A 120,763-nucleotide genomic window follows, 5' to 3' on the forward strand; every position below is an offset into this window, starting at 1 on the left:
GCTAATGTCCAGCATGTGGCTGTATTTAAAGGCCATGATTGTGGTTTGAGGACTTTAATTGCTCAATTTGCTGAGGTATTTTAGTTGATTTTTTTGCAACAAACCACACATTGTAATAGAAGTCTTGCTTCTGTGACTGTATTTTCCAGTATTTACATCTAAAAGCTAACATGAACACCTTTCATGAGCAGACAGATCTCGACACACCATCTTTTCCTATCAGTGTTTAGTCTCTAGTATATTTCTGTATTATCAATCACTCTTTTAGTGTACTGCTCCCTCTCTGGATGCCTGACCATGATCCTGGCAGGAAGCAGCCATGTCGGGAAGGAACGGGGGCCACTCACCGACAGCTGTCACATCTATTGCCTTCCCTAAGTGTCTTTAGGAACTCCAGTATTGCTCGGTAACAAGATGGGTAGAACGGCGGGGCGTCGTTTTGCATATTGTATTGGCAGAGGAGAGCCGGCCCCATGCATCTCTTATCAGTGATTATGACTGCGCCGTGTTTAACAGCGGTTGTACAGCAATTTCACAGCCGAGGGGAAGGAGAATAATTATATTTTCCGAATGACTGAGTGCAAACACTGTGCACCGCTGTGCTTTTGGGCTCCTCTCTTTTTAGCAGGGACTGAGAGGAGAAGGTATGCTGTTATTGAGAGTTAGAACGGGGATGGATAAAGGGTGTTAAAAACAGCAGCTTAAAGCTTCGGCGTACGCAGGCAGTCCAGAAGCTGAAGCAGTTAAAAGCATAGAAAAGGTCAACATAATTAAAACCGTAGGTTTCTGATTGCTGCGAGCCTGTTCCATAGCAATTTAATGATTTGGGTCTGAAATTGTTCTGCTATGAACAATGCCCTCGGTGAGAGTGAGGTAAGCTGAGCAGGAAGGCAACAAAAAAAAAAGTGTGAAAAAGCTCAGGAAGGTCAAGTCGGCGTGTTAAAGCCGACCAGCTGACATCTTCAACCATGAACATGCTCGTACAGTCGCGGTGTTTAGAGCTGAAACTCATTAAGAATTCCCCCTCGTCCCTCAGCATCATCAACCCGCCTCGCAGCCATACAGTTATACAAGTTCACACAAACATACAGCTGTCATCACTCAAACGCATGGGCTCAAAACAAAGCCGTTAATTGCCACCGTAGTCCGACTGTCGGGCTGCAGCCGTGGTCAGCGCAGCGCCTCTGCTCGGCTGCCGGATAAGTTATCTCCACCAAATTGGCCACTCTCACTCCCCTATGCGTTATTGGACACTGCAAGAACACATTCATTTCCCATGATGGTTTTATTGGGCCATAGCAAAATATTTCTAAGGCACACTCTCCAGCAAATGGGTCCTAATGGCACCCCAGAGGTAAACTGACCATCAGTTGGTGATCATCTTGAAGACATCGGGGGTCGCAACAGAAACAAAATATCAAGTATGTTCTTTCATTTCCCACCTTTTGTGTCGTTTCTCTGTGTGCTGTGTTATGAAAAGTTGTAGGGAAAGTATGTAGTCATCTTTAAATGGAAGGCCGTGCCGTGGACTGAACAAAGCATATGAACGTCTGGCATGATAGCTTTTATGAAAGAGGTTAATAGGAGTCAGTTAATACATTCAGTGTTGGCATTCAGATGTGGGTGACGGTGAGATCCCTGTCTCTGTAAGAAGGAAAGTTGCTTGGTTGAGAACCGGGTTTGAAGCAGAGACTCAGTGAGGTGAAACGTGCCTCTATCAAAAGATTTTATGGGATCAGGCAGGCTGAGCAAAAATGATGAAGCTCAGTGCCATATGTATGTGAAGGGCCAAAGATGTCTCTTACATGCTAGGTAATGTCTGTGTTCAATGACCCACAAATAATTTTAATTATAAAAAGGGAGAGCAGCTAAAAAAGAATGTCCTAAATTGACAGGAGGCCCTCAAGAAATATTAGGACACTGAGAAATTGCTGGCTGCTATCTCAGAAGGGTTTTCTTCAGAACAGGTTTCACAAGGCTATGAAACTGTAGACAGATTAGGCAGAAATTCCATTTTTTGATGGAGGGTGCAATATTATGTTTGGCAAAAAACAAAACGCTGATCTGAAGCTAGATGGAGAGGCACATGGTTTTCTGCCTTGGGTCTTGATCATTACAGACACAAATTAAATGATTAAAAGGAACTTGTCACATCAGATTTCTTACCATGATAAAAAAAATGTAATCATCCGTCAATCCTACCCACACCAACATACTATATATATTATAAATCACACATCTTTATTTTGCTCCGTAACATACAATCATAATATGAATTGACCTGAATGATAAGGTGTAAAATTAAAAAGAAAATGCCACCAACATATTGTATAAAACCCCATTTACTTACATGAAAGAAGACAATGTCAGATATATAGAAAATCACGGAGAAGCTGTATGTGTCTATTAAAAGTCCCAAGACCACGGGTTAGAAATGTTATAAAATGTAATTGAAATTGAAATCCAATTAGTAAAGGTAATAAGAAGGCTTTCTCTGAGTTGTGTGCTGGAAATAAATGGGACACACCCCATGTCAATGAAGATTATACAAGCAGCTACATCCTGTTCCACAATGTCCCGTATTAAAGTGCAGCTTGTCACTGGGAAACGTTATGTCTATGTTCAGTATACAGTATGTCCTACACTGAGGCTGCATTTCAGCACCATGGACAGCAACACAGCTGAAGCAGCAGCATCAGAGTCCCTGACTTGAGTCTTGTAGGCAAACACCGACTGCAAGTCCAGACCTAGGGATGAGGTTTGTTACAGTAACCACGCCACCTTAATAGCTCTGTGGAGCAAACACTCAACTTTGAATGGACATCTATGATTTCAGGTCACTTCCTCATAGCTCCCAAATGAAACCAGACCTTCCATTTTTAAGCGCACAGTAGTCTTCCTACGTTGTTCTTTAGAAACCAGTATCACCAAAAACTGAAAACTGAATCCAATGCCCCAGTGGCATTAACTTGCAATTTTTGTGCTGGCCATCAGGGGGCGACTCCTCTGGTTGCAAAAAGAAGTCTGATTTCATGGAGGTCTATAAAAAATGACCCTATTCACATAAACATTGTAAACGTGAGTTTATGGTCTCAATCAGTTTCAAGTCTTCTTCAAAACAGCATGAGGTTAATTTAGTAAATGATGGTCCCAGACTGATAAGGAAGGCCAGCTCAGTCCTGGGATGCCCCGTTGACTCAGTGGAGGTGGTGGGAGAGAGGAGAATGATGGCCAGGCTGTCATCTCTGATGGAGAATGGTGCCCACCCCCTGCAGGACTCCAGCAGACCCCTGGGAAGCTCCTTCAGTGACAGACTCATCCACCCGAGGTGTCTGAAGGAGCGGTATCGACTGTATAACCAACTCTGCTCTCAGACCACATACACACAAACTGACAATAGACTGCACACTATTGAGCTCCTTCCATCTGTACATCCTGTATGATGGATACTGTTTATGTTGTTTGTTCATAGTGTTTATATTGTTGATACTGCCTGCATGTCTAGTTATTTATTATTTTCCATTTCCCTTTTTTAAACATGACATACAGACCATAAAGCAGGGTAAGATTTTGGGCGTGGCTACCTTGTGATTGACAGGTTGCCACCATGGCTACCACACTACCACTACTTGTTAACAGCTTCACACCTGAAGACGGTCGAGCCAGATGCAGTAACTTCAGAATTAAAAACAAAACATGTCAAGTAAATGTAAAGTCATGTGTACATTTGGTTGTTGCTCTACTGATTTCAAATATGGGTAAAATATGAAAGTATTTATTTTATTCAAATAAAAATAACTGGTGGTAAAATCATGATGTGATACAAAAGTATAGACAAAGACATTTAATAAAGGAGACAGCCCTATGAGAGTCAGTTTCTTGCATCTGTGTCTTGGTTAAAAACATAGCCTACTACAAATAATAATAATAATAATAATAATAATAATAATAATAATAATAATAATAATAATAATAATAATAATAATAATTATAATTATAATCTATTAAAAATAAAACAATATTTTAGAACGTCCTGAAGTTTATGGTTGCTGAAGGTTGTGATGTGTGTGATGTTCCCATATTCCCCTCCGCAAGCCGCGCCACCTCCCATTTGGGAGAAGTCCCTCCGCCGCCGTATGTAGAGCCGAGTGAACGGAGGCAGAGCTTCAGTCAGGCTGCTGGCACACAGAGAGGCTGCAGCGACTTCTTCCTCTCTCCATCCTTCACAGGTGTCTCCCTCCCTTCCACGCCAGAACAAGTCACCCGGATTAAAAACAAACAAACAAACAAACAACCCCCCCCAAAAAACAAACACAGAAAAATCTTTTTTTTCCGACGTGCATGAGAGGGGAAAGGAGCGCAGACACACCAGAAGAGACATGGGAGCGTTCAGAGTGCTGCTGGGGAGTTTACACTACATGGGACTCTACATGCAACTTAGTGTCTCCACGAGGCAAGCTGGACACGGCGAGGTGGAGAACCACATCTCCGGGAACGGTAGGTGATCCGCTTCAGGGTCCTCATCCATTCCTTTCCTTTATTATGAGACTTCAGAAGGACGGCGGAGGTGATCTCCTCATGTGCTCCCGTGCACAGGAGGAATTAAACAAAGGCTGAGAGACTCGTACTGATCATGTGCCAACTAATGCAAATTAGTGTTTTCGTTGATTGTGTGCGTGCGTGTGCGCGCGCGCGCGTGCCCAATGAGCCAGGTATTGAATGAGAGAGTTTATCTGTCCAATGAGTGTATCGGTGCATGTCTCTATATTATACAGACAGGGTTTGCAGTGTTATTTAAATGAGCGTGTTCAGACCATTAGCAGTTCCGGGTCGTTAACGTGGTCTTTTGATGTAAATGGCGAGCCGGCTCGTGACTGACAGGATTTTGTTTTCTGTGAGAGCTGCAGCTCTTCACCAGTGTCTCTCCCCCCCCCCCCCAAAATCAGCGGGGTGATTCATCCAGATGGAGCAGAGGTGATGTCAGCTGACAGAGGAAAGTTAATATTCTCTTTTAGTTTACCGTTGAAACCTACGCTGAGCAACCGTCCCTCAGATCTGCTTCTTTCTCTCTCACCAGGATCATCCCTAAATGGCCTCCAGTGTTTACACTTTGTTACGTCATACAGGCTCACACAAACAAACACACACACACACACACACACACACACCCACACACACACACACACACAGTGTCAAGGCTTGTTTCGGTAACTTTGGCTCTGTCTGGCGATCTCCACAGGTGTCACGCTGCCGGCTTGGCAGACGTGTGTGATGTCTGCGTGGGTTGAAAAGTAAAGTAAGGAGGTGGCGGATGTGATGGCCAGCAGGCGTGGGTTCCTCAACGCCCTTCAGTCTTAGATCCGTTGGCAACTTTGCTTACTCTCTGTATTATCAGATGCTTCCCTGCAGCTTTACCTGGGACCCAAGCCATCTCAAACACCATGTCATCCCACACACGAAGCTGCACGATGCAAAGGTTGCCTCTAAAAATCCTCCTGAATGACATGCGATCTCAAAGCGGTGTTGTAACAGAAACTGAGACATGGGTTTGCACAAATACAATTACCTTGTCTCCATCTGGAAGAGTGACCAGTTGAAACTTGAGAAGTGTGAGTTGATTTTGTAAGCGTCATTGAGAGGAGAGTATCTGACACACTGCAATTATAGATAGATAGATAGATAGATAGATAGATAGATAGATAGATAGATAGATAGATAGATAGATAGATGGATAGATCGCCTGTTGCAACACCATCACTGTGATGAACAAAACACTTCAGTAAAGAAAGCAGCATCAGCTTTATTTTAGCCGATGCCGATCTATTAAAATATACCCGGGTCAGCCCCGATACTCGAGGGGCTGACCCGGGTATACTCGATACTATGTTATTGTATGAGTAAGGGACCTCCCTGTCTCCCAGTCTAAACATCTTCTGGCGCTAGCTTAATTTTTAATGGATAAATATGATTGGCATTGACCTTCTCGTCCAACTTTTGGGAAAAAAGCAGAGAAAAAGTGTATTTCCCAAAGGGTCAAATTAATCCTTGAACTCAAGCTTCACTCACTCATTTTTCATCCCTGAGCTTCCAACCACACGTCATGGGGTACTTCTTATTATGCTCACTTATGCTTCCTCGGGTCCTCTCTCCTCCCATGACCCAGAAATTGTTCCATGACGGATACTTCTCACATTCTGATTTCTGACGTGTTCATCCAATAGACTGTGTGTAAACCGTGGATGTAGTTAATAAATGAACATCATGCTGTATTGAAGAAGACTTGAAACGAGTGACTGAGACTCATGTTTATAATGTTTAATGGGCTGACAAATCAAGAGAGAAGTAGAATAATTTTCTTGTAGTCTATATATTCTGCTCTTCTAATCTGATCTAATCATCCGCCCCCTGCTGGCCAGTAGAGAGAATGCAAGTTTAAGCCACTTCAGAATGGCTTCATTTTCCAGCAGCAGACACTATAGTATAACAAAAAGCTGTCTTTAACACTGGATAGTGTCTTCAGTTGTCATGGCAATGACACAGTTGTCATCAGGTGACCTGCTCATATGTGAGATGGGGCGGTCGTCCCTGTTTAAAGATGGTTTCTATCCACTGCCTCCCGGTAGATCTTCTAGTCCTTCCCTTGAGTCTCTGACCGCTCTCAGTCTGCTGATGTCTGTTCCCGGTGTTCAATCAGTCTCTCGTCACCTTTGCCGTTTCCTGCATGTCGCCTCTCTCGCAGCTGTCGCATGTGATCTCCTGTCTGGAGGTCGTACCAGCAGAGATCTTAAAGTGTTGAGCGGTTTGTCATGAGTGGCAGCTCCTTGTGACTTGAAAACTCCGCTTAGATGTTCTGACAGCCGTGGCCACGCACAGGAGTCCCACTGGGATGCTTCTTTCTGTTGCTTTAACAGTGTCCATCCTGATCTTATTCTCATCATTATATCACCATCCACCCATTTGACGTTTTTGTCTCATGGCGAACCCGTCATGCAGCAGCCAGGTTTATCCACACGAGCATGACTGATGTGACGTTAAAGGATTTCTCTCAGAATATTTAGTGTTTCTCCTTTTCTTGACATTCAGAGCAATATCAGTAATATGTCACGGCAGGTTGACGCATCCGTAACACCCAAGAGTCATCTCAAGCCGAATAAATAGGCTTGTGGTAAGATGTGGGGTGTGTTGGATTGTTATGGAAATGAGTGTGTGCAGATGCACTTGTTTTTGTTTTGTCCCGAGGGTGGAATGAAAGAAAGGAGGAGGGCAGATCCATGTACTGTAATACCTAATTGAAATATGAAGTGGCCCTGCAAAGTAGCAATTAGCAAAACATTCAGAACACTGTGCGCGATACTGAAGTATAAGTCTTAATAGGATTGTCGGATACATTGCAGGTGTGGAGGGGGGGATGATATATTCAGGAGGATAAAACCACCTGAATCACTTTATTTTGCGAAAAGAATATGAAACATGCTTTACTTACTATATTTAAGTTATACTATCACTTAACTGGTGAAAACACCTTAATTTGCTTTTCTGGGAATATGAAAATTTGGCTTATATTTGGCTAAAGGTGGTTTCTGAGCCCCGTTGTCATAATTCATCCTCCTTTTCCTCCGCTGGCCCTCCAGCAGCCGGAAAACGTGTGGAAAAATGAAAGGACGAGACACAAATGGAAGAAAAACACTTTGGAAATCTTGAGCTTTGCTCGATTTTCATAATGTTCCAGTCTACATTTGCTGAGACTGTGCTTTAGTCATTGGTGCTTTTCAATTAACTCCTAATTGGGGCATGGTTATCCAGCGAGGCGATTGTTCCAGCCAATCAATTGCCTTAATTAATCAGTGATGGGTAAATGAGCCGTTGGGCCAATGAGATGCTCAAACTTAACAAAGGAAAAAGGATTGTAATGAGACAAAAGCAGCAACGCTAACAGACAGTTATTGAGTTGGCGGTTCCAGTCCGATGATACCAGATCTTATTTAGTTGATTTCCAATTGCTTCCATGTGTTCCTGCAGGATGGTGGCCTGTTTGCCACCAGTTTGCCTTTTATCTGGCAGAAGCAGTTGATAGTTTATTTTTCTCCCAAATTTCCCCTTTTTAAAAAATGTATTTTTTTCTCAACTGGCTGGAGAAAAAAAAAAAAAAAAAAAAGAAAGGAGGAGGATGAGGTATCCATGCCTGTGAGGCTTCACTTTCAGCCGGTCTTACATCTTCACCCCGTTTTGACCTCCATCACCAGAGGAACAAGCCCCAATCTGACAACCATTATTAGATTGGATTTGAACCATTCTCTCCAATTCCACAGGTGAATCATTTACCTTTCAGCGAAGGCAGAATCCTTTACGGCTGCTGCACCACCTTGAAAGGTTTCAGGCATGACTGCAACTAGAAATATACTCAATGGATGTATGAGGATAAAACCAGGTCTGACCGGCACAGATGCAATCACCGCCCGCCATGGTTAAGCCTCCTTTACAATCCCGTCTTTAAATGCCCTTTTCCCCCCACAATGTGTGTGTTAATAATAAATGTAGCGAGGGGAAAATAGGTCCACTTCCCCTCAAAGCAAAGTGGAGCAGTGAGGCAATGACATCACTCTTAGACTATTAAAGATTTAACAGTGGCCAATGCAGTATCACTGGTAAACATTCAGCAGCAGCTTGTGGGGTTTACTCAAGTCTCCTGCAGAATTAGACACCAAATGTCCCCGTCTGCTTCTCCCACTCACTCGCACTTCACTTCTGACGGCGGTGTGTAGACATGATAGTGGTGTTCCAGACACCTTCACAGAACTGAGGAGAAGAAGAAGAAGTGTTATGACAAACCGCAGTTTTCTTGAGTCCACTTTTATCTGCGTTAGGCTTAGTATCTGCTTTTTCATACCTTCCTGACCTTTCACCAGAGTGTATGGTATATGACGCTATATGTTGGGGTGGTCACCTAACACTGTACTGCTACAATCACAGCTGTAACGTTCATTTTATATTCCCTCCCTCCCTCTCTGCCTCTCCACCACACACACAGCGGGTACCAACCGTACTGAAGCGTCAGCCCAACGACACCCGGCGACTCAGCTGGACACACAAACACAAATGCTCCATCGCACTGGGCGCGTTACTGCGAGCTCCGGGCCGGTGTGTGTGAAACAGCAGGACACTCATGTCCATGTACCAACTGCGTCGCACTCGGACTCGCCGTCATGGAGCTCGCCGTGGTGTCGCTCTCAGAGTGAATTAAAGAGCAGGCTAGGAATCAGACGAGTGTTTAACTTAATTTCAATTCAGAATCAGTGAGTCATCTGATCGGTTATTCTGATCAGAATTAGAGAAGTCACAGATCAAACTATTTAGAACAAACATCAGCTGATTGGGAGCCAATATCTATGCTTTACTGTGTTTAATAAAATTGTAATTTAAATATCTTTAGGATAGATTTAAACACCTCAAAGTAGAGTGCGTGTGTTATGTTTTATCAGGGCCAAGTTTTTCAGATAACCACGGAGACCGATGAGCAATATTTGGAAGCAATATACGCAGGAAATGTTGGTGTCCAAAATTGAGAATGACACAAAGGCCAAACAGGAAGGATGGGTGAGGGAGTCGAGGAGACGGGGACAGGCTGACAGTTTTAAAGCTTGTTGGCACTCGGCGGTAGGTATAGCCAGTGCATTTAAGGTCCTGACCTCGGTATATACTCCTCACAGAGAAGACAAGTGCTGCAGGGCATCCTTGGATTAACTACAGACGGGAGAGGAATTATTACTGTAGCTGCCCAATATCTCCGCACAATGCACCTTACCCTCGCACAGCTGTCTCAGGACATAAAAATAAATCTTGTACATGTCTCCGGGCTTTGTCTGCGTATCCTTTCCATGAGCAAAGTGTACTCAGTGTAATAATCCATGACATTTTCATATTAATGGCTGTTGATTTTGCTGCTCTCCACCATTCACTGATGTAATTCAATAGGGGTGAATCAGGTTATATCTACTTCATGATAGTGGTTGTATTTCAAGGATCGCCACACGACAGTGAGAATCATATAGAACGTTTTTGAATATTGGGGGGAAAACTGACTTGGATTCAAATGGTTGTTTTATTCAAGTGTTGTTGATGCAGAATTGTGTACACCAGAAATCTGAAAAAACAATGACCACTGCACAGAAGTCTTGGCCTGGATATCCGTTATCTGGATGTCCGCTGGCTATGCCAAAAACTCCTGAGATGTTGGCCGTTGAGGCTGAATTGTCATCAGACCGATCGCCCACGGGTTCTGAGATCCTTCATACATTTCTTATTTATGAATTCAAGGATTCAGTGGCACCTCAGAATTTATTTTTTTAATAAGGTAGAAAATGGTTTACAGCTCAGATGAGACATCCGATTCGACAGTATAACAGCTCTGCAGAGCGATAGGGAACAGAGAATGGTAGAACAATGTAAAAGAATTAATGGAATATGCCTGGAGCATGAACTTCACTCCGGCTTACAGTCGTACCATAGCCGTGGTAAGTGGAAGGAAGGGCACAACACTGACTGGCTGTATCTGTTCCAACCTGCCGATTTATCAGTCTAACGGTCAGAAAAAACAACAGCACTTCAGGTACTCATTGCACTCAGACCTTCTGTGTCCTCTATTATTCCTCCTTCCTTCCGTCGCCTGCCACCGCTCACTGCATTGTGTGTAAAAGGAACTCTGAATCATCTCCTCTCTCTTCCCATTCCATCAGAACGCTCTTCAAAATCACCACAAACAAGCTGCGGGGTCAGCCGGCAGTCAAGGACTCTCCCTGTCTTTCTTTATAAGTAGCTGCTGCTGCGCTCGTCCTTCACTCTCATGTGAAGTACTTCACTGTTGTGTTTGTGCGAGTGTGTGTGTGTGTGTGTGTGTGTGTGTGGTTGGTGGAGGAGGGGGGGGGGGGCAGGCGTACTTTACAGGAGAAATGATTGCGGGCAGCTTTGAGCATGGCGATCCAAAGCTACACTTTCTCTGAGGTGTCCCTCCGTGACTAAAACTCATCTCCGGAACTCATCATCAAACCCACCGGGTGTCTCTCTCTCTCTCTCTCTCTCTCTCTCTCTCTCTCTGCGTGTGTGTGTGTGTGTGTGTGTGTGTGTGTGTGTGTGTGTGTGTGTGTGTGTGTGAGTGAGACTGCAAACTTTGTGTGAGAGATGATAAAGGCTGCTTTGAGACAGATGATCCAAACCTTCTCTCTCGTATTCCCTGTGTGTGTTTATTTCTCTCTCTCTCTCTCTCTCTCTCTCTCTCTCTCTCTCTCTCTCTCTCTCTCTCTGTGTGTGTGTGTGTGTGTGTGTGTGTGTGTGTGTGTGTGAAGAGATGTAAGGGGAGAGAGTATTCCCTCTATTGCACTCAGCATGATGATGTTGGGGGAAGTGCTTGGCTGTGAAGACTTGTCTGAGAGAGTGTTGCTTATCTTCCATTAGACACATTACTGCCAACGTTGCCATCAAAGACACACATGCACACAGACCCTCCGATTTAGACACACACACACACACACACACACACACACACACACCCCTCTCCTGGGGAGGCACTTGGCAGTATTCATCTGTTGGCAGTCTCACTGAAGGAGGGAGGAGGAGGCAGGCAGAAGAGGGGAACGTGATGTGTCCGTGGTCCAGGATCAGTCATTTACAGCCTGAAAGAAGTCCTCAGCCTCCAGCAGGCCGCCACATAATTCAGTGAAGTAGCATTGTTCCCCGGAGAGCCTCTCTGATTTGTGTTGTGACTCTTCTTCAGACTATGTATGCAACTGCATCTGCAGTATCGTTGCTTTGACATTGATTATTCTTCTTTCTACTCAGCATCCCATTACAGTTCTGAGGTTATCTGCATTTATTTGACTAATAGAACTGTTTTCAGTCTGCAGGATGGTGCTATATACAGAGCAGTTTCAGCACAAGTCCTGGTGTGGCATCAAACAATGCCTCAGTGCTGCAGAGGGAGTCTGAGAAATTGATCACAAATTTCGCCTACAAATTAAACCTATTTGTTTCCTTTTTTTAAATCAAGCAAATGCTGCAAAAAGCTGCCTTAGTGCTTTTTTAAAAATCACATTTGATGCAGCAATGCATTTAAGGATGACTCGTCAGTCACATTGTTGTGCATTTATCATTAATGTACTGATACAGCCGTCATTTCATAATACAACATTTACCCTTGTCTGTAAACAAGGAACCATTGCTTTGAAAAATTGCTATGAATTTAGATTGTGAGATCTACTGTGGTCATTGTAAGTTGCTTGTGTTGTGTGAAGCTATAAAGACAGGTGAAACTGACTGTAACTGATTCAGTTAATAATATAACTTAAGAAATGTGTCTTTATATCTAGGGCTTTTATTGTGAAAAGTCAGAACAAAAGGAGTATACACTCCTGTTGTCAATGTGGCGGCAATAAGTATTTTCCCAAATAAATAAATACATTCAAAGTGCTTTTGAGACCGTCTGTGTTATGATGTTCTGCTCACACTAAATCTATTGTTTTGATTGATTTGCCTCAATCAGTCTTCTCTCTCTTCTTTACGTCTTGTCATTTTTCCTTCAGAGCAATGCATGATGGTATATAATGTTCGGTTCGTGACCATCGGTTGTACACTATTTTACAAGATGAATTGTGGGATACTTTGAATCCACTTTATAGGCTATAATAGATCCCAGTATGCATTCAGACAGCACTATAACATGTCACTATATATTCAACAATATAGTGACTAGTGGGTGATTTCAGACAGCCATTGAATGACACACTGTTAAACCTGGTATGTGCTGACATTTTTCTCTCCAATTTGTATCCCTTATTATTTTTAACACATTGCTTTTAAAGTCTATTAGTATGGCTGTATTTTCCTGTGTATATGTGTTACATTAAATATGCTGAATTAAAAATTCAGATCTTCTTTTTAGCTGCATTTGCTATGTAAAGATATTGTGGCGTAATGGTTTTCTGAGCAGAAAATGAAGTGTCTCTCTGTACTGAACTCAGCAAACTGGTTCGGAAAAGTGAAGCCATTGCTGAAGTGCCTTAAACCTGCAATCTCTCTGCTGGCCATCGGGGGGCGACTCATCTGGTTGTGAAAAGAAGTTAATTTGCATTGCAAGTCAATGATAAAATTAACCTTCTTCTCACTTCTCCAAACATTGTAAACATGAGTTTATGGTCTCAAGTCTTCTGCAGCATGATGTTTATTTTGTAAATTATGGTCCTTTTGGAATAAAATAGACCATAAAGCAGGGTATGCTTCAGGACGTCGCGACCTTGTGATTGATAGGTCACTACCATAAGGTGTTGCTACTGTGGCCTTCTGACAGCTGCTGCCACGCTATAAATGCAATTAGCAACCGAGAATTCTTAACACTCAGCTGTCAAGTTGTCCTTATATTAAGAAGCTAACTTTGTTAACAGCTTCACACCAGAAGCCAGACGAGTAATGTTGCTGCTCGGGTTGCTGCTCTGCTGTTTGTGTTCGTTAGCTCCACCTGTCGCTCCTCCACAGTCCAAATAAGGTCACTTCCATTCACTGGTTGCAAACATTACAAGATGGCAACGACCAAAATGGCAAACTCAAGGCTTCAAAATCTTAGTCCACAAACTAATGGGTGAAGATGACGATGACTTCGTCCACTTCTTTTATACAGTCTATGGTTGCACCTAGCTGGTCCGGCCGCACATGCGTTTTAGTGCAACTGGCTAACTAACCGCTGCACTTTGCTCATACTGCGGTTACTAACAACGACGCCCCAACACAAGGCATTGTCTGGAAAGCGTAGTGCTGACCCTCCAGTTCCACTGCAGTTTAAATTATTGGTCATCGTCTAGCCCTTTCAGCGGTTTGAGCTCCCTCCCTCTCTCCTGACCTACCAACTGCCTCTCGAGGACTTCTGCTCAGAAGAGAGTATATCCTGCTATTCTATTTGCAGTAATGTTACGGCCCTTTGAAATCAACCCATCACATCATCAGCATGACTTCAAGCGTAAGGGGAAAACTGACTTTGAAGATTGCTTTAATGTGTTTGCTTCTCACCCTGCCTTTCATCTGGCTGATATGAATGCAAGTCAGGCCCACCAATGAGCCCGGGCCTCCCTCCCTCCATCTGACTAAGTTTTTTTTAATAAAAAGAAAACATATGCACCTTTGTGATTGTACATGTAAAAAAAAAATATATATATATTTGTTTAGTTTTGTATTTTGCTGCCTAATTTAGGAGAAAGACAGGAAACCATTCAGATCGCACATAACTAAGAGATTAAGGATGCCCTGCTAGGCCAACATGCCTCACAGCATTTTGGGAGCTAGCATTAATTTGGTTGGTAATCAATTACAGAACCCGATACCAATGATTGGTCCTACCTCTGCAAACATTGGCTTGTGTGACACATTCAGAACTATTTCTTGAACAGATTCCGTGTCTAAAAGGCTTTTAGACTCTGAGCTCAACACATTTTGGAATTTTTCACAACCCTAGCTGTAACAAACAAATTTTGTATACAAGGTTCACATGAGCAACAGAAAGCCTACATGTATAAGATGTTTTTATGTGTTGTTATACTCTTACGTTGATGCTCTAAATGTGTGGCTTTACTGCCTCTTGTGTTGCCGTTTCCTTAAACATGGCTCTGAAAAGCTGCCGGACCTGCTTGTATTATATAAGCATAGAGGTTTTTTTTTTTCATATAAATCATGAGAGAAGGAGAAATATGTTAAAGTTTACTCCTTTAATGTAAAATGCCTGACAGGGACACCTCCACACACACAATGCAGCAAGTAGAGACAAAATAAAGCAAAGCAGCAAGTTTACAATTTTTTATTTATTTTTTTATTGAGAGAGAGAGAGAGAGCAAGATCGGGACAATGTTGCACAAAGGGTCGCTGATCATATTCGAACCCGGGGCCGCTGCGGTGAGGACTCGTCCGTGGGGCACCAACTCCACCACTGAGCCATCCTGGCAATCCAAGTTTGCAATTTTTAATAGTCACCCCTTGTGAAACACAAACACACACACGAAAACACACACACGCACGTACATTGATACAGCATGCTCAATTATGCGTGCTGCCCCCGGCCCTTTCCAGACAGGGTTATCCATTACAACGTCTCTGCAGTGACCAGGCCTAATTACGCCGCTGTGGAGAGCCTCTTTGCTACACAGTGGGTGTGAGTGTATATGCACACAGCAGTTGTGTGTGTGTGTGTGTGTGTGTGTGTGTGTGTGTGTGTGTGTGTGTGTGTGTGTGATTGCTGCCTGTGAGTGACTCTACAGCTCAGGGTTCGTTCCACAATTACCCAAACTCGCAGCCAAACTGGCATACAGATGTGTAGTCATTCAAAAGTATTGTTTGGAGTTCACACAGACAGACACTCCACTCAAATGCAGTCGTGCTCTTTCTCTCCTTAAGCCGGCTGCCAGTGATTCACATATTCTGTCTTTCATGTCCAACTAATAGGCTCTTGGCCATCTCTGAGGCCCTCCATGGTATTTACAAAGGCCTGCTGAGTTGGACAGCTTGGTACCTGTGGGCAGTGGAGGAACCATGAAACATGCAAACACCCACATACACACACACTCATACTCTTACACTTAATCGCTGCGGTCCAACAGCATCAAAGTATATGGTATTTTGTCTGTGTGGCTTGTAATGGCTGGCTGCACTGCAGATGAAACGCTATGGCTGGTTCGACTTGGTTGTATTTAATGAGTTTCATTTCATTATCAAGGTTGCAACTTTACTTTTCTACAATCAAAAATTGATACATATTTTATTCAGGGTCGAAGGTGATTTTCTCAAATTGTGTATTTTGCCCAAAGCCAATAATATTACATATTCAATTATATGAAACAGAGAAAGGTACATTTTTATATTTGAGAAGCTTTCAAAAATGATAATAAATTAAAGTTGAATTATTCCAGCTCTTATCACTGAACTTTTCTTTTTTAAATAAAAGAATATACACCAACGTTAGCTTCATAACCGAAATGTGAATACGTCTACCCAGACTTTATAGAAAGCCTGACAAGCTGTTTCCCCTTCTTCCAGCCTTAATGCTAAGCTAAGCTAACTGCCTCCTGTTAGAGCGGCATCAGTCGTCTCATCTATGGCCCTGCAGCAAGACAGCAAATGCGTGTGCTTCCCTAAATGTTCCCAAAGCGGTTCTTTGAAAGAATCTTTAATGCGTGTTAAAATGAAAACATAAATTCATGCCGAGCCTCTGCAGGACAGCGACACTTGTCTCCACAGAGAGCCGCTCGGAGCTCTGCTTAACTGTCCCCCGGGTGGGTTTCCGTCTGCAGCTGGCTGTGCTGCTTACAGAGGAACAGTTTGGTCAGATAGCGAGAGCTCCATAGGCCTAAACATGACATGGTATCAGTGATGAGAGCACGCTGCGTATCCAGCCGAATTACTAGAGGGATGCTCTAAACACGAAACTGCTCAGCGCTGAAGCTGTAAGTCCAGACAAGGGATTAGTGATGAGTATATGTTGCATATCAAATCACCTTTTGACTGGAAGGATGGTTTACCCGGCGGTACATTTACACTCGGCGTTTCCTTGTTGCTTCTCCCTGGATCCTTGGCCTCGCTTGTTTTCACTGCAGCTCTATTGCAGTGGCCATTTTGCCTTCTTTCCAGTTTCAGTTCTCCAGGATCTCAAAATGGTGTAGGTGCAGCCAAACATGGGAGAAGTGTTTGTCCTCCTGTTGCTGCATGGGCAACATCCTCCAACAGCTTCTGTAGCGCCATTACACATCACTTTTTACAGTGTGGTGACTCTTACCAGCCTGTGGTTTCATTACACAGGTCTCACTGTCAAGTATTTACGTCATCATTGGCCCATCCATTGCAGTTTACAGCCTGGCCTTATAGTTGAACGTTGACCCGTTTACAGCAGATGTATATACTGTATGTATGAGAGTTCATCCCGGGGGTCGCGTGGTTTCCGCTACGGAGCACTCACTAGTTTCGAGGGACTGGAGGAAGCCGTTCCACTTAGTCAGGCTATGTAAGTATGGGTCTGTTGTTTCGCTATGATGGACGTTTCACTGAGTGATCCACAGCAGCGAGTCCTCCGCTGTTCCCGAGGTATAGCGTAAGTTTCACTGACACTGAGTGATTACTGGTACTGTGGACCAGACCTGCAGTACGCAGCGACACTTTGCAAACATTGAAAAACACTGAAAACTGCGGCTGTGTTAAACGTTTCTTTACTTTTACACTCAAAAAAGAAAAAAACAACGGTTATGGATACGTTTGTTTTTCAGTAAAGCAAAACGGCAAGTACGTTGAAAACTAAAAGTCTCTATTATATCAGGCATTTAGATAAAATCTTCATAAGACAGGACTTTAGTGCTTATGGAAATAACATAATGGTGTGATTAGGCAGAGAACCGTGTTGGGAACACAGCAGCAGGGAGACCAGGGACAGTCAGACACTATGGAGTCTCAGGTAAGTTTGTTGAGCTTTTTGTTTATCAGTGTTTGTTCAGTAGAGGTTCGGTATTCATACTGGGACCTCCTCGGCCGTCAGTCAGGTCTCAGACATCAGATGAAAAAGCATCAAGTCTGAATGGCATCACTGTTACTCTTTGGCTCCACTGTGAGCTAACTACCTAGCGACTAAAAAGGACTGTGGTTTATTCTGCTTTTAGCACTGTACTTATTTGAGCTTGATGTTCTTGTAGAGCTGCTGCAGCAGACTCGGATTAGTCCGGTGACACAAACCTAGTGACTTTTTAATGTGTTTTTATAATCAATTATAAAGAATAAACAGTAACAATGCCTTCCTCTATAAAAATTGTATACAAGTAGTCTACAAAATGACTTTTGCCGGCATTTCCTGTGCCCCCCTCTGGCATTGCTCGTGATTTTTTATTTGTTTGTCTCCGCCAACAATGAAATGAAATCCACGCTCCCTGGGTGCATGTCTCGTCAGATATTAACAGTTGATCTGTCATGTCACTCCCTCTAGATTGAATGTTATTGTGAGCCACTGATAACCTCCGATGTCTCGCTGTTGTCCTGAGCCGCACGTCGTGTCGAGCTCATTAGCTCAACCAAACAGCGGTTTGAGAAAGACGAAGCCGGCCGTGCTGCGAATGAAATCTTCTGCAAGCGAAGCTTAGCGTCGCCATTGCAAATAGATTACAAGCGAGGAGCTGTATTCCCAGCGTCACTTCTGATTAGCGCCGCGAAGACGCCACTTTTTTTGTGGAGAGAGTTGTTCCTGTGTGACAGCGCGGCGTCTCCGAGGAGGCTTGATGCCTCGTGTCCCTATTAGATGTGACACTTTTCCCGCCTGTTATTCTTCTTTAATCTGCTGTGTCAAAGTCACGCTCTCTCTTTGTTTCTCCTCTTTTCCTTCAGTCTTTTTTTGGCTTTTTTTTGTGTCTCACTCTGCTCTTTGCTCCCTCCCTTCTTCTCTTTCTGTCTCCCTTTCTGCGCATGTTAATGTGGCCGAGGTGACTCCGGTGTGGCAGCCGCCGAGAAGATGAAAAGATCCCGTTCTGATTCAGGCACACTCAACTGTCACAGGCAAACTGGGTTTTTTTCCCCCCACCTCTGATTAATTGAATGTGATTAACTTTAAAATTCTGTGTAAGTTTTGGAAAGTAGGCCAGGTGCCTCTTTCCCCCCGTCAGCTCCTTGTGCTGCTGCCTGAGGACCTGAGGTGGTTTTAGTTTGATGTTTTTCTCTTAATGTAATGAACTGAACTACTGCATTTATTTGAAAACGATGCTCCCGTCTTCTTCCTCCTTTTAACTAGTTTATCAGTCGACTGTGGCTGAAAGGAAACGATTGTTTTGTTTAGCTGAATGTATTATTTTGCTTATTATATTGAATAGGTTCAGCTTTGCTTTGTAGCTTTTACTCATTGAGCTACAGTTAGTTACAGCCCCGCCAGACTGCTAACAAGCTCCGGTGTTGCATTCACAGTCACAGTATGACTTTGGTTTTTAACTGAGAAGATGATGTGTTCAGTTGTGAGTGTACATCTGTCTGTCTGTCCACGGATAATCTTGCATACTTCTGGACCAATCAGCGGCAAATTCTGTGTGCTCATTTATGACTGCATGCTTAAAGGTTGTATCAGCGATTCTGGGCTGAAACATAAATGATCACATTCATCTGTTTTTACCTCACGATCCGCTAGCTGCCCGCCCCATAAGCAGGCCGTCAAAAAACGCGTCTCTCTAGGCAGCCTAGGCTCCGAGATCACACACAAAAACAAATGGTACTTGCAACACCTCAAAAGCAAAATAAACAGTGTTCCAATCAATCACAGACAAGGGGTGGGTGGCACGTTCATTAAAATGCGCGTCCATGATCATTTTCAAAACACGGGAGGGAGGGGCTAGCTGGCTGTTTGTTTTGGATCTCAACGGAAGTGAGGGCAACCAGAATCGCTGATACAACTGCGCACCTTTTGAAAAATACATTTTATTGACAGTTTTATAAACCGTAATTGACTGTGGACTCGTCACAGCTGGTAAGTCAACAACTGCTTCAGTTTGGAAACAGATTAATATTTGTTCCTTTCTTGATTTGCCCCCCAAGGCAAGACAATTGTAGTCTTGTGGTGTGTTTGTCCAGACAACCCAATCCCAAATGATGTGTAGGTGTGAATGTTATGTCTTAATGCTTTTTTTTTTCTAAAATTTTACCAGACTGTTTGGTTGGATGTCCTGATGCAGATTACATTACAAAAAATCTAACACAGCTGAGCTTTTTCTGCAATTCAATGATATCTAGTGAGGTACTCCTGGATCATTTCATCTGCACATTGAAACTTACACAACTCAAATTCCTGATAGATTGCTTTGTAATGTGAGCGGTGTGTTTTTTTTTAACTGTTTATCTGGCGGTCTGAGGAAGAATAAAACCTGTGTGTCACCTGTGAGATGATGAAATGTGATCCAGGAAGGTTTGAGTAAGAGATCCGTTTACAAGCTTATCAGTCAGCTGCACATTGGTTCAAAAATACCATGAGTTTTTTTTTTTTTAACTCTGGTGAATATAAACAGGCCGGCTGAGATGGTCTGGGTCTGATCGAGCCCAGATTCAAGATATTTCTTATAAAAGGGTTATCGCTCAGAGTCCCGCGGAGTAAAATGAGGGCGATGTGAGTCACTTCACGTCGATGGCCAACTGTATTCATTCAAACCTGATTGAACATACGAGGTACATTGAATGGAAGAAGACATTTTTTCGATACAGGATGTAATGTTTCTGAATTCGGCTTTTATCTGCTGCTTATTTTTTAATACAGATATTTATTTTTGGTATTTTTATTGAGCTTGTAATATCACGTAATAATAATGACCTCATCATGAGGAAAACTTCCCTGCTGGTGGGTTTATGACCATGTGAATTATAAAAAACGTTCCTTTTGGAAAAGTGAGTCATGACTGAATTGGAACTCGGTCGCCTTATTGCTGCTTGCAGCTATAATTTGTTTTGCTTTTTCAAATGTCATTTCTTAAGAGTCGCTGCCTCGCTGCAAAGTGGGTATGACATTTGTTGTTTATTGGATGCCTTTACGTGGAGAAGGAGAGCGAAGCCGGGACAGAATGGGCGATGACATTCCATAAACGGCTGATTTGAAGACGCCGTCTAAATGAGGACTGGATGAGTCCACGTTAGTTTTAGTTGTAATGAGGAACTTTTTTCTTCACAGCTCCAGCATCATTATGCAGGAGGATGTATGTTATCACATAAATATAGTTTAGTGGCTATATCTATATGAGAAAAGGAATCAGCAAATGGGAGGAAACAAGCTGTTTCGTGTGTAAAATGACTCATTTCAAGGATTTTCTTTTGAAGGAAAAATAACTTGACATTAAAATATGTGTAGCTGTATTGCAAGTTAATTAATCTCCACTCTGATGTGATTTGTTTTAGCTAAATGATGATAGAGGTAGAGCTGCAGCATCTTCATCCTTTCAGCTTGACAGTGTCAGACCACAGCCCTGTTTTGTATTATTCCACCGTACCGAACTAGAGAAGCTTGTTTACTGTTCATTTCAGGAATCTTTTGATCCACCGCGGGTCAGTGAGCTCAGCGATCCTATTAACATAGCAGATATGTCTTTGCAGCTCCAGCTTCTGTGTTTAAATGAGCTCCGTGTACACAGACAGGTTGATATCTTGACATCTTGGCTTGCTTCGTTATATTGATTTAGCACTTTAAGAAAAATGAACAGCAGACTATTAAAACGCTATATAACAATTTGGCCCATTACAGCGACTTTTTAAGGGAACAAGTACGCTCTGACTTTTGATGTTGGTGACCAGTTAAATTGGTGTATATTTAAAAATTACATTTATATTTCCATTAATGGCTTCATGCATGTTGGTGTGGAGATAGTTTACTCTTCGTGTTCTTTCAGCAGCAGTTTCAAAGATTTACCTAAGTAAATAATGTATATTATCTAGCAGATCTCTTTGTTGGTTCGTCTCTCCTGAATGCTGATTAAAATCATTTAGGAATCAGTTACCCAAATCCCTGATTATTTGGATAATTAACATGCCCATCCACATTTAAAATGTTGGTGATTTTCCTGATGGAGTTGTTTCTATCCTGTAAATAATGAGCGATTGCAGTTTGTAAAGTGTGCAAAGTAGTGATGAATGTGGCAGACTTGCACTTAAGAGCTAACGGGTAAAAACAGCTCTAAGACGGCTCTTCAGCCAGCGTGTGTTGTAAAAAGTGCACCTACCGTATATGTGTAGCAAATGTGTCAATGTGTTCTGCCCTTGTTTTTCAAAATAAAACAAGACATCTCGTAATCCCATCTATTGCTGAGGGTTCACCTGTACAGTATGACCAAAGCCGCTGCCCCCTCAGAGAAAGTCTAATCCTGGGAGAGAGTGTCATTGTGTTATTATGCAGAGAACGGTGAAATAATTATGAAATAATTTATAGTAATGCTTGCATGAATGCAGCTTCTTTTCCCTCCTTTTTAGTCTGCAAATGATAGTTTGATTATTTCAACTGTGGCAGAACCAAATAATCACTGTAGCAAAGCTGCATTTGTTGCTGTGAGGCATGAACCTGCGGAGACCTCCTTTAGTGCAGCGACGCCATGCGTTGTCCTCGTCCACAGAGTGTTTACATTCAGCACAGGTCACGAAAACAGTGTCCTCTTATAAGCTTATTGTCATCAAGTGTTCCCAAAAGTGCATCAATACTGCCTGTTATTTTGCATCTCCTGCCTCCATCTTGTAAAGTTCCCTCCATGCTCTCTGTGACTGTGTTTGATTACATTCATTCTGTGATGAAGCTAAACGCCGGTCTGTCCTGTAATCAATGTCATTCATCAACGTCAGCCTTAATAGCAGCAGAGAAGAGATGGAGGGTAAGGGGGCCCTGCTGCTAATCCTCCTTTGCATCCGCTGGATTGTTTGAGAGCAGATCTAACCTCCTCTTGACTGTATGTTCCCTCTCAAAAAGACCATTTTGTGTAACGTGTGTGTACGATTGCGTACTTCAATTAGTGAGCGTTGGAAAGATGTGGGGGGGAGGAAGAGCGAGAGAAAGTCAGGAGAAGACGAGGAGGGCAAAGAGGTGTGATTTGTGTGGAGGGGAATTTCGCCACTCCCTGCCAGACAAGAAGGCTCGAATCCAGCTGCCAACAAGCCTCCTGCCCCCCCCACCCTGGTGCTGTACTCCTCCAGCATTGGACACAAAGCCTTTCTCAGCTCTGGCTTTTAACAGTGCACCGATAATAGCAGACTCTCTTGGCTCTCGGCAGACGGCTCCATAACTACCAATGCCGTGTTCCCAGTCAAACCAAATGGAGCATCAATCACTCTCCGTGTCAAGTGGAAGATGGAAAGCCCATCCGTGACATGACGTGCAATTCATCACATTGCAACATCCATAAATGTCCCTTTTGCGCCACTGAATGCGGTGATTCGAGCTGTTACTCTGTTTGTATTTGCAGCTCTAAGCATCACTCTGAGCTGTTGCTCTTCCCTGAAGACTAGAGCGCACTCAATGCAACAAGTGGGCCCGGACCTCAAAAGTCCACACTCAACCTTCCCTCAGCCTTTATTACCAAGATCAAAATTTTGAGAGCAAAGAATGTTTGAACAAATAATCATTTGAATGCCGGTGTTCAGAACGCGTGTAAGAACATATTTAGGTTTCTTGTTTAAATGATTTAATCCATTTGAACTGATCGGTGATTTTTCATGAAGCTGTGTGAAAGGTTTTCAACAAGTTGATTGGTTGTTGATTGGATAATTAAAGACTTCAGATGCTTTATTTATGAAACTGTATTCTCAGAATTTGCCTGACATTGATATTACAAAGACAAATGGATTGACAAAGAGCTGTGACACTGTATACCCAAAAAAAGTTGGCTTTCAAGTAAAGGTGCGGACTTCTCATTTCTTGCTAGTATATTGTATAACTATAATTCTCCTGTCACTGTGTCCAAGTGTCCTCAGGAAGGACAGGAGAGGGCAATAAAGGCTGCTACCATGTTGGTTAGTGATTGTGGTTTTCAAGGTGACTCATTTATTTTCTGGACCCCCGGCCTTTGCTACAAGTGTTTGGAATCTGGTTTTGAACAAGTGAAATCCAACAGTGATTCAACATATCACAACAATGTCCCTGAGTAGTAGTGTTATGTGTTTACTTGTAGGGATACTTGTTTGCCTTATTTGACGTGCTAATCATTTTTTTTTAGAAAATGTGCTACTTTTGAAGAAACAATGTATTAAAATTTGTGTTTTTTGTCCTGTAGATTGAAAAGCCTCAGGGAAAGGATGATTGATAAATAAGATGTTAAACAAGCCCAGCTGACTCAGCCCTTTGTTTAAGTCTCTTTAAACCATCCTTCCTCCTCCCCCCATAATGCCCCCCCCCCCACTGTTCCGAGTCAGGCCCGGCAGTGAAAGCTTACCTTTAGCTGTGAAGCTCGGCTGCTGGGTTTAAGCCCGTGCAGCTGTCGGCTGTCTATCTGCCCGTGTCTTCGCTGGAGAGCGTACTCCAGGGTGCATTAGAGAGGGTAAGGAGATTAGATACTGAGTGCTGATATCTCCCGTATCTCCCATCTCTCACGCTATGCCTCCTCTCAGCCTCCGATGCCCGGCCCGGGAGAGCGAGGCTGATGGCTCTTAGAGATGCAAGAGGAAGAAGGATGCTCCCTGTTGTGATTTCTGCAGGCCTGTTTCTTTCATTATGCCTCCTCTCCCGTCTGATTCTCTGAAACTCCTCCCTTGGCTGCACTGCTGTAGAAAATCACAACACTGCAACACCAAAAGAAAAGCGATGCATGAATACAAATCCGACGCATGTTTATGTTTATTGCACCGTTGAACACAATGGCTCTATGTCTACACTTTGCAGCAGAGATTTTCCTGCGTCTACGGCCGGAGCCCCTATAGATTCACCTCGGAGATGGCTTTATTGATCGCTCTGTCTCTGGGGGTGAGCTACACACCTTCACATTCATTGACTGGATGTTTGGTGAGGTGTGCTGCCGTGTGCCGGTACACTGTAGTGATGGGAACGAGGAAACTGAGCCATTTGGGAGAAGCAGACGTGTGAGGAGAAATACTGCAGGACACGTAGCAACAGCCTTAAAACAACTCTCGGGTTCCTTGTGACGACTATCGGATGATTTGCCACGAAATGTGGACACAAATATTCCAGTGTTTTTAAATAAGTGTCTTCCAATCGAGGGAGGAAAACATCTCCTTTCAGCACTCGTTGAAATCTTGTTTTACAAGGAATACATATCCATCCTTGACTTTTTGACCTATCAATGTTATGAATTTTATAGAGATTATATTCTCATAATCAGTTTGAATTGTAGGCTGTTTGTGAGCATTTCCAAAAGCGTCTGCTAAATGCCCTAAATGTAAATTTCCTTCATTTTGTGCTAGTGTCTTAAAATTTAGATCCTTATTCCATTTATCATTTGCTGTGAAAAGAAATAGTTAATTGAGCAGCACATTATATATTCTAATCATTAACTGTTACATTTTTTCCTTCTTTAAAGTCAAGCTGAATTGAAAAATGCAGAATCATATCTACAGTCATACAACAATATATGCCGAAAATATTACAAGAAATCTATTTATTTAACTCTATTTTTCTCTTCCTGCAAAACAAAATATGATGCTAGAACCATTTTAACCACTAATATCATGACGTCCATCCATCAATCAATCTGCAACTTCGGCTCTGCCCAGAGCGAGAGAAGGTTGTGAGTTAATCTTTTCAGCGATCAAATCAATTTCCTCCCAACGTTACGTCCCACCTGTCTGTCCTGCTTCACTCAGATATATATGTCACCATACGGAAGATAGATACTCTTGAAATGCAGTTTAAGCTTGACATGGAATCAAACTTTCTTTAGAGGCACCTGATGATGTAGATGATGATGATGATGATGATGATGATGATTCAAACCTGCAAAACTAATGACACCAGCCTCGACTGTGCTATGTGTTGAGTGCTAATTGGCAAATGATAACATGTTAACACTGTGAACATGGTAAATATTCTACCTGTCACACACCTTCACTGTGAAGTTTAATAGTGTTCTGAACGGGCTCCATGACGATTAATGACGGGTCACATGCAGTTTAACATATAAGAAGTTTGTGACGAAAACATCTACCTCTTAATAACCTTGGTGTTTTCTTTTTTTATGAAGTCAGAGACTCTGTATGCAGGCGGCGTGCCTTTTTACAAACCCTCATGAACACCAAGGCACGGCTCATAAACACGGTGGCATTTACGTATGGCTGTTTAAACCTTCATATCATCCATCACTCTTTTATAGCTAGTTAGCTCAGCTCCTGCTGCACTGCCCATACACACCCCACAGGGCGTTTTCATCCAGCCTTGTAAAAACCATTACGCACCTCGCCGTGAAGCGTGCATGTCCTTTCCTCTCGCGTCCCAGAGCTGATTCTTTTATGATATACTGTTGTTCCTTGGTGACACGTAATACCTTTTGAGGACATATTTTCAGGGTGTGTTTTAAGGTGATTCATGAACAGAATGACAATAGATCACTGTTGCGGTTTCAACACAAAAACAGGTTAATCTTTGAAAAACGAGAGCAGATTTCATGTATTTACATGGAAAGTTCCCTTAATCTTCTCAAATTTGTCGCTCAAACTGCTCAGATTAACTTCACCACTTAGAAAAAGCGTGGTAAATCCATGACAAATAGTAGGATGGGAAGGATTAAGTGTCTTTCCACAAGTGGCAAGAGAGAGAGACTTCTTTTCAGAAAGGTCTTTTTTTCATATTGTATTCAACCAGCATCCCTCCATACCCCCAAACTATGTGACGGTTAATATGCTGTGGAAACACATGATGTCATCCTGTTGTTTGGCCTGCTAATTAAAGTTGAATACTATTGTAGACCTACAGTGTATACTAGTAAGCAATAGCCACAACAAATTCCAGCTGTGCCATTCTACATTGAATTCATGCGTGGTTTCTCATTAGTGTCATCTTAAAAAGAAAAGAAAAGCCAAGCGTGTTTTAAAGAGACGAGGCAATCTTGCGGTTTCGGCGCTCTCAGACTGGATCGTCTTCGGGTTTGCCCGGGCTGAAGGCTTCCGGCAGGTACTCTGTATAACTGATGGCAGCTGTTTACCACAGAACTGTGTAGAGGCTCATTATTAGAGCGTGAAGCTTGTTATGAGGCCTTGTGAGAGACTCGTTAGTGGCTAATTATTTTCTGAAGAGCTGACTGGTGAGTCTTGATGGAAATGAGTACATAGAGGAGCACAGAGACGGTGCAGTACAGGAGGATGGATGGGGTGTAGCAGAGACGGGGGTCAGATGGGTCAGAAATGACTGCTGTGTGTCTAAACCTGCTGGGAGTTCCTTCTTGGAGTTTCTGCAGGTTAAAGTCAGCTTGTGGCTATTTGGGTTTTATGTGATCTGAGAAGTCAAGAGATAATTGAAATGATAAAAAAAATATTGTTTGAAGGGATAAAAGACAAAAGAAACGTTTATCAAAAACCAGGCAGTAACCTCCGGTTCTGAAAAGTGAAGCCAAAGCTGAACTGCCGTAAATGAGCATTTTCCCTACTGGCCATCAGGGGGCGACTCCTCTGGTTTGCATGGAAGTCCGAGAAAGTGAACGCATTTGATTTGTTATCTCAAAAAACCTCAGTCCTCTTGTATGTCAAGCTGAAACAGCTTTTCAAAGTATCTAGCTTCCATACGGTGACGTGTCCGAGTGAAACAGGATCGACAACTCACAACCTTCTGGAGCTCTGTGTAGAGTCGTAGTAGCAGATCGACTGATGGATGGATGTCATATTATTGGTTGATATTGGTTCTAGCTGGTGTAAGCACACATCTTATTTGTTTTTTCAGGAAGAATAAAATGTTGTTATGAAAATGATTATATGAAATAGCCTTTGTCTTTGATGAAATTACATTCCAATAAACCTCAAAGGGATTTAATTTGTTGCAGCAGAAAATAGAGCAAAACGAATGCAGACTGTATCATATTGATGGTCAGACAACATATGAAGAGATAAGCAGGCCATCTTCCTTTGCTGTGGTGGATGTGCATGTCTGCATTGTGGTATCAAAGTGACCCCATCATTACCCTTTTCCCTAAAATGCTAATCCTGTTTCAGTCCAGTATGTGTCCAATAAAGAAAGGGCACATTTTTCCAGCACCTCACAAGCTGCTTGTTTTTTTATGCAGCGCACAGAGAACAGAAATAGCCACGGCCTTAGTCCTTTTATTTTTTATTGTTCTAAGAGGCGGGCGACTCATGTGGTCCTTCAGAGCAAAATAAGGCGTTTGCTGGATGAGAAGCCACATCTCTGTGCCTGTGTTACTCTGATACCACACCAATACAGCTAATACTGCACCGAGGAAAACTGCATCTACATCTCCTGCCATTGATACAATGATTAGCCAATCCTTACTTACTGCTATTTTTAGTCATTCAGCAAATTGTTATTCAATTGTTTTTGAATCTCTTGAATGATCAAGTGAGCCTCTTCATCCTCCTGATGTCTCACTCAGATACGTGTGGTGAAGCAAGAATTATCGAAAGCACATTCACCTGAAAGCAGCGTTGCACTACAAAGGCATCATTGTTATTCTGAACTTGCTGCACCTGTTGTTGTTTTTTTTTTTAATAGAAGTAATCGCTGAGTGTTGATATGGTAATAATTTCTCGCACAGAGGTGGCACCTTTTTGTTGTGTTGAATTACAGGGAAAAAAAGAGAGGGAGAAATGACTCGTCCTTGGTGTTCTGGCTGAACCCCGTGGCTCAGGAAGCCATGTTCTCCTTTTAACCTTTTTCATTTGATTAAGAGAGAAAACAGTGTTTGACCTGCGCTGTGGGGAGTCAGGCCGGCAGCTGGGATTTGGGCCAAAACAGCAGGAAACTGAGCTCAGGGAGCTGGCAAAGCCAAGGGTGCTGAAGGTCCACACACACACACACACACACACACACACACACACACACACACACACACACACACACACACACACACATATATATATATATGCATGTCCTCGTGTGTGTGTGTGTGTGTAATCATGCACAACAAAATTTCTGATACTGTGTCACACAATACAATGCTCATATACGTTATTTCATTATGGGCACACATGTAAAGCATCCGCGTACCAGCATGTTCTGCAAGCATATAGAATTGACTTAAAGTTCCATTTATCATTTTTTCTTGCATATATCTATGACTTGTCTGTAGTGATATATCCACAGAGAATGCTCCCTGAACTCTACAGAACTTTTTAGCCTCTCTCAGCTTACTGGTTTTCTTTTATGGCTGCAAATTTACTAGGTGTTACAAATTCTCCTCAACAGCAGTTTTCAGTGAAAACTGCAATAAACCTATTGTTCCCTAGCAGCCTACAACCGGATGGTAGACAGAGTTAGCGGCTAGCTGGTGAACAAAGTCAACATGTAACACATGAAGAGTGAGAGTTTATGGTTTCAATCTCTAGTTTCAAGTCTTCTTCAATACAGCATGATGTTCATGAAGTAAATTGTGGTCCATTTAGAGTCAAATAGACCATAAAGCAGGGGATGCTTTAGGGCGTGGCCAGCTTATAATTGACAGACTGCTACCACAGCAACACTACTGCATCGGCTTCACACCAGAAGATGCAATAAGTCGTGTCCATCAGATCCACCCGTTGCTCTTCCTCAGCCCAAATATGGTCATTATGCTTCAATACCCAAGTCCACAAACAAATAGGTGAACACCGAGCCAAACAGGCAGGATTGAAAGGGTCTCTGATGCATGGACATGACCACATTATGAAGATGAGTTCCATATGATATGAACGTATTTACTTCGTATTTCAGTTTAGTTATTATCTTATGATGTGTGTCATGTGATTGTGTCTTCTGAGCAGACACACTCCATGCCATGTGTTTCAGCTTCTTTGGGATTTCTTCAGCAATCTAGTGGACAATGATGGGTTAATTAATTTTAGTTACCACTCATTCTCATATAAATGTACTCAAATAATAGCCAGAGAGCACGACTTATGATGTGGGCATAAACAAATAAAGGCTGCTTGCTAGCTGTGACTGTGAATCGACTGCATTTTTACGTCATCTTGTCTCAAACGAAGAGAACTGGGTTTCATTATAAGACTGATCAAGACCACAGCAGCAGGATGCCACTAAACTGTAAATGTTTTATTTAACATCACTCTGGTTGCTCATAGGAAACAAAGGCAAATCCCAAGACATCAAATTCACCTCTGCAATGCCTTTGGATGATTCTATCAAGACATGGTACACATATACATTTTGCATAGCAATAACATTGGTCAGTGGAGAGGAATTTGTTTTATGTGGGTGTCATTAAGGGAATGTGGATCTCGCAGTTTTGCATGTTCCACCGCATTATTACAGAAAGCAGGAGGCCTCATGCACCACAAGGTCTGAACGAGATGTAACCGGTAACATTAACTGAAGGTCTCTCTCTCTTTCTCTCCTTAGTCTCACACACAAACACCACACAGAGAGGTAAATAAATGAAGAAAATATCCTGATAATGAATTATTTACTGGAGACGCTGCTTGAATTGCTGGTGCACCAGCTGCAAACACTGCAAGGCTCTGTTTTGTATCAAAGAGAAAAGTCTCTGTAATGTTCCCAACATATGGCAATCGCAAAGCCGGTATTGCTAAAAACTCCAGCGCACACAGAGTTCCCATCTGCTAATCTTAGATAAAACCACACACTTATGATACAAGGGCCTTCGTATTCAGATCCTACATGGTTTCTGAGCATTTTTTTTTAATCTAAAGGAATAAATGACAAGTAAGTGGAGCGCTGAGAGAAAAGATTCTCACATTTGATTGCATCCAGCGTACTGAAGAGTCCTTGGAAAGGATTAAACTCCAGCTCCATGGCTGCTTGTCTTGCTGAGTCTGACCTCTGACCTCCCATTGGAGAAGAGCACGAGGATTATGACTCCCCTTATATAATCTATATCTTTTTTTTCTATCAGCTTGATCCTGTATGAGCCTTTTCTCCTGCCCTGAGCATTTAAATGGACATCCAGTCCTATCATTATTATGAAGGTCAGACTTCTGGCCCCATTCTATCCTCCTCAAATGTATGGCTCAACAATGTAACTACTATGCATCACGTAATGGCTGATGCCACTGTTTCATTTTCTGTTTTAGCCATTTAGTTAACTTTAACAAGATGTATACACAATAGATTTTACCCTCTACAGTTTGAGTGAAGCCGTAACCACAAATGCATCTATATTTAAATATATAGGGGCTATCCATTAGGGAATATTAGTGAAATTAGCATTGTAATGAAAATCCAATTCTGTTTAGTAGAAGTCTAATTGAAGAAAACAGCCATATATACCCCTCTCATTCTCACCGTGGAGCAGAGGACGCCCATACATCAGCCTAATTGCCTTGATAATAGCGGCTGAGTAACACAGCGACGGTGAAAGGCTCTTGAGAGTACTGTATGCGGCCCGATGCACCACCAGCCATCTCACACTCTGAACAGCATTGACATTCAGAGGCCGACGCGGCTGGCTGCTTGATCATGCAGCAGGCGCTGTCTGTTTTGCAACAAGTAGAATTCAGTGTGTTCATTTTCAGCTGGTCTCACATGATCCGGTTAACACAGTTAAAAGGAGGCTAAATTGCATCAACGATTAGGCCGACAAACAACGTTTGAATGTGTCGTCTTTCATGAGGCTGTCTTCATTTGGATCATATCGGTTTGGTAGTTTTTACTATGCTGGATCTGTGTCATAGCAGCGGAGGTGGTTTTTTTAACATGCCTTAGAAATAAGGCTTTTGCAGAGGTTATTAATTTATCAGCAGTTACATTTTAACGGTACACACGAGGCAGAAAAGGAATGGTGGAGTATAAACTGCTGGGCGCAATTAGCAATTGTTTTATTCCCAGGGGAAATTCACTCTTGATTAATCATGCAAGTAAACATTCAAGTGTCCTGATGAATTAGCTTTAGGTTTGGCTGTCAGCAGTGTTGTTGCAGAGGATTTGGAGTTCTTTAAAAGACTCGATACGGAATTCAAAGCAAATGAGGGATTGCCTCCTTCCGGCTCTCAACATGGTGATGGGTTAGTCAGCAGTTAGCAGCTAACAGTCCAGTGCAAATAATGACTAAAGTGCCTTCAAATGGATCACCATGAGAAATGAGAAAAATGGCAGTCAATGGCAAGGTAAATTGAGAAACATGCTTAATTCATGATACTATACAAACCCAGGGCCGTGACTCAGGCAGGTTGTATTGCAGTTTTCTACACTGGTTACAGGTATTTCTTTGTTGTTTTGAACTTTGAGTGCATTTTCAAATGAATGTGTAGAGGCTAATCTTTTTCCTCGATACAGGAGGTGTAATCAAAAACATTTATCATGGTTCAGTTCCATTTAGAATGTAAATGGGATGCAACCGATATTAAAGCTGAATCAACTGAACTCCAATACAAGCTGGCACACAAAACGCTGACAAAGGGGTCTAAAACTCTCTGTGACTCCTTCCTTATTACATAGAATAATTTGTTTGAGTCTTGCTATGAAAAATATTGATTAGTGGAGCTTTAAATTTATTAGCCAGTGTGCGACGAGTCACAATGATCAGTCTATAGTGCATTGATCCGTTGTCACGACTGTTGCCCACCCACTTGTTCAACTACACTTTTGGAGTAACTCATATGCTCTTTAATGGAAAACAGACTCCTCCCCTTTTTGCTGAAACGTTGTCATTTTGGAGTGCGTGTCATCCAAAGGCAGATCGATCTCTTAGATGGAGTGAGGTGGAGGTTGAGGCAGGCTGGAGTGATACTGCAGCTCAGAGAAACATCTCCTGCTCCCCTTCAACACCGCTGTAATTACCACATTCCGTTTGTCAAAGAAATAAACAATAAGAGGCGTCCCCCACAGCACCCGCCCACAAGCTATCTGCTACCTCACACATTGTCCTCCGCCATCCTCGCCATCTTCTGCCACTCTCTCTCTCTTCCTCTCTCTCTCTCACTGTCACACTCTCGCATCAATTCTTCCCTTCATCCTCACGATATATTCGTCTCTCACAAACACACAGAGGCTCGCTCTCATAAACACTGGCACGCTCATTAATTCAATCTCTGCTGATGATTTATGAACGCATACAGAGGCTCTTTTTCCTCAGTCCCATGAACACTCTTCGGCTCATTTTCATTTCTTCGTCCATCTCCTCCCTCTGCGGGTTGACGCGGACGGCTGCCGTGCCGTAGCCATCGTGCAACGTTGGCCCTCGAGAGCCTTCCCCTGTTTATCTTAGAGATAATGATAATGCTTCAGGGCGACCGGACTCAGACTCATCACAGCCTTTTATTGCCTCAATGAATGAGCGTGGAGCTTACAGATGACTGTTACTAAGAGATACAGCATTAGATTAGCCACCTGCTTGAATCATTGTGACCCCAGAATCAATGGAGGATATGGGATTTGCAGAGCGGGAGATGATAATAATTTCAATTATTAGTGGTAACCTCTGAGATTTTCCAGTTTGTACAGTAAAAGCTGTTGAAATATGTGCTGAAATCATTCAAATTAAGCAGCTAGATTGGCATTTGCTGTGTGAATTTTGTAAATTGTTCAGGAGACTCCCTGACGTTACAATGGACCTGTGATCACCATAACATTTTTCTTGGACTCCGAATGTGTGACGCATTAGGTCTGACATGTGCATGGATTCGGCGTTGTGGGCTTCACGGCTAAGTGGGAAAAGACAGATTATCATTGCTGAGAGCAACTTCAGAGGCTCTATCTCTTACTCAGCAGGTTTTTATGTCCCGGCTTTGAATATTATCAACAGGAGAAGGGCTGTGGGCATTGTTGCCTGCTCCGGCTTTGTAATGTCAAATCGATACCTGGTACGCTTCGGGTTTCACAAATGAAAAATACAAGCAGATTTGATCAATGTACAAGAGGGATGTATGACTTGAGGCTTGTAATGCTCTCGTAATACAAGACAGATCCATAGCACAGCCTCAGTGGTTGGGGGTAATCTATGAACGGCACTTAGTTGGTGCAGGTTTGACTCCTTTCTATTGACTGAATAATCCGGACAAATCTGTGAGTAGGACTTGGACTCTCTTTTGAATAACAGCATTATTTAAAACAAGCACAATCCTCTGAAGTGTCACTCTTCTGTCAGGAAACAGTTCAGAATGGCAGTTACACTTCAGTACCATTAAATAGTGGGTATTACTTCGATTCTGTGGTGCTGACATGTTTGGAATAATACTCCTCATCTGCAAGCACAGGATTTCCCCAGAGGGGAAACACATCTGATCTTCTGCTTTCATGGGGAATTGCTACAGGATGAGTGGAAAATATTGTGACTGTCACATTATGAGACATATAGTTTATATTATGTTCATGGTTGTATTGCAAAACAAATATTAGCTGATTTCCTCCACCTTTCATGAGAGAGGTTCAGTTGTACCATGTGTGTAAATCAGTCTTCTTGTGTGTGGTGGATCACTGTTTCAGTTTACCATATAAGTCAATAGTGGTCTGTGAACAATTACATGACCACACAATGAAAGTGTAATGTTTCAAGGCAAACATTGTATTCTTTTGGATTCTGTAATATCTTGACGTATCCTAACGAGCCCCCAGAAGTCCACGTAGGGAAGCGACATACACTTGCCTCAAGTTCGGCATCTTGGCCATCGCCTGCTGCGTGGGAAGAGGTGAGGGTGGTGGACGGGTCAAATAGTTGGAATCTAATTTGCATAAAAATGACTTAAAATCTTTGTTTTCTTATAATACGACTGCCGAATGATTGTTTGAATATTTTTTTTTCAAAATAAACTTTTTCTTCACAGGAAGTAAGGTTTGGGCGACAACACCACTAAGGTTAAGGAACAAATCGTTGACATTAACCTGACTGACTACAAAGACTCACTTAACATATGAATGACAAACGTGACCATCGACGCTAACGATACACGTTACTAAAGACTGACATGACAAAATGGTGATGCTTACTTTTACTTTTCCAGGGACACAAACAAAAGTCTCCTGGATGAGTCCTGTGTTTGTTTGACCTCCACCTCCTGTCCTCTCTCTGTTTGGACTCTCTCTCTCTTTATACTACGTCTGTTGCTGTGCCCATAATGCAGCGGGGGTGCGTCACATGCACACCCTCTCACAGGCTAAATGGTCATCGTGTCGGACGCCAAGGACCACTGACCAAGCCGCATTATTTGATGCCTTGGCGGTGAGAGCGGGTTGGCCTGTCAAAGGTTTTTATCACAGATGTACCATCTGTCAACCGCTACTTTGAATAAACACCATATGCTGACAAGGAAGACTGTTGAAAAGGTCCAGAAAAATAAATGAAATAGATCCTAGTTGAGGCTAGTTTGAGTTCCATTTAAAAGGTTAAGAAGAAATGCAAATCACTCAGTTCAATGTGACATTATCCTGCAATTCCAACTGTTTTTTCGGGAAAACTTGGTCTTGATTCAAGTGTGAAAAAAAGGATGAAATAACGCCGATCTCCACTCTCATTTTCACGATTACACTTGTGTCTGTGGGCTGAGTTGGTTGATTAGGAAAGGTCTGCAAAAGAAAAAACAATATATATATACAGTATATATATATATATATATATATATATATATATATAAATTGAATTGCAGATCTCACTGATCAGAGATGCCAAATGTAGGGATTCGGTAGAATCGTGTGACCAACTCTGACCTTTGTTTCACTGTCAGTGCAGATAATTGAAGATGAGCCACTGACATCGTACTGCAGCTACAATGTGCTGGTGTCTCTTTTGTATTCTAGCATGAAACAAATGTTTCTTAAAGTCGATCTGAACTTTCAGGACTATCTATCTTCCATCTGATGATGTATTTCTGAATAAAACTGGAGAGGCAGGCGGAACATATTACATTTTATTTGATCATTCAAAAGATTAGCTCGAGACCTTCTCCAGCTCTGTGCCGCTAAAGGTTTCTGATTGATGGATGGATGTCCTGATATTATTGGTATAAATTGGTTGGTTCTAGCTAATGTATGCACGCGTCATATTTTGCTTTCCTGGAAGAAGAAAATGTTGGATTATGATATAAAATACAAAGAAACAGATTTTTAAATAATGTTTTTAGAATACAGTGCATTATATGAACAGAGATGTGATCTAAAAGGATTAAAAAGGTATTTTTCATTTCAGTTCGACTGAGTGATATTTGTGAGTAGGGAAAATGTATGGCTCCCTTTTAAACAAAGTCTTTCATACAAAGATAGATTTCTTCCTAATAATAATAATAATAATAATAATAATAATAAATGTAATTTGTATAGCGCTGATTCAAACACTAAGATGCTTCACAGAAAAAAAATGAACAAAAAAAATAAAAAAATAATTAATGGTATTGTGCAGCTTGAACTAAATGTGGCAGAAAATTACAGATTGTGCAAAGAAGCTATTTGAGAAAGGACAGCATGCAGGGCTAAATGGTTAAAGTATTGTTCATGGGTAAATGAAGATGAAATCATAGTGTTTGCTATTTGGAGTCACTAATGCTAAAATGATTTAATTACATGGTTTCCGGTCCAAGACTCTGCTGAGGTTATGGCTTACATTCTTCTTGAAAAGCTGCCTCTTTGCTTCATCTGCTTTGTACATTTTGGTCTTTCGTGTCTATGAAATTAAGTTGGCCTTTGTCGCTGAGGTTTTGTACCAAACCATTTCCCTGACGCTGGATCATTGCTTTTCTAATTCTTTGGAGGGAAATGTCAGTCAAAAGGACAGCTTTTCAATCAAACCAGATCAATAGAAACATGTGATTTCCATCCACAACATTACTGATTGCCACTGACTAGACATGATTTTGTCTCCTTCTATGTCCGTCCAGCCATGTTCACAGAGGTGCCTCATGATATGACGGCTCAGAGAGGTCAGGACGTGGAGATGGCCTGCTCTTTCAGAGGGGCGGGAACGCCCTCGTATTCACTGGAGATCCAATGGTGGTACATCAGGAACCATCTGGACTGGACAGACAGACAAACCTGGACCACCAATGAAGTAGGTTCATAAGAGAAACTGACTTCATCAACCTGCAGCCTCTATTCAAGGCTTCAGCTTAAAGCATATTTATAGTCTTTTCAACTTTTTTTATACAGTTATGGCTGTAATAATACCATTGTGCTCATTATTTAAATCCTAAGATCTGTAAGTTTTTACAGACGTAATGGTTCAACTACCAACGTTTTTTCTGTGCATTGATGAATTTCCATGTGCTCACATTTGTTATTATTCTTAAAGTTAAGTATTTTAGATTATCTGGCCAATTTACATAAGGATTAATGTTGAAAAAAAATATTGCTTGATGCAGCAAAAGAATACATAAGATAAATAAATACATTATATTTGGCAGAAGATCAATTAATTCAGCACATTGTTAGCAGTGATGTCAGTAACGTGTTACTTAGTAACTTAGTTACTCCAATGTGACCACTTTTTTCAGTCATGAGTAATTTAGCGCGTTGCTATTTTCCAAACGTAATCAGAGTAAAGTTACTTATCCAAATGTTTGTCATGTTCCTCAATAAATATATATTTGCTTTCTTCTTGTGTCTCTGGAAGTGAAGTCACGTTTTCAGCCTGAGGACAGTTCATGTGTCGGCCACACAAACATAAAGTAACTAAGTTACTTTTTAAAAGCTGTAATCAGTAATCAGATTACTTTTCCAAAGTAACTGTGGCAACACTGATTGTTAGTGACATATATTACCTACATGGATTAATGAGGATTTATCTATTGGTTGACACTGTGTATATATTCTCATTCTACGTTTATAACTCCAATATAACTGTAATCTGACTGATGATCTAAATATTTTTCTAGGTGACTCCTGGGGAGGAGATGCCAAAGGATGCGACAAAGATAAGTGTGAGTTTACCTCTAACTGTTGTCTCTGCAAACAACGCCTCATGTTTGCCTTGTGTGTTTGCTATATGATGAAATGAGCCACGGAGCCCTCATGATTACATTACAATGTTTATCTCCAGATGTTGTACTTATGCGGTACCCACAACGATCTGATTTCCACTCTGTTGCAACAAACACGTTCACCTCACCCTCGATGGGTTTGTAGAATCACAGCGTCAACTAAAGAGCAGGCAGCGCTGGAGCTCAGAGAACATCATCCTTGGATTCTCATAAAGGCCCCTGCTACGTTATGAATGAAACAGCAAATAACAAGGGCTCGGAATTCTCCAGAACTTTTTACATCGTCCAGTATCCGTACTTTAACATCTTAGTAGAACAGAAGCTCAGGCGTCTTTAGCTTCTGTACCGCAATATATTCCTCAGCAACACGGAATATTTGAGCGGTGTACAATCACACGAGGGATTTAAACCCACGGGGTCCAGGGCCCACTGTCAGCTAGGATCCACTCACACCTAGTAGGAAAAGCGGTTCCAGATAATGTATGAATGGACATTTGATTTGATCTAAAAAGTGGGAGGGTACACACAAAAGTTGCAGATTGATTGATGGATATTATTGGTTTATATTGGTTGATACTAAATATTTGGTTTTACAGGAAGAAATTATGATTGAATGTTGATATAAAAATATCAACATATCATATATTTAATAGCTGCACAATATCAACGGGGATATGATCTAAATCTATATTTCTATTACATCTCAACTAAAAAAATAAGTTACTCAGCCTGGTGAACAGTTTCCCACAACTAGATACTGAGGCAGACAGCACAAACATACATTGGCTCAAAATGTGGATGTTTTCCTTGTAATTAACTGCAAAAGTGAGCAGGATCTAGCGCTCTTTACCTTGTCATCGCTAGATGCCTCTGCCGACTGTACAATTACAAAAATGAGCAACAACTGCTGCTGGCTAATTATGCATTTGTATGCAAGTAGTGATGTAGAAGTAAATAAAATGGCATATAAAGTTAAAAAGATTCAGATATGCAAAGATGTGTAGCGCAGAAACAACACACACACACACACAAAAACCATGGCGCCTCTCTCCTTCCTCCCAAGAGGCCAACTGCTGCTGATTCGCTATTATGAAAATGCCAGCTGTGGATTTGGTGTGTGATTGTGTGAGTGTAGCTGAACACTGCAGGCTGTACAGCTGGAAAATTATTATGAGCTTATAATGAATGTTGGCCCACATTCATTTTGTAGAGCAAAAACATGCAGTCCACATACTAGAGCGCTCCATAGCATCATTAAGCTTTTACATACAGTCACACGCAACGGCCGCCACACATACTACACACTGCTGCCGTCACAGGCAGGAAGGTGGGTGATAAGTGAAGTGGTATTTATATCTCTGTGAGTCACATGTCACAATGTCCCCACTCTCATTCTCCCAACAGTACTTCTCTGTGAACTTCCGAAGCTTTTACCTCCAAGATGCAGTCTCTTGATACTTTCAAGGCCATAAATAGAATTTTTTTAGCTGCAACTCTCTCTCTCTCTCTCTCTCTCTCTCTCTCTCTCTCTCTCTCTCTCTCTCTCTCTCTCTGTGTGTGTGTGTGTGTGTGTGTGTGTGTGTGTGTGTGTGTGTAGAGTGTATCCAGTGTAGAATGCAGAAACTATTTGAGCATCACGTTGTATGCTGTAGCTCTCATATTGTGTCTGTACATTCATGATTTTAAACACCGCTAAGCCTAATTTATAATCGGCACCCATAAACCTTTATACGTACAAGTTCAACATTTTATGAAATAAAGTTAATCGCTTCTGTGCTGACAGTTGTGTGAGAAGATCAATAAAACTGTCATATAAAGTGGCTGACAGTAAAGATTGTAAACTGCCAGCACTTCTAATTAACACACTTGTTCAGCAAACTATCTGAATACTTTTTAATTTTCTTTGACATACTATACCATGACTTTATTATGAATTTTTTCCGACATACCATACCATGACTTCTTTATGACTTTTTTCAACATACTATACTATGACTTTTACATTTTTTAAGTTTTTCAACATTGTGTTATGGCTTTTTATTTATTTTGACGTTCTATACTATGACTTCATTAGGACTTTCTTTGACATACTTTGAATTTGACGGTTTTTTTTACGATACTATACTATGACTTTTTTTAGTACTCTTTGGCTTACTACTGACTTACTTTTAAAAAAATTTAGACATACTATACTATTACTTCATTTTGACTTTTTTTTTGACATAGTATACTATGATTATTTTGACTTTTTTTCTACATATCATACTATTACTTTTTTATTACTCTTTGACTTACTCTACTGTGACTTTTAATTTTTTTCCACATACTATACTATGACTTTAATATGACTATTTCAAAATACTATACTGTGACTTTAAAGGTTGACAACATTGATAACATCCAGCCCATAGATGTCGAACTCACACTCCCCCTTCCATTGCAATCACGTCACAACACAGCTGTTCCTCGAAGTGCCTGGGCCAAAATCCGATTTTCGATTACGATTATGATTATTTTGTGAAATGACAAAAGGCAAATAAATTATTTCAAATATGCTGTTTTTTATTGAACATTTTGCAAATAATTTCCCCATTGGGATTTGAGTGCAAACCTTGCTCTTATTAAACAAAAAATCCCTCAAGGGATTAATATAAAGAACAATTAATGAACTTTTGCCATCTGGCTTTGCTCCATGTTATCTTCTTGTAGACCTCTTGTAAAAAAAAATACAATCCCTTTGGGATTAAGAGAACAACCTAACTTTCACATGTATCTTCAGGTGTGTCCATTAAACAAAAATGAATGAATAAATTGCAGAACTTTAACTTAACTAAAAAATCGATTTTATGATTTTCACATTTTTAACATCGTCCTAACTACATAATCTCAATTATGATTTAAAATCGATTAATCGAACAGGCCTAATCTACACAGAGGTAAACGAACAATAATTTTGGATCCGTCAACATTTTTTTAAATGATTAATTCACAATCAAAAATGTTTTTTCATGAGAAGTGATACTTTGATTCTGCACCTTTCTAAAAGCTCTGTGAATGTATATTTTTTAATTATTTGTTAATAAAACTGTTATCAATATGACCTTTAATGACTTTTTTCGACATATTATATACTATGACTTACTAATTTTTTTTGACATACTATACTATGACTTTTTATGACTTACAACATACTACACATTGACTTACATTTTTGTTCGACATTCTATACTATTACTTTTGTATTACACTTACTATTACTACTAAATTATTCGTTTAAATAAAAATGTTATCAATATGACCTTTAATTACTTTTTTCAACAAACTATACTATGACGTTATCAACATACTATACATTGACTTACATTTTTGTTCGACATTCTATACTATTACTTTTGTATTACACTTACTATTACGACGAAATTATTCGTTTAAATAAAAATGTTATCAATATGACCTTTAATGACTTTTTTCAACAAACTATACTATTACTTTTTATTACTTTTTCGACTTACTATACTATGACTTTTTGCGTTTTTTCAACGTACTATACCATGCCTTTATTATGACTTTTACACACATACTATACTATGACTTTGAAATTATAGTAGACACACTATATTATGACTTTTTTTATTACATTTTTCGACATACTATACTATGACTTTATTCTAACTTTGTTCGACATACTACAATAAGACTTAAAACATTTACAACAAATATTATGAATTTAAATTTTTTTTCAACGTACTATACTATGCCTTTATTATGACTTTTTTCGACATACTATACTATGACCTTTAAATTATTTTAGACATACTATTTTATGACTTTATTCTAACTTCTTTCAACATATCTATGACTTAAAACATTTTTCGCCATATATTATGACTTCTACATTTTTTTCAACATAATATACTATTACTTTTTTAATACTTTTTTGACTAACCATCCAATGAATTTTTTCAACGTACTATACTATGCCTTTATTATGACTTTTTCAACATTCTATACTATGATTTAGGATTTTTTCGCCATACTATACGATGACTTACTAAACTATTATTTTATTATGACTTTTTTCCGCATACTTTACAATGACTTTAATTTATTTTCGACAAACTATACTATGACTTTTTTTGACATGCTATACTATGAATTTATTATGACTTTTTTCAACATACTATACTATGATTGTAAATTTTTTTCGACTTATTATACCATGACTTTCTTATTACTTTTTTCGACATTTTATCCTATAACTTTTAAATTTTTTTTTGACATACTATTTTTTGTTTCTTTTTCACCTACTATACTATGTCTTTTTTAACATACTAAACTATGCCTTTATTATGATTTTTTTTCCACACACTTTGACTTTGTTATGAATGTTTTCACATACTATACTATGACTTTGACATTTGTATCGACATATTATGCTATGACTTTATGATGAGTCTTTTTGACATAGTTTACTATGACTTTGATTTTTTTACATAGTATACTATGAATTCGTTTCGACTTACTATACTATGACTTTATTGTGAGTCTTTTCGACATACTATATTATGACTTTTTTACGACTTTCTCGACATACTATACTTTGACTTTTACATTTTTTCGACATACTACACTATGACTTTACATTTTTTTACATGTTATATTATTATTATTATCATTATTATTATTATTATTATTATTATATATTTTTAACTATTACTTTATTATAATGTATTTGACATACTATACTATGACTTTATTATGACTTTTTTCAATATACTATTCTATGACATTTTTCAATATAATATACTATGCAACATGAAAGTTGAGACTTCCCTCTTCCCAGCTCCCAAAAACCACCAGCAACAAAATGTTAGCAGCTCTTTTAAGGATTTATTATTTAGAGGTTTAACTTCAGGGTGATTGAACAGCAAAAAAAACAAAAGGAAATTAAATGCAACCACCGAAACTTACCTACTCAAACAAATGGAAACACAAGTCAAATCATTAACCTAACTCCTAATCAAAACACAGGAGAAAAATAGTTCAACATAAATGCGATCCACCCCTATCGAACCTGGACTGTTATTTTAATACTGAGATAGGACATTCAACAGAAGACAAGTTATGCTGGAGGTCTTGTCAGGAGTGAAGAAAGGAGAGCCCGCAGGAACTGGGAGGAGCCAGCCTTTTGAACCACCAGCTTGGAGGCTGGAACCAGTCACCTCTCTGGAGAACCGTCACGCTTACACAGTCAATCATGCAATCAACCAAGCTCACCTGCATCACACAGATACGATCAGCCAGAGAGAAGAAACATCCACAACACAAACACAGGAGGTTAAATCAGTACACCAATACAGAACCGTCCATACGACCTTGGGGTCGTAACACATACTTTACTATTACTTTTTTATTACTCTTTGATTAAGTATACTATGACTTTTTATTTTATGTACAATACTATGGCTTTACTTTTTTAAAATGTATTATACTATGACTTTAATTGTTTTCCGACAAGCTATACTATGACTTTTTTCGACATACTACACTGACTTTTATTTTTTTACTTACTACATACTATACTATGACTGGCATTTTTTGACATACTATACTTTGACTTTTTTCGACATATGTCTTTATTATGACTTTTTCCAACGTATTATATACTATGACTTATTCATTTTTGTTTGACATATATACTATTACTTTTGGATAACTCTTTGACTTACTATACTATTACTTTATTATTACTTTTTTTCGGCATACTATACTAAAACTTTTAAACATTTTTCGACATACTATACTATGACTTTTTTTTTTTACATAAAATACTATGACTTTATTATGACTTTTTTCGACATACTATGCTATGACTTTACATCTGAACCATTTCAGGGAGATATCTTCTTGTAATTAAGGATTTCGCTCCACTGCTTTTTTTGCACCAACTTTGACATTACCTGTCTGCCTTCTACTGGGCCCATTTCTATCTTTTGGATATCATAAACTTTCAAGGTTTTAGCTTAGCGAGACTATATTGACTTTTAAAAGAAGACATAGCCCATTCTTCCTCTTCCAAATATATCTTATGATAAAATACTGTATATGGTGGCTCAATTCAATACACTCAGGGGTGTTGCCGCCACCGATCGACTTGGCTAATATTAGCAAATTTTAGATAGATGTTGCTTTGTTACCGATCAGTTTAATTGCTTAACTTGTGCTACATTTTCATTCAGGATCTATTTTTCAGTCTCATCATAATTTCTCGCTTTTCTCATTTTATTTTGTCCCCTTTTTACAGGTTGTGAAGGTTGTAGGAAGCAACATTTCCCATAAGCTCCGCCTGTCCCGGGTCAAGCCGTCCGATGAGGGTACCTACGAGTGCCGTGTCATCGACTTCAGCGATGACGCAGGCGCCCGCCACCACCGCGTCAGAGCCTACCTGCAGGTGCAGCCGGAGAGCGACATCATCAACAGCGACCACAACGGCAACTTCGAGGCCCTGGACGATACCAAGGGAGGAGGGGCATTTGTCGACGATGCAGAGTCTCACGGTGGCACCAAAGAGCACGCCCATGGCCATCACCAGAATCACGGGGAGCCCCAGAGTCACGGCAAGCGGCCTTCGACGGCGGCTCACCACGGCCACAGCCACAGTGGCAGCGGTCAGCAGCAGCACAAGGCGGGCAGAGAGCTGAGGAAGAGGGACGTGGACAGTAACCACAGCCACAATGACTGCACCAACGAGCCGAGCTGCACGCTGTAGATGTGGGCTTCTTACACCTGAGTGATAGATTACACAAGGATTGCATAACATGATGTGTGTCACAGCATAAAAAGCTATTCTTCCCACACAGCGCAAGTGTGTGCATAAAATCCCCAAATCCCGAGAAATGTACAGGATGGCTTGTTCAGAGCACAGTGCTGTAACCTGTGTAGGGGAATGTAGCTTTTTCTTGCTGTGCACCGGTCTGGGTTTGGCTGCTCACCGTCTGTAAGGCCTGGCTTCACGACTTTCAGAGAGGGGGGGGCTGATGTGTAGATCTAAGCAGCTCCACTGTTTCTGGCCTCAGCACCAACAAAAAAAGACTTCTGTCTTACTATTAACTCATGCTCTGCTCCACTCTTGTACTTTAGATACTGTAAATGACCAACCCTGCTTTCAGGCTCATACTTCTTCCACTGCCTTACTCTCTTATTTGATACACCCTCAGAACAAAAGTATATTATACCTTTTGTTCCATCTACACCCAGTATAAGAAAGTTCCTTTTATTCTGAGAGTGCCCGGAGTGAAACTAAATGGTCAGTAATTCTTCCCTGGAATCTGGTCGAGTCTGATTCCTTAGCTTTTTATATAAAGCACTAGCTTTGTTGCATCTTTTTGTGCGTTCTAATAAAAGACACAAAAATGCTGCAAAATCTGTTAGCATCCGAAATTCAGCAATTTATTGTGTTTACTCCCGGGGGGGGAAACATGCTTTCTTCAGCAGAAACTTGCCAAGGTCCCATCCAGAGCAGCAGTACTCATCAAGGACGGATACGGCCTCAATTCATTTGAGTTGGAGTAAATTGTGGGATCCCCCCCTCCCCCCACACACACACACTTGTGTGCAGATCAAACAAATCACATCACAGGCTATATTTCCCCCACAGCACTTCTAAGCTGATGAATTTGCAGCGCAACAGAAAATATGATTTTTGCTCACTCCTTGTGCTGTTCAGGATGAAAGAAATCAATGATGTTGTTCCCACCTGTTTGGAAAGCCGTGAAAAGCTCAAAATCTGTGCCACTAAATAAAGAATCTGACATGGTGTGCCTCTGAATCCACTCTGACAAGAAATCAATGGAAGAAATGTGATCTTGGTGCAAAACACTTTTTTGGAAAGAGTCGTGCTGTATTTCTATCCCATCTTAGTTCCCTTATTGCAATGCTTCGGCCCAGTGCTCAATCATTTAAAAAGCCTCAATCCTCTCCACTACAAGCCTCTAATCCACTCTGTATATATGACTGTATAATATGAAATAAAGTGAGTGCATGTTCAGTAACTTTCTTAAAAACTTTTTCAACCAACCATACACAAAGACAGTGTGTTAGTTAAGGACATTTTTAGTCATTTATGTGTTTGGTTCATTTAAAAAAAATGTCCATTCTGTTCTGAATCTTTTTAAGTCCTGTCAAATAGATCTCCAGAAGTGCTGTACAGACAGATGAATGACATGTTCTCTTCATAGCTGCTCAGAAAGGGGTTTCCCTTATGTATCTTAGTACTTAAGCAGTGTTTCTTAAACTACTGTACTGTTTGTGCAGGGCTGCAAACATGAGTGTTACCGTGTTTTAATGACCTTGAATGTGGGATTATATTTCGTGCAGTTTGGGACCCGCTCCAAAAATATTTCAGAGACCATTTTGCTTCTGCCAATTTTGTAACTTGATCACCTCTCCGCTTAGATGTGTGGAGTGCAGGACAATACTTTGCTCTGAAGGGATCAAATGGGAAAGAGTGAATGTGGGTAACATTCTGGATGAAGCCTTGGGCAGCGAGGGCGAGAAATAAGAGGGAAATGCTGTTAGTGAAACGCTGAAATTGGCTGTCGCTGCTGCCTCAAAATATAGCCGGTGTCTCAAGGCCATGCGGGGCTTTACTTCTCCACTGTATTATCCATCAGAGGAACCACAGCGCTCCTGTTACTGTTGGCAGGCCCTGTAGACTGGCAGGATGCTTTACTGGACAGCGATCAGTGGGATTGTTTTTTTTTCCAAAGAGTAACTCTTATTTGATGTTTTGTAAAGAAAAGATCACTGTTATAAAAAAAAGGAGGTAAAATGTACATTTCTTCTAGAATGTTTGGTCTCACACTAAGTGTATGGCTTTAACAAATGAAATAAATTGTATATGAAACACCTGGCCATTATCTCATTGATTTAGAGATGTGAAAGTCACAACAAGACGCTCTTGGTCAGCCACTACATTTTTATATCTAAAGGGTCATTGTGGGTGTTTGTTGGTTCTACGTCAGCTGTGGTTGAGCTTTCGGCCCCTGCTCTGTGCGTCTGTCCATGTGCATTAAGGAGAAACGGTGTAAGGCAGTCGCCTGTGTATAATAGGTGCTGCCAAAGCTCCACTCCCCTTGCTGCTGATGACTAATGGTGCTATTGTCAGCGCTGGCAGCAGGATAAATAGCAACAGCACAGTATGAGATAAAGAGGCACTGCGCCACGCTCCTAGCATTAAGCAAGGCCAGCTAAATACAAAACACGTGGCGATCTTGTTTCACACTGGAAGGCTCGTACATTCATTATGGAGCGATGCAGTGGTGAGGCTCGGGGTTCTCCCATCAGTGAGGTGATGTGATAACGGAGGGGGCTTCCTGTTTCTTTCATTTAAACATCCCAAGCACCCTGTAGGGCTCCGAGTGTTAACAGGTACAATGATAGATAGGCCACTATCCCTGCCATGAGGCGTTCAATACCCCCATAGTTACACAACCTGGTGCAGCCTTTTCCTTTCCAGCTGACAGCATATGGGATGTAGGTGGCAGGTTCGTGAGGACATCCCCTCATGGGGCAGAGTTCCTCCGTCCTTTGTACAGATACAGCACCTTAGTATTTTTAAAGGATGAATCTGAAAGATTTTCAGGACTTTTTTCAGACCTGATTTAAGTTTGCTGCTGAGTATACACTCACCGGCCACTTTATTAGGTACACCTTGCTAGCACCGGGTTGGACCCACTTTTGCCTTCAGAACTGCCTTAATCCTTCGTGGCATAGATTCAACAAGGTACTGGAAACATTCCTCCAGATTTGTCGGCTGCACGTCCATGATCGAATCTCCCATTCCACCACATCCCAAAGGTGCTCTATTGGATTGAGATCTGGTGACTGTGGAGGTCATTTGAGTACAGTGAATTCATTGTCATGTTCAAGAAACCAGTCTGAGATGATTGGCGCTTTATGACATGGCGCGTTATCCTGCTGGAAGTAGCCATCAGAAGATGGGTACACTGTGGTCATAAAGGGATGGACATGGTCAGCAACAATACTCAGGTAGGCTGTGGCGTTGACACGATGCTCAATTGGTACTAATGGGCCCAAAGTGTGCCAAGAAAATATCCCCCACACCATTACACCACCAGCAGCCTTAACCGTTGATACAAGGCAGGATGGATCCATGCTTTCATGTTGTTGACGCCAAATTCTGATCCTACCATCCGAATGTCGCAGCAGAAATCGAGACTCATCAGACCAGGCAACGTTTTTCCAATCTTCTATTGTCCAACTTTGGTGAGCCTGTGTGAATTGTAGCCTCAGTTTCCTGTTCTTAGCTGACAGGAGTGGCACCCGGTGGGCTTCTGCTGCTGTAGCCCATCCGCCTCAAGGTTCGACGTGTTGCGCTTTCAGAGATGCTCTTCTGCATACCTCGGTTGTAACGAGTGGTTATTTGAGTTACTGTTGCCTTTCTATCAGCTCAAACCAGTGTGGCCATTCTCCTCTGACCTCTGGCATCAACAAGGCATTTGTGCCCACAGAACTGCCGCTCACTGGATATTTTCTCTTTTTCGGACCATTCTCTGTCAACCCTAGAGATGGTTGTGCGTGAAAATCACAGTAGATCAGCAGTTTCTGAAATACTCAGACCAGCCCGTCTGGCACCAACAACCATGCCTCGTTCAAAGTCACTTAAATCACCTTTCTTCCCCATTCTGATGCTCGGTTTGAACTGCAGCAGATCGTCTTGACCATGTCTACATGCCTAAATGCATTGAGTTGCTGCCATGTGATTGGCTGATTAGAAATTTGCATTAACGAGCAGTTGGACAGGTGTACCTAATAAAGTGGCCGGTGAGTGTATATATGGGCATATTAGGACCATTGTAGGTTAAAAAAAAAAAAACGTAAAGAAGTCGTACATTTCTGAGAAGAAAAACTCAAATTTAAGTGTTCCATTTTCACAAAGAAACTCACAAATATAAGAAAATAAAACTTGAATATTCTCTGAGCTTATAAAGTCATATATTTGCAAGAAAAAAACCTCACTTGCTGTGTATGATGCCTGCAGTGGTTGACCTGATCAAATTATACATATTATACTTTATACTTTACAACAGAAAATACTCACAATTTTAGCTCTGAATCATCATCAGCATCCTGATTAGGCCTAATCCATGAATTAGGCCTAATCAGGAGAAAACACCATACTGATTTGGATGAGGTGATAATAGGTGATTATTTAATCAACAATGGTTCAGGGTCACAAAATAAATGTCTTGATCTGGGTCAGTCAATCTGTATAAAATACTCATACAGCAAATATATATGACAACAGCAAATATAACATGACAGCAAACATAACATCTCCATACAGTTTATGTATTCACATGAAATTAAATACATCAGCACTGTGACTGCATGTCTCCTAATGCAGAAGACCTGTCGGGAATGTTTCTACGCCTGCAGCAGGAGAGTGAACAGCAGAGATGCTTCATTGATATGTTCCCTTTGTCCCTCGCTGCTTATCAGAGCTGTATAGAGCATGAAGGTTATCACATCTGTATCTGATGGCTGTGATTTGGCACAAGAGTCAGATTTTCTTTCAGTACACTGACTTGTAGCAGTTAGTGGTTGAAGGAGCCGTCCATGTGAGGGCTGAGTCGATCACATCAATCACCAGCTCCTAAGTTGACTGGCAGGTTGACGATCTCACCCACCGAGCCAAACTCCTCCCTCAGCAGTTTCAGCACGTTGTCGGAGTACTCATCTCTCGGTCGACCCATGCCGTTCAGATGAACATGATGGAGGTCTGGGTGGGGCGGGGTGTAGGAGGACGGGCAGTGCAGCTCATTTAGAGTAAACCAGAAGGCATCCGGGTCCACCTGGATTAAGTGTTTGAAAACGCTGTGGAGAGGAACCAAAGATACAGGGGAAGAGGATTATCTCTGGACTATATTATATATTATTTTATTTAAATGGGATGGAAAAACACCATCTGGTAATCCAAAGTGACAGACATTCAAATAAGTACACATTTTCAGACAGGTTCCCCTGGAAGACATTCATAATGTTGCACATGGTTGTTTACATGGAAAGTGACATGGTTGATTACATAAAAAAAAAAAAAAAAAAAGATAGCTAAAGAGAGAAGTTTAAATGCTGGCTCCTCTCTCACCTCTGCATAACTGAGCGATCACATTGTAAAGTGGGTGTGAATGCCATCTCATCAGTCCTCCCCACAATCTTATGTCAGAAAGGGCTTACCGAAGCGTTTGACCATCCCGCAAGCAGTTCTGACAGAGAATACTGGCCCCTTAAATATACTTCCTAAAGTTTATTTAAGATCGTTTTGCAGCTGACAGCAGGCTCATGTTTACCAAGCAGGGACCCACCTCCCAAGAGCATCTCAAAAGTATCAGCCATCAGTCGTACGTGCACATCCAACAATTTCTAACAATAAGGGACAAGAATAGACGAAGAAAACTGACAACTTTGAGGAGTATGACAATTCCAAGGAGGCGAAACCCACAAGGAGTAGAAAAGATAGAGCATAACCATAAAGCATGAAATTGAAGGACTTGGATAAGGGCTCACCTTACGCCGGCCTCTTGCAGTCTAATTGTTTGTCTGCAGCTCAGGTAGGGCAGGCAGGCCTCACAAACAGCATCCAGGTCTGCCTCACCTGAGAAAAGCAAACACAGGACTTTTACTGCACTTCATCCTCCATAACGTCTTAGAGCCCTGTTGTAAAATACATGTCCTTATGTGTGTATGCAATGTATGTATGGAAACAATACATTTTTACATAATATCAACATATCATAATGAAATTTAGTCACCAGCAGAAACATATGATCATATCAGAAAACAAGCAGCCAATATCAATATCAGCTTTTTATGCAGTTTGCTAGAATCCCCATGATCAAAACCTCAAGATGTAAGTTCCCACACAGATCCCAGAACACGGTCCAGCTTGGGAAGATGGTAGATTGGAAAGGGAGGAGGAGAGAAGATGAAAGAAAAGAAAAAGAAATAGATCATGCCTGGACTTTACCTAACTCCTAACGAGCTGAGAGAAACTGCTGAGACGGCTGAGGAAAAATTTCACAGCAGGCTGTTTCCACATCTCTGGATTTCACACCTCCACTCTTCCCCCTTTGAGGAGTGGATGTGTGTGGAAATAGCTACCTTTTCCTCTATCCTTCCCTTCATCTTCATCCCTTCACTTGCTGCAGTTTTACCCCCCCTGTTCTCTAGCTGCACCTTTCATGGTCTCTCTCTCTCTCACTCTCTCTCTCACTCTCTCTCTCTCACTCTCTCTCAGACATTTAGTGATTCCCTAAGCTGCAAACTGGGCTGCCTTTCAAGCCTCATTTCAAAACATGTCCCCCCCCCCCCTCTCTCTCTGCTTACGCTGCCAATTCAACCCACACTCGGCTTGAACCAGGCCGGCTCACCGTGTGTCAAGAATAAAAGCAGCAGTGCACATTTCAGAGTTAAATGTGATTATTTAGCAAGTGCTTTTATCCCTTTTGCTTCCGTTGCCGGTGCTGCAATGGCCTGTAGTCTTTTGTGCAAACAAGGTGCTTGGAGGGAAGCAGAGAAGGGAGAATTACTCAAGAGGAAACGGTCAGGTGTTGTTAGAGTTTGTAGTAAACGAATAACGGTGAAGCTAGAACTGCGGCAGAAACGTATTATTTGCTTCAGTCAATCTGTGTTTCTGTCTTTCTCCCCCTGTGACTGAGGCTTGGTAATTGGCTTGCTGCAGGCGTCCCAGAGGTAAGCTGTAGCCAAATCGGTATTCACATGAGTAAGGCTGCAGCCGCTGACTGTTTCTCTCCTGCTTTTCCAGTCTCTCCATCTCCAACTCCAAATCTCTCCCCTTCTGATATGAAGGAGGAGAGCGTCAACAGCCAGCAACTAAAATCATGAACAAGGATCATTAAAGCCTTTTTTACTTAATGTAACAGCAATGTGTGTTTTTTTTACTTGAATACATTCCAGTCGAGTGCTGCTATTGCCTTTTTGTAGTCTGTAGTGTTGAATGGATAAAGGTTGCTTTTCAAGAATTGCATTCTTTTACTGGCCATCAGGGGGCGACTCCTCTGGTTGCAAAAGTAAGTCTGATTGCATGGAAGTCTATGAGAAAGTGACCCTACTTCCCACTTGATTTATTATCTCAGTAAACATGAGTTTATGGTCTCAATCTCTAGTTTCAAGTCTTCTTCAATAAGGCATGATGTTCATTTAGTAAATGATGGTCCATTTAGAGTGAAATAGATGATACAGAAGGTATGCTTTGAGACACAAAATGAATGTTTATGAAAATATCATGTTCAGTTAATTGACTTGTCACAATGTGACTTTACCACAAAGCTAATTAACCCGTTTCACATGCAAAACGTTTTTTTCATTCGGCTTACGTGGCAGTTAAAAGGCAGTTTGAGATTTACTGTTCAAAACCACAATCACATACTTTGCAAACCTTTGACAAACCTTGAGAATATGTCTTATTATATTTCAATTACAATCGTAATAAAGGAAAGTAAAATAATCTCAGCTCTTAGAAACACAGTAAAAATAATATTAAAAAATGAAGCATGATTGTGTTTATTCTAATTTTGTTTGCAATACTGTGTTAATAGCAAAGCGAGAAACCAGCATCAAACCAACGTGTGAGCTGAATGTATCATTACACCCGTAATGGTGTAGCTGTGGCTGCAGAGGCGGGTTTATACGACGACCACTCACAGCTGATGATTTCACCAGCTGACAGACTGAAGGGATTGTTGAGGGAGAAGGGGTCAACCATAATGGGTTACTAACTACCCACCTCGCTGTTGGGCTGTCATGCATTACTCTCCCAGGGACGCTGCAATTCCACAACATATTTGTTTTTGTGCCAGGTAAGATTAGGATGTGAACAGTAAGTCTGTGCATCTTTGCATTGCTTCGAATAGAACTTTCAGGCAAATACGTGTTTTTGACCGCACCCTGAGGCAGAGGAGGAGACTGTAATATTTCCCAACTTCAGTTTTAATTTGAAGAACAAAGCAGAAGGTGGAAGGCACGTGGACTGTGGGGGGCGTCTCCATGTGCACCTTTTATTATTTTAGATAATAAATTTGCAGGATTTACTGAACTTCCTACTGAAATGTTATTTAGAAATAACATGTCAATATAATGAGTAACCTAACTAATTACTTTTGATGTCAAGTAATAAGTTGAGTAATGCTATAACTCTTTAAAAGGAGCAATAACTTGCTGGTTACTAAACAGTTATGTACTATTTGAATGTGTCTACTTGCAGTAAAACAAGCTAAAACCCTAAAATCAGACTTATAAAGTTTAATTGGTAAGTTGACATTGTACTTACATAAGCATTTATTTGTCGTTTATGGCTCTTTAGCTGATAGATGTGGTTCTGCCCACTAATAACAGCTGCCTGCTGCAGCCGGAGAAAAAAAAAAGGTTTTGAGAAATTAATTTGCCAGGCGGGAAAAGAAACGGGCAAAAGGAGGCTAAAAAAGCTCCACATGGAGGATTTTCTGTGGGTTCATCTCTATTTCTTATTATACACAGTCATTTAATGCTATATCACTAGAAAATTGCTTCATGGAGCAGCTTTAAAAAGATTCACACAGTTTTTGTCAAATAGAGAAAAAGCCTTCAATTGAAACTCCCGTCGTAAGCCTGTCATGTTGTCATGTTGCACCATTTTTGAGGAAAGTGTGTGAACTTGGAGCAGAGATTCAACTGAAACTAAGATTCGTTGTTTGTTTTACCTTCGTATCGGCATCAGAAAGGAACGTGCCACTTGATCTGAGTTCATCCTTAGTCAAACAGTGTATGTCATGTTCTCTATCACCGGAGATGGTATTTCATGGCTTCCCACCTTTTCTTTGCACACTTAGAGACTCAAGAGGTGAAAGCGCCGACACTGTCTGAAGAGAACTGTGTGGTAAGAGGCTGAGGCACAAAAGCGTACCGCTGCCAATTCCTTTATTCCTGAGATTGTCGTCTGCCGCCAAAACCAGTGTGTAACGCCAAAAACCCCTCTCCCTCACAGTCTCCTTGAACGAGCCCTGTGTGACCAAGCTATTGTCAACGCGAACAACAGACCCTCGACTATAGGAAACAGCACAAAACAGATTTAACACAATATGCAGTATGTATCTTGTGTATTTACGGTTACGGTTATGCATAGTGTCTGAATACTTGTCTGCCTGTATTTCTATACACATGGGTCTTTTTCCTGCATTATGCTGTATGTAATTTGTGTTTGCTGTTAAAGATTAGGACTCAATGTTCATGTTTCAATGATAAAAACAGCCATTTCTGATTATTCAGATTTCCACTGAGATTCCCACACATCGTTCCTGCTGCAGAAAGAGACTGATTACTGCAGTTTACTGTAAACAGGGTCCTTGTGTGAAGACAACAGAGAATATGTTTCATGATAACAGACAGAGCTGGGCTGCTACTAGCACTGTAAATTGTACTGTTTTTAAACAAATGTCTTTTAAAAATCGATATTTCTCCACATCCGTGCCTAATTTGGAATTCCCCATGCACTGCAGTGCTGTCACTACTAACTCTACTGTTGGCCTGGGGAGAGCTGCAGACAGCCCTGCATTCAGAGAGCGAGCGACCTTTTCATCTGGCACTGATGAGCTTCAGCAGGAGGGTGTGACATGTGTGAGCGTCACACTATCACCGAGTGTCATACCTCGCTATGGTGGAGACACCACGACTCAGAATGAATCCCACGTCTTGCAGAGGTGGACAGGAACGTTAATGTCCGTGCCACCACGCGAAAAATCCTAAAATAATATTCTACACCTCTCTGCATTTTGTTCAATCAGAATTACTGCCATTGTGTACTGTAAAACAAAAAAAACAATGAGCCTTTTGAATCAGCTGTATGTAACCTCTACGTAGTGTGCCGCTGTAACCCCACCAAACACTTTTTGCATCCTCGCTGTCTTTAAGAAGCAGAAGAGAATTTGATTACCTCTTAATTAACGACAAGCCTATTTTCCCTTTAATTTTTTTACAGCTGACTGCAGTTGTTGAGCGTGTTATTTTCATAACATACTTTGAAAAAACACTTATCCACTCAGATATAAGTAAACGCACCAAAATAGAGATGAAAAGAAGTCGCACAGATGCTCCTTGTTCCACTAGAAGTCCTGCGTTTCTTCTTGAATACTCAGCAGTATCAGAAAACTAGAGCAACCACAACCCAGTATGACTGTGACAGGGACATCGCTGCTTAATGAACTTAATGATTGATGAAAATTAGACAAGCAGCTCATAATTATATCATTGGTAACACACTGGCACTGAGCCCTCTCGCTAATTTGAATGAACAGTTTCGGATGCTGAAGGCGACTCAAAGCACAAAACACACAACAGTAAAAGAACATTACACTGTCGAGTTAATTAATTAAATGTCCTCCCTTCCTGTAGCCTTGAGATTTGCTGATTGCTGTGCAGATTTAACAGCATTTCTTGCTTGATTGTGGTGAAATGGAGCTTGAGGGGGAACAGTTGCTTGCGGCAGTTATCGTAAGTGCAACTAAGGATTCGGCAGCATCCCGTTGGCTCAACTGGCTATGGTCCGTGTGTTCAAAGTCATCTTTATTATGTGTGGGATTCAAGCACCGCCACAGCCTGAAGGCCTTTTTAATGATCAAATTCCATTGAGGATTTTATTGGGAATGGAAATGGTGTGAATGACTGTTACACTGATATGAACAGGATGTGCTAGGATGCAGCTATCAACAAAGGAAGGTTAATAAAACAATGCTGATTTAGCAGGTGGAAGAAACATCTGAAAGCGTGTTGACTGTCGGGAAGGCCAATGGAATAAATTGACTGCGTCTTAAGATACCTCCTTCGATTTGTCAAAAATGCAACACTCGATCATGTCTTCAATGCAAAACAGGACAATTGAGATGCCCAAACTCCCGCTTTGGTACGCCTGCCTGTCTTTTTACTGTTACACAAGACTGCCATCTGGTGGTAAAACAAGTCACTGCATTATGTGCGTTTTCGTGCCATGGTAAGGGTTTAGGAAATAAGAGTGTCCTATTTGCGGCATGCAGGAAAGCTTTCACCTATTTTAAAGGAAAAAACTACGATTGATAGAGCTTTGGGTAGATTTATATCCTGTAACAATTAATAGCAAACACAGCGAGGAGCAACCCAAAGACTTTTCCTGACCGTAAGGTTCCCAAATTCGGTACCACAATGATGCTTGTTGAAAAAATAATGTAATTACTCTTCAAATTTAAAATCGTCAATGCATCTCTGTTGATGACAATTCAAAAAATGTGTAAATAAGACTGCTTTAGATGTGTTGGTAATGTTGGCAATGTCACTTTGGACAGAGTGGAGCAAATCCAGTCTTTATGTGAAGCATGAAGAACCATATCCTAACTCCAGCTCCCAACGACATTATCATTGATCCGCTCATCTTACTCTCAGAAAGAAAGCACATAAGTGTTTCCAAAAATTACAATGTATATATTTCCTTTTTTTAAAAATAAGGTTGCCATTATGAAGAAATGTGTATGTCATATTCTTATAAATAAAAAAAAAACGTGTATTACATAAAATGTAATATAATATGTAATATATGGATCATTGTGTCTTGGGAAAGCTGTGTGGAGTGTGATTTCTATTCTCTCACCCAGATCCAGCCTCTGGCACAGCGAGCCCAGTCCCTGCAGCACAGCCAGCTGCAGTTTGTAGGCCAAGGTGTGTGTGTAGACGGGCCCGGCCTTGGCGCTGATCGGAGCCTGCCGTACCAGCGAGGCGCTCAGCTTGGGCAGGACCTCTTTGGATACCCTTCTCCTCAGGAAGTCGCCACATGTTTCACCCAGCGTGCACAGCACCTGGCAGAGAGACTTGGCATGTAAAGCGTGTACGCGGCAAGTTGTTCAAATGTAATAAAATGTCCCTGCGGTGTGTCCTTGACAAATGACACCGTATTGTCCCCTGGATGAAGCATAGTGTTTACTAAACCCCGAAGCTGTCACATTGCTGATGACCACTGTACAGTTTGACAGCAGCAGTGATGAGAGACAATTCACAAAGCACTTATATCAGATATTGTCAATTCATCAGGGAAAATATGACAGAAAGATACAAAACCAGCCTAATAGGGACAGGTTTAGACAAATTCAGAGTGACAACAGAATCAATAGACACCTGTACTTTGAGAAATGATCACAAACAAGTGTGATCTTCACTCATCAGGGAACAAGGTAGAGGCCTTATTCATTCTCTGTGATGCTCTGAAATAGTCTGAAAAGCCAGTTCTGGGAAGACAATCCACAAGCAATTTGATTTTCCTGTCTTGTTAGTTTAAAATGTTTTGAAATAAAATGTTCCACAGAATTATGAACAATGAAATAGCCGACCAAAAGAAAGCATCATAGTTGTATTCATACTAAGCTAAGACTATACTATAATATACATATTATTTGATTTTAGATAAAAAATATATTCACAAGTTTATTCATATAATATATTTTTACATAATATGCTAATGATATAGTAATACAACATTAAACATTTGCGAATAAAATGTTTGTGTTTCCAAAATATCAAGCAGCATATGTCACAAAATGATCGACTAACACTAAATGATCAATTTCATAAAAAGGCCATTTTAACACTTTTACAACTAAGTGGATGTAAAGACTTGTTTACGTACCCTGAAGGCTCGGAGGACTGCTAAAGGGTCATCAGCTGTGAGTCTCTGTAGGAGGGCGGGCCAGCAGCGATGGGCCATAGGCAGCAATTCATTTTCCTTCTCACTCAGTACAGACACACAGAGCTCCAGCACGTCCAACACCTCCACACAAACACATGCACAACACCATTACTGTGTGTCTTTAGGACAGTCACACTTTTATCAGAAAAAAATCAGAGCTGGAATGTACAAATATTTTGTTGCTGTGCTTAAATACTATTAGTATTTCATTTTCTTACAACTTTTTACCTTTGATTCCTTAATATTTTTAAACAAATATCTGTACGTTCTACTCCTTATATTTTTCAAAACAGGCTCGTTACTTCAGTTTGATGCATTTGAGAGGAATTATTCATCTTTTTATTATTATTATTATTAATAATATGACTCAATATTCACTTTGTAGTTTTTCCACTTTTGAGTAAAGAAGTTGAAGTTAGCAAGTCACATATTTTAGCCACCAAAATCAATATCATTTTTAATGTACGCTACTTTTAAACATTATTTTATTACAAAGAAATTAACTTAAGTGACATTTGAAGAGAGCATCTCTAATTCTAATTTTCACTTTCAGTTCAGTTCCCTGTTGGTAAACTCTGTCTGGCAAGTTAAAACAAAGAAAATATTGTTGATATTGCAAATTTTCATAACATGCTGACTGTCATCTACTGTACATTAGGTAACACACCGTCTAAGGATAAGTACCTCTTACAACCCCACATCAAAACACCCAAACTATCTATAATATTTTAGTGGTATAACTCATAATGAGCCTTCCGTGGTGCTCATTTGACAACCACATTAGCAAGCAACAGACTGAGCTTTGTGTTATATACTAAATACTGCATTTTTAATACCATATAAAAGGCAGTTCTCCATTGGATATTCATGATCATATCATGTGTGGCTGGGTGATTTCTCACACTAATACAAAGCCATCAGTGTAGAGACAAAACTAACGTATTTCAACAGTATGAATACAAATTAAAAGGGTTCCATTCAACACAGACAGTACCTTGAGTCGGAGCCTGAGACTGGGGTCGGACAGCAGATGTATGCAGCGCTCCATAACTTCTTTAGTGATGCTGAGGTGGGCGGGAAGCTCTGCTTTCACATCAGGACCACCAATATCTTCAACATCCTCATTCTCTGAGGGCGGAGGGACTTCTGGAGAGACAGCGACGGTCATAGAGGATTTATAATCATATCTTTTTTCGTGTTCATATCTTTTTTCGTTTTTGTTTTGTTTGCTTTTATTTTCTGTGAGGCACTTTGTGCTACTTTTAAGTATGAAAAGTGCCATATAAATAAAGTTTGATTTGATTTGATTTGATAATGGATCGACCTGTTGTAGGTTCTTATATTTCCCATTTTGTTATTCACATTACTGATATGTTCCAACTAATATCACTTCTCCAACATGAAACCTATACTAAAATGAAATATGATTTCCTGTTTTGTCCTCATACAGACACCACACTGAATTACCAAGATCTTCAGTGTCGTCCTCCTCTATTCCAATGCCCTCCGACAGCGCTTTCTGTTTGCAGTGATCTAGCAGGAACTGGCGGATGTTGAGGACTTCCTCGTCGGGGGAGGTGGTCTTGGGTCTGGTAGACTGGCTGGTTCTACCACATTTGGAGGGAAACCACCTTGCTAATAGAAAAAAACAAGAACAGGTTAGATTAGTGATGGATTGAGATGTTTGACGCAAAACTGGTAGTATGCAAGTTTTTTCCCTTTATTTTGTGTTGCACTACTTCTCAGAGACCACCTGCTACATATAAACTGCACCTGCAACTATACCTGAAATAAATGCTAAGGCGAAGCGTGGTGGAATGTGGAAAGTTACAGTATGTTATGGGTATGACACATCACATGTGATCAATGAGTTGAAATCTCACCCAGTGCCTTCATGAGCGCGAGCAGCACAGAGCAGAAGAGAGCAGCTGTGTGGTCGTAGCTGAGATCCAGAGCCATAAGCACATCCTGAACGATGTCCCCGACCAGAGGCAGCAGGCTGCAGTCAGAGTGGGTCAACATCACTGTCAACACCCGTGGAGCCTGGCCAACAAAACAGGGACATGATCAAATTCATGTTCAGGGGCTAACAAACCTATAACCCTCGACCCATTCACAGTTTTCACCTACAGAAGGTGTAGAAGAAAGACTTGGACTAGAATCAAACTGGTTTTTACTTGACAAAATCAGATTCAACTTTAACTTTAACCAATGACTTTGAAGTGAATATCTTTGCGTTTGGACATTTGGTCGAACGAAGCAATCTGCTTTAATTAAAGCTCAGAGAACTTTTAATAGGTGTTTTCCCTCAGAGATTCCGCCGTAATCACTGAAAAATCACGATTCTGTCACCCCTTTCCGTCTCAGAACCTTTTACAACAACAATGCTGCAGAAAAAAAGGAGTGATACTCCCGCAATGAAAAGGCAGTGGGCTTAATGTCAAATTGTCTTTCTATTTCCTGACAATCCATACACCAAAACAAATCAACTGATTAAATGATGATAAATAATTGCCCTACATGATATATCATATGCACAACCGTATCTGGTAATGAACGTCCAAATGTTATTTGATAAAACTAAAAAATCCATCACTTTTCATACAATTTCATGTTGAATTTGTCCTTTAAAAGTGGGATAAAAGTGAATAACTTAATTCCTCTTCCTGTACAAACCATTGTCTTTCTTAAAAGAAAACTACTTTTCCTCCTTTTGCAGTGCTATTGTGTATTCTTACAACGTGCCAATGTGTCACAGTTACCTGTGGATGCTGGCTGAGCCGTTGCAGGTTTAGGGATATGTCATTGAGCAGGTAGTCAGCGTTATCATTGATCAGCTCTTTCAGGGAGGGGTAGCCACAAGCCTTACAGATGTCCCACATGGAGCCCATCGCTGCCTGGCTGACCAGCAGTGTCTCCTCCCCGGCTTTCTCCAGTATGGGGTACAGTGATGTCATCAAAATGGGACGAAAGTTGTGCCCCAGTGCCTGAGCAAAGCAGGCGATGCCCTCGAGTTGGATACACAGCTGCCAGATGTTGCTGTTGAGCTGGTGGATTGTGGAGGTTGCTGATGAGGAAGACGGGGTGCCAAATGAAGAAGGAATCACTTGGAGAGAGTTTGCTTTCGTGTTGCTGACATTACTGTTGGATATGGAGAGGAGTCCGGATGGGCTGAGCATCTACAGCAAGACAAAGATAAATGTCATTATCATGCATCATTCAGGTTTCTTATACAAGTTTATTCATTTGAACACATGAATGTACGAGGGGACAGTCTCCTTTTTTAAGAGGAGAAAAACATCAAAGTTGAAATGGAGAGGGAACTAGAAGTCCTGCACACTTTATTCGTGTGAGTGAGTGATGTACAATCAAATATAGCAAAGAAATACAAACTAAGAATAGATTAAAATAACATAATAACATAAAACTATAAGACCATAAAAGTGACAAATAAAACATCAATAAAACATAAAACTATAACAGTAAGGCCATAAGAGTAGAGAAACTCTTACAGAGAGTTAAACGCCAAAGAATAAAAATGGGTCTTAAGGGATGGGATTTAGAAACAGGCAGTGCAGGGGGCAGCCTAATGTGCAAGCTCAGCGTGTTCTCAGGTTCTACAACTTCAAAAACACGAGCGACCGATCCCCTGACCTGAGTGATCGGATGGACATACTTTTGTAACAGGTCTGATGGATGAGTGTTTCTGCAGGTAGGCCTCCATCAGTAACCCGAAAGTCATTTCATCTTGTCTGATGAAGGTGTGATCGCTGAAATGTTTTTTTTCAAAGAATCTTAAAGGTAGCCTGTGGATGTTTGGACCACTACCAGCACTATGGAGCATTGTGAGAGTTGAACCTCATTTTTAGCATCTCCTGCATGCACATGAGGATGTGACACAATGCAGTCCATTTTGGGAGGTAGTAAAGCGCTTAGAAACGTAGCAAATTCCAACAAGAGGCATCATTTTACTGTTTAATAAATAAAAAAAGAATTCTAGAGAGCACATTTAATTTAGCAAAACGCTCGCTACAGGGTACCATACATTTGGCACAAAAAAACTCCACACACGTTTTTTTGAAAAAGACACTCAGATGGCCGGATCAAAGCAATATGACCAACATTGAAAACAGTCTAAAAATATTCAATTTTTTGCCTTTTTGAGTTGTTCAAGCCCACAACTCATAAAGGTTATTTGTTTGATTTCCCTATATAACCAATGAATGTAGCTCACATCAGCCATCAGAAAGTAGTAGTAGTTGTTGTAGTTTCTACATTGTTCACTTATCTATTCTCTATAGCTGTTCTGACCCTACAGCAGTCTCTACAGTGGCTACACCTTCCCTCTAACTAGTATATAATACTCTGCTTTGGTGCTGAGCCTCTTGGCACACATTTTAGCTGACAAAGAGAAAACGCAAGTTCATCTACAAACTTACACCGTACTGTCAGTGTGTTCAGGCCTCTGTTTGTTGGAGACGCTGAGATATTTTCTCTGCCTGTCAGCTAAATGATCTGGGATTGAAACTTTAGAGCCGTCACTTCAACCCAGGAACCCCTTGTTCCATATTTTAAGCCATAAGAGAACATTGCGGTCAGTCCAAGGCCATATAGTGAGTGAAAAGTGGATATCTCTTCTTGTTTGGAGTGAAGAGATCTGACCATCACATTGAAATGCAGAAAGAGTTGTGCAACATAGGCTGAGCACGATCAGAAATGTCCACAGAATACAAAATGAGATGGCAAATTTGGAAATCATATAGCAAAGTATCATCGAGATCATCTATTACACATGATACGTTTTCTGATGGACTGCTGATGATGATGCAATATTCATATCATAAGAAAAGTTAATGCAGCATCAAGTTTTAAAAGTGTCTTCCCATGTTCACCATTCTTGAATGGAAAGGAAAAAAAGTTTAGTTTCTGTACTGTGATGGATTTTATAGTCTGTTATTTCACAGTGGAACCGAATAGTTGAGACGTGTGGAGGTACAAGAGGGATTTAAAGGAGTCATCACCTGGTTTTATACGTATCCAGTCCCCCTTGGATCGCTTTGGATCAATTCGTAAAACTTATTAGAAAAAAAAAAAAAAAAAATTTAATCAAACATTGAGCTTGTTCTGACCCTTTTTCGTACCGCGATTTTATCACGCGAGATTACGCGCGAGGTTTTGACTGGTCCGGATGTGCATTGTATAATATGTAATGAGGCGCGCGTTGATTCGCCGCAGGAAGGACAGAGCCGGGGGGGCTTGCCTGCATGCAGACTCCAAAACATAATGGTGGCGCTTCGGCGATTTCGGGTAGCGGACGGGGCGGGGTTGGGTGGTGAAAGAGGGGTGGGCTTATGCAAGTAGCCGCCACGGTGACGTCACCGAAGGCGCAGAATCAAAATCTCGTGCTTTAGGAATGCACACCCTTGTGTGCTATTCCTGTTCGGAAAAAGAGCAGAAGCGAAAAAACGGCGCCACTTTCAAACTCCAGCCTTTCAGGCAATTTTCAACTGAGGTCAAACACAGATATGCATGTTTTAACAAGAGAAATTGCTATTTCCGGGTGATGACTCCTTTAAAACACATCCTTTGATTGGAAAGCTAAAAGTGAGCAGACTTAAGGTATGTTTACCTCAAAAATGTTTGACCGCAGGATCAGTTATATTTATTTGCAGGACCCTTTGTGTATATTTGTGTCACCCGGTCAAAATGCGCTGAGAGGAGGAGGGGCTTACTTCCATGTAGACACACACAATGTTTCATCAATCAGTCTGAAATAATCACTATTGCTGCTTTGTAGGTTCTGTAGTCACTGAATACGGTTAGCGTTATAATGATGCCGATGTGACTACATAATGACGACAATTTGAAAAAAAACCTATAAAATACAACTTATATAATGCTTGTTTAATGAATGGAGTTCAGATCAACCAGAGCTCGGCTATGCTAAAACTGTAGCTGCTCCATAAACACACTAATGTCAAATAGATATAGCATAAATGCGGCTGCGACCTGCAAACTATTCCCTCTTTGCTGCGTAAAATGGCACCAAATCAATGTTAAACTGTCAGAAAGAAAGCTCCCGTTTAATCTGCAGGACAGAAACTGTCCTCACCTGCTTGTCCTGCCGGTCTCTCTCCGTCTCCTCACTGACAGTCATCAAGTGCCAGTTGTTCAGACTGGTGTATTCCTCCATGACAGACATCACTGCCCCTTCAAGGTCTTCCTGAGTGGCAGAGTGTTCCCAAACTTGGCTCTCCAAACCCTGAGCCTCTGTTGCCACGGCGATGCCTGCTGCACCCCTGACGATCTCATTGAGCACCATGGCAGCCTGCTTTCTGTATGCTGAAGACTGTTGGTACAGGTCCAGGAAGTGATCCGTCAGCAGGTAAATGTTGCCGTAGTAACCTAAACATAGACAGAGGGAAAGTTACTTGTTATACTTTTGTAATGAGAGCTGTTAAAGCAAATGCAGTCAGCTTTAATCCACTAGTGCATTGCTCTTTGAAAACATGTTTAGAACGGGCTGAATGCTCGGCCTGTTGCTGCTTGCACCTTTCTCAAGAAGCACTCAAACAAACAACGTCACACTCAACAGCGAAAATATGATGCATTGTTATTCATTAAACTATCCAGCATTGAAACCTCCACTTTGTAGATGTTTTAAAAAAAACATTGTACTGATAATATCTATCTCTCTGACATACATTAAAGATGGTTAATGTACTGTACATTCTTTGTGATACAGCCTATCCCATGAGTTCATACGAAACAGTATTCATACCTAATGTTCGACAGATCTCCATGAGCACCGAGAAGATCTTCTCATCTGTGAAGTAGAGGAAATGTTTCCTCTGTGTGTGAGCAGTGGATGAATCATGAGTGCCGGAGCTCGTCTCTATGGTAGCAGCGTAGCTCCTTTCCTCCACAATGCGAACATCCATCACATCCAGCTCCAGCACCTGCAAAGGCAAACAAGAAAGCCGGCACAGTCAGAATCCATGAGGCGTCTCATAGACAGAATATGTTAGTTTCAGAAATTGACCATTTTAATGCACAATATGTCATTTTCTCTTCAAAACACAGTTTGGAAACATTTTGGTTAATATTAACTACGCAACTCAGAAAAAAAAATGAGACATTTATAATTAACATATTAACATTACATGTAATTTTGTCTTACGTATATGAATACTTATGTAGCGTGTTAGGGGTGAATACAGGTATATTCGACAGAAAGTATCAGACTAAATAATGATTCTTTGCACATCAAACATGTAAACATGTTCTAATAGAAACGCCAATGTGTGAACCATGAAAATAAGCATGATATGACCCCTTTAACTTAGTTTGCTAACAACAATCATGAAGCCGTTTTCACTTTCATTTCCCATTCGAAAGGAACATGAAGCATAATCTTGTACAGTGGCAGCTAACATTACCTGCATCAAGGCTTTGGAAATCCTGTTGAGATGTGCAGCTGAGTTTAGTACCACGGAGACCAGCGGCCCCAGGAGTTTTAAATAACCCAGAAACACGTTGAGGACAAACAACTTCTTCTGGTCATCAGAAGTCCTCATGAGTCTGGGCAGGGAGGTGGCCAGGTTGTGCAGATTCTCTGAAAGTACGTCAGTGAAGGTCTGAGCAGCGCTGCTGCTTTTACTGGTAATATCGCTGCTGCAGCTCTGGTTCCTCTGAGATACCTCCCTGAGAACAAGTTCACACCTAGAGGAGAAAAGTTTCATTAAACATCCTGTTATCATCTAATCTGAAATCATTTTTCCTCACAGAAGTATCAATCAAATCAAACCTCTTTCGGACTCTGGGCTCCACATCATTCACTGCTCCCACCAGTGCTTCCAGTAGCGGACCGACACACTCTCCCAGTGACTGGCTACACCTGACCAGCAGGTGGTCATTCAGCTCCACCATCTCTAGTCGAACCCTCCAGTGCTGGTGAGACGAAGTGCAGGAGATGATCTTCTTCAGGAGGGCAGAAAGTTTCCCGGCTACGCTCTTCACCCAGCCTTGTGTCCGATGGACCATCAGCTGTGAGATTCTCCCCAGGTCTGCTGAGGGAGTCTTCCCGGAGTCACTGGCCTGAAGCTGGGTGTCTTCCATGACAAGCCCCACAGTCTTGTACCAAACCTGAATGACAATGATTGTGTGGCATAAAGAAAAGTATATAATCCCTTTTTTTATTTTTTCAATTGTACTTTAATTTCAAAGTCCAACTTGGGTAGACGTGCTCTCTTTGTGCTCTTTTATATGTGGTTAGTTGTCATACCTTGCATCTACTGTACAAGCTGTTTTCCAACAATATTAGTTTTGGTGGCATGGAGGAGTCAATACATATCTATATACAGATCATCACTCTCTCTACATTCAGTTAGGTATAATGGACATTTTCAGCAGAACGGTAGGGATGTATTTATTTGTTCAAACCAATAAATCTAAATGAAGCACTTTAAGTCAACATTGCTATCTCTAAATATTAAAAATGACACTCAATAACATGAATACTACATACCTTAAATGTTATAAATGTATGCGTCTGCATGGAAAAGCTTCTGAAACAGCTGACTATCAGACTGTCTGACTATCAACGGACACTCCCTTTGCATAGTTATTATATAATGTGCAGCATATTTTTCATATACATTGTGATGATGAAGAGCACATTAATTGACAAAAACTTAAACTATACACTGTAAAAATCTATTGAATAATTAAGATTAATTCATCTAATACGTTGCTCATTTTCTCTGGATTATTTTAGCTGTGAATTTATTAGTTTGGGACTCTGGTTTCAGACAAAAAGAGCAATTTAAAGACGTCACCTTGGGTAACAGCTACTTGTGATGGACATGTTATACTACTGTATATCAGTTATTAAAACGAATAATTGACACATTAATATTCAAAATTAAAGTTGAAACTAGTCATAACTATTACGTCCACCAGTAGAATCCTCAGCTTGGTGAGCCTAATTTTATTTTGGCAAGATTATATGGCAGTCTCATAGGTAGTAAAGTAGTTAAAATAGTAAAGCATGACTTAACTGTGCATTTTCACACACCAGGAAATAAAAATGAACAAATAAGATATGTTACCTTGATGGCCTGGACTGTGACTGCATGGCCTTGTCTCAGATCTCCTGTAATGATCCTGGCTACTGCCAGAGTGATCCCAGGTAAGAATGAAGCCATGGTGCTGCCTAAAGCACATCTCTCCTCTGAAGATGGGACTACATGCTCCTGAGTGCAGTCACACTGCTGAGTCAAAGCCTGGAGGCACTTCAATGCCGCTGTCTGTACATCTCGAGATTTCTCCTTCTCTCCCAATGCCAGCAGCAGTGATATGGCAGCTCCCAGTCCGGGCAGCATAACTGGTTCAAAGAGTTTGAAGACTATATCACCGTAGGCAGCATGAAGCAGTGCGTCCAGGCATCTCAGCACAGCCAATTTCAGCTCCTCTGATGTATCTGCAGGTTTCCCAGGATCGGTTGGTGAGCACAGGCAGAGGCAAAGCTCTGAGAGGAGGTCGCGGAGGGTCTCCCAGTTCTGGACACAAGTGTTCTCGAGGACATGGCTCATGGCGTCAGCCACAGCCTGCACCAGTTTGTCCTTCTTGGGCCCAGGGACTTTAAGGACGAAGCGAAGAGGGAAGAGGACGTACTCTTGGAGCTGCTGCAAAGTGGCATCGTTGACTTCTTTTAACTGGGAGCTCAGCGTCTCCACGTTGGCGACTGTGGGTGCTCGGGTGAGGAGGACACAGGCCGGGCGCAGGTAGGCAAATGCGATCTTCGGATCACTGATATGAGTCATGATTGGAGGCATGACAGCAGGGGTCACTTTACTGAAAGGGTGCGGAAAGAGAAATGCAAGAATAAGATAAAGAAAACTCAAGCCTTTTTTTAGTATTGGAAACTGAAATTAATGTATTCTTAGACCTTAAATCATTTACATTTTGACTTTGAGATTAAATATGTAATGGCCACTTGTCATACTGTACAGTAACTTTTACAGGTGCCATTTAAATCACTTATTTATCACCTCTGACAGTTCTTAAATTTTGGAAACCTACAAATGTGACCCAGTATGATGATCCAAAAGTATATTAATAATACTGGCCTTGGAGATATACTTGACCAGTGACGTACCCGCTTTTGGCAGGTTAAGTAAAAACTGACTTGTATGTCCAAAAGTAAATTGGTCGGAGAGAAAATAAACGGTATCTCCTCTCTGGCATTATTAATAATGGTTCAAATTAAGGATGCTTTAGTATTATTGGTTGTGATAATGGTTTTGGTCATGTTGATGTTTTGTATTGCCAGAAACTCTTCCCATTCTTGACATTTAGGATCTCGGTTTATTATAAAAAACAGTATCAGGGTGATGAAATGTTAAGTTAACGATTAGTTAGCTTGCTAACAGCATCCAGCATGTTGCTGAAGCTGCGCTGCTACTAGCGTCAACAAACAGGAAGCCTACCTTCACATTAGTAGCATTAAGTGGACCCACCGCTCGGAGCAATAAGTCCACAGAAGAGGTTTTATTTAAAATAGAAAAATGATCTAATCAAACACTGATGAAGTTACTGCACTCTCGCTGAACTCGAGCCGACGTCATGTTTCTGCGTCGATGGCGCACGTTTGACGTTGGCAAAAAAACTTCCGGGTCTGGCAATTCATCTTCAAAATAAAGGTACAGAAATACCAGTACGAACTGAAAAAAGAAACACTCGTTATTAAAACTATTAAAAATATCAATGCTTTCACTGTAAAAGAAAAAGTGAAAAAAATGAAGAAAAGCGTGTGAATTTTGGCACGTCAATGAAACATTGGATTTTGGGTCAGTGGTTTAATACTCGATTATATTATTTTATTATCGAGAATAGATATTTCTTCTTTCAAAAAGCTACCATATGAATGACAGACCTATGGAAAATGATTATCTTGCATACCTTCAGACACTAGTTTAACATTTCTAACTGTGTACTATCAGTAGTTAACGTTCGCTGTGACAACCATAGTCGGAACTGTCCAATGCCTGAAGACATTAGTTTTATTTTGAAAGAGAGAAAGTGGGTGTACATTCAGTCTCCATTCTAGCTTGATACTGGACCGGTATCTGTTGTTACTGTTCTGTTCCCCGATGTAAATTTAGATATTTGATATATTTCTTAACACAGCACATCTTTTCATGGCTGTCTCTCTGTCCGTGGGTGAAGTGGATATATGACAGCTAGGCTAATTACGAAGGTAATGCTAGTGTTATAATAGTCAAGAAGTTAGCTTAGAGACGGCTAGCATTTAGCTAGAACTAGCTCCGATATAAAGCTGGGTTTGCAGGTCATAGCTATCTTAAATCTTTGGGAAAAGTGTTATCTAAATAGACACGACAGCTTTATGAATCTTACGTAAAAGCATCTAGAACATAACGTTAGTGTACGACGTCACGTTAGTTGTTATTACAGTAAAGCACGTAACGTTATCGTTGCTTCAGTGGTAACGTTAATTCCTAAATCTTTGATCACGGTCATCTTTTCTTTTACTGTGTCCTTCCAGACTCAGTCTGCCAATGTACTGAGTCCTTCTTATAGATAGATAGCCCCTAAAATATGATTTTAAAAACGATACAGGAAAGGACAGATTGTATCCTCGCATGTTTGTGAAAGAAGAACTGCATTTTGCAGGAGTGCAGCTCATTCAGTCCATCTACTCTAGATTCCACTTTAAAACGACCATCTTCTTTTTTTTTCCCTCAGGTGTCTTCGAGGTGTCTTGATGCGCTGCATTCCTGCCCTGCCCTGTGCCAAGTGTCAGCATGGATGAAGGAACCCTTGAGGCAGCCATCAGCGCCTACGGTGCCCAGTTGCAGCAGGTGGAGACAGCCTTGTCAGCTGGCGTGGACCCTTCCCAGCAGGAGGACCTGCTCAAACTGAAAGACGACCTTTGTCAGCTGATAGAGCTCACACAGTCCAGCCTGGTGTCTGTGAAAAAGAGTCAGCTTTTGGCCAGCCTCGAGGACAGTATTTTTCAGGCAAACAACTCAGAGGCAGCAGCGGACACAAACGGTGCAAACGGCACTTTGGACGACGAGTTAACTGCTTTCTACTCTAAAGTCGTAGAGTCGTCAGGTAGTAGCTCTGATACTAGAGAGAGGGAGAACGAGGAGGGTGGTGGGGAAGAGTATGATGAAGATGAGGAGGAGGCAGATGAAGAAGAAGATGCACTCAGTGGTACCAAAGTAAGAGCACCCTACCGGACAACATGGGGGACACTGGAGTATCACAACGCCATGGTGGTGGGATCAGAACCGTCAGATGGACAAGAGGCACAAGTGAGAGTGCTATACGTCTACCCCACCCAGAAGTCTATGAAACCCTGTCCATTCTACCTGGAGGACAAATGTCGCTTCCTGGAGAATTGCAGGTAAAGTACCACTGTTTTTCTTTACCCTTTTCACACTTACACCAGCAATGTTGTGTGTTGACTTGCCAACATTTGCCTTCTTTGTAATAGCAGATATCATCCACCAAGTGTCACCCATTGTCCACATGATGCAGGCTGGCCATAGCTATGGGAAATAGTCTTAAAATATGCGATGTGAAATGTAGTTTCCTTTGCACCTTATATCTAATAATTGAACTGTCATCCTATTGACCTGCTAATCTTTTGGTGATCCATGACGGTGTAAATGCTGGATTTTCCCTCTGGCAAGAATAAAACTGTGTTTGGTAGTACAGAATGAGCTTCAATAGGCCATATTAGTTGAATCTGAATTATTCACTGTATAATTCACTTGGATTTCAGTTCTGTCTCTGTCTTTATGTTTATTGAAGGTTTTCCCACGGGGAAGTGGTGTATGTGTCTGAGCTCAGAGAGTTCCTTGAGTTTGACCTCAGTAACCTTGAAGAAGGCTCATCCTGCCTGGCTCGACAGGAGGACGGCATCTGGTACCCAGCCAAAATCAAAGGTATTTCATCGAGGGGGCCAGTTTTTTGATGAAGTATTTCAAAATTAAACTCTTGACAGTTTTGGCACAAGATTTACTGAACTTTATTTGTGTCACCTTTTCATCAGCAAGTAATCTGAATACAACTGCACAATTGTAAGAAAAACAACCAAGACAATCTTAGATGAAACGGTTTGTGTCTCAGTTTGAGTGTATTGCTAACAAAAAGGTTTTCTCTCAATGTAGAAATTGACAGCGGTTTCTACACTGTGAAGTTTGACTCAGTGCTGCTGAAAGATGTCGTGGTCGAGGCCGACGGCATTATCCCGCCTTTGAGGGAAGACGACCCACTTTCCTCCGACTCTGAACTGGACGACATTGGAGATGGAGATGATGGGGCTTATGCAAAAGGTGTCTATGGATTATGTGTTGCCATACCCCTGTCAATCACAACATGAGCTAGTTTTCGAAATCTCGCTAAAGATAAAAATGTGACTTGACTGTATTTTCAGAGAACTATGGAGGCAAATGATAAGCCTCCTGCAGTTATTGACCTTGAATTTCATTCTCCTTCCAGTAAAAAATAATTACGGTATTCATTTGTTTGACAGTTGTTTGACAAAGTAACTGACTGAGTTGATTTTCATTTGCTTCCCGACAGTTATGGACTCTGCTGTCGATTCCACAGACATGTCACATTTTGGTGGCTGGGAGGCACATACAAGAGGCATCGGATCCAAGCTTATGCTCAAAATGGGCTATGAATATGGGAAAGGTAAGCGCAAGTTCACAACAGTTACCATATTTTAGGTTCTGAAGTCAGATGACGTTCCGTCCTGATCAAATCAACATAAGATAAGTCATTCAATTGTGTAAGAGTAATAATTCCTTGCATTGGTGCTCGGGCCCTAACCCTTATTTATTTATATCCTCCCAAAAGAAGTCGGTCCCGGCTTGATAACCACCAGGGCTGACTGGGGCATATTTTGCATGTTCTGCCCATGTTCAGGTTTCCCCCCGGGGTTTCCTTCCTACCCCAAACACACTTATGCTAGTTTTAAAAAATCCTTCTGCCTCTGCCTTTGACCAAAGCAGTTAGCTTCAGAATTTGGGTAGGTCCCTCTGCTCTATCACTGTGGCTGCCAGGTGTACCTAAATAAAAAAAAAAACATTTTGTTAAGTTCACAATCACAATAATATATGCTGGGAAATCCTCATATCAAGGCAAATAACAAAAATCATTCAAAGGGGTCTTGGGTCTCGCACACAATCAACACAAAAGATCCAATAAAAACAATTAGATGAGTGCCAACAAGAATCATTTGTTTTGCACCTTTTTGTCTTGCACACTTTTTCACTTTTGTTTTCTCAGGCTTAGGAAAGATGCAGGAGGGTCGAGTAGAGCCGGTCATGGCAGTAGTCCTGCCCAAACGGAAGTCTCTGGACGAGTGTGGCGAGCTCACCCAGAGACGCACCCAGAGCAAGACATCTAAAGATGGCAAGCAAACAGGCCGTCCTAAGAGACGCAGAAAGACTCGGGCCACCACCGGAGGGCGCAAAAACGTCTTTGACTTTCTTAACCAAAAGCTACAAGGCAAGAGCAGTGATCCTGCAGAGGGTGCTGCTGCTGCGCCGTCAGCAGCGACGGGCGTGGAGGCTTACAAGGGGGGGAAAAGCACCAAGAGGACTCTGAACGTGAAAGTGTTCCAGGCTGCTGAGAGGGTGTCCCAGACTGAGAAGGAGATCCAGAAACTGACTGAGTCCCTCAGCAGACAGACTGGCAGGTCAGCACCGACTCCTGTCTACTTTTCTAGGTGTCTAATCTGACTTCTGTGAAGGTTGGCGACTGAACCAAGACGTCCTTAATGGTCACTTAATTCCAGTGGAGCCGACCTTCCCCAAAAAGAGCACAGACATATTAGCAACCACATACCTACATAAATGCACATCAATAATTCATGTAAAATATGAGCACACTAGTGGCTATGAAGCTCCCGTCAAGATGGCCTGTGGGTGTTGTGCAAAAAATGTAAATAAAGGTGTAGAGATGCAAAGTCAAGATATTGTTTTCCGTCGCCAGCTTATTCTGGAAAGTGCAGCTAAAACCAACTTGTCTCCCCGTCTCTCCCCACTTCCTAACCTATTTGTTTATTTGTGTGCGCAAAGGGACACGTCCAGAGTGAAGCAGCTGGAAGAGAAGCTGTCAGCGGCACGGCGGCTGCTGGCCCAGCAGAAAGCCCAGGAGCTGTCCATCCAGAGAGAGCACAGGAAGGCTGACACACACAAGAAGATGACAGAGTTTTAAGATCCGCTCTCTCAAAGACTTGGTGGAAAAAGTGAAGCACTGCCTGTCTGAAATGAACTTTTGTCCCTTGCTTGTTGCCAGTTATTTGCTACTTAGTTTTTTTTATTTGAAAGACATTTTTTTTTTTGCATTATTTCTCACCAACAACGTGGATTGGAGCCGGCAATGAAGCCAATTTTATGCAGAATGCAGCATTTGCTGAAGATCATTTCTGCTTCTCATTATTTCTCGAGGAATGAGCAGTTTGTTTTCAGATTGTACAGTTCACAAAAAGGTTACATTCAAAATTTTATTTGTGATGAGCATTTTGTCACAGTGCATTTTTCCTGTGCGGTTTCTTTCTTTTTAACCATTTACCTTTACACAATTAAACTCCAGTGTAAAGAAATGTTTCTCTTCCACTGAATTTTTAATGTGTGAGTTTGTTATACTTTTCGGGGAGAGGTTTCAATAATTCTGGCCAGAGGCTGCTCCGGTGGTTACTGCAGTATACCTTGACTCGGATTTCTGACTGACTTTTAAATTACATCCTCGGGAGTTGGGAGACCTTTACACAGTTCTGAAGGGAAGCCCACGCCTCTTACCGGCTCATACACCGCGTCTTTGAAGCTACGACCATAACCTCTCTGTTAAATAATGAATTTGGAGAGCAGCTTGTCTGCTCGTAGATCGGACACACATTGCCTGTAGGCGGTGGGTGGGTTGGAAGCGACTGTGTGTCTGCTTTTCTGCCTTCCACACTCAAGTAAAGGATGAAGTTGTGATGTTACAGTAGGTAGCTGTGGATGAGGTCTTCATCCTTCTTTTATGAACAACTGATAACGGCAAAATAAAACAAAAGTTTATTTTCACCCAAGTGAAGAGTCAGGCCAGCGGAAATGTGCTGATATTTCATTGTGACAGTACTCCAGCTAGAGAACTTGTGACCATCAGCAAGTCGCAGCAATCATGCTGTCCCTAAGGTGAAAGAGATAGTAAATAACTCATGTTAAAGCAACCGGCAGGGAGATACAGTGCACTCTAAGTCCTCCCTCAAGTCTCTGGATGGGCAGCCGCACGTGCACACCTCATGAACCCTCCACTCTGTATCCTGAGGGAAGCCACGCTCGCACTCCGATCCGATGAGTGGCAGCACTTTTAGGTTGCTGGGGACTGGAGGGATCACGCTGAAATTGCTGATCGTTGGAGGGGGAAAAATGGCAAAAATGCTGCGTGTGTGTTGATTTAATGGGATCCCTTGAGGGTCTGTGCTTCACACTTTACCCCATTTATGAGCCTCGGGCCCCTGAGGGTACCGCCGCCTAGCCAACAGCAGATTTACTGTGTTGTCTACATCCTCAGCCGTCTGTATGCACCTCACACTCCTGCAGACGTCTGTCTCGTGTATGGATTCAGACTGGCCTATTAGGAGAGTTTTCGCCGCTAATCGCCACTTATCAGGCCGCGGATTATGTGATTAAGGATATGTGATGGGAAAATTGATTGGAAGGCCACCTTGACAGATGTTTTACGCAGGAATTTGCATTAAGCTGTCCAGCTGTGGGTTGCCAGGCTACAGGGGATGACCTATGAATGTGTAGAGTAGATTGTGCTTTCTAGTGTTATTCTATCTGGCCTTCTGCGGTATGAATTTAAATTGCGTTTTCTAATCTAGCAAGCTCACAGTCGTATTGTGTGCATTGGTTCCAGAAAGCTGGAAGCCTCTTCACTTTTATCTTGTTTTGCTCTGTTGCAGACTTGCAGCTCCACTTGTTTTTCCATTGCTGCGATTTCATCTGTTTTTAGCGTCACAAGCAGCATGACTAGGGATGGTCATGTCAGTCATTAGGTACGCCACTTTGATCTTCGTGGGAATATCTCAACAGCTTTTGAATTAATTGCGATGACATTTTCTAGAAACATTCATGTTCCCCAGAGGATGAAGAATAATGGTTCTGGCATTGCCCTGACCTTTCTATTAGTCACCAGCATATCAAAGTTTTCAATTATCCAACATCTAAATATGATAAAAAGTGTGGGACTGTCCAGAAGACCATGAAATAGTATAACAACTTAACATCAACATTCTAGACTGCAACACTGTGCCAAAGTATAGACAATTTCATTCCAGATCTGGACATTTTTTGATAAAACAATCCCAACTGGGTCCACTAATCAGCTTTGTTTCTGCTGCTGTTAGTCATATCAGGCATTAGTATTACCCTGGTTACCTCAACAAAAAGCCATTGGATGTATTCATTGGATTTTGGAGTATTGCAAAAAAAAAAGAAGCTCCTTAGCAAACAAGAGTTTGTGATACCTACACATTGTGTTCAGCCAGATAATCAGACGTGAATGCAATCGCAAGAAGTAAAAAGTTAGGCTATAGATGAACAACACCAAATGCATGCACATGTCTGAATAACAAGGCAGTAAAGGCAGACTAGATGGTGCAGAAATGTTTTGCACGCTCATTTAGTCACTTGTTAGCAACCGCCTCTTTTAGGACACCCTCCATCCATCCATCCATCCATTGTCTACCGCTTATCCTGTATTTAGGGTCACAAGGGGGCTGGAGTCGATCCCAGCTGTCATTGGGCGAAGGCAGGGTTCACCCTGGACAGGTTGCCAGTCTATCACAGGGCCCCTTTTAGGACACATAAAAGCTTAAAAATGCACGAGAGGGGGACCTTATTTCAGGCATCTAACCAAAGCCCATTCAAAGTAACCATCGGCTTTGAGACAACGGAACAGAAAAAATAAAAGCAAAACTGCAGATCGATATTAGGGGTTTAGGACTCATTCCTGCAGCACTGTATCACATGCCGAGAGATGCATTTCCATGAGCAAACTGCATTCATTAGGTTCTATTATCCTTTTAATTAAATTTTTATTTAGAATACCGTACTATAATATTCGGACTAACAGAAACAATAGTGTTCCTTTATTTCCATTTCTACGTGGATCATCATGTATGCGTACTAACATGCATATCTAAAAACATACAGTGCATGTATCCATAACTATACAGTCTACTAACAGTTATCAGGAAGCAGCTAGCAGCATGAAGATAATCATGTCCCGTATTAAATTAAAACACGTGTCGTTGTCTAAATTCATTATCAAAGTCTGAGCTTATGTTTCAACAAAGACAATCACGTAATTGAAATTAGCGCTGAAGGTCAATTTTTCATCAAGGTAAATGTAATAACATGACATTTCGTCGTAATTAATAGCTTTGTGTTCTTGCGTGGCCTTTTTGCATTGTTTTCTTTTGGCAGCCAATACAGACGACCTTTATGGAGCTGTAACATGTGATGTACACACTTGTAGGTTGCCTTGTGCAAGTATAATACTAATAATACTGAAATTATGCATATGAAAGCCCTGCTGAAAAGACATGCCTTATCATTTAATGGAAATTAGCTTTCAGATTCATAAAGACCTTCCTCATTTCATCTCATGATTCACTTGACGAAATACTACAGTGTTGTGTTTCCAGAGGAAACTGAAAGGAAATGAATATCCGTTCATTTATAAATCTTTGCATACGGACAAAAGATGAACTTCAGCTTGTCTTTTTTTATGAAGCTTTGCTTTTAAATCATTTGGAGTTGCAACAAAGCTGCTATTTCAGACTATCATCCAGCAAATTATGTGCTGGATTCTCTGAATAAATACACAGCACTGCAGGTTCACCTTGGTTAAAGTGCCGTCTTTCCATATTGTGCTTAATTGCAATTTTCTTCTGTCCGTTTTTACATAATGATCAATGGTTTGTCTTCTGCTGAGGCGGTGGAAATATAATAGTTTGTTGGCTCGGGTCGAAATGTAGGTCATTACTTTGGGCATTCAGGTGTAGCGTTACATGCTTTTAAATCTAATCAAATTGGAAATTGTACTGAGGTGAAGCGGCAGCAGGATGCAAATATAAGGGAACAGGATTCAAGTGAAAAACATGATGGCTTGCTGTAAACAAAATACCCTTTGTTATCGGTGGATACATAAACAATTCAGAGAAGCAAATCATTGCATGTCTTTGTGATTTGTTAGTGGCCTTTATTTTATTACACATAAAACTGATGAACTGAAAAACTATGAAAATGCAAGACTCAATATGAACCCAATATGACGTCTAAATACATCTCACGCCAGAAAAAAAGAACACTTTGATTTGAAGACACAGGTCAACAAAAAAAAAGAGTTCAAATCTCAATAAAGATCTGAATGGTATAAAAGTACTCCATCAAAGTGAATACACTTAAATGAACCATCTAAAAATAAAAATACATTTTAAAGGTTTTCATTTTGATAGATAGATATTTATGTGCATATCAGAAAAATAAAGGTTCTATCTTTTTCTTGTATTTGCTTGACGCATTCTGTAAAATGCAAGGATGCACATTTGAAAAGTGAAACCAATGTGGCCTTAAACTTGCCAGCATTTATGAGGTCTTAAAATGAGAGAATATTCATTAATACTGAACAGAAAGGAGTTGATTACCAAGTATGTTTTCACATACAATGAATTTGGTGTTCAGTGCCAACAATAGTTACAAAGAATAAGCAATAAAGCAAAGTACTGCAGTCAAGAACATTAATAGAAAATGCTACCATGTCGTGCTTCATCTTGCCATCTGAAAGCACCTTACAAGTTTACATGCTGACGATCCTGTGAGGCAGGACAGCGTAACGATCAGTATGCTAACACGCTCATGATAACAATGTTATCTTGCTGATATTTAGCAGGTGTAATGTTTAACATGATCATGATCTTAGCGTGTTAGCATGCTAACATTGGCTGAACAAACAGCGGTGGCTGATGAGAATGAGATTAGTTTGGCAGGTAGTCTATAGGACCAATTAACATGTCTGCCTGATGATGGTGCCAGATGAACAATGAAGGGATCACCAACATTATTATACTTCACCCCCTGGGAACATGAAGGTCTGTACCACATTTCATGACAATCCATCAAATAGTTGTCGAGACATGTCTGTCACAGTTGTCCCCGTTTGCCTTTTCCTTATTGCGTCCCCGGTCCTCCCCCTCTGTGTTGTGGTGTCTCCCACATGACTGTTAACTCACCTGCTCCATCTGATCCAGTAGCCATCCCTGCAGTAGAAAGCACCGGCTCCTCTCTCCACTCCTCACCAGATCAATCACTTATCAATGCTAACTCTGATCCTCTTGTGTTGAAAGACTGCTCACCTTCAGCCAGTTTGGCCAGCCCTGCCAAGCTGCCCAGCCATGTAATGCATATATGGTACTACGTGTTCTCCACTCTTCCTCAGTTACCTCCATCCATCCATCCATCCTTCCATCCATACATCCGGTAACCAGTCTATCATAGGGCCGACATGTAGAGACAAACGACCATTCACGCTCACATTCACACCTATGGGACATTTAGAGTCACCAATGAACCTCTCCCCATCCTGCATGTCTTTGGACTGTGGGAGGAAGCCGGAGAACCCGGAGAGAACCCACGCTCACATGGGGAGAACATGCAAACTCCACACAAAAGGAACCCGAACTGCGAACCGAACCCGGGACCCTCTCGCTGTGAAGTGCTACCCACTACACCACTGTGCAGTGCTACCCACTACACCACTGTGCAGCCCCCTCCATTACCTGGTAAGAAAAAGTATTTTAATTTACTTTAATAAAATGTGTTGCACCTTTTAATAGGGATAAATCAACGTCACATGACAGAACCCTGATCACCAAACAAAAATATATTTTTTAAACAGATTACTTTAATGCAAAAAACAAAATCACACAAAGATGTTTCAACCCACTCAAGCAAAGGAGAGACTGCATAGATTTTACACCAAATAAGTGGATGTTCAGGGAGATTGTTGTACTCACCTGTCTGGACGTCACTCTCCAGGTAACCTCACTGCTCCTTCATGATATAACCAGTCCAAAGGTGTTAAGCTTGATGAGATTCTGCAGTCTCAACGGTGTAAATTATTGTTTAAGTCAGCAGAGAAACCTCACTGAAGTAAAAGTTCTTCTGAAGTCACTGGAGGATCCACCGTGAGCATTTTCGCCTTCAGTATTTTCGCAGACCCAGCATGCACCTGTCGTAGGTGTGTCTGATTCAGGTCACTGAGCATGCCCACCTGGTGGTGCAGTAAATTAGTGATTGATTATGGTAAACTCTTTTTAATCGATGCAATTTAAAAAAAATACTTTGTTACAGTACAAGAATGTAAATGTAATCCGTTACTCCCACTCTGCACCCTTAGTATTTCACACTATATGCAGCTCATTGTCCTCTGCCAAGTTGTACAAGCAGTTGCATTAATAATTAATAATAATAATGTAATTCTAATAATAATAATAATAATAATAATAATAATAATACCTTTTTTGCAAAAAATACCTTTTGTTTTTTAAATATGTGATATCTTGGTGATTGGTATCCATCATCACTTCTGTCCTCGCTGGTATGTATCCTTTGTTATAAATATTCAAAAGTAAATATTAAACCTCGACCTGATTGCAATAAGCACAGTGTAAAAGTATTCAAGATAATAATAATACACATGTCTCCCAATCCCCAAAATCAAAGGCAAGTATTTATTGATATGCACCTTTAACTTTGAATATCAATGCCTAAAATTAATGAGTATGGGCTTGGAAATCATGCTTGACCAAATAATAGAAAAACTACAGACCAATCACTCCATTGCTATTCTGCTGTTAGGTGGCTGGTGTTCAGGGGGTGAAGGTGAACACCAAAGTGCTGTGGTAGTAACAAAATAAATATTGAATAGATGTTTATTTAACTGCTAGGAAAATCACAGAGCTGATGTGTGCTTACCTTAGCAGTAACCACTGCAAGAAACGGTCACACACACACACACACACACACACACACACACACGCACGCACGCACGCACACTCTCTCTCTCTCTCTCTCTCTCTCTCTCTCTCTCTCTCTCTCTCTCTCTCTCTCTCTCTCTCTCTCTCTCTCTCTCTCTCTCTCTCCTTCCAAGAAATTAAATCAGGTTGCACTGGAACTTTAAATTTGTATACATTTTCAGGATTCTATAACACTGACATTGAAGTAATGTTAAAATTGAGATTTAACCCAAACCGTATACAGTCGCATAAAGATCTTATGTTTTCAGAAAAAAAAAAATATTTCCTGAGTCTTGGTTTTTCTGGTCAAAATCTATTCTTCTGTTTTTCATGAAAGTGACACAATGAGCGATACAAGTCAATGTCAAAATGGAGTGGTTTGCATGGATGTTTTCTGCTGTTGGCCTTTTGCCCTCATAAAGAATTGATATGCCCACTGGAATCAATGAGAGATATTTCATCTTGTCTCTCCATGAGTAACCTTTTGATAACCTCGGGGCAAGACAAAGGAGTGTGACTTAGTTCCTTTGAAAAATAAAGAGAGAATTGATGAACCATCTTCTTTTTTTTCTTTTTTTTTTTACAATATAAGACAGTTTGTTTTCCTGTCAGTGTTCGTTGACTCCCTGTCCTTCAATGGTGAGATTCTAGATCATTCCAGCCAGCCAGGGAGGTAGAAAGAGTCCTACAGATCCCAGTATACACACCAGTACAAACATCCAGAGGAATATCCTGTCAATGACCATGGCCACGTACTTCCAGTCCTCTTTCACCTAGCAGAGAAGAGACACAGCAGAGAGGGACATTTCAAATTTCACACCACACCACCTTTCTTTTTACCAGCTGTCAGTTTTCCCCTTCATTGATTTCTCTCGAATGGCTGATTTTTTCATTATGAGGCAGGCATAGCCTAAATGTCAGTCAATTCTTGCTCTTCTCTCTTATGAAAAATTCAAGGTCAAATTGCAGAGGACCCATTGTTTCAAAGGCAGGCCTTATTTGGCCAGAAACAGAAAGTACATTGTAATGTTGGTTTCAATGAATGCAATTTTCTTCTGTATTTTACTTTAGAATAATTGTACACATTTTCTCCCATTCCACAGAGGCAGCAATTACTAATTAATCAGAAATGAAGCAGTGAGGTAAAATCACTTGTCCAATGGTCATTATGTAAGTTAAGTTTTATAACAATTTGGCAAAGAGACTTCGGAACACACACAAGGCACATTTGTGTGCTTATACACTGAGACTTTTTTAATTGCACTAAAGACTAGTAGAGAGAATACATGTTTTAGGTACTTTGACATTGGAGTAACTTTTCAGAACCAGAGGTTGCTACCTGGTCATTACCAAGGCTGTACTGATTACTAAAATGCAGATGATTTGTCAACTCACTGAAAAATCGGCATCCTCTGCCCTGAGATGATCAGCGACGTACTGAACTCCCTCTATGGCCCGTTGCATAGCTGGGGAAATAGTTGGAACCACGCTGTTCTGTTGGGTACTTGCGTCTTTAGTGGACTCAACTGTGGTGGTTCCTGCTAGGTGATCTGTAGAGGCTTGTTTCTTCACCCACCCTGTGATTGTCATGACCCCTGGCCCTTCATCATGCAGACAGCAGTACTGGAAGCTGTGGGAGCGACACAGATGCCCACCTCTCTGAGGAAGCTCCCTCTGTTGGTCACACATTTGCTCTGCGCTGAGGGAGCGGCCGTTTGGGGCCAGTGTATTCAGTTCTTCCCTGGATAGGCTGCGTAGTGGACCCAGTGGCAACGTCGGGGGCAAGGACAATTGAGAAGAGGACGAGGCTGCAGAGTTGTATCCCCGTAGGGATTGTTTCTCCGAGACAACTGAATACTGACCGGATGTGGACCGGCAGAAAATGTTGGCCTTCAGTGGGTGATCGTCCTCGTTGTGATTCTCAAGAGGGGAAGAGGGTGGAGAAGGGGAGCAGACATGGATGTTTGGGCTTTTGGAAGGAGTCTTTGGAAGGGAGTTCTCAACCTGGCCCATCTGTCTCAGCCCTGTTTCTAAGCCTGTCCAATAAGCCAGCGAGTTGCCTGTTGCAGATATGGTGGTCGGACGGTGCATCATCTCAATAAGCTTCTTGCAGGACTGCTTGGCTGTGCCTGGCGGACGCTTCATGAAGAGGACTCGAGGCACCATGTCCAAGAATACTCTCCGAACCCAGTGAGGCATGCCATGGGTTTGTGGTGATCGGTGGTGCACGTTCAACACAAAGACAGTAATTATGATGGAGAGTGTGACGAACACCATGGTGAACAGCAGATATTCACCAATCAGTGGAATCACCAGCGACGTAGACGGTATAATCTCTGTGATCAGGAGGAGGAATACTGTTAAGGACAGTAGCACCGAGATACACAAGGTGATCTTCTCTCCACATTGGGACGGTAAATAAAACACCAGCACGGTCAAACAGGAGATAAGAAGACAGGGGATGATCAGGTTAATCGTGTAGAACAGCGGAAGCCTCCGGATGATGAAGTAGTAAGTGATGTCCGCGTAGATCTCAGTGCAGCACTCGTACTTTTTGGTATTGTACTTGCCAACTGCATTGACAATGACCCACTCGCCGCTCTCCCAGTAGTCCATCTGGTCTACGTCTCCGGCCATGCTGATCAGATCGATCTTGGCGCGGTCATAGGTCCACGAGCCAAACTTCATCTTGCAGCTTTGCTGGTCAAAGGGGAAAAAGGTGACATCTATGCTGCACGAAGACTTGTAGATGGCCGGTGGCATCCACTTTATCTGACCGTCATGGAACAGATGTGCCTTTGTGAGGTGGGTCACCGCAAAGTCTCCATCAGCGCTGGACATAAAGAACAGGAAATAAGGATGGGGAAAAGTGGAAAGTTGCATTACAAGACTTTGAATTCGAGACAAGAAATACTTTTAAATTAAAATGCTCTTGTTTTCAACCACATGTTATGGTTGTCTTCAGTGGATGGAGTTGACTATTTTTTAACCACTTAATACATTTCTTCACTCATATAGTAAAATGCCATACATAGGTCTTATTTAAAGCAATGATTTCCAGTAAGCAATAGCTAGATTAGACTTGTTTATTCGAATGACTAAAAAACAAATACACTTCTATTTTCTTTGATCATAGCACTGTTGTACTTAAGGTATCCTTGCTGAACAGTTACTTCTTTACTCAGATGAGGACCTAACACTTGTTTCTACTTTTTCGCTCTTACTTTATCAGCAATGATATGTCGTGGTTTCTTTCTTTCTTTCAACAAATACTTATTGTAAGTCGCTTTGGACAAAAGCATCTGCTAAATGCCCTAAATGTAAATGTTAATGTCTATGATTCAAATATATCATTTGTGTCTTTTCTCTTCATTACTCGGCCAAATGCTTACATTACCTAATTTGCCAAAGATGCAATATATGTATACTGATGACACTCACATTTACATGTCTGTATCAATAAGCAAATCAAAGATTGGGTGTGCAGTGCTGCGTGAATAACAATAAAACAAAAGTGAATTTTGGCACAATGACTTGTTTGTTGTGCCAATGAAGAGATTCTGGGAGTCAGTGATCTAATCTCTGAAAAAACTGCCATGGTGACAGCTGCCCCATCCTCCGCTCACTCATCTCCTGACTAATCAGATCAATCACTGTTGAAATTCTCCCATAATTCTGGTTTTGGCAGTACACACCTGAGCCCCACCCATGATTTTATATGTAAATCTTGCTCAACTCAAAATAATTTATAATATAATTTTGTTGTTTTAGCCATTATATTATGTAAATTTGCTTTACAAATAAAGTCTGTATGTCTTGCCTTATTCGTTTTCTACAAATAAGTGACTGAGCCTCAGTTAATTAATCATGAGTACGGTAAGTTCAATCATACGTGTATTATGATGCACATGTGACAGGTTTGTTGTAAGTTAATTCTGTCATGCCTCTTTTTTTCGTTTTAGCAGATTTCCCTAATTTTGAGTGAAATAACCACACTCTACTTAGGGCACACACACAGGATGCCTTTTATCTGAAGCCCTTTGAAACACATCCAATTTACATTTCATTTTCAAATTCCCAGCCTAATGTATTGCTTTGTTCGACGTACCCAGCTATGTTTGTAACCATATCCATTAAGGTTGACCTTGTTCACATTTATTTTAGCTAAATTACTTTAGACCATTGCCAGAGGACAAGGCACAACTGCAGAACCTTTACGTTTCCCCTCCAGTCATACCGTCCGCTGGTATTAAATCATTAGAATGTGAATATTAGATGCTATATGGTTATTTTTCCTTGAATGTGGCAACACTCATGAACGTCCCAGAGTCTCTACTTCCTATTAAAACAGGCTATTCACGCAGATTCTCACTTGTTGTAGAGGACGATGTCGGGCCTCCAGATGAGTTCAGAGGGAATTCGGATGGAGGTGACGTTTTCATATTCCTCCGGGTCCCAGCGGAGTTTATAATCATTCCATTCCTGTCGGAAAGTGTCAATCATATTTATACACTGTAGCTTTATACTGAACTGTATATTTATAGCATGCCTTTTATCCATCATTATTACATACTTGCTTGACCCAGACGTTTGTGGTCATCATCTGGTTCTTCTCATCCTTATTTCATGTAAACAGAAGAGAGAAAACATGTTGACATCGAGCTTCTTTCAAAAGATTGTAAATTGGAAAAACAGCATGTCAGTCTCAAATCAATACCCTCTATTTATAAATACAGATGATATAGTTGTGTAATACAACAGAAAAAACACATTAGGAGGTGCTTCGTGCAGAAACACCCTCACTGCATTGTGTTTGTTGCTTTGCTTCCATTGTTGGCAGGCTGCTCTCTGCAGCTCCTTCCCAGCAACATCTAAGACACAGCAGTCAGTGAAAGCACACTGTTGGGGAAGACAACTTCACCAAGAGCTGACGCTCACTGCCAGCCATGTGGAGCACTGTCACCCCTAATTGTGTGTCAAAACCCTGGAAATCAACCCACACAGCCATGCAGGCTGCTTTTTCCATATTGAAGCTGCACCAGTCAGCTTGACGTGGCTCAAATGGCGGTTAAAGGCCTTCTAAAGAGTTTACCTGAGTCAACAGAAACCCTGCGACATCATTTAGGTAATGCAAAGAAAAGCGAAGAGGCAAGAGACGATAAAGATGATATTTTGTTGAGACCTGCTGTGTCTGGATTCGAATATTTATTGCCAGTGTTAGCATACTTGACAAGTGAATTTCATTTGTGAAAAATAATTCAATCTCTTCGGTTGTGGTTTCATTTCCGCTGATGGGTAATCTCTATATCTGGATTCATCTCTCTTTCCCAGCCCATGTGCTGCAGCTCACCAGCTTATTAGGAAGTCGGCCAACAAACTGCCATCAACAGTGCACTTTTCACCGGTGAATCTTAGGTGGTGATATAGGGGTGTTGGATTGTTCAAACAAACAGAGGACTTTCACCCAGGAGAATGCTGTTCGTGTCTGAGTGAAACCAAAAGTAAACGTTGACTCTGACCGTCATGGAACAGCTGTGCCTTTGTGACACGTGTTACGTAACCGTTCTCAATCTTGTTACATTAAATTCCATAAGAAAGTCTGCTCAGGGCGGTTGGTGTATAATTATGTTGTTTATTTACATTATAATTTGAACACAAATTACCTTTTTTCTATATTTAATCAAGTACTTTCATTGGCTAACCCTAACAAATTGTTTCACAATGTTAACCATGCTCTGCAAACGTTGTACAAGGCTGATATCAAATGTATTCACAAAATATATTTTTGGTTCATGGTTTGAATAAAGGTGTCATGCCAAAAAGAAACATTCCTGGTGACTGTGTTGGATTAATATAAGGCTGATTTATTAATAGCTTAAGCGATCTGATTGGCTGTGTATATAGATAACTGATATTATGCCAACAGATTAATGCAAAACTGGGGGTGCCATTACGAAACAAAAAATGATGTACTTTTTTCCTTTTGGCTCCTGATTTTATACCTCAGAGGAAATATGGAGTACGTGATGCTGCAGCAGTAAAAAACAGAAGCCATTTAATTTCAGTTGAACTTTAATAGATTTGGCTGAGATTTTACTCACCACATCAATAAGCTGGGCAATAGACAGTCCAAAGTGGACTAGCACCGTGTCTGAAGTGTTTTGCACAGGCCGGGAGAGCTTATTGTAACGTGCAAACAGATCCTGGAGCAGCCTCTCTTCAGCTTGGGCACGAGGTACAACTTGGAAACAAGCTGAGGGGAGAGAAGAAGAGATCAGACACATGAGGGAAGCTTGGACCAATGACACGCCCCGATGTGTCAGTTAATGTGGATTTAAAACAATGTGCGACTGCATATAAATGCACATGCCTCAGTTAATACTGTTTATCCTTGATGCTCTTACATGAGAGTGGCCTTGAATCGTTTCTCTTTTTTGCACATTAATATTTGAAATAGAAGCCATGAATTCCAATGAGTTATTTTTATTCTTAATATATTTTCTACCATCAACAATACATTCATCTATAATGGATATAACTTATCTGTGCCACTGGGAATAATTCACTGTACAGAGTGTAATCTAAAAAGAGGGTGACCTCTATTATACAGGTGGCGTATGGTTACACGAGACTGTATCAGAGTGAAAGGGGGGGTTGGGGTTGGTGAGTTATGAGAGAAGGAAAAGGCGGAACGTGAATCTGATTCTGAGGACATCCGTTGTGTCTCTGGACAGACATGCTGATGGAGCGATCCGAGACGTCTCATCCCTCCCTCGTCCCCCCTCTCGCTCTCTGCCACGGCTGCTCTGGAGCAACTCCCCCCCCCACCCCCTCCTCCGCACTCCGGATGACCTAACAAGGTCTCAGAACAATTATGAAGGTCCGAGGATGGTCCCGAGAATCGCACAGCACAATGTCCTTTGTATTCCAATACATTATTTTTCTTCATATTTAATTAGGCGCTTCTCTATTCTGGACATTGTGCATCTGTGCAGGTAATTCAGTGGCACAGCAATTCATCATAGGCTGGGATTTTGTTTCACCGGCCTCACTGATATATCATTATCCCTGGCACTACTGCATATTTCAATGTCCTTCTCATGTGTGGAGCGTTGCATTGAATGTATTGTACAAAATATTAAATTATACCTGAAGTGGGGGGCATTGTATCTATCTATGGATCTATCAGTCTTTTGGACAAAGATGCTGTCGTAACCTGCATTCTTAGAACAAGGACACAGGTGTTGTCCTGCTGCCGGCCTTCCTCTTGGGTTCTTCTGCTCACTCAATCAAAACTGATGGGCTGTCCTTCAGTTGCCTGAAAACTGGCATCCTCAGTTTGTAAAGGCTTGAGATCAATATCTTATTAAATTGATATAGCGCCCCCCCCCCCCCCCCCCCCCCCCAACCCACCCATATCTTGACTTCCATTTCCACCTGAATGTGTTTGACATATCAAGATGCTCAACAACCTTGAAATGTCTTTGCGTTTTCAGACGGAAGGAACCGACACAGCCACTTTTGTTTTCATCCCATCAACCCAGAGCGATATCTGTTGAAGGCAGCTGATATTAAGTAAATTGGGATGCTCCAGTTGATTCTACAACAGCCTTGCTTGGGTCTAGATAAGGTGGAGGGGATTTAGAGCAGTAATGTGTGCAGGAAATGCTGAATGAGCTTACATCTGTATGAAAGCTTTGAAGGACACTGTGAATAGAACAGTACAGACTGTGGTGTTCCCAGACACTTAGAACAAGAAACCTGAACCTGTTCATCTGTCATGTGATTACTCAACTTTCTTTTTCCTGTGTTTGGGAGAATATTCAGTTCCTTCTCCTTTAAATCGTGCCCTTTCCCTGGATGCTTCTCATTGTTGGTATCTGTTCTTATATTTATCCATGCAGACAGTCGAAATGGAACAAAATAAATTATGTAAATCATCCAGTAAAGTTAATAAAATCTGGTACAAAAAACAAATCTAATTTTATTAATGTTCATTTATTTTCTGTTTTGCAAAGCACAAGCCACGCAGTTTTGTCCTGCTTGGTTATCTAGATGTATACAAGACCCAATTCTGTCCTCATTTGATCAATGTACTCTCATTGGCTAATAATACACGAGCAGCAAATATTACCTTCCATACATGTGAGGCCTGCTCAGACAAAGCTTTGCTACCAGGTCACTGAGCAACGGAGGCACCTTCCACTTCCTTGTTCAATAACTACTGACAACCACAAAGTGTGTCTTGAAGGTTGTCATCTTTTCAGAAAATAAAAATCCTTTCCTTTCTAATGCAATACTGGGACTGGAGCTCAATTAGGGACTGTGAAAAAATAATCAGGGTGGGGAGGGGAGCTGAATTTTAGATTTTATTCAATAAAAAAAAATATTTGGACTCTTCCCTTAGAATAAAAAAACTAATACCCTCCCTTCAATATCTCAAAATAATATACTCACATCATAAACAAATCTAAATTGACAATATAGGAAAAACAGCCACACATTTGAATAAAGAAGTGATTCATCGTTAAATGTATTACAGATCTGGGCCCAGGCATCAACTTTGTGGTGCTGATTGCAATTATATTCTAACCCAAAATGAACGAAAAAAATATATATAATATGTGATGAGTAAAAGTTTAAACACCTGCTCTCCAAATAAACATAGACCAGCCTCCCTTAAGCAAATATTTAAAATATACCCCCCTTTTTTTCTGAGCCCCCCCTTATGTTGATAAAAACAATGAGGTGAAGCAACTGCAACATACAGAAAGGGAAATGATTTACCTTGTGGTGGAAGAGTGAAGAAAAGTACACTCAAACATTTGTATATATCCATAGCGAACTCCCTCCAACTTGTGCCGGATCTCAATCCCGGTGGTCAGTCATTAGGTTAAACAGCCAGATGGAGAGGTCATGGTGGTCTGTGTCAGCCCCGGGCCTGGCGTCCCTCCTGTGTCCATCTGTCCGTCTCTTCACCTGCTCTTCTGTCCCGTCTAAAGGACCACAGACCTGTAGTTTAGTCTCTCTGATCCAACACTTGGAACTCCCTGCTCACTCCGCTGGAATCCAAGTGTGGCTTATCTCTCTCTCTTCTCCAACCTCCCTGTCTACATTACTCCCTCCCTCGCCTCTCATCCCTCCGCCTCCTCACCTCATCTCTCTCTCTCGCTCTCTCTCTCTCTCTCTCTGTCTCCCTCTCTCTCTGTCAAACACACCTCATTTCTCTCTTTCCCTCCCACTTATTAATTTTCCTCTGTGCCAGTTTTTTTTGTGAAAAACAGTGAACTTTTCTGTGTGTTTGTGAAACGGAAAGAGGGAATATATATATATATATATATATATCCATCCATCCATCCATCCATCCATTTTCTACCGCTTATCCTGTATTTAGGGTCACGGGGGGGCTGGAGCCGATCCCAGCTGTCATTGGGCGAAGGTATATATATATATATATATATATATATATATATATATATATATATATATATATACACACATACATGAGCAGTGTGTGTGTGTTTGCAGACCAGATATGTGAGGTGTGTGTGCAGCCCGTGGCTATGACTCATCGGACCTCTGAATACTCTTCAATTTCCTCTCTGCCCTGTTTCCCAGGAGCACATCATCTCGAGTCCCCCTCTCCCTTTACCTCCTTCCTCTTTTAAAACACCCCTGACCCTCAGGGTCATCAGATGTCTCTTTCTTCGTGCTTCCCCGTCAGTCTGCTTTACAGCTCTTATACGTCAGCAGAGCTCAGTGTCACAGCTGGCCATCTATTGAGACAGTTGCGCTTGCTTGAGGTGCGTCAACTGTTTTCTTCTTCACTTTTCGCCGGCAGTGCCCACTTGTCATGTTTCGATGACACAAAGTGAGAGAATAGCTGGAAACACTTAAGAAAAAACCTTGACTCAAGAGTCGTGTTTACTTGCAGCTGGTTTGGAAGACCGTGTTACATGATAGAGTGCAACAAAAGAGGTCCGGGCGGAGATATATTTTGCTGCTGTAGATGTCTGTGTCAGATATGCTTCTTTTAAATACGCTATGAGCCCACAGAGAAAAGCCCCCGCAGTGTACACATAGATTTTTTTCTAATCAAAGACACGGCTCTCTTGATCCGGTGATGACTAACGGTGACTTGACAGATGAAGAGATTTCTCTCACCGGTGTGCTGCCGCAGCGCAGATGTACGCTCTTACCATCAGAGATTCGATTGTTGAATATTCAGTTGGATTGCTGACAAGAGTCCAGCAGGAATTAATAAATGGGACAACGCAGCTGCAGGGGGGTTACTGGAAGAGGAAATTTCACTTTCAGGAAAGGGCATGGTGCACAAATAGGCCAATTACAGCCTGGTTTGCTGGCACATATATGAGTTTATCTCACACCCACACATAGACACATATAAGCTCCTTCTATGACCACCTCGGCTGATGAGAAAGACCATCTGTGGGCTCTTCCACTTTATTTATACAGCTCTTTTCTAGTCCACTTAAGGTGCTTTACAACACAACACGCACTGTTGGATGAGGCGACCATACAAGGTGCCACCTGCTCATCAAGTGCCATAAACATTCACATGCACAATGATGGCCCAAGGACGCGCCAACATGCAGACTCCAGAGACCAGGCCACTGACCTTCCGAATAGTGGCCGTGCTCTCCTGTGCCCTTAAGTGAGTTTAGAATACCTTAATAATTCAACTTGTCCTGATATCGGAAAGGATGTTGTAATCCCCATGCAAGCCCTTTGACCTCTGCTTCGCATGGTCACACACCAAACACACTTGCTGACTCTCTGGGAGCATGTTTGTAAGCAGCAGAGGTGGGTGGCTGCGATATTCCAAAGTTTAACAATCCGGAACCAAAAAAAAGCATAAATTATGCAATCTTTGGATTCGATAGCAGTTCCAGTGCAACTTTGTGTACCACTATTATGTGGATACATTTTACATTTTGGAACATTTCTAGGGTTAAATCACCACCAGGCGGCAACCTCTGGCTCTAAAATTTGCAACAAGCCCTCCAACTCATATGACCAAATAGGTCGTGTGTCACGTCCTCAAATATACGACCTCTGGGAGCGTATTGCGGAGATTCTTCCGCAACGATAGTAGTGGTTAAGGTTAGGGTTAGGTCGACGTGTGGAGGGGGTCTCTGCCGATGATTGACGAGGGGCAATCGTCCGCGCACGCGCGGGGGGTGAGGGGGGGGTAGGTTTAGGTCGACGTGTGGGGGGGGGTCTCTGCCGATGATTGACGGGGGGCGATCGTCCGCGCACGCGCGGGGGGGGTGGGGGGGGGAGGGGGGGGGGGGGTAGGTTTAGGTCGACGTGTGGGGGGGGTCTCTGCCGATGATTGACGGGGGGCGATCGTCTGAGACACCGGAGTGTCGATATTTACTTGACCGCTAGAGGGCGCGCTATTTTGAAACGTAACATATGGTCGTAATTCGGTGCTTGACACACGACCTATGTGGTCGTTTTCTCGAGGAGGACAGTCTGAAAATTTGAAGCCAATGCAGAACTCTCATTGCATGTACATGCGGAAGTATATGACAAATGTATTGCCTCACTAAACAATGTAAAGGTGAGTTTATGGTCTCAATCTCTAGTTTCAAGTCTTCTTCAATACAGCATGATCTTAATTTAGTCGATAATGGTCCTCTGAGAGTCTAATAGACCATAAAGCAGGGAATGCTTTAGGGCATCGATACCTGACAGGTCGTTACCACGGCGTCCTACCGAGGCCTTACCGTCGATACGTTGCTACCAGTGCAATGAGCTACTAAGAATTCTTCAACACTTAGCTGAATTATGGAAGCTAACTTTGTTAGCAGCTTCACACCCAGTGGTGGCCAGCCCATAGAGGGTGCTAGGGCTCCGCCCTTCCTGCTCTGCATCATTAATTAATTTCATTTTATGTATTAATGACCAAAGGTATGTGTGGTCAATACATAGCTTGCCATGCATCAATAAGTATCTTGCAAAGAATTCAATATGTTCTTTTGTGGAAGCTGCAACAAGCCTCGAGGATTCCGGTCTCGTGAACGGGGATCGGATGAGATTTAGGGTGCCGAGGCTCAACGTCCCAACTTCCACATATACAATCTTTAATGGGGTCCACCAGACGATCCACCCATCGATCCTCCACAATACATTTTTGGCGCAACCGGGTTCAGCCAATGTTGGAAATGTTCTCTTGGAGGAGATCTATGATGGGCGACCCGAAACCGCGAATAGCCGAATCTTTGGCCAGTGTTTGTTTTTTCCATTCTGGGCTCCTGTTGAACAGTAGGCTACAGGAGTAACTATTCATACACTGCAGACAATGTGAAACATTAATAAATAGTTATATTCCGTTTCTGTAAATAGATCCCCCCTAAATGACTGTTCCTTTAAATGTGTGGGACTTCTAAATCTAATCTAAAAACACGGCCATAAAAGCATAGAAATGTTTCGTTGTTGCACTATGTAGCTGTAGATTTCAGTTTTGAGTTGTAAAGGGTTATTCAGTCACATTTGACTTGCCAATTCAATTATAAAAATCCTTGGGACTTCGACTCAAACACCAACGACTCAAAATTCCAAATAGACTTTGACCTATGGGCTTGAAATTAGTTGATACCTTGCCAAACGTAGATTAATAACTGTGATAACGTACTTCTGCTCGTCATTGTCTCACAAGCCTGCAACACTGATGGGATAACATGCAGGAGAGAGACAGAGTTATGATGGATGAGAGGGGATAAAACACAGTGTACCCACACAAGAAATATATGTACTATGTTCTGGAATATGATGCTGATGCTTCATCAGTCTGTACATGGCATTTTAAGGCATTTTATATCTGAAAACTGATAAAGGATTCAGGTAGACTGGTACCACTGAAGCAGGATCTGCTTAGCCGTTTGGATCCAGGAAAATAAATTACTCAGCAAATGAAGCAGATGAATCACAGTGTTTAAGTGGCAACTTAGCCAAATTACATTGAGGCAAGGGTAACAGTAGCATGCACTTCCTTACTCGTATTGTTGTCTGACCACATCTGAAAATTTAAATTGTTGATAGTTATTCTGAATGGTCACACTCCAATGACAACCCAGCTGTCCTCGAGAGGAGGGTTGGGCAATATCGTTTAAATATGGGGATAACAGTGCACATTTTCAGACCTCCTGGATGACGTAGTGTTCACTCGGTTGTTCACAGAAAAAGTGAGAAATAGTTGTATCAAGATTTTTTTTTAAAAGAGCGTCAAGGGAAAAGTCCTTTCTCACCTTCACACAGCTGGCCAAGTGGGTGTGAATGTCAGACTGTGGTTGTGGAAAATTAAAGAAATTGTCCACTATTTCCGAACACCATGTTTCTTGTCGTTGACTTCAGCCTTAATGTTTTAATCTAGTATTGAAACTTTGGCTTTTTAAATTATAAAACTATTTGATTTTGGTAATGCAGATTGCCATTTTTATATCAATAATTTATTGAAAGGAGTTTTGTGCCCATCCTAAGAATTGCTCCAATTATGAGAAGACGACTTACTTTAAAATCTTGGCCAGTAGTAACCCTCACTTAGCACTCAACGCATCAGTACTCTATGCTACTCTGTGGTCATTAGCAATGATAAGGTCCTATGTCGATAGAATGATGCCCTATTAGCAGGGATTCATACACGTATGACAACAAGAATAGTGGGAGGGTGTGTTATAGATTTAATGTTAATCAGTAGCCATGAGGGGATTGAATCATGCGTGAGAATAGTAGCATTATTGATGAGCTCCCAAAATCCAGTGAAGCGTCTGGAGTATTGACGGATCAGTGTTCCCTCTGAAGCCAGCCTCGGTGAGGAGAGCTCCACGGAACAGCCCCGGGATCTGAAATCACCAGGTCAGCTAGCGCTCAACAGCGCATGTTTTGCCTCAGTGATTCATACAGCTCTCTTTGTTACGCTCACACTAACATACATCCACACAAAAACATCCCCACACAGACGGAGGGATTCATCCCATGCATGCATAAACACCAGGGTTGCCAACATCACCTGTCTATCACAGCTACCACCGCTTCTTAAAAAAAGACAAAACTTTTACGGGATTATCTCGAAAAGGAAGGTGGTTCACATTTACTTCTCTGTGAATGCCTTACGGGGATATGAAGATCTTTCAGGCTTAAATAATTATCATGTTGTGGCCTTTGCTGCCACATAGGGCTTCTTTTTTCAACTTTTGCTTTTAGGATAGAGTCAAATTGGATGGAACCAGCACCCTGAAGCGGTGGACGGATGTTGCAGCCATCCTGAATGCTGTGGGCAAAGACAAATATTGACATACTGGTTTGCCAACCTTGAACCCACCTGCAACCGCCCAAGGGGACGAGCTGAGGCGGCCAGCGAACAGGCACCAACAAAGATGGGGCACCTGCAGCATCTGTGAGGATGGACACCATCTGTTAGCCACATACAAACACACACAATGTCCCCATCTCTGCTGATTTCATTGAAACATGAATGCATCTTCGTTATTTCTTGAAAGACAGCATGGATTTCCTTTTTTCAAATTAAGACAATATGACTGTTCAAGGGTGTCCTTTCAAACTGGCCGATGTCAGATGTTGGTATCAGTGCTGTTTGAGATCAATATTATTTTTGATTAAAGTAAAAATCAATAGGAACAAACATCATTGAACCAAATGATATGTCCGACCATAATAGTCTCACATTTCTGTGTCTATTGATCAGACACATGATCTAACAAACCCATTTCTGCTACCTTACAATGGTGTTCATGTATGTCACAAACATCCGTTGCCAAACAATGATGGATAAATAGAATAAAACCCAGAAATGAATCATCTTGAGGTAAAGTATTATCTATTTTCAAAGCTGCCTTCGGTATTTTCACAGCACATCTCAACTTTTCATGCCACTCTGACCTTTTTTCTTTTTATAAAGAAACATAACTGAGGTTTAAAATATGTAAAAGCCTTGGTTTTGGTCAAGGTTAAAGGGAGATCCTATTTATCTTTGCACTGTACATTTTATTTTATTTTTTGGATGTTTGTCTACTTTCCTACTTATTTAATTTCACATGCAACCAGGGAGGTCAACCAACCAGAAGATTCATTGTAAATACAGCGGGACATGTTTTTCATTTATAATGGTAGCTCTACTGCAATGTTTAAATCAACATGTTCATTTTGAAAATTAGAAGGAACACCAGTTTGCTGATTCCACCTAGTTTCCTAATATTGTTTTAGTAACAGGGAACAACATCTGATTTCCGATACATATGATCCATTCTCAATTGGCTTGTTTTGTGTAGAGAATCATTCGTTTTCCTATGGCAACAAGTAATAAACTCCTGAAAATATACAGTTCTTCCAAAGCATTAAATGGCCTTGCCCTTCCATTCAACACAGTTAGTTATTCTCTATGAACATATTCAAACATGTCTGACAGAAGGAAGGTTCGTCATACTGAAAAGAAAGGATGTCTTTCAGCTTCCAATCCGCACTGCATCGCCCCCACACATTTTCCTTTCCTTTCTCTCCCTGCTGAAGGCAGTTTGAAGAAATATGGGTTAGAACCAGGCCAAAACCTCCGGTTCTGAAAAGTCAAGCCAATGCTGAAGTGCCTTAACTTGCATTCTCTCTGCTGGCCATCAGGTTGCAAAAATATGTCTGATTGCATGGAAGTCTGAGCAAAATTACCCTACTTGTAAAAGTTTCAATCTCTAGTTTCAAGTCTTCTTCGATATATGACGTTCATTTAATAAATTATGCTCCATTTAGAGTCAAATAGACCATAAAGAAGTGTATGCTTTAGGGCGGGGCTACCTTATGATTGACAGCGTTGCTACCGTCAATACCATTCCATCAATGCAATTAGCTCCTAGGATTACTTTAACACTAGACAAATAGTCACTTCTGTTCACTGGTTGCAAAAATTCCAAGATGGCCACTGCCAAAATGCTGAACTTATGGCTTCAAAACTGTGAAACTGCAGACGGGTGACGTCACGATGACTATGTCTTCTTCTCCATATTCTGACATTCAATTCTAAGTAAATCTTCATTGTTACATTGTCAGACTCAAACCATCTGAAATACACAGACACTGGCTGAAAGAGAAGCCTTTTTGTTGTTGCCATTTTTCTCTAAATACATTTGTTTAAGAGGTTACTAGGAGGTCGATTAAAAATGGCCTTACAGTAACTCTTTTCAATGACAAATACAACAGACCTCATTATATCTATTATATATACAGCATCCATGCAAATGAATGACTTAATTGCAATTCAAAACCAAAACCAAATTAGATATCCACAATAAAAACAGAGCTAATCAGTGGAGCACATCTACTGGAGGCGTATGCCATAGGCTTCAACAATTACAAACACGTCATATGAACCAGCATTATTGATGATGGTGTTGTGTGGTCTGGTGGTTTTGTTAAGATTATTCAATATCCATATTGGACTTGATGAGCTCGTCAACCACCTGAGGTTTAAGCTAATACAGTAAAAATCTCTTTGTACGCTGAGGGTGCAGCAAAATTTAATTATAGTTTAATTACTATACACAAAAGATACAAGCCCTAATCCTCTGCAGCCACTGCTGACTCTGTGTTTTCCATGCAAGGGCATGTATGTGCTTTAAATTTCTGTCGAACTGCACACAGGGGGACACCATGTGTAAACGAGAAAGCTATAATATTTGACAGACTAATTCACTGACATTGCATTGTTTATTGATTTTCTCATTCATTAAAAAAAAAATCAGCATTATAGATAAATACCTATCTAACTCTCTCCCTCTTCCTGAAGGCTGAGTATGAATAGTTGGGGCATGGCATCATTTTAAATGTGAAATAAGAGGCAACTGTAAACGTGCCGCTACTGTTGTCATCCTGAAGGTAGGCTGTCCAGCCGCCTTGGTAGAGGGCTGCCCACTACAATGTGGATTTGCCTTTAATTCTTAGAGTGATGGACCCATCCAGCTGGTTCACTCAGCGTCTCGATGTCCACCTCTGTGTCTATACGCAATCTACAGTCTCAACATCAAAACTGGATCTAATTAGCCACAGAACCTGATGTGCAACATGATCCTGGATTTCAGCATAAAAAGGCCCATTTAAAAAGTAATTGTTTGGCTTCAAAAGATAGAAATTATATCAGTGCTCCAGTCAGGTCCACTTGATATTATCTAGTTTCTGCAAGGCTTTGAATCACAGCTGCTGCTCTGCTTCCTTCTGTTTATTAACCAAAAGAGATGTAGGCAATACTCAGTTGAGTTGATACTTCAGTAAAAGCTACAACAATGATAATGATGGGACACAGTTTACACAGGTCCCTACTTTTCACAAAAGGATTGTCTGTGGAAAAATACACATTTCAAAACATACGTTTCTCTCATGTTCAATTATTGTTTTATAATGCAATAAAAGCTAATATTAGCTTTTATTGCATTATAATACAACACAAGTTAATATCAGCCAACAACATGGCCATAAATCAACATCCATGATGTCCACACAGTGAATAGCAATGATAGAGAGTTGCTCCATGCATCATCTCAATGATATGGTGGCAGAATGTGATATATCTGGAGGATGTGTATAGAGGACAGTGTTGTATGTGGGGGAGTGTGGTGTGAAGTCCCCGGCGTGTCGGCAACATATCAGCAGAAACAGGTGAGGAGGCTCCTCTGGGAACCGGTGCAGGGGCTCACGGTCACGTTTTTAGAGGGTTGGAAATTCAATTGTTATTTTGTTCTTCATTTGACTCTATTTGGCACATTTAAACTACATTGGGGATGCCTTTTAATAATTAAGAAGTTTAAAAATGCATTGAAATTTCCACGATAAACCTTTACTTGTAATTAATATTTAATTTTGAGATTTTTAACTTTCCCTTTTTCTGTACTTTGATTTCCTAATCAGAATGTCTGTCGTGGTGATGAATATAATCATCAAGCAAAGCCAGCTCGTACAAATTGCTTCATCATTAACAACAATAAAGCTGCCAACATTGACTACTTTGAGACTGTTAGGAAACACCACGTTCCCATGGAAACAACCCAGTGAGAGTTTGGATTGTGCATCAGATGCATCTTCCAATATGTACATCAGTGTTGCATGCATTATTATACATTAATACTATATTAATACTATACATGTCTTGTCAACCCAATAGCTGTTATGTAGTTATTTAATGGTGTGTGAATGGCAACATATTCAGCTTTTTACCTCTTTAATGTCCAAGAGAGTCGGTGCTCTGCAACAAGGTCTGATGCCCTATGGGAATATTATGGGAGTATGACAATGTCATAGATTATCAAGGAGCATAGAAAGTGAGAAGCTTCTACAGATAAATAGATCATATTATCACAATTGCAGTCTAAATGTGAGGATTACACTCCGTTTGAACATTTATTTTCATATCATTATTCATACCGAGATATCCCTACTTTAAGCTTCACCATATGAATAATCACACTGCTACCTGCATTTGCACCAAGCTTTTCTGCCAAGCGTAAATTGGTACTGCAGGACTGCATATGAATGTAATTCATAGGAGATGGGGTGGAATTAACGAGACGTCTCTAAAATGTCAAGTGAATTAGGGGAAACCTCCATTGCATATTAAGAGCCATTCGTCTCGGCCGGAGCGAGCAGCCCCACACGGTGACGCCGGGTTCCTGAACATCCTTGGTGTGTTGCAGGATGCCTCCATCATCCATCACGAGTCAACTCGACAGCAGACAAGGTGCCTCACTGACATCTATGACTGTTGGCCTCTGGATCGTCTTTGCACATCCAGCTGTGTTTCCCAGCAAGCCATGTGTGGTTTCGCTCCAGATGGTGATCCATCAATGACATTGTTAATACAGATAGCATTTCACCACGCTAGCGACTCTGTTGTTCTGACCTCTCTATGGCAAACGGACTTGCATTTATATAGCGTATTTCTGGTGACCACTGAAAGGGCTTTACGCTTCATCATTCCTCATTCATTCACACGCCGATGGCACGGCCTTCAATATGTTGCCCAAGGACCGGAGGGGCAGGGAATTGAATTGCCGATCTTCCGATTAGTGGACGACCTGCTCGACCTCCTGAGCCGCCCCCGTCCTCTAGGAATAAGCTGCTGTCAGACGTGCACTGTGATCGTGTTGATGCTCAGCCCTTGTGTGGCGGGATATTATTTTTATTGTTTATTATTTTAGAGAACAGGAAATAGCTTCTACTGGAGTGTACAGTAAAGTAGTCAATTGTGAGTGCAGATTTGGGCTATCAGGGCAGAATCAGCTCCTTGAACTAATCTTTTGTAGTGTGCTGGTTGCACATGTAATTATGATTATAAACTGCTCCTGAGAAAGCTGCGCTACCTGGACTGTGTCATACTTGTTTGTGGATGAGATTAGACTAGTCCTGTGTTCTAGGGGGGCATTACATGGTCAGCCATTATACTTCTAAAGTGTCCAAATTCTCATTAAAATGTGTGATATACATGTTATAGGCACTTCCTGGCAATCACTGTAATATCAAGTGAACATCAATGCTTACTACAATATTTAAACTATACCACAATCCATTGTGAAGTGAGCTGCCACTCGTTGCCATATGACGTAGTGGGCTGGAGGAATGAAAATGATCATTGATTTCAAATAATTTATGTGAGTGGGTAACTAGTAGGGCCCTCAATACTTTTCTGTATTTAGGAAATCTGAATTAGGGATAAGTTAATAGCAGTGTATGGTACATTAAACTACTAGAAGCATAGCTAAGCATTACAAAGTATTTGGCCAAAGGACCGGCTGTTCAGTTTATCAGTGTAACTTTTGTTTTATGTTCAAGCTCTGTGTAGATGCCCCCTTATCGACAAAAGTCTGCACGGCCAGTGGAGATTTACTGCATGTGTGGAACAAGCAGACAGTTTAAACAGAACTACGTGTCCGTGGAGACCGCAGCTGTCCGTTTACACTCCCGTTTGAGGAGTAGAACTGAAGCTTTACTGGGATACTTGAAAAGAACAGAGCCATCCTGAAAGTCCCAGTCGGCAACATTTGTTTGGTCATATTCACTGAAGCAGACACTACGCTCCGATAGAACAACATAAATCATCCGGTTTTAGAAAAATAAAACGCGCCTCTACGTGCACGTAGAGCCTGTTGTTTGTTTTGCAAAGATCGACAGCGCCCGTATCATCCTGTCCACTCAGCACGCTGTGTTCGTGCACACGCCGCAGAGCCCCTCCCCCCTCAGGCTCGTTACAATATCACAGGCACATGCATTGCGTTGAATTGTTTGTAGCGTGATGGCGGAGAGAAGTAGCAACACTAGCAAGCTTCCAATTCCTCGGTTAAAAACCAGAGCTAGGAGGTCCAAAACAACCAAGAAAAAGAAAACAACTGTAGAAAAGAAGGAAAAAAGAAAGAATGTGACCGTGCCTGTGATAAAACGAGAGTCAACATCGGATCCGGGTTTCAAAGGTGGCGTGGTTTAAAGGATTTCAAAGGCTTCAAGCTTGATGCAGAGGTTGCTACATTTCTTCTGGACAGGTAGGTTCCTTAGTAACCATTGACTTTATTCTGTATAATCCATCCCCTTGATAGACGCTGAAGTGACGGGCGCGTTCACAGATATCTGGTGCACCCGCAATTATGGGCACGAAGTCGAGGGGAGGGAAGTCGAGGGGAGGGAGCGGTGGTCGTGGGGGAGGAGTGTGAGAGTTATAAACATTCAAAATCTGACTTGCCGACTGCAGCTTTAATGTGATTTGTATAGTTCTATCTTGGTGTTTTCCGGTGAGAAATTAATCAAATCAACAATCAAATACAATTGTATTTGAACATTGTATTTTGATCGTAACAGTTATGGTTCAAGTAGTTTTTGTTCATATTAAGCTTCATAACTTTAATACTGCGTTGTCATGTAGTGCAATCACGGTATGGTATTGGGTTAGCAATTGGAGTTTCACCGGTGTTGCACCGCTATTGATGATAGCCATGACATTAAAAATAAAATGTGATATCATATTAATAATACACCTGATAATATCATGTAAATAACCCAGTGCTATTTAATTTTTATGGTTACAGACTCTCCCTCCAACTTCCAACACTCATATTGTGAGTATAATTATTTCTTCACAAGAGACAAAACAAAGAAATTTGACTGGCATTTTCTTTAGCTATCATGACAATATCGTTATCGTGAATTGTTTTGGCAATGATGATCATGTGCTAAAACTGATATGATGACAGCCAGGGCACCTTAGTGTAATGATAATGTTACATCCCATCACAACCTCACCTCCTGCTCCACTGTAACATCAACCACAACAATATTCAGCAGTGCTCTTATTATCAGACATGTAGCTCAAGTAGGTGGCCACCGGCTGGAGCAACAATAAGCATAATGAAGCCCATCTCATTTTCTGCGTAATAATGGAGGAGGAAGTCGAGGCTGTCTGACTCCAGGCAGCAAGGCTCCTCAGAGATTGACAAGGAAGTCATTTGTGCTGCTGAGCTTTTTGGGTGTCAACAGCCGGAGGGCTTGTTGTCTGCAGTTTCCTTATTCACTTTATTCAATAGTTGAAACGCTGTTGAAAGTTTGGCAAAGCAGCCTCATCATCATTTGAAACATCTTGTACTCTTGATGATAAGTTGGCAACCACCAGCAAGTATTAGGGACACATCATCAGTTGTGTACCTCAGCATCATCAGGGTGTTTTGGCCTTTCAATCACACGACACTCTGCTAAGGCAGGTCCACCACTGATCAAACCTGGGTGTGTCCCTCACATCGTTTCTTTTATGCTCTGGTGCAGGGCTTGTCTGTGTATTAGCTCTTTGAGTAACCTGGTGGTGGATGGTGCAATAGAGCCTGTGCAGCCATCCTCCACTGGGCAGACTACTGAAGTCATCTCCACATGCCGCAGCCTCTTCCACTCATTTGTTTCATCAACTCTCTCCAGGGTACTGTGCAAGGTGTTGGCCAGAGTACCAGGTCTATCCCAGGTACTATATTTCTTATGTGCAATATTGTGAATTCAACCATTAAACAGTTACTTTTTTCTTTCTTACTTGTTAATTATTTATTACCGATTTAACTCCCCGCCACAGCACTACTAAAAGGACAATCTTCCCTTTGAAAAATATAACTTCATTACCAAGGTTGGAATTGTAATTAAAAAAGGAATATAGGCTGCCAATCACACAGTGTTTATATGAAATATTATGTTAGTTAGTTGTTTGAGTTATGGAGAAGTGATCAGATCTATTTTCCCTCCTTTCCTCCTTTTTGGACTAATATTTATTTATGTTGTTTATCAATGTTGTCTAGATGATAATTCATTTTTTTTGGCAGTTTTCCATATTAACTTTTCATTTGATTTATTTTAGTTTTGTTTTTCACTCATGTTTAACACACCCTATGTGTTTTCTCTTTCTTTGAATGTGTTGTATAGTTTTTTCTTGTGAATGTAAAATGTCTCCAGAGTGTCAAAGTTCATGCCCAAAGGGAATTACTCTCCTCCACAGAAACTCTGCTCCTGAACTGCTTGAAATAACTCAATTGAAATCTGGTCTCGTTTTCCTTACAGTGGTGATGTCACTAAGTCGTAAATTGGTATAATATCTGCAGCTGCCAGTTTGGCACACCCTCAGTAGCTTACCAGAAAAGGAGAATAATAGGTCCTGTTCAGAAGTTGCAGGAGGGAATCATGGGGCGGTATTAATCCGTTTCTTTGGTAAAGGAGATATGAAAGGAACACTGAAGCACCTTTCCTCAGCATGTCGAGAACCTCAGTTAGGAACCTTCCTAAGCAAAAGAGACTTTTCAGCCACAGCACTGGTCAGTGTCTCTCTCCCTGTTCCCCATCTCAGACAAATGGCATCCTTGGAGCTGCGCTGGATGTTCTGCAGGGTAAAGCATTGGTGGCACTTCTCTATGTTTCCATTGTTGCTGCTACCATTTGTCTTCCCCTGCATTAAGAGCATACAAGCTGCAATCCATCGAAGTGAATAGTCTAAATATTTTTTGTCCAACAGTGAGGCCTTGAACACTGATTACAAACTGGTAAGCCATTTAGAAATCAATATGTCTTGACTCTAACTCTTGTATAGACAGCTTTCACAACATCAACTAAAGCTACATAGACGCAAAATCCATAGAAAGATGTGTACAAATGTAATGAGGATGTCCTGCGGTTACTCTTTTCTGTCCTAACTTCCTTTCCCTCTTCTTGCTTCCCATTCTTTTTTCCTTCAATCATGTGTCCCTCCTTGGGTACCATCCATCTCAGCCAACCTTTATAGAAGTTCACCTCAGCCACTTCTATTAGTGTGTGTGTGTGTGTGTGTGTGTGTGCGCGTGTGTGTGTGTGTGTGTGTGTGTGTGTGTGTGTGTGTGTGTGTGTGTTTGAAAGCAAACTGAGGTAAAACTTTTCATATCTAAAACAAAACAAAATAGTCACCTTGCTTCAAAGAAGCAGGGTAGCAGGTGGGAGCTCCAGAGCCACAGGTGGAAGGAGGACACTGGGAGGTCACGCCCTGGTGATTTACAACCAGACAGCCAGGGGAGAACAGACAAGAGTCACAAGGAAGGGGAAAAAACACCAGACAACAGAGGGAGAGGAAGGGCAGACAGCCAGATTCTAACAACATATGGTTGGTGAAAGAATCTGTGGCAATCATTTTCAATAAGCAGGCTGAAGACACATAGCTGCATTTAGGGACAAGGCAGAGAGTCCACTTGTTATAAAAGAGTGTTTTCATTGAAACCGCTGCACATTCATGAAGCTGTTTTGTCCTTCACCTTTTGTTCCGTGCTAAAATCTATTAACGGTTTCAGACAAACTGAAATAAGGTTTTTTGTGCTCGTCCTCAGGAAGTGAAAATTCATATTCACAGAAAGAGCAATATGTTTTAGGCTTTTCTGCCTTTTCCCTTTAAAGTGTTAGCTTAAAGCATGTACACATGTCCCAGTAGTAACCATGTATGCACCAGAATAGGAGTAGAATATGTCCTCTTAGAAAAGGTGTCTCAGGCGGTGCAACTGCCGGTGCAGACTTCACAAATTGAGGATGATTGCCCTTCTTTAATGTTGATATGGGACCCTGAATAATAAAAAAATACCCTGCTGTAATTAAAATTTAAACAACAGCATGTGATTTCATGATGCGTTTTTTTCATAATGCAAATTAAAAGGACATGAAAAACGGACTAAAACATATTCAAATAATAATAATAATAAAAACAGAGTGCACAGCCAGATTAATTCCTGAAGACGACACACGGAATTAAGTGGCCCTAAAAATATTTTTTGAAAGGTCCGACATATACCATCATAATATATGAAATATGACTTGTGGGGGGAAGCTAATTTCAAGAGACATGTATAAAAAATGTCAACATGAACAAATTAATGCAGGCTGGAATTCAACCATGGTGCTGTTAATCCTGTGATGTAGAGTAGATGAGTAAGGAGGGAACTAACTAAATAAAGTATAAAAGGCCACAGGCATCCAGGTCCTGGCGCTGCTTTGTGAAATGGTATTGTTGTTGGATTACAGCACACTTGTAATGTGGTTCAGGAGGTTTTATGTTCTGTTTGTCATGTTTATATACTGAGGTGGATCACACAGATACTGCTGTTAAAAATAACTCTGGATTTTTTAAAGCACCTTCACTATAAAGAGGGAGTTCAGATTGTATCTGAGTGCTTTTAAGTATCTATGGAAGTATAGAAAATGGAGGATGTGATACATTGAGAAGCATTAAGATGCATTAAGATGCATCAAGAATTGTTGAGAGGTGAATCATAATAGAATTAGAAGGCCAACGAAGGTTCACACCTCTCAGGTTCTCTCTAGATGTTCCCTGTACGCCGACGCTGTGGAACTGCTTCCTGTTTAAATATTTTCTCTCATCTGAATCTGGGGGCTTGCAGATGGGGATGTGACAATGCATCCAACTCCTGGACATCCCTGGTCTCACATTATATTGATTGCCTCTGAAATATGTAATTGCAGTAGCCATGGCGATGTCTCTGTCAAATCTAAAACAGAACTGCAGACTTTTAGTCATATTCTGACACTGAGCGAGCAAATTCCACAAATAGTCTTAAATCATTCAATATTTAGAATACAGTTGCAAAGAGCAAACACCATGAATACACTTAACATTCAGAGCCAGAGGCAGCAGGTGTCCTTTTGTCTCTGTGCCATCGTTAACTCGTCAACCATTAACGACACCATCAACCTTGGTGTGTCTGATGTGATGTGTATTTAAAGTGACACAAAATGTTTTTCCATCTATTTAACAGGTGTGCTCCACCTCGCCTCTCGTCATCATATCTCGCCAGATATTGCCCCAAGCTGCCAGGAGGGCAGTCACTCCACCAACAGCTTTAGTAGACCAGAATGCAGTGCAGCCACAAGACTTGTTCTGGGTGCATGTTGCAGCTCTCACTTTTGGTCCACTGAAGCTGCTCTCGATTTGTCTTTTCCACAGATACAGCAAATTGCTAGACACAAGCTGATACATATTCTCTGGGAGATGTCCAAAGGCATCTGGGAAATGTAAGCAGTTTCTAATAAAGTTTCTGACATAAAAGCTAATCTAAGGAACTTGGCATCACATCTAGGGACCCATGCACACACCACCACTATATATATATATATATATATATATATATATATATATATATATATATATATATATATATATATATATATATATTGGAGTTAGCCAGAAAGAGCATCAGCATCATTTAATTGTTGCTGGTCCCTTACCCATCATTGTGCAAGTTCTCACTTCATAACAGCTGGTCGGATGCTATGGTGTCTCATTAGTCTGTCTATGTATATTTGATGAGCATTGTTGAAGGGAGCCTGAAAATTAAGAACCAACTGCTTGCAAATATGATAATAAAGAACTTGGAACTTCCTTCTCAAAATCCGTACCCATAAAAACCTGTGTATGTGTATGTGATACAAGTGCAGAGAACAGTATCCACGGGCTGAAGAACATCCTTGTGAGGGAACATCTGAACATCGCAATCTGCTTCGTGTGCACAATGGTCCCACGAGCACGAGGTTGTAACAAGCTCGACACTACCTCCACGCGTCCATAACTTGCTCACTCAGCAAATAAGACCTAAGAAAACTGTGTTGCCATGGTTTTATACTCGGCGGCTCAATTTCGGCGCTGTGTTTGACAGAGAGGAGTGAGTCATCCAACACACTGTCGCTTTAACAATGGTTCCTGACCACACTCACACAAGGGCAAGGTTGCAGTTAAAGATAATGGCTCAGTACTACAATGTGCTGTCTATCCTAGTCTTCCAGCAGAAGTATTTATATCCATTCCTAATGGACACACTCGAGTGTCATAGCCTTGTCCTGGCTGGATTCCACCAACTCATTCATGCCTTTCTAAGGAATCTGGGCAAAATTAACAAAGGCTGCAGATGTGACACATTCTGCTCCAAACATATGCTGTATTCATCAAGGAGACTTCTCAACTTCAGTCCACTTTATAGTTCATTTAGTCTCCATCCATCCATTGTCTACCGCTTATCCTGTATTTAGGGTCACGGGGGGGCTGGAGCCGATCCCAGCTGTCATTGGGCGAAGGCAGGGTACACCCTGGACAGGTCGCCAGTCCATCGCAGGGCCAACATGTAGAGACAAACAACCATTCACTCTCACATTCACACCTACGGGCAATTTAGAGTCATCAATTAACTGTGGGAGGAAGCCGGAGAACCCGGAGAGAACCCACGCTTACATGGGGAGAACATGCAAACTCCACACAGAAGGAACCCAGGCCGACCCGGGAATCGAACCCGGGATCCTCTCGCTGTGAGGCAACAGTGCTACCCACTACACCACCGTGCAGCCCTCATTTAGTCTCCATCAAAATGAAATAGAGTTTTACATGGTTTAAAACATATTCCGACCAAATTACTGACTGCTAAATTACAAGGATGGCTTTGTCTTTGCTTACACAAAGATTGCAACCAATGGTATCATCACATTTCAATATTACAGACATATTTGCATGTCTGACAGGGCTGATCACAAGTATGGTGTTTTGATTAATAAAAGGTGCCAAAATGAGTGAGAAGAAATGATCTGATGTCATGTTGCAAACTGTAGCTTGCATCTGGCGAATTTGTTGAAACCGTCCACATTTACAATGTTACAGTGATGCGCTACATACAATGGGACTGAGTTGTCCATAGTCTGGTGTCTTGGGTATTCCTCTCCACAGTAGATACCATGATATGTTGGAGACACTCTCTAGTTATGCTCTGGTTTTTTTTTGTTTGTTTCATGGTGATCTTTTATTTATAAGAATGAATCCCTCTGGAATAACTTTGCACGAGTCCGCTCTGTGTGAAACGATTGGCCTAAAAATATGAATAAATAAATAAAAAATGGCAACGTGTCCAGCCTCGGAATATGACCTCAGTACTGTAAATCCCCTGTGTGGTATCAAGCCAAGGTGAGTTAAGAGGATGCTGCTGCTGGAGTTGTGTTAGTATTCTCTCTGCACTCTCTTCACATTGTGCAAAATAGATAACCGGCACAAAAGAAGAAAATGCTTTTCATTATTAGCGTTGTGTTTCAAATCATTCACTACTCCCTCCCGCTACAGGGGGAGATCAATACATAGACTGTACATAAGAAGTGGACAAAGTCATCTTGACATCACCCATTTTTTTTTTTGTGAAGGCTTGAGTTTGGCCTTTTGGCAGTTGCCATCTTGACAGTTTTGCAACCAGTGATTGGGAGTGACCATATTTGAATTGTGGAAGTCGCAGAGCATCACCCTGAGGGCAACCTTACTGAATCTGGCTCCATCTGGCTTCTGGTGTGAAGCTTCATAATTCAACGTAAACCTTAGTGTTGAAGTCATCTTGGCGAATTGCATTGGTGGCGTGGTAACATTGGTAGCAACCTGTCAATCACAAGCTAGCCCATCCTAAAGCATACCTTGCTTTCTGTCTATTTCATTCTAAACGGGGACATCATTTTTTAAATGGACATCATGCTGTATTGAAAACTAGTGGTTAAGGCCATAAACTCATGTTAAAAATGTTTACAGAGATAATACAAAGTAGTGTCATTTTCTCACAGACTTCCATGAGGAGTTAAAACCCTGATGGCCAGTAGAGAGAATGCAAGTTTAAAGCATTATTTACGTCTCTCTAATTAAAACGTGCAGGATTAACAGCAGCTGGTGGACCATCCATTATTAATGTAGACATATTTTTGTAATAAATACATATTGTAAGCAAATTTGTTGTAATTTTTTAAGTTCCCCATATGCTGTAATGTTTATGTCTAGGATACGTGGCTCATGTCAACGTGGGGGTATTAAGTATAATATTAAGCTCATTATCCCAAATTAATAAATAAATATAATGTATGTTGTGACCTTTTTTTTATCACCACAACTCATACATTTATTTTAATCGCACTTCTCTCTCTACTCTCATCCATCAGTTGTACACTAATTTTCAAGACAGATTGTGGGATACATTCAAATATAGGATATAATAATTATTGCTATACATTTAGACAGCACTAAAAATTGAATGGCTATTCATGCAGTTCAATTTGCAAGAGACCCATATCTTACTGAAATAAAAATAAGTAATAAAAAGAAAGCACTTATTAGTCCGATGGTTCAGGAACATACATGCATATAAACGAGATACATAAATAACATCACAGTTAAGACAATCAGCAGACTCCCCCCACTGTCCACACAAGGACACATGCCATCCCATATGATTCACATAATTTTTAAATCAACAATCTGACTCTACTCTAGATAATTACGTTTGGCACCACAGCGTGAATCATTCTTTTGCTTTGGTTTTTGTTTTCCTGCAGATCTATGAATTGACATATTAACGGATGAAAATGGAAAAGAAAATTGTTTCTCCTGAAATTGGCATCATGGTTATTATAAGTGTTATATTTTTAGAAACGGAATAATAGAAACAAATATACACATTTATGCATACATTCACAGGTATAAATACATTTCTGCAGTACAAATTATTCTATAATTATTATTATTATTATTACAAGAAGATCTGAACCAAACTGCTAAAGGTATCCCACCTTTTTAATGCGTCATCTGACATTTATCTACATGAGCCTTGATGAGATTGCCCAGTTTAAAGAGCACACCATTTTAATAGCTTTAATTAAATGCGGAATACTTAAGTGCAGCCTGAGTGGTTAATGCTGTTCTCCTGATGTTTAGGTCACCATCTAATGTTCAGTGAAGGTGGGTTCCTATGTCTTCACCTCAACATATTCTCCATAGGAGGCTCGTTCTTTGCTCCCATGAGGCAGAGAAACGGCATGCAGTGACAAATGATGACATGCCAAGTGCATTCAACAGTTTCCACCCTTCTGGGCTTCTTTGCCAAGGAAAGATACAGGTTTGCTGTGAATGACAATTAGCTTTGGCCAATCAGTCTATTTTTAGTCATGCAAAAAATACTTTGCGATGCGGTTAATTCAGAGTGCTGTTAAACCAAAGCTCCCTGTCTTTATATACACCTCTTAATTCACTTGATGAGTCTTGGGCACTCATGCCTTTAGGCTCTTATCCAGTGGCACTTTTAAATTAATGGAAGTTGTTTCAACGGTGTTCAAGTTGACAGGCCTAACTGTTTTACGTCTTACTCCCATAGGGCAGCAACTAACCAATCTTACATTCTGGTTCACAGGCTTATAACAAAAGTTTAATCTTTGCTGTGCTGAGTTAGAAACAAATTGATTTGAAACATGAAGGTTAACAGAGCCTTGTGAGGAATCTCCTCGAATATGACTAGAAATAAGATAAAATACCCTACAACAATAATACAAATGTATCTTTGGGGCAAACTGAAGCCCTGTTGAGTCATGGCATTAAAATGCATATTGGACAGCCTCAAGTACAGGTGTGAAAGATGATAAATAACCATATTTAATTATTGACAAGACAAGACAAGGCAAGTCTCTTAAGCCCTCATTTTTCTCTGTGAAATTAGCTGGAAGTGATGCAACAAAGCCCCGGTGTGTTTTACGTGGAGTGAGCACTGCGCCTGACTCGTTTTCTTTTGTTTTTTGTTTTAAAAACATTTTAAATGCTACATTGCTTGTCAGCAACAGACCGTATGGTAACTTTGGAGGCAATTTGGCCTCACATGCTCGGGTAAATGTGGCATGCAGTTAACATAAAGGTAATCATTTTCTTAATGAAAGCTCCTGACGGTTGTGTTTATTTGCATATAGAGCGGGGAAGTGAGATCCCATCATGTGGTCACTGGAGTCGAGACCCATTCTAATGCCAGGTGTGAATTTTGAGCGTATTTTAGTCCTGCTAAATGTGTTAAGTGTCCTGAGATGACTTCTGTTGTGATTTGACACTATAAATAAAATTGAATTGAATTGAATTGAAATGCCGTACTACTCTAAGATGCATGTTCGTGCCCGGTCTGAACTGGTCCTGAGGTGCAGGAGCTCCATAGAGACCCAGGATCCTCTGTCAGCTTGGTCATGGGTTGCAATCAACTCACATGTGTTCACAGATGGGACTGCAGTGAGGGTTCGTGCCCTCGTCTCTGCACCAGCAGCAAATGCCCGCTCATGAAGTAGTGGAATTTATGCGTCTCTGTCAAAGTGATCCCAACAGAGAGGCTTCTATTTTACGATTTAATTTATAGTCCAGAGAAGATTCACTTGTTGATGATTTCCGTATTGCGCTGCTCCATCAACAGATGTGTCATGTACAACTGTGCCAAGCATTCACTATCTGCCTGATCATGTTTTTTTTTTCCTTTCACTTACTCAGTCATAAAAAGTGGCTTCATTTCTTAGCAGGGGAAACTAAGTTACAACAAATTAGCTAACATTATTAATAACAAAACACATGTCTGTATATTATGGATGGTCCACCAGTCGCCGTTGATTTGATTTTGCCCTTTTGATGCTCTGAGGTCTGGCCACTGGCATGTCTGTAATCTGAGAGTTCCAAAAATTCATACACATTCTCTGGGCTTTGCATTCTGGGAAATATAGGAAATCACTGAGAGGAGCCCTGAAAAGGGAGGTGAGGTAAATGTGTGCTCGAAACAAAATAAGTTAAACTATTTATGAGAAAACAATCTGCACGTGTTTTCAGAAAATGGTATAATCAAGTGCTCTCATTCACCATTGAGGCATCTTAACAACTATGGAGTGCAATAAATGATCACAACACATTTATGTTGTTTCTCTCCATTTGTTTTGGTCCACATGCTTTTTTGCAGAGGGCAGAAGATCCAATTCTTCCATTTAAACGCCAGCTGTGATAGTAATTGCAGGGCGAGTACCCCTCTGTCGGCGGAGATTGAGAAGATGGAGGAGATATTAAAGATGGATGAGCGATAATTGTGTTGCAGAGCTTGACAAGACTTCCTGGGGATCCCCGTCACGTAGTCCCACACCACCCACGGTGGTTTGGGGCACATTCACAGCACTGCCATCATTCTGCTGGTACAATGCAGAGTAGTTCATTCACTTGCATTGTTTTTTTAAGATTATATTTTACTGATATATTGACATGTCTGTTATTTGAACCATATACAATTAGGTTTTTATCAGACGTTTGCCATTTTAGATTGGTCGATGTAGATGCCATCTTACTCTTACTCTGATTTGGGTTCATTTTGTGCTTTCACTGAATTTGCAGAAAAAAAACGTAAAATGTCAGTGACATTTGCTTTGCACATCCTAGATTTGGCCCCTCATGAACAGATGTTCTACTTTGGGAATATCTCAACAGGTAAGTTAGAAGTGAGAAGACATTTCAGTGACAGCAATTTCTTAGTTCTTTTTTTACACCTTAGTGCTTTCTTCTTTTCTTTTTTTATTTAACTCTAAAGCCTTTCCAGGAAGACGGATTGCCATAAATATACAGAAGTGAATCTCACCTCACCCTAAACCTCAACATTTTTATATTACACAATAACTCACAGCTCTCCCAAATAACTCTAATGCATCAGAGGTCAGAGTACATCTCCTTTGTTTTGTCAGAGTGTCGTAAATTATTTCCAATCAAAGATTGATGATCAATGTCTGGAGGAAATAGCAAAGAGGCCAAAGAAGAAGGGGAAATTGCTGATTTGAATATTTCCAGCAATTTCACATGTCATCCATTGCGCCTGAAAGCTTAACTTTAAACATTTCCATCCTCAGTGTAAAACACTGCTTGTAAATGCTATCCAATCCTTCCAAACATTGCCAAGTATTTCCCTCTTGTTTGATTGTGAGCCAGAATTTTGGGACAACAATTAGTCCAGATCTTGAAAATAAATGAGGGTTGCTATGTGACTATTCCAGATCACACGAACAAACACTATGTATTTCTATGTACTGTTGTTTTGAAAAATGATGCTGAAGAAATAGTGTATACAGTGTATACATTTTATCGATACATCCTCCACTATAGAATTCCCAAAGGCACCAATCAACTACAACACACTGAAGTATTGGGATTCAGCGTCCACTTTACTAACACTGCTGGCTGTGTTTGTGACAGGAAGCCATTACTGGATCACTGGTCACAGGTTAGAAACTACACCTCAACAGGTCACAGAAGTCACTCATGATGTAGAGCATAAAACATATCAGGGCTGGATCAATTATTTTGACCACCCAGACTAGCATTAGCATTAGACCAGAGGTCTGTCAACATCAGCACAAAGAACAAACCAAGTGACTCTGGAGCAAACTTTCTCATGTCTAGAAAACCCCTGTCATGTCATCAGGGTCAGGGAGTGGTCTTGCTTGCTGGGAGGGTTTTGGTGCTGGACCCATAGAAGTCAGAATATCTCAAGATCTTAACTGTATGACATTAATGTAATACTAAACCGCTGGAGTACCCCTTTAAATCTCTGCCCTACATCTATTAACAAACAGGAGAACATTTATGAAACAGCAAATACTATGGACGAGAGACTTTATGGACAATGGAAGCAGACAATAGCTATAGTAAATGACAAATTTAATTGAATAAATTCTAATTATGATGTGCACAAAAGACACGGATTCAGACTGAGTTCTATCTGTATAAATTCCTGAAAAAAGTAATGTCAGCCTTTAGCAATTGTATGATTTTAACCCAGTCTGTTTTGTAAAGTGTCCTTGAGTGACCTGAAAGGCGCTATTAAATTAAATGTATTATTATTATTATTATTATTAAATGCTCATCAAGTCCCACTATTTTTCATTCAAATCCAAATGAGATAACAATTACATCCTCAACATTGTGCAACTTTAAGGTTCAGGTCTCCAGGCTGACATCCTACTCATGACAGTAGACGTTCCACCGGACAAGTCTCCCTGACTAAAAGCCCCAATGCCATCTGCAAGCATTTATGACAACTGCTCAGCTGGCATCTTCGCTGAATAGCTCCGTCAGATTTGAAGAACATGCAGGACAGATGGGTCTCCTTCACATGGCAGTCTTAATTTACTTAAACATACACCACTCTCATCTTCGCCACTTCTCACCAGTGCTTACCTTTGCACAAATAGTAAAGTCTTCACACAGCATGACTAAGCTCAATATGATAATTATCTCAGCCAGAATGATCATGGATCACTTTAAGAAACTCTGTACATAAACTTAAACTGAATAACCTTACAACTTGTCTTTCCAACAATAGATAACAATTCACAATACATCCCCACAATGACTACAGTTCACTTCAATGCACAATTACAACGTTTTTCAGGAGCCCTTTTGATGCTCTGAGGTCTGGCCATTGGCATGTCTGTAATCTGAGAGTCCTCCTGTGGTGTATGAGTGATATTAATCTGTGCATCTGTCTCCTTGTCAAGTACACTATCCTCAGCTCCTGGTGGTTCATGCTCTGTACTGTGTATTTCCTTAGGCCTGTTTGTCACTATTTACATGTGCATTGTTACTCTGATATAGTGTTGTTTTTGGCGGCCTGTTTTACTTTTAGTTTTAGTCTAGTCTTTGTCTCAAGTTATCATTTTAGTTTTTATTAGTTTTAGTCATGTCCATCCTATTTTTAGTCTAGTCAAGTTTCAGTCGACTAAAAGTCTGACCATTTTAGTCTTATTTTAGTCAGAATTGTCCGTGACTATTTTAGTCTAGTTTTAGTCGACGAAAACTGATGACATTCTAGTCTTGTTTTAGTCAAAGATTGTATTTAGCCAAACCCATTTCACAATTCAAACAAGGTTATCTTATTATATTATTATTACCTTATACACTCAAAAATACATCCATTCCAGACACAGAAGACGCTCTGATTTGAATTTACAACATATTATTTTACTAACCAAAAATGTTATCGTCACATGACCAGCATTTTTGCATCTCGTCTTGTTTTCCTCATAAAAAGGATAAAAAGGTTCGTTGACGACAATATTTAGTCATAATTTTCATTAACGAAAGCAACACTACCCAGATACACATTTAATACAGTATAACTGTCAAAAATAATGCCAATAAATATTACTAATATTTATTGGAATTATTTTATACTTTATATTTTTATACTTATTTGACTCTCTTTCTTCTCTTTCTCTTATAAATGCAGCTGTATAACTTCCCGAGGGATTATTTAAGTATTCTGATTCTGATTTCCACAGATATTTATGAACAAATATAAATAAATGCGAATGAGGTGGCAAACTACAAATAGCCTACAGATCGCGTCTAACAGGATGTAACTTTTTCTATGACTTCCTGTCAAATCTTTTTTTTTAACAACTTTATTGACAACAAGAGTATACACAGGATTGAATACAGTTAGATGAGATAAGTGTATACAACATAAATACCCAACAAACCATCATAAATACACCAGGGGTTGACAGCAAGATAGAAAAAAAAACATAAATTTATTTTGTAAAGCTTACAAAGATCATACATTTTAACCGCTTTTTTATTCTCACAATCACAGAGGGAGGAGATATATTGACCAACATATGCAGACAGTTCCAGGAAGTTCGGCTTCTTACCAGAAAATTTAGACTTATGTATGTAAAATTGGATAAAATAATAAACAAATTAACCATATAAAACTGAGAATTTAGTTTTTTTTTCATATTCAGTGTAGCCAAACAAAACATTTTTCCAGCATAAATTAAACTGGGGGTAAATATGATCACATTTTAAATGAGATCTCTTTGACCTTGTTGGTTAAAAAAAACTTATTAGGTAGTAGCCAGACTTTTTCCCCAATTAATATTTCCAACAAATGTAGACCAGTAGGATAAGCAGAGGGTGAACTTACAATATCTTGTTGAAATAGTTGACGAATAAACTTGTTTTTTTATTTTTTATTATTAACCGTGAAACAAGCTTTCCACATTGTTGTTTCAATAATGTTTAAAGATATGGGTAAGATGCTGTTTACAGTAAGATTTTTAAAAAGGGAAATAATACCCGAAGGCACAGCATCAAAAACAATAGAAAAATCCTTGGGTGTAACAGGGATTTCATACCGTTGCATAAATTCAACATAACTGTAAAGACGCCCATGTTGGTCAAACAACTGACTCAGTAAAAGTATATTGTTATCAAACCATTGTTGGAGGAAAATAGCTTTGTTTTTGTACAAGAGATATCTATTGTTCCAGATAAAGAACCTATGCGGAGTAAAGTTATGCTTGTAAATTAAACACCATGCTAGCAGCATTTGTTTGTGGAATGAGGAAGGTTTGAGGGGAAGTTTGTCAGCATTGTAAGTGCAGAGCAACAAGAACTGGAGCCCACCGACTGAAGAAAAAACATAATGGGGAATAAAATTCCATAGAGGGGTTGGATACTTGAGGTAATGCTTAATTCAATTAATTTTGAAGGTGTAATTTAGGGAAGTGAAGTCCAAGAGATTAAGGCCGCCTTTACTATATTCATTCATTAACACAGATTTTCTAAGATAGTGAGTCCGGTTTTTCCAAACAAAGTCAAATAAAATCTTGTCTATAGATTTACACACACGACTTTCAACTCCTAGTGATAAGGCAGCATATGTTAACCTTGGTATACCCTCAGATTTTGAAAGGAGTATTCTACCTCTTAAAGACAAGTCACGTAAAAGCCACTGATTAAATCTTTTTTTGGTTTTATCAATCATTGAAGTGAAGTTATTATAACATCTTTCGGATTCATTTTTATCAATAATGATACCTAAATAAGTAACAGAGTTCTTTATTTGGATGTTAGAGATTGACTCAACACAACAGTCCTTTATAGCTAATAGTTCACATTTTATAAGATTTAAACGAAGACCAGACGCTTTACTAAATTGTTCTATAATATCTATAGCTAAAGACACTTGAGAGCTGTCCTTTAAAAACAATGTTGTGTCGTCAGCCAGTTGACTGATTAAAACACTTTTATCAGCAATAAAGATACCTTAGTTTACTACACTTGATATGATCACATAAGAGTTGGGCAGCTAGCAAAAATAAATATGGAGATATTGGGCAACCTTGCCGAACACCGCGTTTTACAGCAAACCTGGGAGATGAACCGAATTTGAGTTTAATTGAACATGGCATTATTGTAAAGAGTTTTGATGGCATTACAGAAAAAAATCAACAAATCCAAATTTTTGTAATGAGTGGAAAATAAAACTGTGCTCCACAGTATCGAAGGCTTTGAAGAAGTCTAAAAAAAGCATAAAACTATTATCAGAGATAAGGTAAGAATAATCAAGCATGTCTAAGACAAGTCTAATGTTGTTGGTAATGTGTTTGTTGGGCATAAAGCCTGACTGCGTTTCATCAATTAAAGTATCTAGTATTTTTTTGATTCTTCTAGCAAGAATTAAGGCTAAGATTTTATAGTCGTTATTAAGAAGGCAAATAGGACGCCAGTTATCAATGTAGAGAGGGTCTTTACGTGGTTTGGGAATTAAATTAATCAAACCTGCAATCATACTTGCAGGTAAGGTACTGGAAAATAAACTTTCATTAAATACTTGCAAAAGAAAAGGTGCCAACTGTTGGGAAAATAGTTTATAGAATTCAGAGGATATACCATCTGTACCAGGGGATTTGTTGTTTTTTAGAAGATTGATACAGTCACTGATTTCTATTTGAGATAACGGGAGATGACAGAATTTAGAATCTGACTCCACTAAATGAGAAGTATGTTGTAACGAATTTAAAAATGATAAAGTGTCATTTTCAGAATATTCAGATGTGTATAATTTTTGTAGAAAGTGGAGCAAAATTCGGATATGATTTTCGGGTCATCTGTTTTATTATCATTAATAATTAGTTCATTAATGGTGTTTGTTTTTGCGTGATATTTCTCTAAATTGAAGAAGTATGTGGAGTTTTGTTCTCCTTTTTCTAACCACTGTTTCCGTGATCTTATATAAGCTCCTTCTGCCCTTCTCTTTGGATTCCATCGAGTTTTTCCTGTAAATTAAACAATTTTATTTTGTCTTCTTCAGGTAGTGTGTCTGGTAGAGAATGAGATATCAGAAATTATTTTTTGTTCCTCAAGTTGCTTTATTTTAACTAAATAGCTCCCAAATGCTCTCAAATATTTACCTGATTCATATTTGAATAACTTCCAGTTTGAACCAAATTAATTATCTATTTTAGCCTTATTAAAGTAAAAGATTATGATGATTTTTTTCTTAACTTCTTCATGTTTAAGAAGAGTATTATTCAGTTTCCAATGTATTACTTTGCAGTTTTTCACAGAGGGAAAAAGATTAATTGAGATATGGATAGCTTTATGATCACTGAATGGACAGGGAGTAATATTTAATGTGACATCTTGTTCATTAATATTTTTGGAAATTAACCAAAAGTCTAAACGAGACAGCCTGGTGTTTTCCTAATTGCTCCAAGTAAATGTTACTGCATCTGGGAACTTAACTCTCCATATATCCACCAAATGAAATCTCTCCATAAAAGTTTTAAAGAAAGAGTTTCTGTTATTATTTCTCGTAGGTGGCCATCTATCTATTGAGGGATCTAATGTTACATTCAAGTCACCTCCAATTATAATGTGTGAGTTCGGAAATTTGGTTTGCCAATGTTTTAGTCTGTTCTATTTCATTAAATAATTGAGTTTTCTAAACAAGAGTTGTACCCATACACGTTAACAAAAATTAAAATTAACTTATTGAAGTCAATAACTTGACAGATATAGTGACCTTTTGCGTCAGTGTCTGTGTGTAAGATGTCATTATTGTATCTATTCTTCATAGTTAATACACCAGCTGTTCTTTCTGAACAGTGAGAAAACCATAGATCGTTGCCCCATTGGGATCTCCAAAAATTTACATCATTTGAAGTTGAGTGAGACTCCTGAAAAATCTGTATTAAGCTGTTTGGTGAACAAAAATAAAGCTTTACGTTTTATATTATTTCTCAAACCCCTGGCGTTTAGGGAAACAATAAACAATGAAATACTTCAAATATGGAACGCTTACAAAGTACTTAGAAAGAAGTATATGAGTGCTGAAGTGCTGAGCAATATATGCACCTTGAACAAATAGCATTATTGGTGATAATTTTTTAAAGACCGTGTAAAGCAAATTCAGCCATTTTCTTCTAAACACATTAAATAGGTCATAAATGTATTCCCTTAAAACATGTAAAAAGTAATTCAACCATTTAGAATGTAATTATGGAGCTAGGCTGCCAAACTGTTTTTCTACATTTCTGTGTCCAGGATTTAATGGGCGGGTCAGCTAAGCATAGCCGCGTTACGTAACGCGGCTATCATTAGCATAAACCCCGCCCTGCTGCGCCATCTGTATAAATACGTTCAGCGCACTAGCTTCGGTGGTTTTCCCGCTTCCGCGGCTGCCAGCATCACGGCCACCGGCATTATGTGCCCGCCAGCGACCGTCTCCTTCCCACCGACAGCGGCTGCCACCATCACGACCACCGGCAATATGTGCCCGCCGTCCGCGGCTGCCAGCATCACGGCCACCGGCATTATGTGCCCGCCACCGACCCTCTTCTTCCCGCCGTCAGCGGCTGCCACGATCACGACCACCGGCATTACTTGCCCGCCATCGACCGTCTCCTTCCCACAGACAGCGGCTGACACCATCACGACCACCGGCAATATGTGCCCGCCACCGACCCTCTTCTTCCCGCGGACAGCGGCTGCCACCATCACGACCACCGGCATTACGTGCCCGCCATCGACCCTCTTCTTCCCGCGGACAGCGGCTGCCACCATCACGACCACCGGCATTATGTGCCCGCCAGCGACCGTCTCCTTCCCACCGACAGCGGCTGCCACCATCACGACCACCGGCAATATGTGCCCACCCTCCGCGGCTGCCAGCATCACGGCCACCGGCATTATGTGCCCGCCACCGACCCTCTTCTTCCCGCCGTCAGCGGCTGCCACCATCACGACCACCGGCATTACGTGCCCGCCATCGACCCTCTTCTTCCCGCGGACAGCGGCTGCCACCATCACGACCATCGGCATTACGTGCCCGCCATCGACCCTCTTCTTCCCGCGGACAGCGGCTGCCACCATCACGACCACCGGCATTACGTGCCCGCCAGAGAGTGTAAGTGTGTGCTTATGTTATAAATATTGTACTCGTTTAATTCCTGTCCTGTTTGATCAAATTTGACACTGTGGAGCTGTCTTTCATAAAACATTATCAATATGTGATCATCTGAAACCAAGTTGAACTTGAAAAATTTGATTGATGTACCAAACAAAAGCCCTTCCCTCCACATTTTGTCATGTCTTACAGATCGGGACCTCAGAAGATGACTTTGATTCATCAACCTGAGTTGAGTCTGCCTCATCATATTGGCTGAATGGATGGACAAGAAAATGGACAGCAGTTTTTTTATTCCATGGAACTTCCACAACCACACATCTACATTTTCAGAAAGAATAATCATCTAGTGATTAAAAATGTCCAATCATGTGCATTTAATATATACATCTATATATCAGTGTAATGTACATGTTGGTTGATTTAATATGATTAGAGACCCATGTGAAAAACAGCTCCAGAATGAGCCAGTCTTTATTGTTAGCAATCTGTCCTACATGAGAGTGGATATATATGGCTGAGGAAGATGAGGGATTAAAATGGTTACAGTCAAGCAGTACCCCTTTTTTTCAGTTTATATAAAATACACTGTATACATTAGTCAGCATCACTATTATGATTGTATAAACAGTGCAAGTTTATTCTCAGGTACTAAACCTTACTGGTCTTTGAAAGGCATGTGATTTGTTCAAGAGCAGTGTAATTTAAAAACATCCAAAATCAATAAAAAATATTTTATTGTCTAACTTACACAGATCTTTCCTTTGCCTCCAGTGGCCCATGGTCTGCCTTATAAATGTTCAGGGCATTCTGCAGGGAGTAGCACTAGCTTCCATTGTTGCTGCTTTACACGGACTTTAATGTTAAATTAAGCAAACTAAAGGTGTTATAGTTCCCAAATCAAAGGTGATCCTTCAAAATATTGGTAAATAAATTAAGTCAATGGGGAAGAAAAAGTATCCAATATGTATTGGGAAATATTTTTTTTAAGAAAAACAAAAAAGGAAAAAAGAAATCCACAATGACTTATAAGGGCCCTAGTTTTGTGGCGCAGCGCAGGGCGGCGGAGGGTGCATGGCGGAGCCGGCGTAATGCTAAGTTTCGACCCACACAGTCTTGCGCACGGTCAGTTTGGCAGTTTGGTGGATCGTCGAGACTTCGCCGAAAGCCCGCCAGCTCTAACCTGGTCTACTCTCGGCGCAAGGCGCAAATAAAGTCCATTCATTCAAGGAGAATCACAGCTGGCGGAGTGGAAGTTTGGCTGACGGGCGCGCAGTGCGCACACGTCACCGAGACCTCACAGGCAGGTTTCCACAGTTCCAGGCACATTTAAATGCAATAAACAATCACAACAAACACTATTTAATGCAACTAATTGAATCAACGCATGAATTTATATCTATATAGATTGTCCCGTTACATCTGAGTCAGATCAAAGGCACGCGTAACGGAAATTTCAGCCTCTCGGACCAAAACATCTCCTTCTCTCTCTCCTGTTTTTCATATCTATCCACTGCTAATAAAATGCGTCTATGCCTGAAAAAATCTTAAAAAAAAATACAGGAGCTCGTGCCTGGTCTCGCGCCTCCGCAGTATGGAGAAACGCGCAACTTTGCCGCGAGCTGGAACCGGAGTTGGGGCTGCAGCTGGTCTGAGCGGCACGCGAGATCCCGGTGTCCCGCCGTTCTGGTGTTGGACAGGGAATCCGGTGCAGCTGTGGAGCGCAGATGATGAGCTGTGCACCCTGACCCT

General features: G+C 40.9%; 4 protein-coding genes across 4 annotated transcripts; 2 read left to right on the forward strand and 2 right to left on the reverse strand.

Annotated features, from left to right (window-relative positions):
- Window positions 1–4,222: 4,222 nt before the first annotated feature.
- vstm2la (V-set and transmembrane domain containing 2 like a) lies at window positions 4,223–46,434 on the forward strand. Its single transcript, XM_084016051.1, has 4 exons — window positions 4,223–4,497; window positions 36,430–36,599; window positions 37,423–37,467; window positions 43,832–46,434. Exons 1-4 carry the CDS (start codon window positions 4,380–4,382, stop codon window positions 44,294–44,296), a joined length of 798 nt encoding a protein of 265 aa, XP_083872177.1. The 5' UTR covers window positions 4,223–4,379; the 3' UTR covers window positions 44,297–46,434.
- A 2,017-nt stretch (window positions 46,435–48,451) lies between these two features.
- On the reverse strand, window positions 48,452–67,936 carry tti1 (TELO2 interacting protein 1). The gene is made up of 14 exons (XM_084016047.1): window positions 67,798–67,936; window positions 66,418–67,162; window positions 65,115–65,452; window positions 64,747–65,029; window positions 64,089–64,266; window positions 63,420–63,712; window positions 60,070–60,486; window positions 59,191–59,350; window positions 58,775–58,942; window positions 58,302–58,453; window positions 57,248–57,388; window positions 56,219–56,423; window positions 50,116–50,203; window positions 48,452–49,425 (listed from the first exon to the last, which is right to left on the reverse strand). The coding sequence occupies exons 2-14, from the start codon at window positions 67,141–67,143 to the stop codon at window positions 49,191–49,193; spliced, it is 3,384 nt and encodes a 1,127-aa protein (XP_083872173.1). The 5' UTR covers window positions 67,144–67,162; window positions 67,798–67,936; the 3' UTR covers window positions 48,452–49,190.
- Window positions 67,937–68,418: 482 nt separating this feature from the next.
- zgpat (zinc finger, CCCH-type with G patch domain) lies at window positions 68,419–72,974 on the forward strand. Its single transcript, XM_084016050.1, has 7 exons — window positions 68,419–68,567; window positions 69,074–69,740; window positions 70,151–70,284; window positions 70,510–70,674; window positions 70,925–71,038; window positions 71,636–72,047; window positions 72,430–72,974. The coding sequence occupies exons 2-7, from the start codon at window positions 69,133–69,135 to the stop codon at window positions 72,566–72,568; spliced, it is 1,572 nt and encodes a 523-aa protein (XP_083872176.1). The 5' UTR covers window positions 68,419–68,567; window positions 69,074–69,132; the 3' UTR covers window positions 72,569–72,974.
- A 6,625-nt stretch (window positions 72,975–79,599) lies between these two features.
- chrna4b (cholinergic receptor, nicotinic, alpha 4b) lies at window positions 79,600–88,494 on the reverse strand. The gene is made up of 6 exons (XM_084016048.1): window positions 88,209–88,494; window positions 85,523–85,674; window positions 83,995–84,039; window positions 83,794–83,903; window positions 80,817–82,254; window positions 79,600–80,194 (listed from the first exon to the last, which is right to left on the reverse strand). The coding sequence occupies exons 1-6, from the start codon at window positions 88,258–88,260 to the stop codon at window positions 80,069–80,071; spliced, it is 1,923 nt and encodes a 640-aa protein (XP_083872174.1). The 5' UTR covers window positions 88,261–88,494; the 3' UTR covers window positions 79,600–80,068.
- Window positions 88,495–120,763: the final 32,269 nt, after the last annotated feature.

The sequence above is a fragment of the Eutrigla gurnardus genome (genome assembly GCF_963514095.1).
Source record: "Eutrigla gurnardus genome assembly, chromosome: 8".
Taxonomy (NCBI): Eukaryota; Metazoa; Chordata; class Actinopteri; order Perciformes; family Triglidae; genus Eutrigla; species Eutrigla gurnardus.

Bases quoted from the DNA above. Each gene is read 5' to 3' on its own strand.
- chrna4b (XM_084016048.1), bottom strand. From the start codon at position 88,260: ATGGATATATACAAATGTTTGAGTGTACTTTTCTTCACTCTTCCACCA. The intron at 85,675-88,208 runs GTAAATCATTTC...CTCTCCCCTCAG, and splicing joins CTTCACTCTTCCACCACAAG to CTTGTTTCCAAGTTGTACCT. The intron at 82,255-83,793 runs GTGAGAATCTGC...CTTTATGTCCAG, and splicing joins GACATCGTCCTCTACAACAA to CGCTGATGGAGACTTTGCGG.
- tti1 (XM_084016047.1), bottom strand. From the start codon at position 67,143: ATGCCTCCAATCATGACTCATATCAGTGATCCGAAGATCGCATTTGCC. The intron at 59,351-60,069 runs GTAACTGTGACA...TTTGTTGGCCAG, and splicing joins GGCTCAGCCAGCATCCACAG to GCTCCACGGGTGTTGACAGT. The intron at 49,426-50,115 runs GTGAGCCCTTAT...TCCTCTCCACAG, and splicing joins CTGCAAGAGGCCGGCGTAAG to CGTTTTCAAACACTTAATCC.
- zgpat (XM_084016050.1), top strand. From the start codon at position 69,133: ATGGATGAAGGAACCCTTGAGGCAGCCATCAGCGCCTACGGTGCCCAG. The intron at 69,741-70,150 runs GTAAAGTACCAC...TGTTTATTGAAG, and splicing joins CGCTTCCTGGAGAATTGCAG to GTTTTCCCACGGGGAAGTGG. The intron at 70,285-70,509 runs GTATTTCATCGA...CTCTCAATGTAG, and splicing joins GTACCCAGCCAAAATCAAAG to AAATTGACAGCGGTTTCTAC.
- vstm2la (XM_084016051.1), top strand. From the start codon at position 4,380: ATGGGAGCGTTCAGAGTGCTGCTGGGGAGTTTACACTACATGGGACTC. The intron at 4,498-36,429 runs GTAGGTGATCCG...ATGTCCGTCCAG, and splicing joins GAACCACATCTCCGGGAACG to CCATGTTCACAGAGGTGCCT. The intron at 37,468-43,831 runs GTGAGTTTACCT...CCCTTTTTACAG, and splicing joins AGGATGCGACAAAGATAAGT to GTTGTGAAGGTTGTAGGAAG.